General features: G+C 45.3%; 3 protein-coding genes, 1 long non-coding RNA gene and 2 pseudogenes across 7 annotated transcripts; 4 read left to right on the forward strand and 2 right to left on the reverse strand.

Annotated features, from left to right (window-relative positions):
- Positions 1-48,011: 48,011 nt before the first annotated feature.
- On the reverse strand, positions 48,012-58,084 carry LOC123462932. 3 transcript variants are annotated; one of them, XR_006638572.1, is made up of 3 exons: positions 48,954-49,002; positions 48,346-48,427; positions 48,012-48,178 (listed from the first exon to the last, which is right to left on the reverse strand). It is a non-coding gene; the product is annotated as an uncharacterized LOC123462932 (long non-coding RNA). The 3 variants fall into 3 exon arrangements; XR_006638570.1 differs by lacking the exon at positions 48,954-49,002 and adding an exon at positions 57,410-58,084 and having other exon boundaries at positions 48,012-48,427; XR_006638571.1 differs by having other exon boundaries at positions 48,012-48,427.
- A 72-nt stretch (positions 58,085-58,156) lies between these two features.
- Rpap1 (RNA polymerase II associated protein 1) lies at positions 58,157-112,862 on the forward strand. The gene is made up of 25 exons (XM_045156545.1): positions 58,157-58,212; positions 86,373-86,614; positions 87,000-87,148; positions 87,408-87,497; positions 90,115-90,235; positions 94,958-95,179; positions 96,357-96,536; positions 98,608-98,723; positions 99,001-99,099; positions 100,152-100,253; positions 100,443-100,610; positions 100,808-100,987; positions 101,103-101,237; positions 101,483-101,653; positions 104,796-104,953; positions 105,432-105,590; positions 105,727-105,928; positions 106,570-106,679; positions 106,902-107,097; positions 107,818-107,970; positions 108,151-108,293; positions 109,454-110,207; positions 111,876-112,052; positions 112,203-112,262; positions 112,356-112,862. The coding sequence occupies exons 2-25, from the start codon at positions 86,434-86,436 to the stop codon at positions 112,503-112,505; spliced, it is 4,176 nt and encodes a 1,391-aa protein (XP_045012480.1). The 5' UTR covers positions 58,157-58,212; positions 86,373-86,433; the 3' UTR covers positions 112,506-112,862.
- A 2,914-nt stretch (positions 112,863-115,776) lies between these two features.
- On the forward strand, positions 115,777-116,491 carry LOC101598591 (annotated as a pseudogene).
- A 1,450-nt stretch (positions 116,492-117,941) lies between these two features.
- Ltk (leukocyte receptor tyrosine kinase) lies at positions 117,942-128,668 on the forward strand. 2 transcript variants are annotated; one of them, XM_045157081.1, is made up of 20 exons: positions 117,942-118,102; positions 118,795-118,929; positions 119,018-119,186; positions 119,582-119,732; positions 119,844-119,984; positions 120,095-120,251; positions 120,325-120,507; positions 123,638-123,736; positions 124,147-124,299; positions 124,822-124,917; positions 125,436-125,628; positions 126,102-126,192; positions 126,330-126,394; positions 126,581-126,710; positions 126,800-126,897; positions 127,207-127,299; positions 127,399-127,500; positions 127,630-127,764; positions 127,839-127,929; positions 128,050-128,668. In XM_045157081.1, the coding sequence occupies exons 1-20, from the start codon at positions 118,060-118,062 to the stop codon at positions 128,296-128,298; spliced, it is 2,574 nt and encodes an 857-aa protein (XP_045013016.1). In that variant the 5' UTR covers positions 117,942-118,059; the 3' UTR covers positions 128,299-128,668. The 2 variants fall into 2 exon arrangements, with proteins under 2 accessions (XP_045013016.1, XP_045013017.1); XM_045157082.1 differs by lacking the exon at positions 120,325-120,507.
- Positions 128,669-128,726: 58 nt separating this feature from the next.
- Itpka (inositol-trisphosphate 3-kinase A) lies at positions 128,727-137,188 on the reverse strand. Its single transcript, XM_045157176.1, has 7 exons — positions 136,703-137,188; positions 130,717-130,813; positions 130,425-130,641; positions 130,080-130,284; positions 129,740-129,841; positions 129,436-129,507; positions 128,727-129,323 (listed from the first exon to the last, which is right to left on the reverse strand). Exons 1-7 carry the CDS (start codon positions 137,186-137,188, stop codon positions 129,120-129,122), a joined length of 1,383 nt encoding a protein of 460 aa, XP_045013111.1. The 3' UTR covers positions 128,727-129,119.
- Positions 137,189-137,668: 480 nt separating this feature from the next.
- LOC123463262 lies at positions 137,669-137,770 on the forward strand (annotated as a pseudogene).
- Positions 137,771-141,888: the final 4,118 nt, after the last annotated feature.

The raw sequence follows: 141,888 nt of genomic DNA on the forward strand, positions 1-141,888 counted from the left end.
GCACATGACTTTAATCCCAGCACTCAGGAGGCAGAGGTAGGAGGATCGCCATGAGTTTGAGGCCACCTGAGACTACATAGTGAATTTGAGGTCAGCCAGAGCTAGAGTGAGACCCTACCTCAAAAAAAAAAAACAAAACACAAAAAAAACCTACATTGTTCCATATAACCAGCACAAAGGTCTATACAGAGCTGGAGGGATGGCTTAGCGGTTAAGGCATTTGCCTGCAAAGTCAAAGGATCCAGGTTTGATTCCCCAGGACCCATGTTAGGCAAATGCACAAGGGCCGCACGTGTCTGGAGTTCATTTGCAGTAGCTGGAGGCCCTGGCACGCCCATTCTCTCTCAATCTCCCTCTTTCTCTGTCAAATAAATAAAATATTTTTTTTTAAAGTCTATATGGTACAGTACCTAACTTTGGGGCAAGGACTTCTAAATCTTACCCCAATTTCCATCTCAGCCTACAGTTGTTAGGGTGGAATGTTGGGTGTTCAGTTCCAACATTATTTTGCCTGGTCATCTTTTTTTTTTTCTTGTATTTTTATGTATTTATATATTTATTTGAGAGAGAGAGAGGCAATAGAAAGAGAGAATGAATGGATGTGCCAGGGCCTGTAGCCACTGTAAATGAATTCCCAATGCATGTAGCCACCTTGTGCATCTGACTTACATGGGTACTGGGAATCAAACCTGGGTCGTTAGGCTTCCTAGGCAAATGCCTTAACCACTAAGCCATCTCTCCAGCCCTTGCCTGGTCTTTTTTTTTTTTTTTTATGGTTTTTTGAGGTAGGGTCTCACTCTAGCCCAGGCTGACCTAGAATTCACTATGTAGTCTCAGGGTGGTCTCAAACTCACAGAGATCCTCCTACCTCTGCCTCCCAAGAGCTGGAATTAAAGGCATGTACCACCACACCCAGCATGGGTCTCCCTTTCAGATTCCTGAGCTTGCAGGGCTCTAAAGATTCTTGGGTCTCCACTCCCCCAAGGAACTGCTTTGTGGGAGATCTAGAGATTTGAACTCACAGTCTCAGTTCCCCTCAGGCCCTCATGCTTGCTCAGGAAGAGCATTTAACCACACAGCCATCTCTCCAGCCACGGTGGTGGATCTTCATGTTAAATTTAACTGGATTTAGACTCACCTAGGAGTTGAGGCACACCTCTGGTTGTGTCTGTGACAGTGTTTTAGAGACGATTAACTGAGATGGAAGACTCAACTTGAATGTAGGTGGTAGCACCCACTCCCATAGACTCCCATAGACTGGGAGTTCTCAAACAGAATAGAGGGAAAAAGAAAAAGACCACCTGAGCTCTGACATTCCCCTTTCTCTGCTTCCTGGCTCACTATAATGTGAATTCCTCAGCTCAGCTTTATCTCCCCTGTCATGATTAACTCAATCCTCTAATGCCATGAGCCAAAATAAACTCTTCTTCTTTTAAATCTTTAGGTAATTTGGTCTCTGTGATGGGAAAAGTAACTAAAACATGGCTTTTATTTTATGTAGTATATAAAATAAAACATGGATTTTGAAGACTCATTTAGCTAGGCATGGTGGCACACACCTTTAATCCCAGGAGGCAGAAGTAGTAGGATTGCCACAAATTCATGGCCACCCTGAGACTACATAGTGAATTCCAGGTCACCTGTGAAACCCTATCTTGAAACCCATACGTCTCCAAAAACATATTCATTTAAAGACCTAAAGGCCAGGCATGGTATGTATGCTTTCAATCCCAGAGGCAGAAGTAGGAGTTGGAGGCCAGTCTGGAGCTACCGTGAATTCTAGTTCATCCTGGGCTCCTTCAAGCCAGGCTGGGTGAGCCATACCTGTAATCCCAGCACTGGAGAGACAAAGGGACCAGGAGCTCAAGGCCAGGCTCAGCTACAATAGCAAGTTCCAGACTAGCCTGGGTTACATGAGATCCTGTTCCAAACATATAGAAAAATAGGCAAATAAGGCTAGACATGGTGTTGTACACCCATAAGTAGCACTGGGGGCAGGGGGTAAAGAAAAGAATATCACTGCAAGTTTGAGGCCAGTCTGGTCTGGTCTATGTGGTGAATTCTAGGCTAGGGCTAGCTAAGGCCATGTAATGAGCCACTGTGTCAAAACAAACAAAACTATAACCCAAATTGAGCTCTGTAGTGTGTGCCTATAGTTCTAGCTACTCCAGAGGCTGAAGTCGGAATATCACTTGAGCCCAGGAGTTCACATAACCTCTGGGGAAAAACGTAAGTAAATAAATAAATAAAATAAAAATTAGAAACAGCTTGGTGTTATAAGGAAAGTGTAAGCAAAAAGCAAAAGACAACACCAGACTTGATCTCTACAGACAGACTGTTTATTGAGAGAACACAGTCTAGGCTGACCTGGCTTTTTTTCTTTTTTTTTTTTTTTTTTTTTTGAGATAGGGTCTCACTCTGGCTCAGGCTTGGCTTTTATTTACCTTTTTGGTGATACAAAAAAGAGCAGAATTTGGTCTTTGTTGAACTAAAACAGATGAGCTGTAATACAACATTTACAAATCTTTTTTTGTTTTGTTTTGTTTTGTTTTTTGAGGTGGGGGTCTCATACTAGCTCAGGCTGACCTGGAATCCACTATGTAGTCTCTGGGTGGCCTTGAACTCACAGTGATCCTCCTACCTCTGCCTCCTGAGTGCTGGGATTAAAGGTGTGCACCACCATGCCTGGTTACAAATCTGTTTTGAAGAGAAAACACTGTTGAATAATAAATGTTTTAGTTTAACTAAAATAATAATTATTTTTAAAACTTTAACATTTTTAGTATGAGGGAAAGTAAACAATAAGTGAAACTTTACTTAAGGAATCAGTTTCCCCAATAGTTAGAACTTTTTTTTTTTGCTCTGTCTTCCTGTCAGCTAACAGTTCCTGGAAACCATCAGAGACTATGGGGGGAAGCAGTAATCATGAGTATCTAGGTTGTCTGATGTCATAAATTTTCAGTTCTGCCTAAAGACCATCTTTTGTTTTTTAATCTTACTGTTTGTATCTTCACACCTTTTTGTACTTGTATTGACCATTTAAATATCTTTCTTAATAATGTTTTGTGTATCTACTAGAATAATTTTTGGGGGGTTTCTTTTGATTGTTTTTCAAAGTATGATTTCACTCTAGTCCAGGCTGTCCTAGAATTCACTATGTAGTCTCAGGGTGGCCTCAAACTTGTGGCAATCCTCCTACCTCTGCCTCCTAAGTGCTGGGACTAACGGCATGCCCCACCACTCCAGGCTGATTTATGTGACATTTTGATAAGGTTTAAATAAACATACAAAAACTTATTAAAATCAATCTTGATTTGTTAAATATTTAATTTTTTTAGTAGTCAGAGTTTAATAGTAGGAGATATAGGTATAGCTCAATTTTAACTTTGATCTGAGACATGGCAATGTAAATAAATTTAAACTTATTACAAATAGTAAAAGTCTGAATTAAATATTCAGATGAGAAAAAATATGGAGAATGAAAACCCTTAAGTTAACCCATCTCACAGGCAACTCAATCCTTTTTTAGTTTAAATCCCACAACCCTTTTGTATCACTTTTATATCCTTTTAATAACATACTTTAGAACAATCTTTCACCTCATAAAGTTTTTTCTGCTCTAAAAACACATCTCAGGCTGGAGAAATGGCTTAGTAGTTAAGGCACTTGCCTACAAAGCCAAAGGACCCAGGTTTGGTTCCTCAGGACCCACATAAGCCAGATGCACAAGGGGCACATGCATCTGGAGTCCCTTTGCAGCAGCTAGAGGCTCTGGTGTACCCATTCTCTCTCTCTCTCCCCCACTTCCTCCGCCTATTTCTCTCTCTCTCTCAAATAAACGATGAAAAAATTTTAAAAAATCTTTCTGGGGCTGGACAGATGGCTTAGTGGTTAAGCGCTTGCCTGTGAAGCCTCAGGATCCCAGTTCGAGGCTTGATTCCCCAGGACCCACATTAGCCAGATGCACAAGGGGAGCGCACACATCTGGAGTTCGTTTGCAGTGGCTGGAGGCCCTGGCACGCCCATTTGCTCTCTATCTGCCTCTTTCTCTCTCTGTCACTTTCAAATAAATAAGTAAAAATAAAAACTCAAACTAAAAATATCTCTGTAGAAGCAGGATTAAAATTTGGTATATGGGCTGGAAAGATGGCTTAGCGGTTAAGCGCTTGCCAGTGAAGCCTAAGAACCCCGGTTCAAGGCTCGGTTCCCCAGGTCCCATGTTAGCCAGATGCACAAGGGGGCGCACGCATCTGGAGTTCCTTTGCAGAGGCTGGAAGCCCTGGTGCGCTCATTCTCTCTCTCTCCCTCTATCTGTCTTTCTCTCTGTCTGTTGCTCTCAAATAAATAAATAATTAATTTAAAAAAAATTGGTATACAAATACATCTATTGTTGTAGCAAGCATGAACAAGCATGCTGTCAAAAACATGGAGGTTAATTATTTTAAATATATTATAAAGCTGGTTTTAATAATTTAACATTATCTTAAAATATATGAGTTCATCTGAACACTTCATGGCCATAACTATTGGAACAATTAATGATCGTGAATTTAGTCCTACATAAGACAGATTACATGAAACACAGAACACATAGCATGACATGGCTGGCCAACATTAGACATGACAACATGAAACATGGAAAGACAGCCCTTTTTAAGATTTTAGTTATTTTTTAAATTGGTAATAATTTTAACAGTGAAACAGCCAGTTGTTTGAATTTAAGGTTGACAATTTTTTATTTTTTTGTGGCCATTAGCTATATGTAAGGGACTGGGGTTACAGGATTTCCCCTGCTGTTTGTCTTTGTTTATTCTATTTAGCTGTGTAGTAGGCACTGTGGTTTTTTTGTTTGTTTGCTTGTTTGTTTTTTGTTTTCCCCCTTGAACTCACGGCGATCCTCCTGCCTCTGTCTCCTGAGTGCTGGGAATAAAGACATAAGCCAGTCAGGCATGGTGGCGCACACCTTTAATCCTAGCACTCGGGAGGCAGAGGTAGGAGGATCGCCATGAGTTCGAGGCCACCCTGAGACTCCATAGTGAATTCCAGGTCAGCCTGGGCTAGAGTGAGACCAAAAAATTTTTTAAAATTAAAAAAAAAAATAAAGGCATGAGCCACCATGCCTGGCTGGGCCCTGGTTTTTATAGTCATTTAAGGGTTAAGTTTTTGTGTGTTGTGATTGCCTCACCTCTGTTGTCAGTTTTTTTTTTTTTTTGGTGGCTTGTAATTAAAAGAAGAGGAAGAGGAAAAGGGAAAGAAAGGAAAAAAAAAAAAACCAAAACCTAGAAACAATATTGTGATTTTTAAAAAAACTTTTAGCAAGAAAAAAGAATTTGATATTTATATGTAGAAGTTAAAGAAGCCCAGTAAAGACAGGTTTGTATTTAATTTAGTGAAATGGCTTGAATATGGTGTGACAGGGAGAGTCCCTGGCAAACCGTGGCCAGCTGACAGAACTGTGTGTGAGAGATAGAGTTTTTAAATTATTTTTATCTATTTGAGAGAATGAGAGAGGGAAAGAGGCAGAGAGAGAGAGAGAGAGAGAGAGAGAGAGAGCGAGGGAAAATGCCAGGGTCTCCAGCCACTGCAAATGAACTCCAGAAGCATGTGCCCCCTTGTGCATCTGGCTTACGTAGGTTCTGGAAAATTGAACCAGGATCCTTCGGCTTTACAGGGAAACCCTTAACTGCTAAGCCATCTCCCCAGCTCTATTTATTTATTTTTTATTTATTCATTAGAGACAGATGGAAGGAGGGAGGGAGAGAGAGAGAGAGAGAGAGAAAGAGAGAGAGAGAATGGGCACACCAGGACCTCTAGCCACTGCAAGTGAACTCCAGATGAATGTGCACCATGTGCATCTGGCTTACATAGGACGTGGAGAATAGAATTTGGGTCCTTAGGCTTTGTGGGCATGTGCCTTAACTACTAAGCCATCTCTCCAGCCCTAGAATCCAAGTTTTTTTTTTTTTTTTCTTTTTTTTGAGGTAGGGTTTCACTCTAGCCCAGGCTGACCTGGAATTCACTATGTAGTCACAGGGTAGCCTTGAACTCACAGTGATTCTCCTACCTCTGCCTCCTGAGTGCTGGGATTAAAGGTGTGCACCACCACACCTGGCCCCAAACCTTTTTTTTTGTTGTTTATTATTTTTATTTATTTATTTGAGAGTAACAGACAGAGAGAGAAAGAGGCAGATAGAGAGAGAGAGAATGGGCACGCCAGGGCCTCCAGCCACTGCAGACGAACTCCAGATGCGTGCGCCCCCTTGTGCACCTGGCTAACATGGGTCCTGGGGAATTGAGCCTCGAACCAGGGTCCTTAGGCTTCACAGGCAAGCGCTTAACCGCTAAGCCATCTCTCCAGCCCCAAAAACCTTTTTTTTAATTAGCTTCAAGACATGTCAATGGAGTATCCTTTGGGAACAGATAATTTAAAGCCCATTTTGAAGAACAAGGGCTAGAGTGGCCAATCCCTCCACCAGGGACATCTCTCAGGCTTAGGGAGGGCAAACAAAACCCAAGGATTAGGAGAGAGCATTCTCACACACACAATGTTTAGGGTATCCAGTGGAATGATACATGGGAGACTCCCAGAGTCTCTGATCATCCATGGACCCAAAAGTGAGAAACTCCCAAAGTTTCTAAAGTCTAAGACAGGGCACCTCTGTCACAGACCGAGAGTGAGTACCTTTTCCTGGAGGTTGTAATCTGATGAGGGTGTGGGTGCAGATGAGCACACAGCAATGGCCTCTTGTCTGGAGTTCAAAAGTCCGGAGGGAGAGAGTGAAAAGAAGAAACCCCTAGGCATCAAGCTGTAAAGACTAGATGTTTCAGGTCACAGGCAGCTGTTTAGTTCTGAATAGTGAGCAGAGCGAGTGTCTGTGCTCCTGAGGGAGTGAAACATTAACAGGGAGGTAGAGAGGAGGAGAGGGAAAGAGAAAGAGAGGGTATGCGGCCTGAAAGCCACAGAGGGCTCCAATCTGAGTCACAGCACCAAATGTATGGGAAGTGTAATAAAAAAGCAAAAGAGGGGCTGGAGAAATGGCTTACTGGTTAGGCACTTGCTTGTGAAGCTTAAGGACCCCAGTTCGAGGCTTGATTCCCTAGGACCCACATTAGCCAGATGCACAAGGGGCGCGCACATCTGCAGTTCATTTGCAGTGGCTTGAGTCCCTGGCATGTCCATTCTCTCACTTTTTCTCTCTGTCACTGTCAAATAAATAAAAACAAACAATCAAACAAAAGCAAAAGAGAACACTGGACTTGATCTCTACAGACAGACAGTTTATTGAGAGAAACAGCAAGGGGCAGCAGCCTTCCCTCGGGATGAAGCCTGAAGCATTGAGCCAGGCTGGGGTTAAAGCTTATAAGGAGGATCCTAAGAAACAGACTACACCAGGTGCAGTAGGTAAGGATCTTGTAGTCATTTGTGTCCTTGTTGAGAATAGGTTTCTAAGGGAGGATACCCAGCCGGTTTCTGGTCCTTCAAGGCCATCTGAGCTAAGGGGAGTACATCAATCAGGGGAGGTATTGGGCTTCTCAGAGCTGAACCTCTGTTGTTTCTTTTAAGGCCTTCTAGCATTAGGGATAGTTATCAACTCTTTAGTTCCCCCTGGTTTTCAGGGAATGCAATTAACATTTCAGGTGTGGTGGAGGTAGTCAAGAGACGCCTCGCCCCTGGTAATAATCTTAATGTACTGGGCTTCACCTTCTGGCTCATGTGAGCCACAGTGAGAGAGGGATGGGGCATGCCAAGGCTTCTAGCCATTGCAAATGAACTTCAGGTGCCTGCACCACTGTATGCATCTGGCTTACATGGATTTTGGGGAATCAAACCTGGATCCTTGGGCTTCACATGCAAGTACCTTAACTGCTAAGCCATCTCTCCAGCCCCTTTATTATAAGGTTTAGAGGGAGTTTATTAGATTAAAAGAAGGAAAAAGAAGGAAGTACCTCTCCCTGTCCATTCTTACTTGAGCTGGAGTCTTACTGATCCCAGAATTTGCCATTTTTTAGGAGCACTGCTCCCTTATAGAACTGTAATACAAAGGCACATTGCCATGCCCAGTTATTTGTGAGTCCTGAGGCCCAACTCAAGAGGTCTCCCAGGCCACCTCAGGCCCTTGTATTTGAACAGAAGTGTACCTAGCCACTAAACCATTGCTGAGACATCTCTCAAGCCCTCTCCGTTTTTTTAAAAATTTTTGAGGTAGGGTCTCACTCTAGCTCAGGCTGACCTGGAATTCACTGTGCAGTCTCAGGGTGGCCTCGAACTCATGGTGATCCTCCTATCTCTGCCTCCTGAGTGCTGGTATTAAAGGCATATGCCACCACACCCAGCTCCCTCTCTCTTTTTTTTTTTTGAGGGGCTTACTCTAGCCCAGGCTGACCGGGAACTCGCTCTGTATAGTCTCAGGCTGGTCTAAAACTCACAAAAATCCTAACTCAATCTCCTGAGTGTTAGAACAAGAATGACTCCAGGGCTGCAGAGAGGGCTTAGTGGTTAAGCACTTGCCTATGAAGCCTAAGGACCCTGGTTTGAGGCTCGATTCCCCAGGACCCAAGTTAGCCAGATGCACAAGGGGGTGCACATGGAGTTTATTTGCAGTGGCTGGAAGCCTTGGTGCGCCCATTCTCTCTCTCTCTCTATCTGCCTCTCTCTTTCTCTCTCTGTCACTCTTAAATAAATAAAAACGAACAAAAAAAATTTTTAAAAGAAGAATGACTCCATCTTTGGACTCTGACTGCCATTTCATTGTAACCATCTGTTTTCCAAAAGTGACCCAACAATCCCTCCTCACATTCCATGAATGAACCGGACCATCTATTCCCAGTACCACTTTTCTGGAATGGCCCAAACCACCTGTCCGCCTGTCTGATTATCACTTCCCTGAAGTTGCTCAAGCCCTGAGGCAAGGTGGACCACTCAGCAACCAAACAATTCCAGTGTCCTCCTCCACTCTATAAGTAACCCCTAGACTTGTTTTTTTAATTTTTAAAAATTTATTATTTTTTTATTAACAATTTCCATGATTGTGAACAATATCCCATGGTAATGCCCTCCCTCCCCCCCTTTCCCCTTTGAAACTCCATTCTCCATCGTGTCCCCTCCCTCTCTCAATCAATCCCTTTTTAATTTTGATGTGATGATCTTTTCCTCCTATTATGATGGTCTTGTATAGGTAGGGTCAGGCACTATGAGGTCATGGATATCCAAGCCATTTTGTGTCTGGTAGGACCACGTTGTAAGGAGTCCTACCCTTCCTTTGGCTCTTATGTTCTTGCCGCCACCTCTTTCACAATGGACCTTGAGCCTTGGAAGGTGTGATAGAGATATTGCAGTGTTGAGCACTTCTGTCACTTCTTCCCAGAACCATGATACCTTCTGAGTCATCCCAAGGTCACTGCCATCTGAGAAGAGAAGGATCTCTACCAAAAGTGAGAGTAGCATTAATATATAGTTATGAACATTAAGAGAAGTGCTTATGGGCAGTTTGATAAACATAGTATATGACAGACGTGTCACTATTGCACCCGTTGGCTCGTTTGGGCTGGCTGGCCAATTATAAGGTTTGTAGTGTCCACTGTTGAGTATCTTCACTGGTGGTATCTCTTTCTTTCATTGAACTACATGTAGAATGGCTTCTTCCAGCTTTCTGTCAGCTGGTCTACATGGAGGAGGTTATCAGCTCAGTTTCAGCAGGATTTCTCAGTGTCCTTGCAGTCCAAGTATGTGGAGTCTTCAGCAATACGGTCTTACCATTGAGTCCTGGTGGGAAACCAAGGGCCTCGGCAATGGCCTGTAATGTTTTGGGGGCATCAGGGACCTCCCTGGCCAACAACTAACTGGAAGGTATCCCATACCTGGCACTGAAAATTTTCTAGCAACAATCTACAGTTCCTGAGTGTTTCATTGTCCAAAAAAAGTAGGTTTCCATATGATTTATTTATATCCTCTTAGATTTTGATTATCCTTCCCTACACATTTCCTTTACTCAATCTCTTTCCCTGACCTCACCTGGGCCTTTTCAACCCCATTAATGTATTCTACATATGTGTGTGTGTGTGTGTGTGTGTGTATTTTACCATCTTATTAAGTACCCCTCCCTTTCTCATCCCCTTATGTCTCTTTTCTAGCTTACTGAGTTTTTGTTACTGAGTTTTCTTTCTATTCACACAGAAGTCCAATCATCTGTGGCTAGGATCCACATATAAGAGAGAATAAGTGACATTTGGCTATCTGGGCCTGGATTACCTGACTTAGTATAATCCTTTCCAGATCCATCCATTTTCCTGCACATTTCATAACTTCATTTTCCTTTACCACTGAGTAGAACTCCATTGTATAAATGTGCCATATCTTCATTATCCACTCATCAGTTGAGGGACATCTAGGCTGATTCCATTTCCCAGCTATTGTGAATTGAGCATCAATAAACATGGTTGATCAAGTACCTCTAAGGTAATGAGATGAGTCCTTAGGATATATGCCCAAGTGTGCTATAGCTGGGTTATATGGTAGATCTATTTTTAGCTGTCTTAGGAACCTCCACATCAGGTCTGATGTTAAGGTCTTTAATCCATTTGGACTTAATTCTTGTGCATGGAGAGAGAAGAATCTATTTTCATCTTTCAGCAGATACATATCCAGTTTTCCCAGCACCAGTTGCTGAATAGACTGTCTTTTCTCCAGTGAGTATTTTTGTCGAATATCAGGTGGCTATAGTGACCTAGACTTACATCTGGGTCCTCTATTCTGTTCCATTGATCTACATGTCTGCTTTTGTGCCAGTACCATGCTGTTTTTGTTACTATGGCTCTTAAAATCAGGTATGGTGATACCACCAGACTTATTTTTGTTGCTCAGTATTGTTTTAGATATTCGAGATATTTTGTGCTTCCAAATTAATTTTTGGATTTTTTTTCTATTTCCTTGAAGAATACCAGTGGAATTTTGATGGGGATTGCATTAAGTGTGTAAATTGCTTTTGGTATGATTGCCATTTTCACAATATTGATTCTTATGATCCAGGAAAAAGGGATGTTTTTCCATTTCCTAGTGTCTTCTGCAATTTCTCGCTTGAGTGTTTTAAAGTTTGCATTATAGAGATCCTTCACTTCCTTGGTTAGGTTTATTCCAAGGTACTTTATTTATTTACTTATTAATGCAATTGTGAATGGGAGTGATTCTCTGATTTCATCCTTTTGTGTTTGTTGTTAGCATATAGGAAGGCTAGTGGTTTGTGTGTGTTTATTTTATATCCTGCTACATTGCCAAAAGTGTTTATTGGCTCTAACAGTATGCTGATAGTCTTTGGGGTCCTTTATGTATAGAATCCTATCATCTGCAAATGATGATCACTTGCTCTCTTCCTTTCCAATTTGTATCCTTTTAATGTACATCTCTTGCCTTATTGCTATGGCTAAGGCTTCCAGTATTATATTAAATACAAGTGGGGACAGTGGACACCCTTGTCTTATTCCTGATTTTAGTGGAAAAACTTCCAGTTTTTCCCCATTTAGTAATATGTTGGCTGTAGGCTTGTCATAAATAGCCTTTATTGTATTGAGATATGTTCCTTCTATTCCCAGTCTCTGTAGGACTTTTAACATGAAAGGATGTTGGATTTTGTCAAATGCTTTCTCTGCATCTAATGAGATGATCATGTGATTTTTGTCCTTCAGTCCATTTATATAATGTATTACATTTATAGATTTGCATATGTTGAACCATCCCTGCATCTCTGGGATAAAGCCTACTTGGTCAGGGTGAATGATCTTTCTGATATATTCTTGTATTCTGTTTGCCAATATTTTGTTGAGAATTTTTTTTTTAATTTTTTTTATTTATTTATTTATTTGAGAGCGACAGACACAGAGAGAAAGACAGATAGAGGGAGAGAGAGAGAATGGGCGCGCCAGGGCTTCCAGCCTCTGCAAACGAACTCCAGACGCGTGCGCCCCCTTGTGCATCTGGCTAACGTGGGACCTGGGGAACCGAGCCTCGAACCGGGGTCCTTAGGCTTCACAGGCAAGCGCTTAACCGCTAAGCCATCTCTCCAGCCCTTGTTGAGAATTTTTATATCTATGTTCATGATGGACATTAGTCTGTAATTTTCTTTTTTTGTTCTGTCTTTGCCTGGTTTTGGTTTCAGGGTAATGCTGACTTCATAGAACGAGTTTGGTAGGATTCCTTCTTTTTCTGTTTTATGGAAAAGTTTAAGAAGCAATTCCATGAAGGTCTGGTAAAATTCGGCAGTGAATCCATCTGGGCCTGGACATTTTTTAGTTGGGAGATTTTAGATAACTGCTTGGATCTCCATACTTGTTTTAGGTCTATTTAAGTGATGAATCTTATCTTCATTTAATTTATGTAGGGCATATAAATCAAGGAAATCATCCATTTCTTTCATGTTGTCATACTTAGTGGAGTATATGTTTTTATAACATGTCCCTAGTGTTTTTCGAATGTCTCTGGTATCTGTTGTGATGCTGCCTTTTTCATCTCTACTTTTATTAATTTGTATCGCATCTCTCTTTCTCTCGGTCAGATTTGTTAAGGGTTTATCAATCTTGTTTATCCTTTCAGATAACCAACTCTTTGTTTCATTGATTCTTTGGATTTTTTTTTGTTTCTATTTCATTAATTTATGCCCTAATCTTTATTATTTCTTCCCATCTACTGATTTTTGATTTGCCTTGTTCTTCTTTTTCCAAGGCTTTAAGGTGAAGCATTAGGTCATTTACTTGAGACCTTTCTAATTTCTTAATATATACACTTAAAGATAGAAAGTTCCCTCTTAGGACTGCCTTCATTGTGTCCCAAAGGTTTTGGTATGTTGTATTCTCATCATTTGACTCTGAATTTTTTGATTTCTTTCTTGATTTCTTCATTGATCCATTCATTATTTAGTAGTGTATTGCTTAGTTTCCATGATTTTGTGTATGCTCTTTAGCTTTTCTTGGTATTGATTTGTAGTTTGATCCCATTTCAGATAGAATGCAAGGAATTATTTCAATTTTCCTGTATTTGTTAAGATTTGCTTTGTGTCCTAATATATGGTCTATTTTAGAGAATGTTCCATGTGCTGCTGAAAAGAATGTATATTCTTCAGCCTTTGCTTGGTATGTCCTGTATATATCAGTTGGGTCCATTTGTTCTATGACCTCATTTAATCCAGATGCCTCTTTGTTTATTTTATATATATATTTTGAAAATAATTTAAGCTTTAATGTAGATGCCATCATCATGAACAGTCACATTTTAATACTAAGAAGATGGTACAAGGAAATTCACAGTTATGACAGAATTTTGAGACCTTGCACCATGAATTTATGTTGGTTTACATAGGTGGCTCGTAAAAACTTAAAATCAAATTAACAACCAATCAAACATAGTTCAGAAGAGCTGTACTATTATTCTCCAAGATGGAGAATGTCACATGTAAGGACAGAATGAGTCCTTGAGAATCTAAGAGTGGGTCCTAGGATGAAAGCCACCAAGGAAACAGAGAAATGTGGCTACCAGAACTAAATCCTTCTGACAGCCTGTGTTGCAGTCAGGTTTGCACTGCTGGTAGAAATCACGCAACAAAGAGCAGCTTGTGGAACAAAAATAAAAGGTTTACTTTGGCTTACAGGCTCAAGGAGGAAGCTCCATAATGACTGAGAAAATGATGGCATGAGCAGAGTCTTTGTTTATTTTTTGCCAGAATGATCTGTGAATTGATGACAGTGGGGTGCTGAAGTCACCCACTACAACTGTGTTTGATTTTATCTGTGACCTTAGTTCTAATAGCATTTTTTTTTATAAAGTTGGGAGTCCCCATGTTAGGTGTATATATGTTTAGGATTATAATGTCCTCCTGTTGGAGGAATATAAAGTGACCTTCCTTATCTTTCCTAACTAATGTTGGATTGAAGTCTAACTTGTCAGATATTAGGATAGCAACCCCTGCTTGTTTTCTAGGCCCATTTGCTTGAAATACCGTTTTCCTGCCTTTCACCCTAAGGTAGTGTCCATCCTTTGAAGAAATGTGAGTTCTTGGAGGCAACAAATTGAAGGATCCTGCTCTTTAACCCAGTCTGCAAACCTATGTCTTTTGGTTGGGGCACTGAGGCCTTGATATTATGAGATATTATTGAATGGTGTGCATTTATTTTTGTCACTTTTTTGTAGTTCTTCTGCTTTACCTTTGCTCTCTTATATTAATTAGTATTTGAGTATGGTTTATTTTTTCCAGGTTCCTTATATGTGTGCTTTTCTTTCTCTTCGGCATGAAGGATGCTTTCAAGTATTTTCTGTAGAGCTGGTTTTGTCTTCAAATATTCCTTTAGCCTGCTTATGTTGTGGAATGTCCTTATTTCTCCACCTATTTGAATTGATAGTGTTGCAGGATAAAGTAACCTTGGTTGACAGTTGTTATCTTTCAGAACTTGAAATACATCACTCCAAGCTCTTCTGGCTTTTAAAGTTTGTGTTGAGTAATCTGCTGTGATCCTGATGGGCTTGCCTTTGTATGTGACTTGATTTTTCTCTCTAACTTCAATATATTTTCTTTGGTTTGTGAGTTTAGTAGTTTAATTATAACATAGCAAGGAGAGGCTCTTTCCAGGTTTTGTCTGGTTGGTGTTGTAAAAGATTCCTGTATCTGCATTGGCATCTCTTTCCCAATTTGGGGGAAGTTTTCTTCTATGATTTTGTTCAAAATGCCTACTGTGCCTTTGGCTTATTTGGCGGGTACTGACCTGGTGTAATCTCAGTTACCTTTTGGGATGATTTCGGTGTCGGTTATGCTGTGCTCCTCCTTGGGTTCCTCTTTGATATGCTGTGGGTTCAAGTTGGCTGGCTGGGTCACTGGATCCCTGCTGTGGTCACTGGTTCTGGGTGCTGTGAACTCCCTTCCCCAGGTCTCTGGTGCTTGCTGGTACTTGTGCTGGTGGTGTGGGAGGTGAGAGTTAAGGTGTTGTCAACTTGATCTGTTTAGTAATCCACAGGCTGCTTCTAGGAAGGATCAACTAAAGGAAGTAGTCTTTCCCGCAGGGCGAGCCCTTCCCCCAGAGTGGGCAGCCCCACTCAGAGGGGGACTTGATATAAGGAAGCTCTGGGTAAAAAGTGTTCCTTCCTTCCTCCCTTCCACTTGGCTACCAAAGCTGCTCCCTACCTTCCAGCGTGGATTGAAGACCAATGTGGACTGAAGACCAGCATCAACTGAAGACCCACATGGATCAAAACCCAGCGGCTCCTCAGGAAGCCTCCAGGCTTTCCGGCACCATCTGCAGTGCTGGGTTGGGACTGCTGAGGCATCTGGCCACGTGGACTGAGCAGCTACCAGGTTCGGTGATTCTTGGGCCTGCAACTGCTATTGGACGACTGTAAGCTAATCCAATAAATCCCCTTTTTAAATAATTCATTCTAGCAGTTCTGTTCCTCTAGAGAACCCTGACTAATACAGGAGGGGAGGCTTGGTTGGTGGCTCTAGTTCTCCCACTGGTCCACATGATCTTCTACCTTGTTAGCTGTTCCTTCATTGGTTGCTGTGGTCCTCCCTTCACGTTTCTTGAGTTTGCAAGGAGCTGTGGTGTGAGTGCAAAATCCCCTCACCTGGCTTTTCCTGTGGTTCAAGCTAAGACTTGGTGCTGCCACTGCTGGAGCCACCTCTGCCTGTGGGCTCTGGATGCTCTGGATCTCTCCTACTTCTCTGCTGCTATTGGTAATTTCTTATACACCTCACTTTTAAGTAGAAGAGTGTATTTTATTGGGTTTTTTGTTTTTTACATTTAAAAATTTTTCTTTTTTAAGAGAGAGAGACAGAGGTGATGGGCATGCCAGGGATTTTCAGCCACTGTGACAGAACGCCAGATACATGCGCCCCCTTGTGGCACATGTGCAACATTGTATGCTTGCATCCCTGTGTGTCTAGCTCTGTGTTCTTAAGCTTCGCTGGCAAGCGCCTTATCCTCCAAGCCATCTCTCCATCCTAGGAGGTAGCTTTTTGACCTGCCTAGTCAGAGCCCTTCTCAGGCATCCCATCCAACTCTGTCGTTAAGCTAAGTCTTCTCCTCTTTTTAAATTTTCTGCTTTATTCTAACAAATGGTGCCAAAACTTGGGCAAGTGATGGGAGTGTCGCCCCTCTGGCAACCTAGGGAGCAATAGCCAGCTCATTCTGGACTAACCCCTAGATCCTGAGGTGCCTCAAGCTCCACCTTATTTTCTCTCTGTCACTCTCTTTCACCATGGTGAATTGCATGAGAATTGCAACTCCCACTGGGCAGGACTATGAGACTAATTCCAAGGCTACTCTTCAGTTTGTTCTCAAAACACCCAGGTGGCTAGAGCAAATCTGTGACAGCCAGGTAGGGTAACATACCTGCCTGAAAGCTTCTCCTCCTTTCCTGGCTCTAGCCATAGAAAGCCTTTTGCCATATAAACTGGATCCTCCATCTTTCATCCACAGAAATGTTGAGTCAGCCTCCATCTCTCTTCCTAAGTACCTGGGAGAGACAGACTGGGATCTCTTGTCTTGTCCTGGGAAGGCAGCCCTGGGAGCCGCAGGCTAGAAACAATTCCTCAGGGACACCTGACATCCTGGCACTTCCAGTTTTCAAACTTATACTAACCTCCCAGCTGGACTGTCTCCATGACTAATATTTTTCTTTTTCTTATTTATTTATTTGACAGAGAAAGAGGGAAAAAGAGAGAGAATGGGCATGCCAGGTCCTCCAACCACTGCAAATGAACTCCAGATGTGTGTGCCCTTTGTGCATTTGGCTAACATGGATCTTGGTGAATTGAACCTGGGTCCTTTGGCTTTGCAGGCAAATGCCTTAACCACTAAGCCATCCCCAACCATAATCTTTTTCTTTTTTAAACCCTTTCTTTCTCTCTCCCTTCCTTCCTTCCTTCCTTCCTTCCTTCCTTCCTTCCTTCTTTCTTTCCTTCCTTCCTTCCTTTCTTTCCTCCTTCCTTCCTTCCTTCCTTCCTTCCTTCCTTCCTTCCTTCCTTCCTTCCTTTCTTTCTTTCAGAGGGAAAAAAAGAATGGACATGTCAGGGCTTCTAACTGCTGCAAATGAACTCAAGATGCATGCTTCACTATGTGCATCTGACTTATGTGGGACCTGGAGTGTTAAACCTGAGTCCTTAGGCTTTGCAGGCAAGCACCTTAACCACTGAGCCATTTCTCCAGCCCTGAATGGCTAATCTAATAAATTCTTAGATCCATAAAGCTATATGTTTTCATCCTTCATTGTAAAACCAGGGATGGAGATGCCCCAAAACTGATTGCCTTCTTGGACTCTACTCTTTCCCTTTTTACCCCTGCCTTTTAGCTTTTCCTTCAGTGCTAGCTCCATTCTTTGAGAAATCAGGTGACTGAGACCAGTTCCTACTGGGCAAGGTCCAGGACCCCAATGCTCTCTTCCTGATTTATTTCGAGCGCTTAAAGCCAACCACATCCCTCCCCTGAAATTCCCCTCATACTCTCTCCACTGGGCAGAAGTCCAGGAACTCCGTGGCCTAAATCTGCCCCAAACCCTTGGTCAGAAAGGAGATATAAAGTTCAAATGCCTCATTTTTTTAATTGTGATACAGTCTGGCAAAAACAAATTGGACAATAATTCCTGCCGGCAAGAAAATGGCACATTAGACTTGCAAATTTGTACAGATCTTGGTAACTTCACAGACGAGAATGGCTAATGGCCCTGTCAATTATACTCTCCTACCCACAAAGCACGAGCTGTGCTTCACCACAGCCCCAGGAGTGACTGGAATCTGTGGAGGGTAACAGCTCATTCCTGAGGAGTTTCTGATAGCCACCTTTTTTTTTTTTCTTTTTTCTTTTGGTTTTCTCTGATTTTTCAAGGTAGAGTTTTACTCTAACCCAGGCTGACCTGGAATTCCCTATGTAGTCTCAAGGTAGCCTTAAACTCACTGTGATCCTCCTACCTCTGCCTCCCAAATGCTGGGATTAAAGGCGTGCACCACCATGCCCAGCCTCCACCTGACTTTTCTTTCTGCTCCCTCTCTCTTTTCATACCTGGCCCACTGGATTATGTGAGGTTGGTTGTCCTGTCAAGAGACTGAAGAATTCTTTTTTTTTTTCTTTTCAAAAAATTTTTAATTAACAACTTCCATGATTATAAAAAATATCCCATGATAATACTCTCCCTCCCCCAGAATTCTTTTTTGTTTGTTTGTTTGTTTGTTTATTTTTCAAGGTAGGGTCTTGTTCTAGGCCAGGCTGACCTGGAATTCACTCTAGTCTCAGGGTGGCCTTGAACTCACAAGCTCTGTCACTTGAGTGCTGGGATTAAAGGCATGTGCCACCATACCGTGCTGAGACTGAGGAATTCTGGCCAAGGCAATTCTCTGGCAAACATCCGATATTTCGTGTGGGGCTCAGCCATGCCTCCAACAGCTTTTCAGGATAATCATCTGGCTTCCCCCGTCTCTCCCTGTGATCCCTCCTTTCACATTTCTGAGAGCCATACTGGCCTGTGAAGTTTCAGGAGTAAATTCACTCCCCTCCTTCTTCTTTATTTTTATTTTTGGTTGTCCAAGATAGAGCCTCGCTCTAGCCCAGGATAACCTGTAATTCCCTATGTAGTCTCAGGTGGTCTCGAACTCACAGTGATCTTCCCACCTCTGTCTTCCAAGTGCTGGGATTAAAGGCACATGCCACCACACCCGACCCAAGAAACAGTTTTATGCCAGACTTATGTGTATTCTTGTGGCCTGAAGAGAGAGTCACCCCGCCCCGCTGCGGGTGCCATTCAGAGGGAGGGAGGGGCTGGAATATCACAGCCTTTATAGCATCAGATTCAAGTATGTAAGGGGAAGATCTGATTGGCTAGTAAATTTGGAGGATGCTGGGCGTGGTGGCACATGCAGGCTCTCGAGAGGCAGAGGTAGGAGGATTGCCTTGAGTTCGAGGCCACCCTGAGACTCCATAGTGAATTCCAGGTCAGCCTGAGCTACAGTGAGACCCTACCTCGGAAAAAAAAAAGAAAAAAAGAAAAAAAGAAAAAAAAATTTGGAGGATGAACCTGAGGGACAACCTATTTGTGTCGGTCCGCTCAGGTAGCACAGTAGAGTGTAGGCAGCAGGGGGCGCTGTAGATACATCTCCATCCGATGAATTCCATTTTTATGGTTGCTTGTGGTTCTCTTTGAGCCTCAACCTCTAACTGAAACTACCTAAAAAGTTAGTTTTCTCTTTTACGCCGGAACGCCACAGCAGCCTGCAGCACCACCATCATGGACACGAGTCCTGAGCAGTCAAGCTCGCCCGGGTTACCAAAGTGCTGGGCAGGACTGGCTCACAGGGACAGTGCATGCAGGTGCGTGTGGAATTTATGGATGGCACAAGCTGCCCTCATCCGCAATGTGAAGGGCCCTGTGCATGAAGGGGATGTGCTCACCCTTATGGAATCAGAGAGAGAGGCTCCGAGATTATGCTGAATTTGTTGTGTCCTGGATTTGGCCCTCAAGATGACCTGCAATGTCAGATATTTGTATTGTTAGCTTGGAAACCAAAAAAAAGTTAGTTTTGTCCTACCCTCCTTCACCACGTCAACCCAGGGAGTTTTAGGTGAGGCATCCATTTCCCAGAGTAGCACTGGGACTTTGATTTTGTAGAGCCCAGGGTTCCCTGTCCAGTCTTCTGACTGGCACTGACAGCAGGAGACACACTCACATCTTCAGCCTGTAGGAAGGCCTTTCCGATAGTTTTGTTTGTTTGTGTGTGTTGTTTATTTTTATTTATTTATTTGAGAGTGACAGAGAGAGAAAGAGACAGAGAGAGAGAGAATGGGTGCGCCAGTGCTTCCAGCCACACGCGAGCACCCCCTTGTGCATCTGGCTAACTCTCTGACTCCATAAGGGTGAGCACATCCCCTTAATGCACAGGGGATCTGGGGAATCGAGCCTTGAACTGGGGTCCTCAGGCTTGACAGACAAGCACTTAACCGCTAAGCCATCTCTCCAGCCCCCTCCTTATTTTGGAGGGCGGGGGGGAGGGGATTGCTTGAAAAAACTTCTTGAAAGCAATTTGGACAACCTTTATCTTAGAGACAAAGTTAGTCTCACTCTATAGATAATTTTTTTTAATTTAAAAATCTATTTATTTATTAGAGACAGAGAGAGAGAGAAAATGGGTGTGCCAGGGCCTCTAACCACTGAGAACGAATTCCAGATGTATGCGCCACCATGTGCATCTGGCTTACATGGAACCTGGAGAGTCGAACCTGGGTCCTGAGGCTTTGCAGGCATGTGCCTTAACCACTAAGCCATCTCTCCAGCCCCTCTTTTTTTTTTATTTAACAATCTATTTATTTATTAAATGAGAGACAGAGAGAGGGAGAGAGGGAGAGAGAGAAAGCTCAGCCTATATCTAAAACACCAAAATGGATAAATAATCACTCTATTCCAAAATATAGTCCATTGGCCTGCCTCATAAAAATCTAAAAAGAGAAACCATGTGTGGTTGCATGCACCTTTAGTCTCAGCCCTTGAGAAGCAGAGGTAGGTAGATCACTGAGTTCAAGGCCACTCAGAGACTACAGAGTGAATTTCAGGTCAGCCTGGGCTAGAGTAAGATCCTACATAGAAACACAAAAAATACACAAAAAAGCAACAACAAGCCGGGCATGGTGGCACATGCCTTTAATCCCAGCACTGGGGAGGCAGAGGTAGGAAGATCACAGTGAGTTTGAGGCCACCCTGAGACTACATAGTGAATTCCAGGTCAACCTGGACTAGAGTGAAACCCTACCTTGAAAAACAAAACAAAACAACAACAACAAAAAAAACCCCAAATCTAAAAAGGATATGGAGAGATAGCTTAGCAGTTAAGGCATTTGCCTGAAAAGATAATGACCTGAGCAACCTGGATTTCATTCCCCAATACCCATATGAAACCAGGTGCACAAAGTGTGCATGGTTCTAGAGTTTGTTTGCAGTGGCTGCAGGCCCTGGCATACTCATCTCCCCACTCTCTCTCTGTTTGCAAATAAATAAAAAATAAATCTAAAAAAAATGGGCTTAATGTCAGATATCAACTTGTGAATCCAGCCACAATTTTTTTTTTTCAAGGTAGGGTCTCAATCTAGCTCAGGCTGACCTGGAATTCACTATGTAGTCTCAGGGTGACCTCAAACTTTCAACGATCCTCCCACCTCTGCCTCCCACGTGCTGGGATTAAAGGTGTGTGCCACCACGCCTGGCTTGGTCTTCTTCTTTTTTTAAATATTTATTTGTTTGCAACCAAAGAGAATGATAGGGAGAAGAGAGAATTGGTGACCCAGGCCCTCCAGCCACTGTAAATGAACTCTAGAAACATTTGCCATTATGAACCTCCCCAAGCCCCCATTCTTGCTTGTCTCAGTGACAGCCTTTTCTCCTAACATTTGCTGCCACATGGTAAGAAAAGGACTCTGTTCTTCATTGTGTGGGTCTTCATTTGCAAACAATGGCCACATAAATTGTTCTTTGTGACACCAGATAAATAAGATCTGTCCATGAACTCAATACTTTCCTTGAAGGCATACAGACCACTCCCACATATTAGAGTCTTCTTAAGGAAAAAAAAAAAAAAAAAAACCAGCCTGGGCATGGTGGTGCATGCCTTTAACTTCAGCATTTTGGAGGCAAATGTAGGAGGTTCACTGTGACTATGAAGCCATCCTGAGACTACATAGTCAATTCCAGGTCAGCTTGGGCTAGAGTAAAACCCTACCTCAGGAAAAAAAAAAAAAAAAATTAGTAGCCAGGCATGGTGGTGCATGCATTTAATACCAGCACTTGAGAGGCAGAGGTAGGAGGGTGGCTGTGAGTTTGAGACCACCCTGAGACTATATAGTTGTGGTAGTTTGAATAGATGGTCCCCAGTATATTCAGTGTTTTATTAGTTTATAGTTTGGACCTGCAGCCACCTGGCTGGAGGAGGTGCCACTGGGCAGATCTTAAGGTGTGGTAGTGGGTTTGAAATTCCAATCTAAAGATATGCAAAATGCCTAGTTCCACCTGGAGTTCCTGTGATGTGCTGTATGGTGTGATTTTTGGATTGTGGCTTCTCTCTCTCTGCTTGGACCTATGAAAGCAGGCCAGCTTCTTCTGCCATTATGTAACTTCCCCTGATCTAGAAGCTACAATAAATCCATTCCTCTATAAAGGGCCTGGCTAGAAGTTCACATCATGAAACCTGAAGCTATCTGCTACAGAAATTGGTACTGAGAGTGGAGTAAGATGAATCTGACTATATGGATTTTGGTCTTTTGTAACTTTTGTTTTAGAGGAACAGGCATGGGCTTGATACTTATAACTGAGGATGGCTTGTGGAGCAGTAAGCCAAATATTATGGACTATCCTGATGAGAGTTTGAGAATGCTATGTGCAGACAGTATTGAACTGCAAGGCTTGGCTTATGAGCATTCAACAGCGAAGGAAAGACTGCAGAGGACTTTGTTGGAATTGGGCTATTGGCATAAGGGCTGCCTACATTCAGCTACCCAGGCTCAGAGTTTGAACAAGGTTAAATTTGTAATGGAATGATGTGCTAGGCTAAAGATACTAGGCTGACAGATTTAAGATTTGAAGTTGGAAAACCTAAAGCAAGTTAAAACTACAGGCACTGAGCCTGGTTTTAGGTTACTAAAGCTGCTATTGTCAATACTCCAGACTGATTTATATTAAAACAATACAGAGGATGCCTGAGGAAAGATTAAAATAGAAATTCAAACTCTTTTGGCAAAGAGTTGAGTGGAGAAGGGGCCTGCTTTTCAAGATTATAACTTATCTTGTCCCTGAATTAAGAATATTAGCCGGGTGTGGTGGCGCACGCCTTTAATCCCAGCACTTGGGAGGCAGAGGTAGGAGGATCGCCATGAGTTCAAGGCCACCCTGAGACTACAGAGTTAATTCCAGGTCAGCCTAGACCAGAGTGAGACCCTACCTCAAAAAACCAAAAAAAAAAAAAAAAAAAATGGCTGTGTCCTGCACACCTGGTATTAGTTTTGAAAGCATACAAAAATGCATGGAGTGGGTCAAGAAGTGCACAGATGGTTCCAGGAGCTGCTACTGAGTTATGGAGTGAAGCAGGGCATGATAACCCTGATAGGCTGGAAGAGCCTTTGGAAGATAGACCATGGTTTGCATGGAGACATGAAGAGGTTTTGGATATACAAGGACTATGCAAGGGCTACCATGGAAGCTTTAAGTGAGACATAGAAGTTTTCCCTGGCTACTCAGCCCAGCTGGAGAGGCAGAATTGGAAAATCCAGAGACTATCAGTTGCTGGTTAGGAGTGAACTTGAACTGCACAAGTTTGATGTTTGCTTGATGGTAGTTGAGTTTGCATTGTTCTAGTCTCTCTTTGCTATTTCTTATACCAGTTGAAAATGTTTACTCTGTGACCTTATGTGTTGAAAGTACACAACTTGTTTGATTTTTAAAGATTCACAACTAAAAGACAGTCTTTTTTTAAATTTATTTTTTTATTGACAACTTCCATAATTGTAGACAAAAACCCATGGTAACTTCTTCCCTCCCCCACTTTCCCCATTGCATCTCCACTCTCCATCATACCTCTTCCCTCTCTCAATCAGTCACTATTTTATTTTAATGCCATCATCTTTTCCCTATTATGATGGTCTTGTGTAGGTAGTGTCATGCACTGCAAGGTCATGGATATCCAGGCCATTTTGTGTCTGGAGGGGCATGTTGTGAGGAGTCCTACTCATCCTTTCACTCTTACAGTCTTTCCACCACCTCTTCCACAATGAACCCTGAGCCTTAGAAAGTGTGATAGAGACATTTCAGTGCTGAGCACTCCTCTGTCACTTCTTCTCAGCACCATGGTGACTTCTGACTCATCCAAAGGTCACTGTCACCTGAAGAGAAGCTTCTGTAACCAAAGGTGAGAGCAGCATTAGTATATGAGCATGGACATTAAGAGAAGTGCTTATGAGCAGTGTGGTGAGCATAATATATACATTTAGCCAGACACTGGCAGGTGCTGCAACCCTAGTGTTGGGCCTTGAGAGGCCCGGACGCAAGGCCTAGCGGAACTTCCTGCGCCTACCTAAAGTTTGGCGACCTGTCTCTGGCCAGCTATGACTCAGCAGGGCGCCAAATTGCCTCTGACCTGCTACTTCTGCAAAAGAGTTAGAGTTCCCGCACGCGCTTAGAGCCAATCACTTCAAAAGTCGCAATATGCTATTGGCCCTTACACCTCATCCTTTCCTGAGAGCCCCACCTTCGTTCTCAACATTATATAGGCAACCGCCTATAAAAATAAAGTGAGATCCTGCTTCGACAAGTCTCCCGACTCAGTGTGGTTTTTCTCCGGTGACTAGGAGAGGTTCTGAGTGGTCGACACTCACCATCCCCCTCGGCCCCAGGAAGAGACCAACAGGACTGGCTCTCCTACAGCCCTACCTGCTGGTGAGCCCAGCAGACTGGCGCCCCAATGTGGGGCATCTCTCTGACGGAAGAACGCTGACAAGCCAATCTGTCTGCGGGTGAGTGTACCCTCATAAATTATGAGGCAGTCCTCATATCTAATGTGCTGACCTTTGCTTCTGTAACCTGTGCTTGCTTGTCAACATCTCTTCGTTCCCTTTCTCTTTCCTTTCACTTTTGGTTTGCTGGCAAGCTGCATCTGCAGCATCTGTATTTCTAAACAGGTCATACATCCCTGGTGGACACACTGTATGGGCAGACCTGGAGGACACTTGAGGCGTATTGTCCCCTAATTTGAGTGGGGACTCCATCCCAGAAGACAGGGCAAACCTGCTGAGGAGATCTGCTCCCATCCATACAGTGTTTGGTATCAGCGAGCCGTCCCCTAAGGACACAGGCTCATCTGGCTGTCACGGATCTAAATCTGAACTTAATTCTGCAGTATGTTTTAACTATTTTTTGGGTCCTTTGTGTTTGTGTTGTACTCATGTGTCTGTGTGTTGCTGTTGCCCTAACCAACCTCCTTCCAGTCAACATTAATCCCAGCGCTAATTGCCCCTGATGCCTGGTACTCCTGGGAGGCTCATGATTTAAAAGACCTTAAAAAGGCTGTCTCAGAGGATGGGCCTAATTCCCCCTGGGTGGAGACCATCCTCCAGGGCTTGGCTCATCATCAGTGTACCACCCAAGATTGGAAAAACCTTGCTAAAGTCGTTCTTTCTGGCCCCCTGTACATACAGTGGTGTGCCTTCTTTCAGGATTAGTGCCGTACTCAGGCTGAGCAGAATCAGGCCACTCAGCCCCCAGTCCCAATGACCTTCGGCATGCTCTTGGGCACTGCTGATGTGTTTTCCATGGGCCTCCAGCAATCTGCCATCCCCCATCATACCAAGATCATGTGCAGGCTTTGAGAATGGCTGCATGGAGGAAACTGGAGGAAGGCCCATCTGAGCCCCCCATCACAGGAATCACACAAAAATCTAGTGAAGACTTGGCCACCTTCATAGAGAGGGTTGAGTCTACAAAGAAAGTTTCCCCCTGGCCTTCTGCAAGACCAGTTCATTAAAATGCTGGTCTGGGAAGGCATGACGAGTGACCATAAGTTGGCCTGTGCTGGACTAAACGATCACTGTATGAGTAACAGGATTATAGCCACCAAAGATGTGGGATCCAGCTCCCATCAGGCGAGGGCCATGGCATTGGCCTTACAGAATGCCCGCAGTGAGGATATGGCCACCCTGGTCTGTGCCCTCCAACAGACCTCAGGGGGAAAGGGGAGATCTTGTTTTGGGTGCAGCAAAGAGAGTCACTTTAAAAGGGAGTGCCTCAATCAGGCAAAAAATACCCCAACAGTCCCTGTGACCCCTAATGTGCCTCATACCTCTTGCCCCAGATGTAAGAAGGGGTTCCATTGGGCCAAGGATTGCAAATCCAAGTTCAGCCTTCAGGGTGAGCCTTTAAACTCTCCCAGGGGCTATCCCCAGCCCTGTTACACACTGGACCATGCCCCTGATTCCAGCACTAAGGCCAAAACTGACACTGGGGCTAACCACACTGTCTCCCTTGAGGAAACAATTTGGCTGATAAAATGGCTTCTATACCTCAAAGTAATACTAATTAGAAAGGAGGAAGTCCCTCCTTCATGGCAGTTAGTCCCTGGCCCACCTTTACTTGGTGGGGGTGGACAGTCAACATCCTGGGAAATGGCGAACTGGCAGCCCTGGACTGATCCTGATGGTAACCGTAGGGAGGTGTGCCCTCTGGAGTTGTCTGGCCTATCAGCCAACCTCCTAGTTCAGGATATACTTGGAGAAGCTGAGGCTTATATCACCACTGAAACTATAGAAAGCAATCCTTGAGGGCTCTGCCCTAATCATCTTTGGCAAATTAATGTCACACACTATTCTCCATTTGGAAAGCTTAAATATATTTTTCTTTCAGTCGATACCTTTTCCCGTGTCTGCTGGGCATCGGCACATGCCAAGGAAAAATCTAAACATGCTATTAGCCATATGCTTCAATGCTTTGCCACTCTTGGACTACCTGACCAAATTAAAACAGATAATAGCTCCTGCTTCGTAAGCAAGGCCTTTGTACGTTTTCTCCAGACCTGGAAAATCTCACATTCCACAGGCATCCCATACAACCCCCGGGGCCAGGCTATCATTGAAAGATATAATCAGACTCTCAAGTCTCAATTACAAAAACAAAAGGGGGAATCCTTACCCCCACACAACCAACTAAAGAAGGCATTATTTACCCTCAATATTTTAAATTTTTCTAAAGAAGATAAACAATTATTCCCTTTTCAAAAACATTGGTCCTCATCCATTACCTATAGTTCTATCTGGGTAAGATAGAGGGACCCATTGTCTGGGGCCTGGAGAGGACCAGACCTGCTCCTCACAGCAGGGAGAGGGTTTGGATGTGTCTTCCCTCAAGATGACAAAAGACCCATTTGGGTACCAGCAAGAGACCTAAAATATTTGTCCCAACAAGGTGACAACATGGACAATCACTTCTCCAGGGAGTGCCCCACCCCTGAGGACTGTTCCTAAAATGGTCTTCACCCTACTAAACCAAAAAACTCCCTCCCTTGCAGAGGATTGCTGGCTTTGCCTCTGATCTGGGCCTCCCTGGCAGTAATCACCAATGATACAACTACAGTTGCCCATACGACCCTAAAAACTGCTCAGCCACCTTCTCCATCCTCATCCAGGTTTTCCCAATGTCTCCTTCTGGAACTGACATTTGGGCCCTGCTTTCCCCTAATGTTTGTGGAGGCAGGAAGGCCTACAAAACAGGAGAGGACTAATGGCTGAAAAGGGAGGCATATGTTTGTTTTTACAGGAAAAATGCTGCTTTTATGCCAATAAATTGGGAATCATCCAGGACAAGATTAAGAGGCTCCAGGAGGACTTGGAGAGGAGGTGGTGGGACCTCCAGGACAACCCGCTGTGGACGGGCTTACATGGCTTCCTACCCTACCTTCTCCCTCTACTTGGGCCCCTCCTTCTCCTTCTCTTCACTGTTGGGCCTTGTGTAATTAATAAGATTACACAATTTATTCATCAACAGCTAGAGGCATCAGGCCGAAATACATTATCATAGGCTCACTACTTAGGAGTCAAGTTCCTCATATGACTGGCTGTCCTCATATGAGCATCCCTCCTCCACCCTCCATCTGACCAATGACAGATAAGATCTCAGACAGGCTGGGACAACCTAAGACAGATCATGGAGTGGATTCTCAATGAGCTGGATACATGGTACCCAATGATGTGTAAGATCCCCAGAGGGGGACAACCTAAGACAGGGGCCATGGTTTCCACCGTGCTTACAAAAACAAAAGGGGGAGATGTTAGGCCTTGAGAGGCCCAGACGTGAGGCCTAGTGGAACTTCCTGAGCCTAGCTAAAGTTTGGCGACCTGTCTCTGGCCAGCTATGACTCAGCAGGGCACCAAATTGCCTCTGGCCTGCTACTTCTGCAAAATAGTTAGAGTTCCCACACATGCCGTAGCAGCTTCAGGTTTACTGAGATGAACTTCCAGACCAGGCAAAGTTATGGAAGAAGGGATTTACTGAAGCTTACAGATCCAGGGTAAGTTCCATAATGGCAGAAGAAGCTGGCCTGCCTTCACAGGACCAAGCAGAAAGAAGAGAGGTACAAGCCTAAAGGTCAAAAGCCACAGCACACTTCAGGAACTCCAGCTAGGCACACTTTGCATATCTTTAGATTGAAATCTGAAACCCACCACCACACCTTAAGATCATCCACTGACATTGCCTCCAGCCAGGTAGCCAGCAGATGCAAACTACAAACAATAAAGAACTGAATATATTGGGGGGCATCTATTCAAACCACCACACACACTTAGAACCAATCATTTCAAAAGTCACAATATGCTATTGGCCCTTACACCTCATCCTTTCCTGAGATCCCCGCCTTTGTTCTCAACATTATATAGGCAACCACCTGTAAAAATAAAGTGGAGTCCTGCTTTGACAAGACTCCCAGCTCACTGTGGTTTTTCTCCGGTGACTAGGAGAGGTTCTGAGCCATCGACACTTGTCCTCCTCCTCAACCCTTGGGAGGAACCAGTGGGCCTGGTCCTTCCTAAGCACTATCTGCCGGGGAAGCCTGGCACCCTAGGGCTCATGACTACCCTTGTAGTAGGTTTTCAGTATCAGGGATATAGTCCCTCCCATGGAGCAGACCTCTAGTCCAATTAAACAGGGATTGTTTTCCCTCAAAATAGACATGCCACTATTGCACCCATTGGCTCATTTGGCCTGGTTGGCCAAATATAAGGCTTGCAGTATCCACTATTAAGTATCTCCACTAGTGATTTCTTTCTCCCATTGAACTGCATGCAGCATAGTTTTTTCAGTTTTCTGTCACCTGGTCTACATGGAGGAGGTTTTTAGTTCAGCTCCAGCAGGATTTCTCAGTGACCTTGCAGCCCAAATATGTGCAGTCTTTAGCAATAGAGTCTCATCATTTATTCCTGGTGGGAAACCAAGAGCTTCTTCAATGACCTATAATTTTTTTTTAGTAAATTTTTTATTGACAACTTTCATAATTATAAACAATATACCATGGTAATTCCCTCCTTCCACCCACTTTCCCCTTTGAAACTCCACTCTCCATCATATCCCCTCCCCCTCTTAATCAGGTTTTTTTTTTTTTTTGATGTCATGATCTTTTCTTACTTTTATGATGGTATTATGTAGGTAGTGTCAGGCACTGTGAGGTCATGGATATCCATGCCATTTTGTGTCTGGAGGAGCACATTGTAAGGAGTCCTACCCTTCTTTGGCTCTTACATTCCTTCTGCCACCTCTTCTGCAATGGACCCTGAGCCATGGAAGGTGTGATTGACATATTTCAGTGCTGAGCAGTCCTTTGTCAATTTTCTCAGCACCATGGTGCTTCCTGAGTCATCCCAAGGTCAGTGCATATTAAAAGAGAAGGTTCTCTAGCCAAAGTGAGAGTAGCATTAATATATGGGTATGAACATTAAGAGAATTGCTTACTGGGCAGTTTGGTGAGCATAGTATATACTTTTAGCCAGACAGCAACAAATGTTACACCCCTAGGGCTTATGACTACCCCTGTTGTAGATCTTCAGTACCAGGGATATATTGCCTCCCATGGAGCAGCCTCCAATCCAATTAGAGTGCTGTTAGTTTCCCCCATAACAGATGTGCCACTATTGCACTTGCTGGCTCATTTGGCCTGGCTGGCCAAATATAAGGCTTGCAAGGTCCACTGTGGAGTATCTTCACTGGTGATTTCTCTCTTTCCCATTGAACTGTGTGCAGCATGGCTTTTCCAGCTTTCTTTCAGCTGGTCTACATGGAGGAGGTTTTCAGATCAGCTCTAGCAGGGGTTCTTAGTGGCCTTGCAGCCCAAGTATGTGGAGTCTTCAGCAATAGGGTCTTACCATCTATTCATAGTGGGAAACTAAGGGCCTAAGCAATGGCCTGTACTGTTTGGGGGGTATCAGGGACCTCCATGGCCAACAACACATTGGAAGGTATCCCATCTCTGGTACTGAAAATTTTCTACTAACAATCTATGGTTCCTGTGTCTTCCATTGTCCAAAAAAGTAGGTTTCCCTATGACTTATTTAGATCCTCTTAGATTTTGATTAGCCCTCCCTCCACCTTTTCTTACTCAATTTCTTCCCCTGACCTCATTTAGACCTTTTCACCCCCATTAATTAATCTGTTCTACTTCTATAATCCTTTCCAGATCCATGCATTTTCCTTCAAATCTCACAATTTCTATTTTTTTTTTCACCACTGAATAGAACTACATTGTATAAATGTGCCATATCTTCATTATTCACTCATCAGTTGAGGTATATCTAGGCTGTTTCCATTTCCTAGCTATTGTGAATGGAGTGGCCATAGACATGGTTGAGCAAGTATCTCTAAGGTAGTGAGACAGGTCCTTAGGATATATGCATAGGAATGTTATAGCTAGGTCATAAGGTAAATCTATTTTTAGTTGTCTCAGGAACCTCCACACTGATTTCAACAATGGCTGGAGAAGATTACATCCCCATCAACAGTGTAGAAGGATTCCTCTTTTTCCGCATCCTCGCTAGCAATTTTTGTCATTTGTTTTCATGATGGTAGCCAATCTGACAGGAGATGGAATCTCAGAGTAGCTTTAATCTGCAGTTCCCTGATGGCTAGGGATATAGAACACATTTTTAGGCAAGCATTTCTGAGCCATCTCTCCAGCCCTACAACTTTTTTTTGTTTGTTTGTTTTTGGTTTTTGGTTTTTGAGGTAGGGTTTCACTCTAGCCCAGGCTGACCTGGAATTCACTATGCAGTCTCAGGGTAGCCTTGAACTCATGGCAATCCTCCTACCTCTGCATCTTGAGTGCTGGGATTAAAGGTGTGTGCCACCAAATCTAGCTTCCTAGAACAGTTTTTTTTTTAGATGTTTATATGTCATTTGCATTTCTTCTTTGGAAAACTCTCTATTTAGTTGCATAGTCCATTTTTAATTGGGTTATTTGATTTCTTCTTATTTTTTTTTTGAGTTCTTTATATATTTTGGATATTAGTCATCTGTGTAGCTGGCAAAGATTTTCTCCCATTCTGTAGGTTCCTCTTTGCTGTATTCACAAGTGACCCTGCTTGTTTTCTAGGTCCAATTGTTGAAACAATGTTTTCCAAACTTTCACCCTAAGATAGTGTCCATCATTTGTATAAAGATGAGTTTCTGGGAGGCAACAAATTGAAGCATCCTACTTTTTTTTTTTTTATGGAGGAAGGGATTTATTGAAGCTTACAGATCCAGGGGAAGTTCCATAATGGCAGAAGAAGCTGGCCTGCCTTCACAGGCCCAAACAGAGAGAGTGAAGCACAAGCCTAAAGGTCAAAAGCCACGGTACACTTCAGGAACTCCAGCTAGGCACACTTTGTATCTTTAGACTGAAATCGGAAACCCACCACCACACCTTAAGATCCACCCAGTGACATTGCCTCCAGCCAGGTAGCCAGCAGATGCAAACTACAAACAAACAACTGAATATATTGGGGGGCCATCTATTCTATTCAAACCACCACATTCCACCCAATAGATTTATAACCATCACACATTGTAAATTGTACTCAGTTCAATTTCAAAGGTCCCCACAGTCTTGACCAATTTAAGATCTTAAGACCTGTAAAATCAAACAAGTTAAACATTTATAACATATAAAGGCACAGAGTAAACATTTTTTTTTAATTTTTAATTTTTTTTAAATTTTATTTGAGAGAGACAGACACAGAGAGAAAGACAGATAAAGGGAGAGAGAGAGAGAATGGGCGCGCCAGGGCTTCCAGCTTCTGCAAATGAACTCCAGACGCGTGCGCCCCCTTGTGCATCTGGCTAACGTGGGACCTGGGGAACCGAGCCTCGAACTGGGGTCCTTAGGCTTCACAGGCAAGCGCTTAACTGCTAAGCCATCTCTCTAGCCCCAGAGTAAACATTTTTAACTGGTATAAGGCACAGCAAGGAGAGACTAAAACAATGCAAATTCAACCACCACCAAACAAACATCAAACTGCTGCAGTTCAACATAGCCAGATTTACCAATTCTGCCCCTCCAGCTGGGCAGAGTAGCAGGGGAACACTTCCATCCCAGGTCAACAATGCACTCTATGGTAGCCCTTGCACAGTCCTAGTATATACAAGACATCTTCAGGTCTTCATGCAAGCCATGGTCCATCTTCCAAAGGCTCTTTCAGCCTATCAGGGCATCATGCCCTGCCTCATGCTGCGTCTCAGCAGCAGCTCATGGAACCATGTGCAATTCACGACCACTCCTCACATTTTTCATGTTTCTGAAACCAATACCAGGTGTGTAGGACACAGCCATATTCTTAATTCAGGGACGAAACAAATCATAGCCTTGAAAAGCAGGTTCCTTCTCCAATCAACTCTTTCCAAAAGTGTTTGCATTTCTATGATAGTCTTTCCTCAGGCATCCTTTCCATGGTCCTTTAAGATTGCTAATGTGTTTGACAATAGCAGCTTTAGTAATCTAAAGCCAGTCTCTGTGCCAGTAAATTTAACTTGCTTAAAGTTTTCCAGCTTAAAATCTTAAGTCTCTCAGTCCAATATCTCTAGCCAAGCATATCAGTCCATTACAAATTTAACCTTGATCAAACTCTCTGGGCCTGGGCAGCAGGACGCAGCCAGCCCTTATGCCAGTAGCCCAGATCCAACAAAGTCCTCTGTAGTCTTTCCTTCCCCTTAGAAAGCTCATAAACCAAGCCTTGAAGTTCAATGCTGTCTGCACTTAGCATTCTCAGACTCTCATCAGAATAGTCCATAAAACTTGTCTTACCACTCCAGAAGACATCTTCATTTGCGAGCACCAAGTCGATGCCTGTTTCTCCAAAACAAAGGTTCCAAAAGATCAACATCCACATGGTCAGGTTCATCTCACCCCACTTCTGGTACCAAATTCTGTAGCAGACAGATTCAGGTTTGCTGAGATAAACTTCCAAATCAGGCACAGTTATGGAGGAAGGGATTTATTGACGCTTACAGATCCAGGGGAAGTTCCATAATGGCAGAAGAAGCTGGCCTGCCTCCACAGGCCCAAACAGAGAGAGTGAAGCACAAGCCCTGTCCAAAGGGCACTTCATACAGGAAGCGGCAAGGTCCAGACAGATGACCACATTGCTAGTTTCTGCGGTGTGTGCGGACAGACCAGTGCACTTCACTTGGGACAGACACAGGTATTCTGCTTTCCTCAGCACACCCGGCTCACTTAGGCCCAGGCATGGGGCCAGGGACCCGATCAGCCTGGACCCCATGGCAGGACCAAACTCAAGCATCCTACTTTTTAACCAAGGCTGTAAACCTGTATCTTCTGGTTGAGACATTGAGGACTTTGATAGTATTTGATATTATTGAGGTATTTGATATTATTATTGAAAGGTGTGTACTTATTTTTGCCACTTTTCTTGGTTTGTAGTTCTTCCAGTTTTACCTTTGCTCTCTTGTATTAACTAGTATTTGAGTATGGTTTATTTTTTCCAGGTTCCTTATATGTGTGCTTTTCTTTCTCTTCAGCTGGAGGATCCTTTCAAGTATTTCCTGTAGAGCTGGTTTTGTCTTCAAATATTCCATTAGTCTGTTTTTGTTGTGGGATGTCCTTATTTCTCCATCTATTTGAATGGATAGCTTTGCAGGATAAAGTAACCTTGGTTGACAGTTGCTATTTTTCAGAATTTGGAATATATCATTCCAAGCCTTTCGGGCTTTTAAAGTTTGTGTTGAGTAATCTGCTGTGATCCTGATGAGCCTGCCTTTGTATGTGACTTGATTCTTCTAATTGCTTTGGATATATTTTCTTTGGTTTGTGTGTTTTGATTTTATCTGTTTGGCATTCTATAGGCTTCCTGTATCTGTATTGGCATCACTTTCCCTACTTGGAGGAAGTTTTCTTCTATGATTTTGTTGAAAATATCTATTATGCCTTTGGAGTGAATTTCTTCTCCTTCTCCTATGCCCTGAATTCTTATGTTTGATCTCTTCATAGGGTCCCGAATGTTTTGAAATTCCCATTCATGCCTTCCTATTAGTCTGTCTTTCTCTTTGTTGGACTGTATTAGATATGCCACCTGCTCTTCTAGTTTAGATATTTTGTCCTCTCCTTGATCCATTCTACTGGTGAGACTTTCTAGAGTTTTCTATTTGACTTATCCTATCTTTCATTTCTAGTATTTCTGATTGGTAGTTTTTCATTATTTTTATTTCCTTAATCATGCGCTTTTTTGTTTGGTTTTTTTTTTTTGAGTTAGGGTCTTACTCTAGCTCAGGCTGACCTGGAATTCACTATGTAATCTCAGAGTGGCCTCAAACTCAGAAGTATCCTCCTACCTCTGCCTCCCAAGCGCTGGGATTAAAGGCATGCTCCACCATGCCCAGCTATCTTACTCATGTTTTGTATTTCCTACTTATTTCATTAAGTTGGTTTTCTGTGTTTTCTTGGGATTCATTCAGGAGTTGGTTTTATTCTTTGATTCCTTTGATCTCTTTGAACATAGATATTACATATATAATATGTAATACATACATATATATATATATACATATTATATATATATGTAATACATACACACATATATATATATATATATATATATATATATATATATATATATATATATTTGAAATCTTTGTCAGACATTTCATCTAAAGCAGTCTCACTCAAGGTCATTTCTGATGGATTTATAATTTTTGGTGGGATTATATTGTCTTGATTTTTTTTTTTTTTTTTTTTTTTTGAGGTAGGGTCTCACTCTGCTCCAGGCTGACCTGGAATTAACTATGAAGTCTCAGGGTGGCCTTGAACTCATGGCAATCCTCCTACCTCTGCCTCCCAAGTGCTGGGATTAAAGGCATATGCCACCACCCCCAATGTTGTCTTGATTTTTTTGTGTTTCTGTTATAATACAGAGATAGTTGCATCTTGAGTTAACTTGATGCTTGGGTTTTCTAATTATCTGCAGTGTTCTTAGCCATGTAAATGTGACTTTACATATCTTTAGTGTAGGAGTTTAAGGTGCCAGATGTAGCTCTTATACTCCAAGGGAAACAGCAGAAGTGACCCTAGTTGTTGATCTTGCCTGCTATTCTGGGTAAAGCAAATTACTGGCAAATTCTAAAATTCAACTGAGCAATATAGGCATTCAATCAAAACCAGCACAGAGTATTTATACAAGCATGAGGATTAAACTAAACAGATAATCTAGTAAGGTAAAGTCCCTAAGGGAGTGTGTTGCCCTACACCCTCAATCCTATCAACTTGGAGGTTGAGATTTCTAGTCAGTCCCTGCCCACAATAGTGATAGAAGAAAAAGACAAAGGACCTAGGAATCAGGAAACATCAAAGGCAACAATAAACACCAAAAGACAGTTTATTTGAGAAGGGTAAAGCCAATCACGACTATATTATTCAAATGTAATACATAACCTTTCCTGACATGGAAAGAGATCAGCACTTCCATTGCAGGCCCATGTATCTGGTTTTATATAAATAGGCCTTGTTACCTTTTGGGATGGATTCCAATCTCACCATTGCTGAGTGCCTACCTTGACCCCTCTTAGTGCTGGGTGGCTGGGCATAAATGAGTTCTCTGGATATTCATGGCCCTGACAGTTGTGGAATGGGAGAGTTTTCTGGGTGCTAGCTTAGTACTGGAGCTGCTCAGCTGGTCCTGTTTGTATTCTCCTTTAGCAGCTCCTCAGCTGGCCTCTGCTGTCTTCCCTTTCAGGTTTCTTCCCTTTACAAGGAGGCTGATGTGAGTGGAGAATGCCCTCACCTTGTTTCTGCTCTTGCTGCTCTGTGCCACTGACCTAGCGGGCTTGCAGATCAGGGCTGCTGGTGCCTTGGTGGGATTCTGACCTGGTTCCTCCTTTCTGTAAGATCTTGGTGTCTTCTACTTCTCTGTTGTCATAGATAACAACTTATACACCTTCACTTTTCAGTAGAAGAGTGTATTTTGCTGTGTTTCTGTTTATTTCTCTCCCTAGGCTGCTTTGATGTAGCTAGTATGCCACCATCTTACCTGGAAGTCTCTAAGAGACAATTGTAAATCTCAGATGAGACTTGGAACTTTGGAATTATCTTGAGTTGGGAAAAATTTTGGGGAACTATGATATTGGACTGAATACAATTTACAATGTGTGATGGTTTTGAATCTATTGGGGGCCAGGGAAAGAATGTGGTAGTTTGAATAGATGGTCCCCAATATATTCAGTGTTTTATTAGTTTGCAGTTGGATCTGCAGCCACCTGGCTGGAGGAGGTGTCACTGGGCAGGTCTTAAGGCGTGCTGGTGGGTTTGAAACTCCAATCTAAAAATATCCAAAAGCCAGGCATGGTGGCACATGACTTTAATCCAAGCACTCTGGAGGCAGAGGTAGGAGGATTGCCATGAGTTTGAGGCCACTCTGAGACTACAGAGCAAATTCCAGATCAGCCTAGTATACAGCAAGAGCCTACCTTGAAAAACCAAAAATCTAAAATAAATAAATAAAGCCAGGCATGGTGGCACATGCCTTTAATCCCAGCACTTGGAAGGCAGGGATAGGAAGATCACCTTATTATTTAACTTTTTGAGTTCTTTGTATATCCTAGATATTAATCCTCTATTAGATATATAGCTGGCAAAGATTTTTTCCCATTCTGTAGGTTGCCTCTTTGCTTTTTTTCACTGTGTCCTTTGCAGTGTAAAATCTTTATAATTTCATGAGGTCCCAGTGATTAATCTGTGGTTTTATTGCCTGAGTAATTGGGGTTATATTCAGAAAGTCTTTGCCAAGACAAATATGTTGAAGGGTTTTCCCTACTTTTCCCTCTAGCAGTTTTAGAGTTTCAGGTCTAATGTTAAGGTCTTAAATCCATTTGGACTTAATTCTTGTGCATGGTGAGAGAGAATCTATTTTCATTCTTCTGCAGATATATATTCAGTTTTCCCAACACATTTATATAATTTCAATTTTTTCAAAAAGTCTTTTATGCAAGGAACAGAGAAAGAGAGAATTGGTGCACCAGGGCCTCCAGCCACTGTAATTGAACTCCAGATGCATGCACCACTTTGTGTGCATGTGCAACCTTGTAGACTTGTGTCATCTTGTGCATATGGCTTATGTGGGACCTGGAGACTTGAAAATGGGTCCTTAGGCCTCACAGGCAAATGTCTTAACCACTGAGCCATCTCTCAAGCCCAGTTTTTTAGACTTCAAAATATTTTTATATATTCATGCAAGAGACAAAGAGGCAGATAAAGAGACAGTGGAGCTAGGCATGGTGGTGTATGCCTTTAGTCCCAGGACTCAGAAGCCCAGAGGTGGGTGGATCGCTGTAGGTTCGAGGCCACTGAAGAACCAACCTAACTCTATTTAAACAGCAAGAGCCATTTTGATATAATGACTAAGTTACATTTCTGTTCCTCTGAGTTTCTATGTCTAAGCTGGGGCCACAAATTGTTCCCTGGTTACTGTTCCCAGGATTGTGTATTCATAACGTTCCGGGAAATAGTTTAACTGTAACAGTCTGCTTCTGTCACCCTGCTTGCTTGTCTCTGAAAAACCCCTACCCTGTGGTTTCTGAGGTTTCACCCTATAAAAAGAACCTGAGAAGCTGACTCGCTGCTGCTCTCTACACCACTGCCTTAGGGAGGTAGCTGCCAGACCCACTCTATTGTGCACAACTAAAAGCTTGCTTCAATTTGGCCATAATTTGTTGGTGGTGGTCTTCATTCTCACAAATTCTGGGTTAACATAATGGAGGCCCCAGCGAGATGGAAGATCCCAACCCAAATTCAAAAGCCGGACCCTTTTCTCTCAGCAGCCAGAACTGAAGCATCGCTCCCAGGGAGTGTACACCTTGAAGATGTTCCAAGGCCCTGGGACTCACGTTCTGCTCCATGGTCAGCCGAGGTGAATGGCTGCACAAAAGTGAAGCCAGCAAGCACCTGTCTGGGGAGGCCTCCAAGGATAAGTCATCGTAAGGCTTTTCCTTCTATGACATCTGGTTCTGGTGGAATCCCTTCTGGGTACAGAGGTGACTGGTAGGCACATTCACACTCCTGTCCAGGGCAATTGCAAATAACTGCACTGCCCACCTGGTTCAAGGCAACCGCAGAGCCCACATTGTCCACTTGGTCCTGGTTCTAGGCAATAGAGAGATGTTTCATTGTCTACTTGGTTCTGGCTTTTGGGCCCATATATCATTAGATTGCTGTCTGTCCTTTTTCTGTCTTTTGTGTCTTGTCCTTCTGTTTAGTGTTTGTTTTGTCCTTTTGTGCTTAACATTTTTGGATCCTCCTAGGAACTGCATATCAAGTCATAGGTTGTTCTTGGGCAACCTGGACACCCTGACCACCCCAGGTAAGTTGAAAAACGGAAATTAAAAATTGGAATTGAAGCCAGGCATGGTGGCGGATGCCTTTAATCCCAGCACTTGGGGGGCACAGGCAGGAGGATAACTGTGAGTTTGAGGCCACCCTGAGACTACATAGTGAATTCCAGGTCAGCCTGGGATAGAGTGAGATCCTACCTCAAAAAAAAGAAGGAATTGAGGTTAATCAAGTTTTGGTTTGAAAAATCTTGAATATAAAATCTGAAACTATACTCAAAGTAAGTTTGAGGTTTATTTTTGGTCTCCAGAGTTATAAATAGAATAGGAATTCAAAATGGGAATGCAAGCCAGATGTGGTGGTGCACACCTTTAATCCTAGCACTCAGGAGGTAGAGGTAGGAGCATCACTGTGAGTTTGAGGTCACCTTGAAACTACATAGTGAATTCCAGGTCAGCTGGGACTAGAATGAATGAATGAGTGAGTGAGAGGGAAATGTGTCTAGAGTCCATATGAAAAGTGCACTTAAAATGAATGTGTGTAGAGCCAGGCGTGGTGGTGCATGTCTTTAATCCCAGCACTCAGGAGGCAGAGGTAGGAGGATTGCCATGAGTTCGAGACCACCCTGAGACTACATAGTGAATTCCAGGTCAGCAGGTCAGCCTGGAATAGAATGAAACCCTACCTAAGGCTGCAGAATGATAAGGCTTTGCCTTTGTGTCTATTCTACAGCACCAACATAATGGAAAATCCACTGTGGGTGATGTCCTCCACGAAGCTCACTGTCCTAGACTATGTGGTCAACTTTTACTGTTGAGTGTCCCCCAGAAGGAACACTGAAAGTAATTAAAATCATAGGCAGAAAAAAATTGCAAGATGCTCCTACTCTTAAAAAGTTATAAAATGACAGGATCAGAAAGCTGTCTTGTAGCCTGGAGGGAAGTCCAAAACTATCCTTGGACTATTAGGGAAAAAAAGGGGGGGGTGAGTGGGAATTATGTTGTCCCACTGTATTCTCCAGGGGCAAAAAGTAGATCAAAAATAATTAAGTTCTGGGCTGGAGGGATGGCTTAGTGGTTAAGGCATTTGGCTGCAAAGCCAAAGGACCCAGGTTCAATTTCCCAGGTCCCACGTTAGCCAGATGCACAAGGGGGTGAACATGTCTGGAGTTCATTTGTAGTGGCTGGAGGCCCTTTTGTGCCCATTCTCTCTCTCTCTCTTTCTCACTCTTTCTCTGTCAAATAAATAATGAATAAAATAAAATATTAAAAAAAATAATTAAGTCAATCGCAGGCAGATGCCAGAACCTGGGGAAAAAACTTTCTTGCCTTCATATGCTATGGCTGGGGCAGTTTTTCATAACAGAAATAAAAGTAGGGGACTACACATGAACAGGCACCTGCAATGTGTCATGGAGTGCTTTCTCCTGAAGGGCTTGATCTGCATGGCCAGTTGGCCCTGGGAATAAGAGGAGCCTAACACATAGGTTCACTTTTGGACAATACGCAGACCCCTCTGGAGTTTATGATGGCTTTTAGCTTTCCTGCCTTGCAAAACCAGGGGGGCTGCAAACACAGGGAATCTCAGAATCCTGGCCCAGGATGATGATGGGTGAGTGCCAAATTGCTACAAATAGATGGGGACTTTTTTAAAAAAAAAATATTTATTTATTTAAATTTATTTATTTGAGAGAGAGAGAATGGGTGCACCAGGGTTTCCAGCCACTGCAAATGAACTCCATACATGCCCCCTTGTACATCTGGCTAATGTGAGTCTTGGGGAACTGAACCTGGGTCCTTTGGCTTTGCAGGTAAATGCCTTAACCACTAAGCCATCCCTCCAGCCCAGATGGGGACTTCTTATAAGAAATTTGCAAGCCGGGCGTGGTGGCGCACGCCTTTAATCTCAGTACTCGGGAGGCAGAGGTAGGAGGATCGCCGTGAGTTCAAGGCCACCCTGAGACTACAGAGTTAATTCCAGGTCAGCCTGGACCAGAGTGAGACCCTACCTCGAAAAACCAAAAAAAAAAAAAAGAAAAGAAAAAAAAAAGAAATTTGCAAATGTTTTTAAGTTTCTTTGTTGCTCTATGCTTCTATGGGACTACTAACAGATAACAGTCTCAAGATTTATATTTAAATTTAGAAGTACTCAGAAAACTTCTAAAATTTCTAATAATGTTCAAATCTGCTTTCATATTTAAAATATATGTTTCAGGCTGGAGAGATGGCTTAGCGGTTAAGCGCTTGCCTGTGAAGCCTAAGGACCCTGGTTCGAGGCTCAATTCCCCAGGGCCCACGTTAGCCAGATGCACAAGGGGAGCACATGAGTCTGGAGTTCGTTTGCAGTGGCTGGAGGCCCTGGCACGCCCATTCTCTCTCTCTCTGTCTGTCACTTTCAAATAAATAAATAAAAATAAACAAAAATTTTTAAAAACATTATATATGTGTGTGTGTGTGTGTGTGTATGTTTCAGGATATTCTGGGTAAACAATATAAATCAAATCTGATCTATTCTTCTATAAGGAGCTAATTCAAAAAGCCTTTTGAGTAAACTTAAATAGTCATATTAAAAGTCTTATGGGGGGTGGCTGGAGAGATGGCTTAGTGGTTAAGCGCTGGCCTGTGAAACCTAAGGACCCTGGTTCAGGGCTCGATTCCCCAGGAGCCATGTAAGCCAGATGCACAAGGTGGCACATGCATGTGGAGTTCGTATGCAATGGCTGGAGGCCCTGGCATGCCCATTCTCTCTCTGCCTCTTTCTCTCTTTGTCATTCTCAAGTAAATAAATAAAAATAAACAACAACAACAAAAAAGTCTTGTGGTAAGGACAATAACTTTTTGTTAGTCAGGTGTGGTGGCGCAGGCCTTTAATTCCAGCACTCAGGAGGCAGAGGTAGGAGGATCACCATCAGTTCAAGGCTACCCTGAGACTATATAGTGAATTCCAGGTCAGCCTGAGCTACAGCAAGACCCTACTTTGAAAAACAAAAACAAACCAACCAAAAAAAAATTTTTATTGGTAATTATAAGATAAACTGACTAAAGAAAATAAACTTGAGAGAAAACTTTAAATGTTGGATATTAAACGTTTTATGAAAAAGATTGTTACAGCCAGGCATGGTGGCGCACACCTTTAATCTCAGCACTTGGGAGGCAGAGGTAGGAGAATCACCATGAGTTCGAGGCCACGCTGAGAATACACACTGAATTCCAGGTCAGCCTGGGCTAGAGTGAGACCCTACCTCAAAAAATAAAAACCAGAGCCGGGCGTGGTGGCGCACGCCTTTAATCCCAGCACTCGGGGAGGCAGAGGTAGGAGGATTGCCATGAGTTCAAGGTCACCCTGAGATGACAGAGTTAATTCCAGGTCAGCCTGGACCAGAGTGAGACCCTACCTTACCTCGAAAAACCAAAAAAAAAAAAATAATAATAATAAAATAAAAAAATAAAAACCAAAACAAACAAACAAACAAACAAAAAACAAGATTGTTACAGAGTGGTTACATAGATTGTAAAGTAAAAATATGTAAATGAAAGTATAAGTAAATTTAAACAGAAGATTAGAGACAAGGTTGATTAACTAAATCTTAAAGTACTTGAACAGATTACAGACTTCTTGAGATAGAAAATGACTATTAACCTAGGCTTACATCAGACTAACAAAGGATGGCCCTGGCTGGTAATAAGTTGCTATAGTATTCAGGTTGTAAACAAAAATTTAAGATTTTAACTCATTGATGTTAATCTAGTCATGATAATGGTTGTGAAAGACTGACTTTAGAGTACTGAACCAAGTTAGCTAGGTTCCTTTATTTGTCAAACTTTATATATACATTTAAACTTTTTATTTTTATTTATTTATTTGAGAGAAAGAGGCAGAGAGAGGGAGAGAGAGAATGGGTACGCCAGATTCTCCAGCCACTGCAAATGAAATCCAGACTCATGCACCCCCTTGTGTATTTGGCTTACGTGGGACCTGGAGAGTCAAACCAGATCCTTTGGCTTTGCAGGCAAATGTCTTAACTGCTAAGCCAACTCTCTAGCCCACCTGTCAACCATTGAACTAAATCTTTGGCTCATTAGTATTTAATTCTCTTCTAAGGTTATTACCTGTAAAACCTTGCCTCAAAATAATCTCACAGAGGAATTATTTAGTCTCTTTTCCTACACACACATACACACACACACACACACACACACACACACACACACAGAGAGAGAGAGAGAGAGAGAGAGAGAGAGAAGGGGGGGGGAGGAAGAGAGAGGGATCCTGAATCTGATGAACTTTAAAAATTGTAAAGTTTTTCATGTCTTCATATTTAAGCCAAAAATGTTACTACATAATATAGATTTCTTGTTTATTTCGAGTTCTGTTAGCAGATCTTTTGTTCATAGTTTACTCTCTGTAGCCTCATGTGCCTTAAATATGTGAACTCTACTTTTTGTCTATATCAGACTTTTCCAGATATCAGAATATTGTAATCTGGTTTATACAAAGTCCATGATGTTTGGCTATCAATAAGCAAAACTATTTAGGCCAACTAAGGAAGCTCCCCATGTATTAGGGAAACCTACTGTATATAAACAGTGTTAATATAGTTTGTCTAACAGTCATAAATATTTCTTTAATTAAGTCATAAAATTGTTCAATGATAAAAGATACTTATTTAAGAAATTACTTTGTGTCTGTTATAATGTCTCTAATACATGTTAAAATCAGGCTAGCCTAACTCAACAATGACCTGGTTTGACTTTATCCTTAAGTTATGTATAATCAGTCTCAGAAAAGGTTTTATTTAAGTAAGTTCATTGCTTATAGATATATTGATACTTAAGGCACGTTTCCTGACCTAGAAAAATAATCTTAAACTGTATTTCTATTTTCAGTTTGGGGAGTAATTGATACCTACATAAGCATATAAACTAGACAAAGTTGTTTTCAAACACAGATGCCAAGTTTTTATACTGTCTTATCTTTTCCAGATATACAATATCTAGATTAAAACAATTGGCTTAAAGTTATTGATAAAAATAATGACATGGGCTGGAGAGATGGTGCATACCTATGAAGCCTAAGGACCCAGGTTTGATTCTCCAGGTCCCAGGTAAGCCATATGCATATGGTGGTGCATGCATCTAGAGCTTGTTTGCAGTGGCTAGAGGTCGTGGTGTGCCCATTTTTTCTCTCTCTCATTTTCTCACAAATAAAAATTAATCTTTAAAAACTAATTGATAAGGCAAACCAGGAAACATGAAGGAAGGATCTCAGTGAAAAATGGAGGAGCAGATCACGTGGTAGAGGAGAACGTGGACCAGGGGGAGAACTAGAGCCACCATCCACAGGCTGAGAAAGATTTCAAAAGAATGATTATGAATATGCTCAAAGAAGAAATCAAAGGAATCAAAGACACAGGAAAGCAATTTAATGAAATAAAGAGGTCAAATCAAGATATAAATAAGGAAATAAAAACAATAAGGAAAGCCAGTCAGAATTACTAGAAATGAAGAACACAGTCAATGAAATAAAAAACTCTGTAGAAAATCTCACCAGTAGAATGGATGAAGGAGAGGACAGAATATCTAAGCTAGAAGAACAGGTGGCAGATCTAATACAATACAACAAAGAGAAAGACAAACTAATAGGAAAGTATGAATGGGAATTTCAAGATATTTGAGATACTATGAAAAGATCAAACATAAGAATTCAGGGTATAGTAAAAGGAGAAGAATTTCACTCCAAAGGCATAAGTAGGCATATTCAATAAAATAATAGAAGAAAACTTCCCCCAAATTGGGGAAGAGGTACTAATGCAGACACGGGAATCCTTTAGAACATCAGCCAGACAAAACCTGGAAAGAACCTCTCCTTCTCATATTATAATTAAACAAGCAAACATACAAAGCAAAGAAAAAAATATCGAAAGCAGTTAGAAAAATCAAATTACCTACAAAGGCAAGCCCATCAGGATCATAGCAGACAAACTTTAAAAGCCAGAAGGGGTTGGAGTGATGTATTCCAAGTTCTGAAAGATAACGACTGTCAACCAAGGTTACTTTATCCTGCAAAGCTATCCATTCAAATAGACGGAGAAATAAGGACATTCCACAACAAAAGCAGGCTAAAGGAATATTTGAAGACAAAACCAGCTCTACAGAAAATAATTGAAAGAATCCTCCATGCTGAAGAGAAAGGAAAGCACACATATAAGGAACCTGGACAAAACAAACCATACTCAAATACTAGTTAATACAAGAAAGGAAAGGTAAAGCTACAAGAACTAAAAAAAAAAAAGAAAAGGCAAAAATAAATACACACCATCCAATAATATCTCTTAGTAACAATGGGCTCAATGCCCCAACCAAAAGACATAGGTTTGCAGACTGGGTTAAAAAGTAGGATCCTTCGATTTGTTGCCTCCAAGAAACTCACCTTTCTACAAAGGATGGACACTATCTTAGAATGAGAGGTGGGAAAATGGTGTTTCAAGCAAATGGGCCTAGAAAACAAGCAGGGGTTGCTTTCCTAATATCTGACAGGGTAGCCTTCAGTCCAACATTAGTTAGGAAAGATAAAGAAGGTCACTTAATACTGCTTAAATGTACACTCCAACAGGAGGACATTACAATCATAAATATATATGCACCTAACATGGGGGCTCCCAAATTCGTCAAACAAACGCTATTAGAACTAAGGTCACAGATAACACCAAACACAGTTGTAATGGGTGACTTCAACACCCACTCTCATTAATTTACAGGTCATCCCGACAAAAAATAATCAGAGAGGCATCTGGATTTAATGAGGTCATAGAACAAACGGATCTAAGAGGTATACACATTTCATCCAAAGGCTGCAGAATATACATTCTTTTCAGAAGCACATGGAACATTCTCTAAAATAGAACATATATTAGGACACAAAGCAAATCTTAACAAATACAGGAAAATTGAAATAATTCCTTACATTGTATCTGACCACAGTGGAATCAAATTACAAATCAATAGCATGAATAGCTACAGAGAAGAAAGAGAGATGATACACAAATTAATAACATTAGAGATGAAAAAGGCAGCATCACAACAGATACCAGAGATTCAAAAATTCACAAAGACATACTATAAAAACATATACTCCAGTAATTATGAAAATCTGAAAGAAATGGATGATTTTCTTAATTTATTTGACTTACCTAAATTAAATCAAGGTGAGATTAATCACTTAAATAGACTTATAATAAGTATGGAGATCAAAGCAGTTATCAAAAATCTCTCAACTAAAAAAAGTCCAGGCTCAGATGGATTCACTGGTGAAATTTACCAGACCTTCAAGGAAGAACTAATACCATTGCTTCTTAAGCTTTTCCATAAAATAGAAAATGAAGGGCTGGAGAGATGGCTTAGTGGTTAAGCACTTGCTTGTGAAGCCTAAGGATCCCTGGTTTGAGGCTTGATTCCCCAGGACCCATGTTAGCCCGATGCACAAGGGAGCGCACACATCTGGAGTCCATGTACTTGGGCTGCAAAGCCACTGAGAAATCCTGCTGGAACTGAGCTGATAACCTCCTCCATGTAGATCAGGTGACAGAAAGCTGGAAGAAGCCATTCTGCATGCAATTCAATGGCAGGAAGAGAAATCGCCAGTGAAGAAACTCAACAGTGGACACTGCAAGCCTTATATTTGGCCAGCAAGGCCAAATGAGCCAACGGGTGCAATAGTAGTGTGTCTGTCATGGTGGAAACCAACTGCCCTCTAATTGGACTGGAGGCCTGCTCCATGGGAGGAAATACAACCCTGATACTGAAAACTTAAAACGGGGTAGGCATGAGTCCTAAGGGTGTAACGTCTGCTGCTGCCTGGCTAAATGTATATACTATGCTTATCAAACTGCCCAGTAAGCACTTCTCTTAATGTCCATGCCCTTTATTAATGCTACTCTCGCTTTTTGTAGAGAATCTTCTCTTTTCAGATGGCAGTGACCGTGGGATGACTCAGAAGGTATCATGCTGCTGGAAAGAAGTGACTGGAGTGCTCAATATTGCAATATCTCTATCACACCTTCCAAGGCTTAGGGTCTAATGTGGAAGAGCTGGAAAGAATTAAGAGCCAAAGGAAGGGTAGGACTCCTTACAACATGCTCCCCCTAGATACAAAATGGCCTGGATATCCATGACCTCACAGTGCCTGACACTGTCTACACAAGACCATCATAAGAGGAGGAAAAGACCATAACATCAAAATAAAAGAGAGACTGCTTGAGATGGGGAGGGGATATGATGGAGAATGCAGTTTCAAAGGGGAAAGTTGGGGGGGGGGAGGGTATTTCCATGGGATATTTTTTTATAATCATAGAAGTTATTAATAAAAATTTGAAAAATAAATAAATAAAAGAGAGACTGATTGAGATAAGGAGGAAATATGATGGAGAATGGAGTTTCAAAGGGTAAATTGAGGAGAAGGAGGTTATTACCATGGGATATTTTTTATAATCATGGAAGTTGTTAATATAAATTTGTAAAATAATAATTAATAAATAAATAAATAAAATGCCTTTAGACATAAAAATGCCAAAATACTCATTGGAAAAAAGTCAGCCTCTTCAGCAAATGGTGCTGGGGAAACTGGACATGTATCTGTAGAAAAATGAAAATCTATTCTTTTCTCTCTCCATGCACAAGAATTAAGTCCAAATGGATTAAAGACCTTAACATCAGACCTGCAACTCTGAAACTGCTAGAGGGAAAACCTTCAACATATTGGTCTTGGCAAAGATTTTCTGAATATAATCCCAATTGTTCAGGTAATAAAACCACAGATTAACCACTGGGACCTCATGAAATTACAAAGATTTTGTACGGTAAAGGACACCGTGAATAGAGCAAAGAGGCAACCTACAGAATGGGATAAAATCTTTGCCAGCTATACTTCTGATAGAGGATTAATGTCTAGGATATACAAAGACCTCAAAAACTTAAATAATAAATCAAACAAACCAATTAAAAATGGGCTATGGAACTAAATAGAAAGTTTTGAAAAGAAGAAATACAGATGGTATATAAGCATCTAAAAAAATGTTCTACATCCCTAGTCATCAGGGAAATGCAGATTAAAACTATGTTGAGCTTCCATCTCACTCCTGTCAGATTGGCCACCATCATGATAACAAATGACCATAAATGCCAGCGAGGATGCAGAAAAAGAGGAACCCTTCTACACTGTTGGTGGGAATGCAATCTGGTCCAGCCATTGTGGAAATCAGTGTGGAGGTTCCTGAGACAGCTAAAAATAGATCTAACATATAACTGCTAAGAAGCTGAACTTATCTCTGTCAACAGCTAAAAGAATCACAGAGAGATTACTGGTATCAATCTTTGTTCTGTTGGTCCCCTGGTTATGCTAATCTCAGCTGTGGTGGGCCCTTATTACTTGTCTTACTTGTTCTAACAATTGGATCATGCATTCTCTGGGACATTACTAATTATATCCAGACAGATAGAAACTACTAAAATACTTGCTCTTCGTAAACATTATCAACCAATACAGCCGATGAAAATAAAAATTCCCCATCAAAGATTTGACAGGGATACATAAAAAAGGGGGAAATGAAGAGCCAGTATGACTCCATTTAACAGCCAGATCCATTTTGATATAATGACTGTATTAGTCAGGGTTCTCTAGAGGAACAGAATGAATTTTATTAAAAGGGAATTTATTGGATTATTTTACGACAGTCCAACAACAGCAGATTACAGGCCTGAGAATCAAGGAACCTGGTAGCTGCTCAGTCCATGACGCTGGATGCCTCAGCCGTCCCAGTCTGTCACTGAAGACCTGGAGGTGTCCTGTAAAGACGCTGCTCATCAGTCCACAATGAAAGGCAGCAAAACAGCAAACAGCAAGCAGCACCGGAAGCCAGGTGGGAGGGGAGGAGAATACCTTTCTTCCCAGAGCTTCTTAGGATAAAACCTCCCCTCGGAGAGGGACCGCCCACTCTGGGGGAAGGGCTCACCTGGGGGAAGCATTCCTCCTTCAATTAATCCTTCCTGGAAGCAACCCTCAGAGACCCACTTATGAGGAATGTCTGTGGATTCCTAAAGAGATCAATTTGACATCACTAGGTTAAGTTTCTGTTTCACTAAATTTGTGTGTCTGACCTGGGTCCACAAATTATTCCCTGGTTACTGTTCTCAGACTCGTGTATTCATAATGTTCCTGGAAGTGGTTTATTTATTTATATATATGTTATAAATAATATATTTTAGATTTTTCCAGGTAGGGTCTCACCCTAGCCCAGACTAACCTGGAATTCACCATGTAGTCTCAGGGTCGCCTTGAACTGATGAACTCACGGCGATCCTCCTACCTCTGCCTCCCAAGTGCTGTGATTAAAGGCTTGTGCCACCACGCCTGGCTTCTGGGAAGTAGTTTAACTGTAACAGTCTGCTTCTGTCACCATGCTTGCCTGTCTTTGAAAACCCCCTACCCTGTGATTTCTGAGGTTTCACTCTATAAAAAGAGCCTGAGAAGCTGACTGGCTGCTGCTCTCTACACCCCTGCCTTGCACAATTAAAAGCTTGTTTCAGGGCTGGAGAGATGGCTTAGTGGTTAAGCACTTACCTGTGAAGCCTAAAGACCCTGGTTCGAGGCTTGGTTCCCCAGGTCCCACGTTAGCCAGATGCACAAGGGGGCGCACACGTCTGGAGTTCGTTTGCAGAGGCTGGAAGCCCTGGCGTGCCCATTCTCTCTCTCTCCTTCTATCTGTCTTTCTCTCTGTGTCTGTTGATCTCAAATAAATAAATAAATAATATTAAAAAAAAAAAAAGCTTGTTTCAATCTGGTCATAATTTGTGGTCAGTGGACTTTATTCTCGTAAATTCTGGGTTAACAGCCACCCTGAGACTACATAGTGAATTCCAGGTCAACCTGGGCTAGAGTGAGACCCTACCTCAAACAAACAAACAAACCCAAGATTGATGTAAACAACTTTCTGGACCTTTACAATTCTATCATCAATCTACCTCAGAGGGTCTTATAACAAATGAACTCCAACTACCTGGCTTCCTTTTGATTGTTCTCCCAGGCATAAAAATCAACAAGTGTAGGGCTGGAGAGATGGCTTAGCGGTTAAGCGCTTGCCTGTGAAGCCTAAGGACCCCGGTTCGAGGCTTGGTTCCCCAGGTCCCACGTTAGCCAGATGCACAAGGGGGTGCACGCATCTGGAGTTCGTTTGCAGAGGCTGGAAGCTCTGGCGTGCCCATTCTCTCTCTCTCCCTCTATCTGTCTTTCTCTCTGTGTCTGTCACTCTCAAATAAATAAATAAATAATAATAAAAAATTTAAAAGAATCAACAAGTGTAGAGAACCCTCTAAATTTTTTTTTTTTTGTCCCACTTCAGTTTGAAGAAGGCAGATTCAAACCCAGTATCCAGCTCCCAAAAGAGATTAGGATTATTTCCACTTTTAAAAAACGGGTATGAATATGATGGAGAATGAAATTTCAAAGGGGAAAGTGTGGGGTGGGAGGGAGGGAATTACCATGGGATATTTTTTTATAATCATGGAAAATGCTAATAAAAATTTTAAAAAAATTAATAGGAAAAAAAACAGATACTAGGGCTGGAAAGATGGCTTAGGGCTGAAGGCTCTTGCCTTAAAGCCTAAAGACCTAGTTCAATTCCCCTGCACCCACACATAAGCCAGATGCACAAGGGGGCACATGCATCTGCAGTTCATTTGCACTGGCTAGAGGCCCTGGCATACCCCATTCTCTATTTGCCACTCTCTCTCTCACTCACTGAAATAAAATAAATAAAAATATTTTAAAAGACAAACATTAGGCTTGGAGGTGATTAAAATACAGACTCAATTTTCTGTGTCCCTGGTAACAATAAAAGGAAAAGGCTGGGTTGGAGAGATAACTCAGAGATTAAGGCACTTGCCTACAAAGCTTAAGAATCCAGGTTCAATTCCCCAGAACCAATATAAGCCAGTTGCACAAGGTGGTCCATTCATCTAAAGTTCATTTGCAGTGGTTAGAGGCCCTGGAAAACCCATTTTCTCTATAGATATATTTGCCTCTCTTTCTCTCTCTCTCAAATAAGTATATAAACAAATGAAATATTAAAATAAAAAGGAAAATATTAAATTTAAAAAAAAGAAAAAGGAAAGGAAAAAGCCACTGCCTTCTGAACAGATGTCTGGTCCTGAGTAGGGATATAGAATATATAATATATGCTGATAAATTAAAAGGCTTGTAAAGGCCTAGCATAGTGGCACACACCTTTAATCCCAACACTCAAGAGGCAGAAGGAGGAGGATTGCTGTGAGACTGAGGCCACCCGGAGATGACATAGTGAATGCCAGGTCAGCCTGGGCTAGAGAGACCCTACCTGAGGAAAAAAAAAGGGGGGGGGCTTGTAAAATGTCATTAAATTTCTGACTGTAATATATTTGAAAGTTAAAAAAAAAATAACATGAGCCAGGCATGGTGATGCGCACCTTTAATCCCAGCACTCAGGAGCAGAGGTAGGAGGATCGCCATGAGTTCGAGGCCACCCTGAGACTACATAGTGAATTCCAAGTCAGCCTGAGCTAGGGTGAGACCCTTACCTTGAAATCCAAAAAAAAAAAAAAGAAAAACCATGAGTATATTGTTACATATTGTTAAAGTTCTAAGGTCAAAATTCAAGTTCTCCTAAATATTATTCTACTCTTAAAATGTTTACAAAGTACAGGCAGAAGTAAGAGAACTGCTGTGAATTCAAGGCCACCCTGAGAGTACATAGTGAATTCCAAGTCAGCTTGGACTAGAGTGAAACCCTACCTTGAAAAAAAATTTTTTTTTACAAAGTGTTTGATTCTGTTACCTTATAGATAATACTCTACACATGTTCACAAAATGTAGTTGTTTAAATAGCTTCCCCCCAATATATTCAGGAGTTTTAATAACAGACAATAAACCATGATAATTTCCACTCCCTCAACTTTCCCATTCAGAGTTCCATTCTCCATCATATTCCCTCCCCCTCTCAATTAGTCTCTCTTTTATTTTGATATCATCATCTTTTCCTCCTATTGTGAGGGTCTTATGTAGGCAGTGCCAGGCACTGCAATGTCATGGATATCCATGGATATCCAGGCCATTTTGTGTCTGGAAAAGTGTATTGTAAGCAGTCCTACCCTTCCTTTGGCCCTTACATTCTGTCTACCACCTCTTTCACAATGGACCCTGAACCTTGGAAGGTATGACAGAGATGTTTCAGTGCTAAACACTTCTCTGTCACTTCTTAGCACTATGGTTCCTTTTGAGTCATCCCAGAGGTCACTGCCATCTGAAAAGAGAAGCTTCTCTAACCCAAAGTGAGAGTAACATTAATATATGGGTATAAACATTAAAAAAAGTGCTCACCAGGCAGTTGGGTGAGCATAATATACACATTTATATATACATAAATTTGGGGTTCATAAATTAGGGGAACTCCTCCTAAACCTCCAAATCCTGCAGATGACAGCAGGCATTACACCCTAAGGGCTCATGACTACCCTGTCATATCAGGGGGAATCAGGGGTGTGTTTCCTGTGAAGGGAGCCTCCAGTCCAATTAGAGAACGATTGGTTTCCCTCATAACAGAAATGCCACTATTACACCCGTTTGCTCATTTTGGCCTGGCTGGCCAAACTTAAGGTTTGCAGTGTCCACTGTTGTTTATCTCCACTGATGACTTTTCTCTCTCCCATAGAGCTGCATGCAGCATAGCTTTTGCCAGCTTTCTGTCAACTGGTCTACACGGAGTAGGTTTTCAGCTCAGCTCCAGCAAGATTTATCATTGACCTTGCGGCTCAAGCATATGGAAAGTTCAGCAATAGGGTCTTCCCATCTATTCCTGGTGGGCAACCAAGAGCCTTGGCACTGGCCTGTAATGTTTTGGGGCATCAGGGACCTCCCTGGCCAACAACTCACTGGAAAGTATTCCATCTCTGGCACTGAAATTTTTCTAGTAACAATCTATGGCTTCTGGGTAAGTCACTGTCCAAAAAAGAAAAAAAAAATAGGTTTCCATTTGGCTTATTCATATTCTCCTAGATTTTGATTAACCCTGCTCCCAGATTCAGGAATTTTATTAAAGTTTTTTGGATTTCCAGATACTTGGCTGGAGGAGGTGCCACTGGGGTTGTATCTGAATTGCAGTCTAATATATTCAAAGTGCATCTGGCTTACATGGGTCCTGGGGAATTGAACCTGGCCTTTGGGTTTGCAGGAAGTGCCTTAACCACAAAGCCATCTCTCTAGCCCTACTTCTTATTTAGAGTTTGGGGAAACTTCTCACTGTGATTGCATGCATGATTTTTCTCTGGTCTTCTAATCTACCATGTGTGTACTTCCCTTATACCCCAAATCTATCATGTGGGTGGTCTCACTAACTCACGACATGGGTTCTTTCACTAACTCTAGGTCTGCTACCTGTGAAATTTCCTTAAACTAGGGGTAACCATGAGTGCAACTCTCCTCATTACTCATTTCTCCTCTGAATTTCTTTGTCTCTGCTTTGATATTTTCCTTGAGCCTAACCATTTGCCCTTTTAACTTCCCTCTACAGGAAGTATATGGTGCATGCCATGGGTTTTCCTTCTAAATCTCCCCACACAATCCCCTAAATTCTTTTTTTTTTTCTTTAGGGTATAAAAAGTTTTTAATTTATAAGCCGTTAGACATCAACTAGTGTGTAACTTTTCTAGTTGTTAGGACAAATAGCTGACAGAAGCAACTTAAGGAGGGGAGGTTGGTTTTGGCTCAAGGTTTCAGTCCCTCATTGGATGGTGGGGGGGGGGGATGCTGGTGGCTGGAGCTTGGGATAATCCCCTAAATTCTATCTTCCACATGCTTGTGGCTCTACTCCAGTATTTCTTTGAAAGCCTCAATGTCTCTAAGACGAGCTTTATAAACTATCCTTCATGTGCAGCTCTACTCCAGTCTTTGCTTTAAAACATCGATTTCTCTTAAGTGAACCTTATGAACTATACAATGCTTGCTGTCTAAGTGCGTGTTTCCTGCTTTCTACCTGTTTATGATTCTGCTTGACTTCCTTCCTAGATCCCAATTTTCCTTAAAATAAACCCCACAACTTGTGACTTCCCCTAAATAAACTTAATTCATATTTTTCCTTCTTTTTTTAAATTGAAAAAATCATTTTATTTATTTGAGAGAGAGAATGGGCCCGCTAGGGCCTTCAGCCTCTGCAAAGTACAGATGCATGTGCCACCTTGTGCATCTGCCTTATGTGGGTCCTGCGCATTGCAACTTGGGTCTCTAGACTTCACAGACAAACACCTTAACAACTAAGCCATCTCTCCAGCCCAAAATTTATCCTTCTTGATTTTGTCTTTATCAGTTCTTTGTTAAAGGTAGGACAGGCTGGGCATGGTGGCACATGCCTTTAATCTCAGCACTTGGGAGGTAGAGGTAGGAGGATCACTGAAAGTTCAAGGCCACCCTGAGACTACATAGTTAATTTCAGATCAGCCTGGACCAGCGTGAGACCCTACCTTGAAATCCCCCCTCCAACAAAAAGGTAGGAAAGAACCTAAATTTGGGGTTCATAAATTAGGGGAACTCCTCCTAAACCCCCAAATCCTGCATTACTACCTTGGACTCTTGAGTACTGGGATTAAAGGTGTGTACCACCATACCCAGAAAAATTAGTTAATTTCTTTTCTATCTATTTATTTACTTTTTTTGGTTTCCTTCTTTTTTTAATCTTAAAAAAAAGTATTTATCTAGGGCTGGGGAAATGGCTTAGTGGTTAAGGTGTTTGCCTACTAAGCCTAAGGACCCCAGTTCAATTCCCCAGGACCCCCGTAAGCCAGATGCATGAGGAGGTGCATGCATCTGGAGTTTGCAGTGGCTAGAGGCCCTGGTGTCTCTTTTTCCCTCCGTCCCTCTGTCTCTAATAATTTTTTTTAAATTTATCTATTTTATTTATTTATTTGAGACAGAGAGATAGAGATAGAGGGAGAGAGAGAGAGACAGAGAATGGGTGCACCAGGGCCTCCAGCCACTGCAAACGAACTCTAGACTCATGCATCACCATGTGCATCTGGCTAAAGTGCGACCTGGAGAATCAAACGTGGATCCTTAGGCTATGCGGGCATATGCCTTAAGTGCTAGGCAATCTCTCCAGCCTTTTGTTTTGGTTTTCTGGTTTTTCTTCTTCTTTTTTTTTGCCACGGGAGGGTCTCACTTTAGCCTAGGTTGACCTGGAATTCAGTATGTAGTCTCAGGCTGGTCTTGAACTCACAGTGACCCTCCTACCTCTGCCTCTCAAATTCTGGGATTAAGAGCATGTGCCACCACACTGGGCTTTTTGTTTGTTTTTTGAGGTAGGGTTTCACTGTAGCCCAGGCTGACCTGGAACTCACTATATAGTCTCAGGGTGGCCTTGAACTCATGGCGATCCTCCTATCTCTGCCTCCTGAGTGCTGGGATTAAAGGCATGCACCACCACACCTGGCTTTTCTTTTTTTTTTTTTGGCCAAATCTTGGGACAAGACCAAATCTGTGCTCCTGCTGCAGTCCTACCATGTCACACATCAACCCCAACTCCAATGATCAGAACCTGGGACCAGAATAAGCTCCTGTTACATTCCTACCCTGGATTTCTTCTTCTTTTTTTTAAATTTATTTTTATTTTCATTTATTTATTTGAGAGTGACAGACAGAGAGAAAGAGGCAGAGAGAGAGAGAATGGGCATGCCACGGCCTCCAGCCACTGCAAATGAATTCCAGATGCATGCGCCACCTTGTGCCACTGGCTTACATGGATCCTGGAGAATTGAGCCTTGAACTGGGGTCATTAGGCTTCACAGGCAAGTGCTTAACTGCTAAGCCATCTCTGCAGCCCCTTCTTTTTCTTTTTTTTAAAAATATATTTTATCTATTTGAGAGAAAGAGACAGGAAGGTAGAGAAAGAGTGGGAGAGAATGGGTGCACCAGGGCCTCGAGCCACTGCAAACTTCAGATGCATGCGCTCCCTCGTCCATCTGGTTTACGTGGGTCTTGGAGAATCAAACTGGGATCCTTTGGTTTTAGCAGGCAAATGCCTTAACCTCTAAGCCAGCTCTCCAGCTCCCTACCCTGGATTTCTAAATAATGACAGAGTTATGAATGTTAGAACCAGAATAACCCCATCTTTGGACTCTTATTGCCATTTCATTGCAACTGCTGTTTCCCAAGAGTGACCCAACCATCTCCATTATCACTTCCCTGAAATGGCACAAGCCCTGAAGCAAGATGGATCACCCAGCAACCAAAGAACTCCAATGCCCCTACCACTCCATAAGTATTCCCTAGTGTAAGGGAGTAATGGAGGTGGCTTTTTGACCTGCCTGGTCAGAGTCCTCCTCAGGTGTTCCAGAATAAAGCAAGCTCTGCTGTTCAGCCAAGTCTTCCCCCTTGTTTCATTTCCTGCTTTTTCTAACACTGAATGCTGGGATTAAAGGCATGTGCCACCATGCCTGGCCTTATAGCAGTTCTGGACCAGTAGCATTACCTGAAAAGTTGTTACAAGTACGAATTATTGGGTCCTTTAGACTTGCTGAACCAGAATCTGCAAGGATGATGCTTGCCCCACTTTTTGCATCTGGGTTTACCTGGGTGGCTGAGGAATTGAACTAGGCTCAGCAGGCTTGGCTTTGCAAGCAAGTGCCTTTAACTGCTGAGCTGTCTTCCCAGCTTCCTATAGCTACATATATATACACACACACAATCCTCCTACCTCTGCCTCCCAAGTGCTGGGATTAAAGGCGTGTACCACCATGCCCACCTCTTTATCAATATATTTTAAGAGGATTTCCAGGCAATTCTAATGCTTGAAAAAATTTGATCCTACTGGAGTAATACTGGGGGCCCTAAGATGGCCTCAATCAAGGAATGATTTACTAAGGTGCATGCATGTGTGTGGAAACATGTTGAGTGCTGAGCATTATGGAGGCAAGGAACAAAGATCCATGTCTATAGGAACTCAATTTATTCAGTGTATTTTAGGGAGTAAGATATCTATCTATTTATGTATGAATAAATATGAGAGACGGGGTCTCATTATGGAGCCCAAGCAGAACTAGAAATTTACCATTGCTAGGCATGGTGGTGCACACCTTTAATCCCAGCATTTAGAAGGCAGAGGTAAGGAGGACTGCTGTGAATTCCAGGTCAGCCTGAGACTACATAGTGAAATCCAGGTCAGCCTGGGCTGAAGGGAGACCCTACCTTGAAAAAAAAAAAACAAAAAAAACGCCAACAAAAAACAAGATGGAAATTTACCATCCCTCAGCCTCAACCTCACAAATACTGAGATTACAGGCATTTTAGACACCATCCCAACAAGGCCTATCTTGTGAAAAGGTAATCAAAAAAAAAAAGAAAGAAAGAAAGAAAGAAAGAAAGAAAGAAAGAAAGAAAGAAAGAAAGAAAAAGTAAGAAAGAAAGAAAGAAAGAAAGAAAGAAAGAAAGAAAGAAAGAAAGAAAGAAAGAAAGAAAAAGTAATCAGTGGTATTTCTAAGTGATCTTGAGTTCAGTGACCAGATGTGCTTAGTAAAGGTTTTACAGTTGAGTGTTTAGGCCTTCAAGGGGAAGACTTTGTGGTGGAAGGGTGGCAGGAAAAAGAGGGAGGATCCAAGAAGGCAGACAGGCATGAACAAAGACAAGTCGCTTGGGAAGGGAGTAACCTTTCTGACAAAAAGGCTGTTTTCTTCCCTCCCTCTCTCCCTTCCTTCTCTTTTTTTTCTTATTTATTTATTTAGAGGCAGAGTCTCACTCTAGTTCAGGCTGACCTGAAATTCAGTATATAGTCTCAGGCTGGCCTCAAACTCACATCGACCCTCCTACTTCAGCCTCTCTAGTGCTGGGATTAAAGGTAGTGGCCAGCAATAAGGCAGTTTTCTGTTCCTTCACCACCACCACCTCCACCACCACCTCCACCACCACCACCACGACCGTTCTTGTAGTGCTCTCTGCAAGTATTTTTGTTTGGTTTTGTTTGTTTTTTTACGAGGTAGGGTTTCACTCTAGCCCGGGCTGACCTGGACTTCTCTATGTAGTCTCAGAGTGGCTTCGAACTCATGGCGATCCTCCTACTTGTGCCTCCCGCGTTCTGGGATGACAGAAGTGCGCCACCATGCCCCGCTGTGTGTTGTTTCCTTTGGGTCCTTTCATGGTCATCTTGCCCATCCGTGAGAATACTAAGGAGGTCACACTGGTGTGTGTCCCGGCTTCGGTTGTTGACCGCGGCAGATGTTGGGATGGGTACGGAGGTCGGGAGTACAGAAGGACCCCTCAGGATCTGTCACCTGTGCCCCGGGCGTTGTGTGAGGAAGGGCCTGCGTCAAATGGAATAGAGCTTTATCCAGTACTTTTCTTTCTTTTCTCTTGTTTACTTGTGGAAGGGGGGGATGGGCGCGCCACAGCCTCCAGCCACTGGAAACGGACTCCACACGCAGGCGCCCCTTTGTGCCTCTGGCGCACGTGGGTCCTGGGGAGTTGAACCTGGGTCCTTTGGCTTTGCAGGCAGGCACCTTAACCGTTAAGCCATCTCCAGCCTCTTTTTTTTGTTGTTGTTTTTTTGTTTTTTTCTTCGAGGAAGGCCGTCACTAGCCTGGGCTGACACGGATCGCCTTCTGCAGCCCCAGGCTGTCCTCGAACCCCGCGGCGCCCCTCCAACCCCGCCCGCGGAGGGCGCGTCCAGCGGGAGGCCCGGGGCGGAGCGCGGCCGGCGGAAGCCCGAGCGGCGGCGGCGGAAGTGCGCCCGCCAGGGCCGGGGGCCGGGGGCCGGGGCGGCGCGGGCCGGGCGGCGGGCGGCGGTGCGAGCGGAGGAGCACGGCTTCAGGTGACGCGGGCGGGAGGCCGGGCGGGCGGGCAGCGCCGGCCGGGCGCGGGGTTCGCGGGGCGCCGCGCGGGCCGAGTAAGGCAGTGCGTTGGCCGGAGCCGGGGCTCCTGCGGCTGCGAGCCCACCCCGAACCACCTTTCTGTGCTCCGGGGCGTTCCCAGCGCACGTTGGCGTTGACGACGCCCAGTACGTCGCGGAAATACATTTCCGTCCTTACATAGGACCAAAATAACTGCTGTCATTTACGGATCTTGTTGATGTTTTGCTTTGTTTTCTTTGTTTGTTTGAGGTAGGGTTTCACTCCAGCCCCGGTTGACAGGCTGACCGGGAATTAACCAGGTAGTCTCAGGGTGGCCTCGAACTCGTGGAGATCTTTCTACCTCCGCCTCCCGCGTGCTGGGATTAAAGGCGTGCCCACCACGCCCGGCTGTGTGTCGTTTGCCTTGGGTCCTCTTCATGGTCACCTTGCCCATCTGTAAGAACGCTGAGGTGGTCACACGAGTGGGTGCCGGCTTTTGGGCGCTGACTGCGGCTGATGCTGGGATAGATAGGTGTGGGGGTCATGAATGCAGAAGGACGCTTGAGGAGCCTTTCATCCCTGCCGGGTGTTGTACGTGCTAGGGCAGAGTCTGCACTATACTACTTTGTTTCCCTTTTTGTTTATTTATGAGAGAAAGAGACACGGTGATGCGCCTCCCTAGTGCTGGGATTAAAGGCCACCACTCTGTGTTCCCTTTGTTATTTGAGACTGGGTTTTATGCATTCCCGCTGGTGTGGAACTCCGGATCTTTCAGCCTTCATTTCCCAAGTGTTGGGAGTACAGGCATGTCATGCCCTGTAAAATTAACATTTATTTGGTTTTTCGAGGTAAGGTCACACCGTAGCCCAGGCTGTCCTGGAATGCACTATGTCGTCTCAGGATGGCCTTGAACTCGCGGTGATCTTCCTATACCTCTGCCTCCTGAATGCTGGGATTAAAGGCGTGCACTGCTTTATTATTATTGTTATTATTCAGCTGAGACGGTGAAAGAAATGACTTATGGTACACATGTTACACTTGGCCACAAAAGAGAACAGAACTTGCTCAAAACGCCGGAGGTCCAAGGGCAAAGAATCAGCAAGGACTGTCTTGGTTGTAAGCAAGGCAGGTTTCTGCACTGTGGTCTTGGCAATAACATGGTGGTGGAAGTTCCAGATGCGTGGAGACAAATTCGTTGCTGGAGCACAGTCCAGTAGCACAAGCGTCCCTAACGTCCAACAGTCCTCATTTCTGCTCCTGCAGCTTTCATGGGTGCACGAGCTGAGCGCTTGGGCCTCTGCCTCATCCTTCCTTTGCAATTCAGTCTGTGATGCCCTGCTTGCTTTTTTTTTTTTTTTGAGGTAGGGTCTCACTCTAGCTCAGGCTAACCTGGAATTCACTCTGTAGTCTCAGGGTGGCCTTGAACTCACGGCAATCCTCCTACCTCTGCCTCCTGAGTGCTGAGATTAAAGGCCTACGCCACCACACCCGACTTCCCAACTGCTTTTTTTAACTTAAAAAAAATTATTTATGGGCTGGAGGGATGCCTTACTGTTTAAGGCGCTTGCCTGCAAAGGCAAAGGACCCAGGTTCGATTCCCCAGGGCCCACATAAGCCAGATGTACAAGATGGTGCATGCATCTGGAGTTTGTCTGCAGTGGCTAAAGGCCCTGGCGTGCTCATTCTTTCTCTGTCTTTCTCCCTGCCCATTTCTGTATCTCTCTTTCAAATAATAAATAAAAATAAAATATTTTTTTTTTAATTTGTATTTATTTTGTGGGGAGGGGAGGGAAAGAATGGGTGCACCAGAGCCTCTAGCCACTGTTAACAAACTTAAAATGTGTGGGCCACCTTGTGTGTTTGGCTTACATGGGTACTGGGGAATTGAATGTAGGTCCTTAGGTTTCACAGGCAAGTGCCTTAACCACTAAGCCATCTCGGCAGCCTTTTTTTTTATTTTGAAGATGTGATTTTATGTAGCCTGGGCTGGCTGAGGACCTGCTTTGTAGCTGAAGATTGCCTGGAACTCTTCATACTTAAGACTTCCTCCTCCTGGGGTTACAAGAGGGATCCAACATGTCTGTTCCAGTCCTGTTTTTTATTAACAATTTTCATGATTGTAAACAATATCCATGGTAATGCCCTCCCTCCCCCACTTTTCCCTTTGAGACTCCATTCTCCAGCATCTCCCCTCCCCCTCTCAATCAGTCTCTTTTATTTTGTTGTCATATCTTTCCTTCCTATTATGATGGTCTTGTGTAGGTAGTGTCAGGCACTGTGAGGTCATCCAGCCCTGTTTTTAGCTATATGATTTAGTATGATGATGCACTGTTTTGTTTTTTTTCAGTGTTGAGGATTGAACTTAGAGTCTTGTACATGTACTCTATCATTGAGTTACATCACCAGCCCTTATTTTTTCAAGACAAGACATGGTTTCACTATGTGTAGTTCAGGTTGGCCTTGAACTGCCTTTCTGCTTCCCAAATTCTGCAATTATAGGCATACAAAACAGATGCATCATTACTAAGCTTATACTCCAGATCTTTTCTTTTTTTTTTTTTTTATATTTATTTATTTCTTAAGGTAGGGTCTCACTCTAGCCAAGGCTGACCTGTAATTCATTATGTAGTCTCAGGGTGGTCTCAAACTCACAGTGATCCTCCTAATACTGTCTCCCGAGTACTGGGATTAAAGGCATGCAACCACCATGCCCGGCTCCCTTAATATATTTCTTTTAAAGTTTATTCATCTATTTATTTGCAAGCAGAGAAAGATAGAGAATGGGTACACCAGGTCTTCCAGCCACTGCAAACAAACTCCAGATGCTTTGTGCGCCTGGCTCTATGTGGGTACTGGGGAGTCAAACCCAGGTTGTTTTTGCAGGCAGACACCTTAACTGCTGAGACATTTCTCCAGCCCCCGCCCCACCTTTTTTTTAAAAAATGGCTGTGCCAGGGCCTCTAGCCACAGCAAACGAACTCCAGACACATGTGCCAACTTATGCATCTGGCTTTATATGGGTCCTGAGGAGTTTAACCAGGGTCCTTTGGCTTTGCGGGTAAGTGCCTTAACCAGTAAGCCATCTATCCAGGTCCCCCGCCTTTTAAAGTTTTTGTTTGTTTGAGGTAGGGTCTCACTCTAGCCCAGGCTGACCTGGAATTCACTACGTAGTCTCAGATTGGCCTTGAACTCTTGGCGATCCCCCTGCCTCTGCCTCCCAAGTGATGGGACTAAAGGCATGTGCCACCATGCCCAGCTTTTTTAAGCTTTTTGAGGTAGAATCGCACTCTAACCCAGGCTTACCTGGAATTTACTATGTAGTCTCAAGGTGGCCTCAAACCCATGGCCATTCTCCTACCTCTGCCTCTCAAGTGCTAGGATTAAAGGCGTGTGCCACTACGCCCAGCTCCACCCCATCTTTTTACTTTTTTTTCTTCCAAATTTTTATTAACAACTTCCATAATTATAAAAAATACCCCATGGTAATACCCTCTCTCACCCAATTTCCTCCATTCTCCATCATATTCCCTCCCATCTCAATCAGTCTCTTTTAATTTTGATGTCATGATCTTTTCCTCCTCTTATGGTCTTATGCAGGTAGTGTCAGGCACTGTGAGGTCATGGATATCCAGGCCATTTTGTGTCTGGAGGGAGCATGTTGTATGGAGTCCTACCCTTCTTTTGGCTCTTACATTCTTTCTGCCACCTCTTCCGCATTAGACCTTGAGCCTTGGAAGGTGTGATAGAGATATTGCAGTACTGAGCACTGTGGTCATTTCTTTCCATCACCATGATACCTTCTGAGTCGTCCCAAGGTCACTGCCATCTGAAAAGAGAAGATTCTTTACCAAAAGTGAGAGTAGCATTAATATAAGGGTATGAACATTAACAGAATTTACTTTTTAAAAAAAAAATTTTTTTAAATTTTTATCTATTTGAGAGCGGCAGAGAGAGAGAGAGAGAGAGAGACAGATAGAGAGAGAGAGAATGGGCATGCCAGGGCCTCCAGCCACTGCAAACAAACTCCAGACTCGTGCGCCCCCTTGTGCATCTGGCTAACGTGGGACCTGGGGAACCAAGCCTCGAACCGGGGTCCTTAGGCTTCGCAGGCAAGCACTTAACCGCTAGGCCATCTCTCCAGCCCCAGAATTTACTTTTAATTTTGAGACAAGGTCTCACTAAGTTATCTAGGTAGCTCTTGAACTTTCTGTTTTCTTTCTTTTTAAAAAATGTTTATTTAAAAAATATATACATATATATTTTAAATATTATTTATTTATGTATTTATTTATTTGAGAGAGAGAAAGAATGGGTGTGCCCAGCCACTGCAGACAAACTCCAGATGCATGTGCCCCTTTGTGCATCTGGCTTACATGGGTCCTGGAGAATCAAACCATGATCCTTTGGCTTTGTAGGCAAATGCCTTAACTACTAAGCCATCTCTCCAGTCCTAACATACATACATACATACATACCTACATATACCTACATATATATATATATATATATTTTTTTTTATTGACAACTGCTGTACATACAGACAACAAACCATGGTATTTCCCTTCCCTCTCTCAATTTCCCTTCATAATTCTGCTCTCTGTTATATCCCCTCCCTTTCTCCATTAGTCTCTCTTTGAATGTGATCTTTTTCTCCTATTATGAGGGTCTTGTGTGGGTATTGCTAGGCACTGTGAGGTCTTGGATATCAAGGCCAATTTCTGTCTAGACAGTTGTGTCTAAGGAGTGGTATCCTTCCTTTGGCTCTTATATTGTTTTTTTTTGTTTGTTTGTTTGTTTGTTTTTTTTTTCGAGGTAGGGTCTCACTTTGGTTCAGGCTGACCTGGAATTCAGTATGTAGTCTCAGGTTGGCCTTGACCTCTCGGTGATCCTCCTACCTCTGCCTCCCAAGTGCTGGGATTAAAGGCGTGTGCCACTACACCCAGCTATGGCTTTTACATTCTTTCTGCCACCTCTTTCACAATGGATCCTGAGCCTTGGAAGTTGTGATAGAGATATTTCAGTGCTGAGCACTCCTCTGTCACTTCTTCTTAGCATCATGGTGCCTTCTGAGTCATCCCAAGGTCACTGCCATTTGAAAAGAGGTTATGTAACAAAAGTGAGAGTAGCATTAATATATGGGTATTAATATTAAGAGACCTGCTTACTGGGCAGTTTGGTGAGCATAGTATATACATTTAGCCAGACAGCAGCAGACGTTACACCCCTAGGGCTCATGACTACCCCTATTGTAGGTTTTCAGTATCAGGGATGTATTCCCTCCCATGGAGCGAGCTTCCAGTCAATTTAGAGGGCAGTTGGTTTCCCCTATAACAGATGTGCCACTATTGCACCTGCTGGCTCATTTGGCCTGTCTGGCCAAATATAAGACTTGCAGTGTCCACTGTTGAGTATCTTCACTGGTGATTTCTCTCTGTCCTGCATGAACTGTATGTAGCCTGGCTTTTCCCAGCTTTCTGTCAGCTGGTCTACGTGGAGGAGGTTTTCAGCTCAGTTCCAGCAAGAATTTTTATTTATTTGAGAGAGAGAGACAGAAAGAGGCAGGTTGAGGGGGAGTACTAGGGCCTCCAGCCACTGCAAATGAACTCTAGACGCATGTACCACCTTGTGTATTTGGCTTACATAGGTCCTGGGGAATTGAACCTGGGTCCTTTGACTTTGCAGGGAAGCACCTCCAGCCTCCCCCCCCTTTTTTTTTTTTTTTTTGGAGATAAGAGTTTCTATCCCAGGTTAACCTAGAACTCACTCTGTAGTCTCAGGCTGGCCTTGAACTCACAGTGATTCTCTTATCTTTCCCTCTGTGCTTAGATTAAAGGTGTGTGTGGCACCATGCCTGGCTCTTTTTTTTTTTAATTTTTATTTTTTTGGTTGTTGTTGTTTGTTTTTGTTTTTAAAGTTAGTATGTCACTCTAGCCCAGGCTGACCTGGAAGTCACTATATAGTCTCAGGATGGCTTTGAACTCATGGCAATCCTCCTACCTTTGCCTCCCAAGTGCTGGGTTTAAAGGTGTGGGCCACCATGCCAGCTTTAAATAAAATTTTAATGTAATTTAAATTTTTCTTAATTATTTATTTGCAAGCAGAGAGAGACCGAGAAAGAGAGAACAGGCATGCTAGCACCTCTTGCCACTGCACTAACTCCAGACACATGCACCAGTTTGTGCATCTGGCTTGCATGGGTACTGGGGAATTGATCCTGGCTGTCAGGCTTTGCTTGCAAGTGCCTTTAACTGCTGAGCCATATCTTCAGCCCATCCTTTAACTTTTGAATCTGTTGCTTCTGCTTCCCAAATAGCTATATACCCAGACCTTTTACAATCTGGTTTTAAGTGATTTTCAGCCAAGGGTGAATTTTTTCATGGGAGGATGTTTGGCAATGTTTGGAGATACTTTTGTTTATCAAAACTTAGGGGGCTGGAGAGATGGCTTAGCGGTTAAGCGCTTGCCTGTGAAGCCTAAGGACCCCGGTTCGAGGCTCGGTTCCCCAGGTCCCACGTTAGCCAGATGCACAAGGGGGCGCACGCGTCTGGAGTTTGTTTGCAGAGGCTGGAAGCCCTGGCGCGCCCATTCTCTCTCCCTCTATCTGTCTTTCTCTCTGTGTCTGTCGCTCTCAAATAAATAAATAAAAATTAAAAAAAAAAAAAACTTAGGGACTGGGGCTGGGGCTGGAGAGATGGCTTTGCGATTAAGGTGCTTGTCTGTGAAGCCTAAAGACTCATGTTCAACTCTCTAGGTCCCATATAAGCCAGATACCAGTGATGCAAGCGGGCAGGTCGCATATGCACACAAGAGGTTGCACGTGTCTGGAATTCAGTTGTAGTGGCTGGAGGCCCTGGTCTGCCAGTCCTTTCTCTTTCTCACTCTTGATTTTGTTTGTTTGTTTTTTGAGGTAGGTCTCACTCTAGCACAGGTTGACCTGGAATTTACTGTGTAGTCTCAGGGTGGCCTTGAACTCATGGTGATCCTCCTACCTCTGCCTCCTAAGTGCTGCTGGGATTAAAGGTATGTGCCCCCACACTCAGCTCACTTTCTTACTCTTGCATTTAAAAACAAAACAAATAAACAAAAAACTTAGGGACTGGGCTGGAGAGATGGCTCAACAGTTAAAGCACTTGCCTACAAAGCCTAAGGACCCAGATGCAATTCCCCAGTACTGACGTAAAGCCAGATGCCTGTGTCTGGAGTAGCAGGAGGCCCTGGCATGCCCATTCTCTCTGTCTGTCTCTCTTCTATCTTTCTCTGCCTGCAAATAAATAAATAAATAAATTTACAAAAAGAACCAGATGTGTGTGTGTGTGTGTGTGTGTGTGTGTGTGTGTGTGTCCATCCAAGTGTGGTGATGCATGTCTTTAATCCCAGCATTTGGGAGGCAAAGATAGGATCGCTGTGAGTTTAAGGCCACCCTGAGACTATATAGTGAATTCCAGGTCAGCCTGAGCTAGAGTGAGAAAAACAGGGAGAAGATGTGCTAGGGCTCCTAATGGGCAACAGCTAGGAATCTTGCTAAACATCTTAACTAGAATAACCTTCCTCCACATGGAATTATTCCACCCCAAAGGTCAGTAGTGCTTATTGGGAAACACTATAGTAATTCTAGCTTTTGCTATACAGGAATTTCTTTCTTTGTTTCTCTTTCTTTCTGTCTGGAATTTCTTTGTTTGTTTCTCTTCCCTCCCTCCCTCCCTCTCTCCCTCCCTCCTTTCTTTCCTTTCTATTTTGAGGTAAGGTCTCGCTGTCTAGACCAGGCTAACCTGGAATTCACCACATAGTTTCAGGGTGGCTTTGAACTCATGACTCCTACCTCTGCCTCCAGAGTGCTGGGATTCTAGGTGTGTGCCATCAAGCCTGGCTAGGAATTTTTTTATAGTGTGCCTTGTCTCCTGTACTATTCCAGATGTTCAGAACGCTTAGGTACCACACAACACTAGGCAGCAGAACACAGGGTTGTAATCCTGCTCTCAGGCAGGAGGATTGCTAAAAGTTCAAGGCCAGCCTGGTCTATTTAGCAATTTTCAGGCCAGTCCAAAAAAAAGGGGTGGGGGGCTGGAGAGATAACTTAGTGGGTAAGGTGCTTGTCTGCAAAGCCTAAGGACTCATGATCCTAGGTCCCACGGAAGCCAGACTCATACAATGATGCAAGCACAAGGTTGCACATTCGCACAAGGTGGTGCACGTGTCTGGAGTTTGATTATGGTGGCTGGAGGCCTGCCAATTCTCCTTCTGTCTCTCATAAACAAGCAAATAAACAAAAAGGCCAGTATGACCAAACCAACCCAAAAAACAAAAAAAAAAAAAAAAACACAAAAAACCCAACAACAACAAAAGGCCAGTATGTTGGGCTTGCCTAAAAAAACAAACAAACAACCATCACTTGGGATGGCCTTGAACTCAAGATGATCCTCCTACCTCTGCCTCCCAAGTGGTGGGATTAAAGGCATCAGCCACCACACCCAACACATTTTATTTGTTTATCGTTTTTTTTAAAATTTTTATTAACATTTTCCATGATTACAAAATATATCCCATGGTAATTCCCTCCCTCCCCACCCCCACACTTTCCCATTTGAAATTCCATTCTCCATCATATTACCTCCCCATTACAATCATTGTAATTACATATATACAATATCAACCTATTAAGTATCCTCCTCCCTTCCTTTCTCCACCCTTTATGTCTCCTTTACAACTTACTGGCCTCTGCTACTAAGTATTTTCATTCTCACGCAGAAGCCCAGTCATCTGTAACTAGGATCCACATATGAGAGAGAACATGTGGCGCTTGGCTTTCTGGTCCTGGGTTACCTGACTTAGTATAATACTTTCCAGGTCCATCCATTTTTCTGCAAATTTCATAACTTCATTTTTCTTTACCGCTGAGTAGAACTCCATTGTATAAATGTGCCACATCTTCATTATCCACTCATCTGTTGAGGGACATCTAGGCTGGTTCCATTTCCCAGCTATTATAAATTGAGCAGCAATAAACATGGTTGAGCACGTACTTCTAAGGAAATGAGATGAGTCCTTTGGATATATCCCTAGGAGTGCTATAGCTGGGTCATATGGTAGATCAATCTTTAGCTGTTTTAGGAACCTCCACACTGTTTTCCACAATGGCTGGACCAGATTGCATTCCCATCAGCAGTGTAGAAGGGTTCCTCTTTTTCCACATCCCCGCCAACATTTATGGTCTTTTGTTTTCATGATGGTGGCCAATCTGACAGGAGTGAGATGGAATCTCAATGTAGTTTTAATCTGCATTTCCCTGATGACTAGTGACGTAGAACATTTTTTTAGATGCTTATATGCCATTCGTATTTCTTCCTTTGAGAATGCTCTATTTAGCTCCATAGCCCATTTTTTGATTGGCTTGTTTGATTCCTTATTATTTAACTTTTTGAGTTCTTTGTATATCCTAGATATTAATCCTCTATCAGATATATAGCTGGCGAAGATTTTTTCCCATTCTGTAGGTTGCCTCTTTGCTTTTTTCACTGTGTCCTTTGCAGTGCAAAATCTTTGTAATTTCATGAGGTCCCAGTGATTAATCTGTGGTTTTATTGCCTGAGCAATTGGGGTTATATTCAGAAAGTCTTTGCCAAGACCAATATGTTGAAGGGTTTCCCCTACTTTTTCCTCTAGCAGTTTCAGAGTTTCAGGTCTGATGTTAAGGTCTTTAATCCATTTGGACTTAATTCTTGTGCATGGCGAGAGAGAAGAATCTATTTTCATCCTTCTGTAGATATATATCCAGTTTTCAAAAGACCATTTGCTGAAGAGGCTGTCTCTTCTCCAATGAGTATTTTTGGCATTTTTATCGATTATCAGGTGGCTGTAGCTACTTGGGCTTACATCTGGGTCCTCTATTCTGTTCCACTGATCTACATGTCTGTTTTTGTGCCAGTACCATGCTGTTTTTGTTACTATGGCTCTGTAGTATAGGTTAAAATCAGGTATGGTGATACCACCAGCCTCTTTTTTGTTGCTCAGTATTATTTTAGATATTCGAGGTTTTTTGTGATTCCAAATGAGTTTTTGGATTGTTTTTTCTATTTCCATGAAGAAAGCCTTTGGAATTTTGATAGGGATTGCATTAAATATGTAGATTGCTTTTGATAAGATTGCCATTTTCACAATATTGATTCTTCCAATCCAGGAACAAGGGATGTTTCTCCACTTTCTAGTGTCTTCTGCAATTTCTTGCATGAGTGGTTTAAAGTTCTCATTGTAGAGATTTTTTACTTCCTTGGTTAGGTTTATTCCAAGGTACTTTATTTTTTTTGATGCAATTGTGAACGGGAGTGATTCTCTGATATCATCCTCTGTGTGTTTGTTGTTAGCATATATGAAGGCTACTGATTTCTGTGTATTTATTTTGTATCCTGCTACATTGCTGTAGGCTTTGATCAGCTTTAACAGTTTGCTAGTGGAGTCTTTGGGGTCGTTTATGTATAGAATCATGTCATCTGCAAATAATGATAACTTGATCTCTTCCTTTCCAATTTGTACCCCTTTTATGTGTGTCTCTTGCCTTATTGCTATGGCTAAGACTTCCAAAACTATATTAAATAAAAGTGGGGACAGTGGACACCCTTGTCTTGTTCCTGATTTTAGTGGAAAAGCTTCCAGTTTTTCCCCATTTAGTAATATGTTGGCTGTAGGCTTGTCATAAATAGCCTTTATTATATTGAGATATGTTCCTTCTATTCCCTGTCTCTGTAGGACTTTCATCATGAAGGGATGTTGGATTTTGTCAAATGCTTTCTCTGCGTCTAATGAGATGATCATGTGATTTTTGTCCTTCAACCCATTTATGCAGTGTATTACATTTATAGATTTCCGTATGTTGAACCATCCCGGCATCTCTGGGATAAAGCCTACTTGGTCAGGGTGAATGATCTTTTTGATATACTCTTGTATTCTGTTTGCCAATATTTTGTTGAGAATTTTTGCATCTATGTTCATGAGGGAGATTGGTCTGTAATTTTCTTTTTTTGTTCTATCTTTGCCTGGTTTTGGTATCAGGGTGATGCTGGCCTCATAGAAGGAGTTTGGTAGAATTCCTTCTTTTTCTATATCCTGGAAAAGCTTAAGAAGCAATGGTGTTAGCTCTTCCTTAAAAGTCTGGTAAAATTCAGCAGTGAATCCATCCGGGCCTGGGCTTTTTTAGTTGGGAGATTATTGATAACTGTTCGGATCTCCATGTTTGTTATAGGTCTATTTAAGTGATTAATCTCATTTTGATTTAATTTAGGTAGGTCATATAGATCAAGGAAATCATCTATTTCTTTCAGATTTTCATACTTTGTGGAGTATATGCTTTTATAGTATGTCCCTATGATTTTTTGAATTTCTCTGGAATCTGTTGTGATGTTACCTTTTTCATCTCTGATTTTATTAATTTGTGTCTCTTCTCTCTTTCTTTTGGTCAGATTTGCTAAGGGTTTATCAATCTTGTTTATCCTTTCAAAGAACCAACTCTTTGTTTCATTAATTCTTTGGATTGTTCTTTTTGTTTCTATTTCATTAATTTCTGCCCTAATGTTTATTATTTCTTCCCGTCTACTGATTTTTGGTTTGCCTTGTTCTTCTTTTTCCAAGGCTTTAAGGCGAAGCATTAGGTCGTTTACTTGCGACCTTTCTAATTTCTTAATATAGGCACTTAAGGCTATAAATTTACCTCTTAGAACTGCCTTCATTATGTCCCAGAGATTTTGGTATGTTGTGTTCTCATTATCATTTGACTCTATAAATTTTTTGATTTCCTTTTTGATTTCTTCATTGACCCATTCATCATTTAGTAGTGTATTGTTTAGTTTCCATGATTTTCTGTATGCTCTATAGCCTTTCTTGTTACTGATTTGTAGTTTAATTCCATTGTGGTCAGATAGAATGCAAGGAATTATTTCAATTTTCCTGAATTTGTTAAGATTTGCTTTGTGTCCTAATATGGTCTATTTTAGAGAATGTTCCATGAGCTGCTGAAAAGAATGTATATTCTGCAGCCTTTGGATGAAATGTCCTGTATATATCTGTTAGGTCCATTCCTTCTATGACCTCATTTAGTCCAGTTGCTTCTCTGTTTATTTTTTCCCAGGATGACCTGTCAATTGATGAGAGTGGGGTGTTAAAGTCACCCACCACCACTGTGTTTGGTGTTATCTGTGACCTTAGTTCTAATAGTGTTTGTTTGATGAATTTGGGAGCCCCCCATGTTAGGTGCATATATGTTTAGGATTGTAATGTCCTCGTGTTGGAGTGTGCCCTTAATCAATATAAAGTGACCTTCCTTATCTTTCTTGACTAACGTTGGACTAAAGTCTACCTTGTCTGATATTAGGATAGCAACCCCTGCTTGTTTTCTAGGCCCATTTGCTTGAAACACCATCTTCCAACCTTTCACCCTAAGATAATGTCTATCCTTTGTAGAAAGGTGAGTTTCTTGGAGACAACAAATTGTAGGATCCTGCTTTTAAACCCAGTCTGCAAACCTATGTCTTTTTGTTGGGGCATTGAGGCCATTGATATTAAGAGATATTATTGAAAGGTGTGTATTTATGTTTGCCTTTTTTTGTGTGTGTGTGGTTCCGGTTCTACCTGTGCTCTCTTCAGTTAACTAGTATTTGAGTATTGCTTGTTTTTTCTAGGTTCCTTATATGTATGCTTTTCCTTTTTTTTTAGCATGGAGGATTCTATCAAGTAATTTCTGTAGAGCTGGTTTTGTCTTCAAATACTCCTTTAATCTGCTTTTGCCCTGGAATGTCCTTATTTCTCCGTCTATTTGAATGGATAACTTTGCAGGATAAAGTAACCTTGGTTGACAGTTGTTATCTTTCAGAACTTGGAATATATCACTCCAAGCCCTTCTGGCTTTAAAAGTTTGTGTTGAATAATCTGCTGCAATCCTGATGGGCTTGCTTTTGTAGGTAACTTGATTTTTCTCTCTAACTGCTTTCAATATTTTTTTCTTTGGTGTGTGTGTTTGGAAGTTTGATTATAATATGGTGAGGAGAGACTCTTTCCGGGTTTTGTCTGGCTGGGGTTCTAGATGCTTCCTGTATCTGCATTGGCACCTCTTTCCCAATTTGGGGAAAATTTTCTTCTATGATTTTGTTGAAGACGCCTACTATGCCTTTGGAGTGGATTTCTTCTTCTACTATACCCTGAATTCTTATATTGGATCTTTTCATAGTGTCCCGAATATCTTGAAATTCCCACTCATACTTTTCTATAAGTTTGTCTTTCTCTTTGTTGGACTGTATTAGATCTGCCACCTGGTCTTCTAGCTTAGATATTCTGTCCTCTCCCTCATCCATCCTACTGGTGAGATTTTCTACAGAGTTTTTTATTTCATTAACTGTGTTCTTCATTGCTAGTAATTCTGACTGGTTTTTCTTTATTATTTCTATTTCCTTATTTATGTCTTGTATTGCCTTCTTTATTTCATTAAATTGGTGTCCTGCCTCTTCTTTGATTCCTTTGATTTCCTCTTTGATTTCTTCTTTGTTTCTTTTGATTTGTTCTTTGACCTCTTTGAACATATTTATAATCATTCTTTTGAACTCTTTCTCAGGCATTTCCTCTAACTTGTTCTTGCTGGAGGACATTTCTGATGCTTTAATACTTTTAGGTGGATTTATATCATCTTGCTTTTTAGTGTTTCTTGTGTTATAATGTATATATTTTTGCATCTTGGATTAAGTTAATGCTTGGATTTATAGCTAGCTGGGTATTCTTAGCTGTATCAATTGATTTGATGTAATATATTTTCATGGTAGGATCTTAAGGTGTTAGGTGTGGCTCTTAAGACTCTCAGAGTATCTACAAAGATGTTCTTAGGTGTTGAGTTTCCCTCCTGTAGGAGTATTCAAGCTGGCTGAGTGGAATAAAATATAGGTAGATTCCAAAGTTTAACTAAACACTGTACAATTCAATCAAAAACAGCCCCGAGTATGTATGCAAGAGTAGTTATTATAATGACCAGATCCTCTATCAACAAAGAGGTTAAGATTTCTGGTCTTTTGAGGGATCCAAGTCAGCTTGCCACCAAGTGAGACCCTTCCCTGGTGCAATCCCAGTTACCTTGGATGATTTTGGTCTCAGTCAAGTTGCTGCCTGGGTCGTAGGGCTGCTGTTCTGATTTCTGGAGCTGGGCACTGGCTTTTCCTGCGGGGCAATCCGAGCCTGGCAAGTGTGGCCCTGCAGATCAGCACCCCTGCTGCTGAACTGCTGCTCAAGCTGCCGCTGCTGGGTCTGTAGCCGTTGCTGCTGAAGCTGCTGCTGCTGGACCCACTGCTGCTGCTGCCTCTGCTGCTGCTGCTGTGTCCACTGCCATTGCTCCCACAGAAGCTGCTGCTGCTGGGTCTGCCACTGCTGCTGCTCCTGGGTCTGCTGCTGCTGGGTCTGCCGCTGCTGCTGCTGCGACTGGAGCTGCTACTGCTGGGGGCCACTGTTACTGGTGCCAGAGCCACTGATGTTGCTGCCGGACTCTGCTCCTGCTTGGGTCCCGCTGTCGGCTCAAGTTGGCGTGGCCAGGTCCCAGGACTGCTGCTCTGTTCACTGGAGCTGGGCTCAGGCAGTGGGGAGGGGAGGGAGCCACAGCTGCTCTGGTTCTCTTGCTGTTCCACGTGTTCTTCTACCTCATGGTCTGCTCCTCTGTTGCTCACTGCCGCCCTTCAAGGTTCCTGAGTTGCAGAGAGCGCGGTGTGAGGGAAGCTCTCACATCTGGCTTTTCCTGCGGCTGGAGCCGAGCCTGGCAGGTTTCTGGTGCGCCTCCGCTGCCGCGGTTGGCTGGGCTGACAGAGCCACTTTTGCCGGCCTGTGTGGGCTCTGGATGCTCTGGATCTCTCCTACTTCTCCGCTGCCGCTTCAATTTCCTATATACCCCACTTTTTAGTAAAAGTGTATATTTGGCTGAGTTTTTTTGGTCTTTTTTCCCCCCTAGGCTGCTTTGGCGTGATACCTACGCCGCCATCTTAACCGGAAGTCCTGTTTATCTATCTATCTGAGAGAGAGAGAGAGAGAATGGGTGCACCCGGGTCTCTAGCCACTGCAGATGAACTCCAGATGCATGGGCACCTTGTGCGTCTGGTTTACGTGGGTACTAGAGAATCGAACCTGGGTCAGGCAGGCAGGCACCTTAACCACTAAGCCATCTCTCCAGCCCTGGTTTTTTTGTTTTTAGTTGAGGTATGTTTCACACAACATGAAATTTATTTTATTTTATTTTTTTTATTTTTTATTTTTTTCTCAATTTTTATTAACATTTTCCATGATTATAAAAAGTATCCCATGGTAATACCCTCCCCCCACTTTCCCCTTTGAAATTCCATTCTCCATCATATCCCCTGCCCATCTCAATCAGTCTCTCTTTTATTTTGACGTCATGCTCTTTTCCTCCTCTTATGATGGTCTTGTGTAGGTAGTGTCAGGCATGAAATTTATTTTAAACTACTCATCAGTGGACTTCTTTTTCTTTTTTGTAAATTTTATTTATTTGCAAGGAGAGAGAGAGAGAGAGAGAGAGAAAGAGAGAGAGAGAGAGAGAGAGAGAGAGAGAGAGAGAGAGAGAGAGAATAGGACTGCAGGGCCTTTAACCACTGCAAACAAACTCCTGATGCATGCACCTTTTTGTACATTTGGCTTTACATGGATACTGGGGAATTGAACCTGGGTCATTAGGCATTACAGACAAATGCCTTAACTGAGCCAACTCTCCGGTAAGGATTCTTTTTCCTTTTTTTTTTTTTTCGGTTTTTTGAGGAAGGGTCTCACTGTGGCCCAGGAATTATCTGGAATTGACTCTGTAGTCTCAGAGTAGCCTCAAACTCATGGCAGTCCTTCCACCTCTGCCTCCTGAGTTCTGGGATTAGAGGTGTGTGCCACCACGCCTGGCTAGGATTTTTTTTTTTTTTTTTCATTTGAGGTAGAGAGAGACAGAAAAAGACAGACAGGAAGAGAGTGAGTATGGATGCATCAGGGTCTCCTGCCACTGTAAATGAGCTCTAGATGCATGTGCCTCTTTACATGGGTACTGGAGAATTGAACCCAGGCTGTCAGTCTTTTGAGAAGTTTCTTGAATTCTCTATATTCAAGGTGGCCTCGAATTTGTGACCCTTCTACCTCTGCCTCCAGAGTGCTGGGATTAAATGTATGCATTACCTTGCCCCATTCATCAGTGGATTTTTGTTGTTGTTTTTCGAGGTAGGGTCTTACTCTGGCCCAGGCTGACGTGGAGTTTATAGCGATCCTCCTACCTCTGCCTCCCAAGTACTGGGATTAAAGGCATGTGCCACCACACCTGGCTCAGATAGTCCTTTTAATTGGTGAGTATATTCATTGAATGGAGAATATATGTATATAATTTTTGGGTTTTCAAGTCAGGGTCTTGGTGTAGCCCAGGCTGACCTTGAATTCACTATTTAGTCTCAGGGTGGCCTTGCATTTATGGCGATCCTCCTACCTCTACCTCCAGAGTGCTGGCCCTAAAGGTGGTGCCACCACACCCGGCCCTTAAATGAATATATTAATTTTTTTTTTCTTCAAGGTAGAGGCTCACTGTAGTGCAGGCTGACCAAGAACTCACTCTGTAGTTCCACACTGGCCTCAAATGCCAGATCATACCCAGTTTTGGTTTTTTTGAGGTAGAGTTTCACTCTAGTCCAAGCTGACCTGGAATTCACTATGTAGGTCTCAGAGTGGCCTTGAACTCAGGGCGACCCTCCTACCTCTGCTCCCGAGTACTGAGATTAAAGGCATGCCCCACCATGGCTGCCTTGTACCCAGTTTTTTATGTGGGTTCTGGGGATTGAACTTGAGAGGTCTCTCAGGCCACCTTAGACCCTCATACTTGCACAGGAAGTATTCTTAACCACGGAACCATCTCTCCAGCCTGTTTTCTACTTTTAAGTTATGAATAATGCTGTTCTGAACACTCATGTACATGTTTTTTTCTGAGCATATGTTTTCATTTTTCGTGGGTGTATACCAAGGAGTTGAATTGCTGTGTCATATGGTAGCTCTATGTTTAACTTTTTGAGTTACCATCAAACTGTTTTCCATAGTGACTGCACCATTTTACATTCCCAATAGGAATATATGAGGATGCCAGTTTCTTCACAGCCTAGCCCACAGTTTTGAGGTTCTTGGTTTTTTTTTTTTTTAAATCTCTCCCCTACTTAAAGTTACAGCCTTCCTAGTAGATGTGAACTGGCATTTCAGCCAAGCATGGTAGCATATGCCTTTAATCCAAGTACTTGGGAGGTATAGGGAGGAGGATCACTGTGAATTTGAGGCTCTCCTGAGACTACATAGTGAACTCCAGGTTAGCCTAGCCTATATAGAGCTAGACCCTACCTCGAAAAACCAAAACAATAAATAAATAAATAAATAAAATAATAATAGCTTTTAACATTTTTACTATTATTTGTTTTGAGAGAGGGAAAGAGGCAGAAGGAGACAGACAGAGAGAGAGAGAGAGAGAGAGAATGGGTGTGCCAGGACTTCCAACTACTGCAAATGAATTCCAGATGCATGTTCCATGTTGTGCATCTGGCTTGCATGGGTACTAGGGAATTGAACTGAGGTGCTTTGACTTTGCAGGCAAGCACCTTAGCTGCTAAACCATCTCTCCAGCCCCTGCTTTTTTATTTACTTGAGAGAGAGCAAGAGTTTGGAAAGAGGCAGTGAGAGAGAGAGAGAGAGAGAGAAAAAAAAAAAAAAGGGCATGCCAGGGCCTCCAGCTACTGCAAACAAACTGCAGATTCATGCACCCCCTTGTGCATCTGGCTTATGTGGGTCCTAGGGAATTGAGCCGAGGTCCTTTCACTTTGTAGGCAAATGCTTCAACCCCTAAGCCATCTCTTCAGCCCTGTTTTTGCTTTTTTAAATAGAGCTCTCACTGAGTTACAGCCCCCTCCCAACCTCATTGTGATTTTGATTTTGCTTGTTTTTGTTTTTATTTGAGCTGGGGCTCATGCTGTTTCCCAGGCTGGTCTCAAATTCCTATTCTCATAATAACTCAAATCTATAAGAAACACAAATATCTATTAGCTGATGAATGGATCAAGAAAATATGATATATCCAAATAAAAAATCTATTATCAATACAAAGGAATATGTGATGCATGTCACTCATGTGTTGATTCAAGTTAACCTTCTTGCCTCAGCTTCCCAAGTAGCTGGCCTACAAGTATGTACTATTCTTGCCAATTGTGTGTGTGTGTGTGTGTGTGTGTGTTTAGCAGGGTTTCACACTAGTCCATGAAGACTAATAACTCTGTAGCCCAGGCTCATCTCAAACTCATGGTGATCCTCCTACCTCAGCCTCCCTAGTGCTGGGATTAAAGGCTTGTGCTTTTATGCCCAGCTTCGTTTATGTGGTTTTGATATTCACATCCATGCTTATTAATGATAAGCATCCTTTTATGTGCTTATCCAAAGGCTTTCTTCATGGAAATAGAAAAAACAATCCAAAAATTCATTTGGAATCACAAAAAACCTCGAATATCTAAAATAATACTGAGCAACAAAAATGAGGCTAGTGGTATCACCATACCTGATTTTAACCTATACTACAGAGCCATAGTAACAAAAACAGCATGGTACTGGCACAAAAACAGACATGTAGATCAGTGGAACAGAATAGAGGACCCAGATGTAAGCCCAAGTAGCTATAGCCACCTGATAATCGATAAAAATGCCAAAAATACTCATTGGAGAAGAGACAGCCTCTTCAGCAAATGGTCTTTTGAAAACTGGATATATATCTGCAGAAGGATGAAAATAGATTCTTCTCTCTCGCCATGCACAAGAATTAAGTCCAAATGGATTAAAGACCTTAACATCAGACCTGAAACTCTGAAACTGCTAGAGGAAAAAGTAGGGGAAACCCTTCAACATATTGGTCTTGGCAAAGACTTTCTGAATATAACCCCAATTGCTCAGGCAATAAAACCACAGATTAATCACTGGGACCTCATGAAATTACAAAGATTTTGCACTGCAAAGGACACAGTGAAAAAAGCAAAGAGGCAACCTACAGAATGGGAAAAAATCTTCGCCAGCTATATATCTGATAGAGGATTAATATCTAGGATATACAAAGAACTCAAAAAGTTAAATAATAAGGAATCAAACAAGCCAATCAAAAAATGGGCTATGGAGCTAAATAGAGCATTCTCAAAGGAAGAAATACGAATGGCATATAAGCATCTAAAAAAATGTTCTACGTCACTAGTCATCAGGGAAATGCAGATTAAAACTACATTGAGATTCCATCTCACTCCTGTCAGATTGGCCACCATCATGAAAACAAAAGACCATAAATGTTGGCGGGGATGTGGAAAAAGAGGAACCCTTCTACACTGCTGATGGGAATGCAATCTGGTCCAGCCATTGTGGAAAGCAGTGTGGAGGTTCCTAAAACAGCTAAAGATTGATCTACCATATGACCCAGCTATAGCACTCCTAGGCATATATCCTTTTCTCAGCAATTGTGAATTGAGTGGCAATAAACGTGGTTGAGCAAGTATCTCTAAGGTAATGAGATGAGTCCTTAGGATATATGCCTAGGAGTGCTATAGCTGGCTCCTATGGTAGATCTATTTTTAGCTGTCTCAGGAACCTCCACACTGATTTCCACAATGGCTGGATCATATTGCATTCCCACCAGCAGTGTAGAAGGGTTCCTCTTTTTCCACATCCTCACCAACATTTATGGTCATTTATTTTCATGATGGTAGCCAATCTGACAGGAGTGAGATGGAATCTCAACATAGTTTTAATCTACATTTCCCTGATGACTAGGGATATAGAACATTTTTTCAGATGGTTATATGCCATCTTTTGAGAACTCTTTATTTAGTTCCATAGCCCGCTTTTTAATTGGTTTGTTTGATTTCTTATTATTTAATTTTTGAGTTCTTTGTATATCCTAGATATTAATCCTCTATTAGATGTATCGCTGGCAAAGATTTTTTACATTCTGTAGGTTGCCTCTGCTTTATTCACAGTGTCCTTTACCATACAAAATCTTTGTAATTTCATGAGGTTTTAGCAGTTAATCTGTGGTTTTATTGCCTGAGCAATTGGGGTTATATTCAGAAAGTCTTTGCCAAGGGAGGTATTACCATGGGATATTTTTATAATTATGGAAAATGTTAATAAAAATTGTGAAAATAAAAAATAAGTAAATAAATTAATTTTTTTAAAAAAAGAAAGTCTTTGCCAAGACCAATATGTTGAAGGGTTTCCCCTACTTTTTCCTCTAGCAGTTTCAGAGTTTCAGATCTGATGTTAAGGTCTTCAATCCATTTGGACTTAATTCTTATGCATGGAGAGAGAGAAGAATCTATTTTCATCCTTCTACAGATACATATCCAGTTTTCCCAACACCATTTGCTGAAGAGGCTGTCTTTTCTCCAATGAGTATTTTTGGCATTTTTGTTATCAGGTGGCTGTAGCTACCCGGACTTGCATCTGGGGCCTCTATTCTATTCCATTGATCTACATGTCTGCTTTTGTGCCAGTACCATGCTGTTTTTGTTACTATGGTTCTGTAGTATAGGTTAAAATCAGGTGTGGTGATACCACCAGCCTTATTTTTGTTGCTCAAAGTTGTTGTAGATATTCGAGTCTTTTTGTGATTCCAGTTGAATTTTTGAATTGTTTTTTCTACTTCCATGAAGAATGCCATTGGAATTTTGATTGGGATTACATGAAATATGTGGATTGCTTTTGGTAAGATTGCCATTTTCACAATATTGATTCTTCCAATCCAGGAACAAGGGATGTTTTTCCATTTCCTAGTGTCTTTTACAATTTCTCGCTTGAGAGTTTTAAAGTTTTCATTGTAGAGTTCCTTGGTTAGGTTTATTCCATGGTACTTTATTTATTTATTTATTTTGATGCAATTGTGAATGGGAGTGATTCTCTGATTTCATGCTCTGTGTGTTTGTTTGTTAGCATATAGGAAGGCTACTGATTTCTGTGTGTTTATTTTTTATCCTGCTACATGGTGGTAGATGTTCATCAGCTCTAACAGTTTGCTGGTAGAGTCTTTAGGGTCCTTTATGTATAGAATCATGTCATCTGCAAATAATGATAACTTGGTCTCTTCCTTTCCAATTTGTATCACTTTTATGTGCATCTCTTGCTTATTGCTATGGCTAAGACTTCCAGTACTATATTAAATAAAAGTGGGGACAGTGGATACCCTTGTTTTGTTCCTGATTTTAGTGGAAAAGCTTCCAGTTTTCCCCCATTAAGTATTAATGTGGCTGTAGGCTTGTCATAAATAGCCTTCATTGTGTTGAGATATATTCCTTCTATTCATGAAGGGATGTTGGATTTTGTCAAATACTTTCTCTGCATCTAATGAGATGAACATGTGATTTTTGTCCTTCAGTCCATTTATGTAATGTATTACATTTATCGATTTAAATATGTTGAATCATCCCTGCATTTCTGGGATAAAGCCTACTTGGTCGGGGTGAATGATCTTTCTGATATATTCTTGTATTCTGTTTGTCAGTATTTTTTTGAGAATTTTTGCTTCTATGTTCATGAGGGAGATTGGTCTGTAATTTTCTTTTTTTGTTCTATCTTTGTCTGGTTTGGGTATCAGTGTAATGCTGGCTTCGTAGAAGGAGTTTGGTAGGATTCTTTCTTTTTCTATTTTATGGTAAAGCTTAACAAGCAGTGGTGTTAGTTCTTCCCTGAAGGTCTGGTAAAATTTACCAGTGAATCCATCTGGGCCTGGACTTTTTATAGTTGGGAGTTGTTTTTTTTTTTGTTTTTTTTTTTTTTTTTTTTTTTTAGTTAGGAGATTTTTGATAACTGCTTGGATCTCCATACTTGTTAAAGGTCTATTTAAGTGATGAATCTCATCTTGATTTAATTTAGATAGGTCATATAAATCAAGGATGTCATACATTTCTTTTGGATTTTCATACTTAGTGGAGTGTATGCCCCTATGATTTTTTGAATTTCTCTGGTATCTGTTGTGATTTTGCCTTTTTCATCTCTACTTTATTAATTTGTGTGTCTTCTGTCTTTCTTTTGGTCAGATTTGCTAAGGGTTTATCAATCTTGTTTATCCTTTCAAAGAACCAACTCTTTGTTTCATTGATTCTTTGATTTTTTTGTTTTTTGTTTTCTATTTCATTAATTTCTGTCCTAATGTTTATTATTTCTTCCTGCCAAGTGATTTTCGGTTTGCCTTTTTCTTCTTTTTCCAAGGCTTTAAGGTGAAGCATTAGGTCGTTTATTTGTAACCTTTCTAATTTCTTTTTCTTGGTTTTTTGTTTTGTTTTGTTTTTTTGAGGTAGGGTCTCACTCTGGCTCAGGCTGACCTGGAATTAAGTATGTAGTCTCGAACTCATGGGAATCCTCCTACCTCTGCCTCCTGAGTGTTGGGATTAAAGGCGTTCACCACCACACCTGGCTTCTAATTTCTTAATATAGGCACATAAACCTATGAATTTCCCTCTTAGGACTATCTTCATTGTATCCCACAGGTTTTGGTATGTTATGTTCTCATTATCATCTGACTCTATGAATTTTTTGATTTCCTTCTTGATTTCTTTTGACCCATTCATCGTTTAGTAGTAGATTGTTTAGTTTCCATGATTTTGTGTATGCTCTATAGCTTTTCTTGCTATTGATTTGTAGTTTGATTCCATCATGGTCAGATAGAATGCAAGGAATTATTTTAATTTTCCTGTATTTGTTAAGATTTGCTTTTTCTTCTAATATATGGTCTCTTTTAGAGAATGTTCCATGTGCTGCTGAAAAGAATGTGTATTCTTCAACCTTTGGATGAAATGTCCTTTATATACCTGTTAGGTCCATTTATTCTATGACCTCATTTAATCCTGATGCCTCTTTATTTATTTATTTATTTATTTTAAATTTTTATTAACATTTTCCATGATTATAAAACATATCCCATGGTAATTCCCTCCCTCCCCACCCCCACACTTTCCCATTTGAAATTCCATTCTCCATCATATTACCTCCCCATTACAATCATTGTAATTACATATATACAATATCACCCTATTAAGTATCCTCCTCCCTTCCTTTCTCTACCCTTTATGTCTCCTTTTTAACTTACTGGCCTCTGCTACTAAGTTCTGTTTATTTTTTGCTGGGTTGACCTGTCAATTGATGAGAGTGGGGTGTTAAAGTCACCCACTACAACTGTGTTTGATGTTATCTATGACCTTAGTTCTAATAGTGTTTTTTTGATGAATTTGGGAGCCCCCATGTTAAATGAATATATGTTTAGGATTGTAATGTTGTCCTGTTGCAGTGTGCCTTTAATCAATATAAAGTGACCTTCCTTATCTTTTCTAATATTGTACCGAAGTCTATCTTGTTCGATATTAGGATAGCAACCTCTGCTTATTTTCTAGGCCCATTTGCTTGAAACACGTTTTCCAACCTTTTACCCTAAGATAGTATCCATCCTTTGTAGAAAGGAGAGTTTCTTGGAGGCAACAAATTGAAGGATCCTGCTTTTTAACCTAGTCTGCAAACCTGTGTCTTTTTTTAAAAATTTTTTTGTTCATTTTTATGTATTTATTTGAGTGTGACAGAGAGAGAAAGAGACAGAGAGAGAGAGAATGGGCGCGCCAGGGCTTCCAGCCACTGCCAACGAACTCCAGAAGCATGTGCCCCCTTGTGAATCTGGCTAACATGGGTCCTGGGGAATCGAGCCTAGAACCGGGGTCCTTAGGCTTCAGAGGCAAGCGCTTAACTGCTAAGCCATCTCTCCAGCCCAAACCTGTGTCTTTTGGTTGGGGCATTGAGGCCGTTGATATTAAGAGATATTACTGAAAAGTGTGTGTTTATTTTTGCCATTTTTTTGTAGTTCTTCTGGTTTTACCTTTGCTCTCGTATTAACTAATAAATACATTTTTAAAACAATCATTTTTACTTATTTATTTGAGAGAGGCAGAGAGCCGGGGGGAGAGAGAAAAGGAGAGAGAGGGAGAAAATGGGTTTGCCAGGGCCTCCAGCTGTTGCAAGTGAACTCCATATGCATGCATCACCTTGTGCATCTGGCTTATGTGGGTCCTGGGGAATTGTACTGAGGTCCTTTGGCTTTGCAGGCAAGTGCCTTAACTGCTAATCTATCTCTCCAGCCCAATAACTGCATTTTTAAATTAATCTTATTTTATTTTTTCTCAATTTTTAAAAATATTCTCCATGATTATAAACAATATAAACAATGGTAATACCCTCACTCCCCCCTTTTCCCCTTTGAAATTCCATTCTCCTTCATATCCCCTCCCCATCTCAATAAGTCTCTCTTTAATTTTGATGTTGTGATCTTTCCCTCCTCTTATAATGGTCTTATGTAGGTAGTGTCAGGCACTGTGAGGTCATGGATATCGAGGCCATTTTGTGTCTGGAAGGAGCATGTTGTAAGGAGTCTTACCCTTCCTTTGGCTCTTACATTCTTTCCACCACCTCTTCCACATTAGAACCTGAGCCTTGGAAGGTGTGATCGAGATGTTACTCGGTACTCTAGTCACTTCTTTCCAGCACCATGATACCTTCTGAATCGTCCCAAGGTCATTGCCATCTGAAAGGAGAAGATTCTCTACCCAAAGTGAGAGTAGCATTAATAAAAGGGTATGAATATTAAGAGAAGTGCTTACTGGGCAGTTTAATAATCATGTATATACATTTTTCCAGACATCAGCAGATGTTATACCCCCAGGGCTCATGACTACCCCTGTTTTAAGTTTTCATTATCAGGGATATATTCCCCCTCCCCCTCATGGAGCGGGCCTCCAGTCCGATTGGAGGGCAGTTGGTTTCCACCATGACAAACATGCCACTATTGTACCTGTTGGCTCATTTGGCTTGGTTGGCCAATTATAAGGCTTGCAGTGTCCACTGTTGAGTATCTTCACTGGTGGTATCTCTTTCTCCCATCGAACTACATATAGAATGGCTTCTTCCAGCTTTCTGTCAGCTGGTCTACATGGAGGAGGTTATGAGCTCAGCTCCAGCAGGATTTCTCAGTGGCCTTGCAGCCCAAGTGTGTGGAGTCTTCAGCAATAGGGTCTTACCATCTATTCCTGGTGGGAAACCAAGGGCCTCAGCAATGGCCTGTAATGTTTTGGGGGCATTAGGGACCTCCCTGGCCAACAACTCACTGGAAGGTATCCCATACCTGGCACTAAAAATTTTCTAACAACGATCTATGGCTCCTGAGTGTTCCATTGTCCAAGACTGGAGGATTCCATATGATTTATTTGCATCCTCTTACGTTTTGATTAGCCCTCCCTCCACCTGTCCTTTACTCAATCTCTTCCCCTGACTTCACTTTGGGCCTTTTCACCCCCATTAATCTATTCTTCTACTTACATATATACAATACCAACCTATTAAGCAACCTCCTCCCTTCCTTTCTCTTCCCTTTATATCTCCGTTTTAATTTACTGGTCTCTGTTACCTAGTTTTTTCCTTCTCACACAGAAGCCCAATCATCTGTAGCTAGGATCCACATATGAAGGAGAACATGCGGTGCTTGGCTTTCTGGGCCTGGGTTACCTCACTTAGTATAATCCATTCCAGGTCCATCCATTTTCCTGCAAATTTCATAACTTCATTTTTCTTTACCGCTGTGTAGAACTCCATTGGATATATGTGCCGCAACTTCATTATCCACTCATCAGCTGAGGGACATCTAGGCTGGTTCCACTTCCCAGCTATTTAAATTGAGCAGCAATAAACATGGTTGAGCATGTACTTCAAGGAAATGGGTTGAGTCCTTAGGATATATGCATAGGAGTGCTATAGCTGGGTCATATGACAGATCAATTTTTAGCTGTCGTAGGAACCTCCACACTGATTTCCACAATGGCTGGACCAGATTACATTCCCACCAACAGTGTAGAAGGGTTCCTCTTTTTACACATACCTGCCAGCATTTATGATCATTTGTTTTCTTTTCTTTTTTTTTAATTTATTTATTTGAAGCGACAGACACAGAGAGAAAGACAGATAGAGGGAGAGAGAGAGAATGGGTGCACCAGGGCTTCCAGCCTCTGCAAACGAACTCCAGACGCGTGCGCCCCCTTGTGCATCTGGCTAACTTGGGACCTGGGGAACCGAGCCTCGAACCGGGGTCCTTAGGCTTCACAGGCAAGCGCTTAACCACTAAGCCATCTCTCCAGCCCTCATTTGTTTTCTTGATGGTAGCCAATCTGACAGGAGTGAGATGGAATCTCAGTGTAGTTTTAATCTGCATTTCCCTAATGACTAGGGATGTAGAACATTTTCTTAGATGCTTATATGCCATCCATATTTCTTCTTTTGAGAACTCTCTATCTCCATAGTCCATTTTTTAATTGGCTTGTTTGATTTCTTATTATGTAACTTTTTGATTTCTTTGTATATCCTAGATATTAATCCTCTATCAGATATATAGCTGGGAAAGATTTTTTCCCATTCTGTATGTTGCCTCTTTGCTTTATTCACTGTGTCCTTTGCAGTGCAAAATCTTTGTAATTTCATGAGGTCCCAGTGGTTAATCTGTGGTTTTATTGCCTGAGCAACTGGGGTTTTATTCAGAAAGTCTTTACCAAGACCAATATGTTGTAGGGTTCCCCCTACTCTTTCCTCTAGCAGTTTTAGAGTTTCAGGTCTGATGTTAAGGTCTTTAAGCCATTTGGACTTAATTCTTGTGCATGGAGAGAGAGAAGGATCTATTTTCATCCTTCTATAGATACATAAGTTTTCCCAACACCATTTGCTGAAGAGGCTATCTTTTCTCCAATGAGTATTTTTGGCATTTTTATCAAATATCAGGTGGCTGTAGCTACTTGGCCTTACATCTGGGTCCTGTATTCTGTTCCATTGATCTACATGTCTGCTTTTGTGCCAGTACCACACTGTTTTGTGTTACCATGACTCTGTAATATAGGTTAAAATCAGGTATGGTGATACTGCCAGCCTTATTTTTGTTACTCAATAAATAAATGCATTTTTAAAAACATTTTATTTATTTATGAAAGAGAGAGAAAGAGGCAGAGAGAGATAATGGGCACGTCAGGGTCTCTAGCTACTGCAAACAAACTCCAGATACATGCATTATCTTATATATCTGGCTTTATGTGGGTACTGGGGAATTGAACCTGAGTCCTTTGGCTTTTGGGTAAACATATTAACAACTAAGTCATTTCTCCATCCCTGTAAGGTTTTTTTTGTTTGTTGGTTGGTTGATTGGTTTTGAGGTAGGATTTACTTGAGCCCACGCTGACCTGGAATTTCCTATGTAGTCTCAGGGTGGCCTCAAACTTATTGCGAATCTGCTATATCTGCTCCTGCATGCTGGAATTAAAGGCATATGCCACCATGTCTGGCTCTTGTAATTTTTTTAAATATTTTATATTTATTCACAAGTGGAATAAGAGAGGAGAAAGAGGGACAGAGAGAGGGAAAATAGACACCCAGGGTCTCTATTCACTGTAAACAAACTCCAGATGCTTGTGCCACTTGTACATCTGGATTTACATGGATACTGGGGGATCAAACCCAGGCTGACAGAATTTTCAAGCAAGTGCTTTTAACCACTGAACCATCTCTCCAACCCTGTTTTTGAGATAGGGTCTCATATAGCCCAGTCTAGCCTTGACCTCAGTGTATAACCAAGAATAATTGAATTTCTGATCCTTCTACCTCCACCTCCCAAATGCCACCAAATCCTGGTTTGACTATATTAATGATAACTGGGAAGGCAGAAGTATGAGGAAATGCGGTATGAAGAGAAATTAGTTCACATGAACCCATGAAAAGAGAGAGAGTCCCTCTCTGCTATGTGATAAAGAAAAGCAGGGCTAGAGGGATGATTTAGCAGTTAAGGTGCTTGCCTGTGAAGCCTCAAGACCCATGTTCAACTCTCCAGATTCCATAAAATCTATATGCACAAAGGTGAGACAAGCTCAAGGTTGCACATGCCCACTAGGTGGCACAAGTGTCTGGAGTTTGATTCAGTGGCTGAGGCCATGACACACCAATTCTTTCTCTCTCTCTTTCTCTAAAAATAAAAGAAGAGAAAATCACCATTTATTTACAGAGGGCCTTTCATATTCATTGCTTTTAGAGGTAAATGAGGTGATCTCCACACCAAGGAAGCAGTGCTGGAAGACAATTTGAGTGGCATCATGCTGTCTAGACCTAAGCCAGGGGAGTCTGAGGTGGACCTGCTGCGCTTCCAGAGTCAGTTTCTGACTGCCGGCACAGCCCCCGCAGTGCAATTGGTGAAGAAAGGAAGTAGGAGACATGGCGCTGGTAACTCAGACCAGCCTCTGCTGCAGGACTGTCGGGATGTGGTGATGCTGGACAGTGAGTGCCTCTGAGAGCGTGTGGTGGAGACGGAGCGAGGGGACATCAGGACCCCATCCCTTATCCTGCAGTGGCTGGGTTCTGCCCTGTCATTATTTATTTATTTGAGAAAGAGAGTGGTAGAGTGTGGATATGTCTGCTAGGGCCTCTTGCCACTACAAACAAACTCCTCAGCCTCCCAAGTACTGGGAGAACAGGTGCATGCTGTTACACCCAGTCCCGCAGCCTCATTTTATAGATGAAGAAACTGAGCTTCAGAGAGGTTTGTGTGTCTAACCCATTCAGCAAGGGCCCACAGCAGTTGCCTTTCCCCACTCCCCACCTCAGCCCCTGGCATCTTCCCGAGAAGGTATGGATGTTCTTACATCAGGGCTTTTTCTTTCAGATCTCCCAGATTTGCCCCCAGCTTTGGTTCCTGCTCCTGCAAAGAGATCTAGGTCCAGCCCAGGTCACCCTGAGCCTCAGGATGAGGACCTTGAAGAAAGACTGAGCAGGCATGATCAGCACATCACGGCTGTCTTGACAAAAATTATTGTGCGTCTCAGCTTGGCTGGGTGGCCAGGGCATCTTATTTTGGGGAGGAACGAACTGGGTGGAGGGTGCTTCGGAAAGACTTTTTCCTTCAGCAGTCAGGCAGGGGGCTGGGTTAGAATCACTGAAACTGGGTAGAAGGTGGGTTTCTGACCTCCTGGAGTGAGGGTCTTGTCATACAGCACTGGGACCAGTGCAGGTGGGAGAGTGTCCAGCCTGGGCAAGTCTCTGCATCTTTACTGCTTTGTGCTTCGTTGGACAGGAACGCGACACAAGTTCGGTGGCTGTGAATCTTCCTGTGCCCAGCGGCGTTGCCTTTCCCCCTGTGTTCCACCGCTCACAAGAGAGACAGGTAGGCAGGAGTTTCCTTAGGTGGTGCATATAGGACAAATTGTTCTCAGAGTATGGCTTCTTCAGATTGTTTGCTAATAAGCAGTTCCTTTTGGTTTTATTTTGAAACAGGGTTTCACTCTGTAGCCCAGGCTGATCTGTACTCACTGTATAGCCCACACTGGCCTCAAACTTGTGGGTATCCTCTTGTCTCAGTCTTCCTAAGTGCTGGAATTATTTATTTATTTATTTTTTTACTTGAAAGCATCAGACACAGAGAGAGAAAGAGGCAGATAGAGAGAGAATGGGTCCACCAGGGCTTCCAGCCACTGCAAATGAACTCCAGATGCGTGCACCTCCTTGTGCATCTGGCTAACGTGGGTCCTGGGGAATTGAGCCTCGAACCAGGGTCCTTAGGCCTCACAGGCAAGCATTTAACTGCTAAACCATCTCTCCAGCCCTGGAATTACTTATTTTTTTCCAGTGCTGGGGGTTGAATTCAGGACCTCATGCATTGGCAAGTGCTGTGTCACTGAGCTGTTTTCCCCAATCCAAGTCCTTTTTTATAGTTTTCCAGATTTCTTTTCAACCTAGGGCTTTGTTCTAACCCAGGCTTACCTGGAATTCACTATGTAGTCTCAAGCTGGCCTTGAACTCACAGCTATCCTCCTATCCCTGCCTCCTGAGTGCTGGGATTAAAGGCACTTGGCTTCCAACACCCCCTCCTTTTTGGGGGGTGGCTTCTGAGGTAGGGTTTCACTCTAGCCCAGGCTGGCCTGGAATTCACTATGTAGTTTCAGGCTGGCCTTGAACTCACAGCAATCCTCCTACCTCTGTCTCACAAGTGCTGGGATTAAAAGCGTGCAACACCACGCCCAGCTCCTAACTCCCCATTCTTTAAAAAATTATTTTATTTACTTGAGAGAGAGAGAAAAAAAGGCAGATGGAGAATGGGCTCTCCAGGGCCTTCAGCCCTGCAAACAAATTCCAGATGCATACACCATCTTGTGCATCTGGCTTATGTGGATCCTGGGGAATCGAATTTAGGTCCTTTGGCTTTGCAGCCAAGTGCCTTAACTGCTAAGCCATCTCCTCAGCCCCTTCCCCCATTTTTTTTTTTTTTTTTTGAGGTGGGGTCTCACTCTAGCCCAAGCTGACTTGGAATTCACTCTGTAGACTCAGGGTGGCCTCAAACTCACAGAGATCCTCCTACCTTGGCCTTCCAAGTGCTGGGATTAAAGGCGTGCACCACCATACCTGGCTTCCATTTCCCATTTTTATTTATTTTTGTTTTTCAAGGTAGGGTCTCACTCTAACCCAGGCTGACCTGGAATTCACTATGTGAGTTCAGGGTGGTCTTGAACTCAAAGTGGTCCTCTTATCTATGCTCCCAAGTGTTTAGATTAAAGGCATGTACTACCTTGTCTGGTTCCATCCCCCTTTTTTATTTTATTTTTTTGAGAGGAAGAGAAACTCCAACCACCATAAATGAACTGCAGATGCGTGTGCTAACTTATGCATCTGGCTTACGTGGGTTCTGGGGAGTCAACCCTGGGTCCTTAAGCTTTGTAGGCAAGCACCTTAACTGATAAGCCATCTCTCCAGCCCCCAACTCCCATTAAAAACATATATATTTGAGAGAGAAAGAATATGAATGGGCATGCCAGGGCCTCCTGCCACTACAAAAAAAATTCCAGACATATGCTTCCCTTTGTGCATCTGGCATCAAACCCAAGCTGTCAGGCTTTGTAAGCAAGTGCCTTTAACTGCTAAATCATCTTTCCAGTCCTTTTCCAAATTATATATATTTATATGTGTGTGTGTGTGTGTATATATGTATATGTATATGTATATGTATATGTATATGTATATGTATATGTATATGTATATGTGTATGTATATGTGTATGTATATGTAAAGTTCTTTTTTCTTTCTTATTTTTTTTTTTGGTCTGAGACTACAAAATGAGTTCCAGGTCAGCCTGGGCTAGAGTGAGACCCTACTTTAAAAAACCAAAATAACTTTTTTTTCCCTTCTTTTTCATTTATAAGTGGCACGCAGGAGGGTATGGATGCACCAGGGCTTCCAGAAACGTTGCCACTTTGTGCATCTGGCCTTAAGTGGGTACTGGAGAATCCAAGCCAGCTTTGCAAGCAAATGCCTTTAACTACTGAGCTATTTCCCTTGCTCTGTTATTCTGATTTTTGAGACAAGGTCTCATTTAGCCCAGACTGGCCTCAAACTTGCTATGAAGACAGGTGTGGTGGCACACACCATTAATCCCAGCACTCGGGAGGCAGAGGTGGGAGGATCACCATGAGTTTGAGGCCACCCTGAGACTGCATAGTGAATTCCAGGTCATCTTGGGCTAGAGGGAGACCCTACCTCAAAAAAGAGCAAAAGAAAATACTTGCTATAAAGCCCAATCTAGCCTTGAACTCCAGATTTTCCTGCCTCTGCCTCTCAAGTACTGGGATTACATGTATGTGTCACCATGCCTGACAAACCCTACTTTTTCTGAGAACTAGAGTTGTAACTCTTGCTTTCTTTTGTCTCCTTGTTGGAGAGTTTTGGTATAAGGAGTTAAGGAAGAGTGAACAATGAAATCACTAACATAGGGTTTTTTCTTTGTCCTGTAGGGGACTCCAGCAGTATCTGGGAAGAGGAGTATCTTTGCCCAGGAGATAGCAGCAAGGAGAGCATCTGAAAGCAGGGTCCCATCACTTGGGGAAGTTGTCCCCAGCCTGGACCTACCAGAGGGTGAGCACTGCTAGAGCTGAAAATTCTTGAGCTTGGCTTCTTTTCTTTTTTCAACTTTTTATTGGCAACCTCCATATAGATACACAATATACCCTGACCATAATCCCCTCCTACCACCCTTCTTTGTCCCCCCTCCTGTTTTTCTTCCTTCTTTCCTTCATTCCTTTCTTCCCTCCCTTATCCTTCCATTCCTCTCTCTCTCTCTTTTTTGTTTTTGTTTTTGTTTTTCGAGGTAGGGTCTCACTGTAGCCCAGGCTGACCTGGAATTCACTGTGTAATCTCTGGGTGGCCTTGAACTCATGGAGATCCTCCTGCCTCTGCCTCCCAAGTGCTGTGATTAAAGGCATGTGCCACCATGTCCAGCTTAATATTTTATTTTTATTTATTTGAGAGAGATTGAGATGAGTGTGCCAGGGCCTCCAGCCCCTGCAAACAAACTCCAGTTGTGTGTACCACCATGTGCATCTGGCTTATGTGGGTCATGGGGAATCGAACCTGGGTCCTTAAGCTTCACAGGCAAGCACTTAACCACTTAGCCATCTTTCTAGCCCTGTTGTTATTTTTTCTAAATATTTGTATTTATTTATTTGACAGAGAAAGAGAGAGAGAGATAATGGGTGTGCCAGAGCTTTCAGCCACTGCAAACGAACTGCAGATGCATGCGCCCCCTTGTGCATCTGGCCAATGTGGATCCTTTGGCTTTGCAGGCAAGAACATTAACCACTATGCCATCCCTCCAGCCCTGTCTTTTGAAGTAGGGTCTTACTCTAGCTCAGACTGACCTGGAATTTACTCTGTAGTTTCAGGGTGGCCTTGAACTCATAGTGATCATCCTACCTCTGCCTCTCACTTGCTGGGATTAAAGGTGTGTTCCACCATGCCCAGCTTTATATTTCTTTTCTTTTTCTTAATTTATTTATTTTACAGAGAGAGGGAGGGAGAGAAGATTGACATGCCAGGGCCTCAGCTACTGCAATTGAACTTCAAACACTTAAGCTGCCTAGTGGGCATGTGCGACCTTGCACTTGCCTCACCTTTGTCTGGCTTATGTGGAATCTGGAGAGCCAAACATGGGTCCTTAGGCTTCGCAGGCAAGCACCTTAACTGCTGAGCCATCTCTCCAGCCCCTTTTATATTTCATTAGCTCTTCTACTTTGTTGATATAGGCTCTCATAGCACTTTCCTTAGAAGTCCCTTTCAGCTGAACCCAGGCATCCCACATGGTCTTTTAAGGTCTAATATCTGAGCTGTTCTATATTTATGTTCCCCACAGTGGCTTGCTTGAGGCAGCTCTATGCGAATAGCATCTCAGCTGCCTGGGTGTTCAGGTGCATAACTTCCTCAGCAGGTTTGTCAAACTCACTCCTAGGGCATGCTGGTGAGGTTGTTAGGGTTCCTGACAGCCTATAGAGGAAGCAAGGAGATGGGAGCCTTAGTCTTAGCTTCTTGTTCTTTTTTTTTTTTTGAGGTAGGGTCTCACTCTGGTCCAGGCTGACCTGGAATTAACTCTGTCATCTCAGGGTGGCCTTGAACTCATGGCGATCCTCCTACCTCTGCCTCCCGAGTGCTGGGATTAAAGGCGTGCGCCACCACGCCCGGCAACTTCTTGTTCTTTTTATAGTGCTAATATCAAACCTAGGGTCTTCTGTATGTTAGGCTAGGCAAACACTGCCACTAAACTACATTCCAGCCCCTATTTTAAAATGCATGATCATAGGTTCATTTTTAGATATACAACTCTACCTCAATTGGGAAGGAGGTTTTTTGAACCATCTTGAAAGAAAGTCACCCCATGTATTTAAAATGCTAAGTATGGGAGCTTTAGGCCACTGCGGTGGCAGGCCATTATGTGACTATGAGAAGGGGAAGTAGCATGCAGGACATGGTGGCATACTACTGTAACCCAAGTACTTGGGAAGTTAAGACAGCAAATCATCAGTTCAAAGCCAGTCTAGTTGACATAGCAAGACTGTTCTGAAAGAAAGGAAGAAGGGCCTGGGGAGATGGCTCAGTGATTAAAGGTGCTTTAATTGCAAAGCATGCCCACCCAGGGTTCTATTCCTTAGTACCCATGTAAAGCTGATACATAAAGTAATGCATGTGTCTGGGGTTCATTTGCAGTGGCAGAGACTCTGGCATGACCACTCCCCACATAAATAAATAACTAAAAATTAAAATTAAAGGCTGGAGAGATGGCTTAGTGGTTGAGGCACTTTCCTGCAAAGTCCAAGGACCCAGGTTCGATTCTCCAGGAACCATGTAAACCAGATACACAAGGGGGTGGGTGCATGTGGAGTTCATTTGCAGAGGCTGTAGGCTTTGGCATGCCCATTCTGTGTCTCTCTCTCTTTCTTTTTCTGCCTATTTTTCTCTCTCAAATAAATAAATAAAAATAAATTTAAAAATAAAAATCAAAAAGGAACTGGCCGTGGTGGTGTATTCTTCTAATCCCAGCACTTGGGAGGCAGAAGTAGGAGGATCACTGTGAGTTTGAAACCTGGAACTACAGAAGGAGTTCCAGGTCAGCCCAGGCTAGAGTGAGGTCCTACCTCAAAAACATAAACATCAAAAATCAGGGCTGAAGAGATGGCTTAGCAGTTAAGGCTGTTGCCTGTGAAGCCTAAGGACACAGGTTTTACTCTGCAGAACCCACGTAAAACAGACACACAAGATCATGCATGCGTATAAGACGGCACACATGTCTGGAGTTCAATTGCAGTGGCTAGAGGCACTGGTACACTAATTCTCTCTCTCTCTCTCACTCTCTTGCTCTCAAAAAAAAAAAAAATAGGGCTAGAGATGGCTTGACAGTTAAGGCGCTTGCCTGTAAAACCTAAGGGCTTAGGGTTCGACTCCCCACATAAGCCATATGTACATGGTGGCACATACATCTGGAGTTGGTTTGCAGTGGCCAGTGTCCCTGGTGCACCCATTCCCTCTCTCATATAAATTAAAAACTTAAAAAAAAAAAAAAAGGAAAGGAAGAGAAGGAGGGAATGAAAGAAAGAAGGAAGAGAGGGGAGAGAAGAAATGAAGAGTAGGGGTTAGAAGTATCTGGCAGAGACTGTGAGCTAAAGATAGTGACCAAAGTCATTCATGATACGGATTACTAGAGGGAAAGCATGGGTGCTCCTGGTAGATTACATCCAAGAGAAGAGTCAGAAACTGGGATGTTTCTGAGAAATCTTTTTGCTTTATATGTGTATGGTGTGTGTGTGTGTGTGTGTGTGTGTGTGTGTGTGTGTGTGTGTTTGTCTGAGTGTAGGTCAGAGGTTGGTGTCACATGTCTTTCTCAATAGCTCTCCATTTATTTTTTGTGGTGCGTGTGGTGTATGCATGTGCTGATGCAGCGCCCTTGCATGCCATGGCCATAGGAAAACACTGGGTGTCTTCCTCCATTACTCATGTACTTACATTTTCCTTGCAATAGAGACTCTTGCTGATTCTGGAGCTTGCTGTTTGCAAACGACAGCAATTCTCCTGTCTCTACTGTACGTAGGACTGGGGTTACAGGGATACATGTTCATGCCCAGCTGTTTACATGGGTTCTGGAGATTTGAACTCAAGTGGTCTTAGTCCCTCATGCTTGTACAAGAACCACTGAGCTATTTCTCTAGCCCACCCAACTGGAGCAAGCCCCAGGGATCCTCCTGTTTCCACCACCAAAGTGCTGGGATTACAGGCACATGCCGCCACACTTGGCTTATTTACCTACTTATTTATTTATTTATTTGGTGTGTGTGTGTGTACATGTGAGTGTCGTGGTTTGAGGCAGGGTCTCTTGTTTACCACTCCATTCATAAGCATCAGGGAAATTCTCCCATCTCTGCCTCCCTTCTTGCCACAGATGCACTGGGATTACAGAAACCTGTCACAGCCTCTGACTTTTTTTGAGGCAAGCTCAACAGACTGGCCTTTTGTTGTTGTTGTTTTTATGTGTGTGTGTGTGTGTGTGTGTGTGTGTGAGAGAGAGAGAGAGAGAGAGAGAGAGAGAGAGAGAGAATGACTTGACACGCCAGGGCCTCCAGCCACTGTAATTGAACTCCAGACGCATGTATCACCTTCTGTTCACGTGTTACCTTGTGCACTTGCATCACCTTGTGCATCTGACCCTGGACCTGGAGAGTAGAACATGGGTCCTTAGGCTTCGCAGGCAAACACCTGAACCACTAAGCCATCCCTCCAGCCTGCCTCTGGCTTTTACATGGGGTCTAGTAATCCAAACTTGTGTACTCATGCTTGTGCAGGAAGTGCTTTATCCACTGAATCATCTCCTCAGCCCCTACTCCTGGTTTTTAAATGAATACTGGAGATCGGAACACAGCTCATAGCTGTACAGCAAGCACTTTACCCACTTAGCTGCCTCCGTAGTTCTTCATTTAAGTCTTAAGGACAGTGTGAGTAAGAAGCTACTACTTGGGGCTGGGGATGTGGCTCAGCAGTTAAAGGTGCTTCCTTGCAAAGCCTGATGGTCTGGGGCCAGTTCCCTCGTACCATGTAAAGCCAGATGCACAAAGTGATGCATGTGTCTGGAGATCATTTGCAGTGGCAGGAGGCCCTATGTGCCTATTTTCTCTCTTCCTGCTTATAAATAAATAAAACATAAAGAAAAGAAGTTACCACTTACCTCCCAGAGTGCCTGGACTGTTGTATCTCTGTTGTTTGCCCAGGAAACTTCTGGGGGCTTCAGAGCACTGAAACTGATCATAACACTTCTTTCAGGTACTGTGACCTGTAAGTCACCCCCCTCTAGTGACAAGAGTAGCAGGCTTCCAGGAAGCAGACACAATTTCCAGCGGCCACATCTGGTCACAGGCAAGGGCCTCAGGGTCCCAGAGGCTGAGCAGGAAGCACAGACCATCCATGAAGAGAATGTAGCCAGACTGCAAGCAATGGCTCCAGAGGAAATCCTGCAGGAGCAGCAGCAGTTGCTGGCTCAGCTTGGTATGGATGTTGGGATCAAGCTAGAGAGGGGCTATTTGTCTATGAAGGCCTACTGTAAGAACCAGGCACTGCACCAAGTATTTATTTTGTTATTACTATTAGTTTTTTTCAAGGTAGTGTCTCACTCTAGCCCAAGCTGACCTGAAACTCATTCTGTAGTCCAGGGTTGGCCTCAAACTCATGGTGATTCTCCTACCTCTGCTTCCTAAGTGGTGGGATTGAAGAAGTACACCACCATGTCTGGATTTTTTTCTTTTCTTTTTTTTAGTTGAGTATTTTAATTTTTAAGATTTTTGTGATAGTGGCTATTGATCCCAGGACCTCATATAATTCAAGGCCACCAACCTGAGACTACATAGTGAATTCCAGGTCAGCCTGGGCTAGGGTGAGACCTTCCTCAAAAAAAAAAAAAAAAAGCATAGCTCTTTCCTAATTTCTGTTCATTGAAATGCTAGACACCTAGGCCATTTCATTCCCCACTATATATTTAGTACTATATACCTGGTACACAAATAGAAGATAGGGTTATTCTGTGAAGTGCCCCCCTTTTTTTTTTTAAGTTGGGTCTTGCTCTAGTCCAGGCTAACCTGCAATTCACTATATAGCTTCAGGCTGTCTTCAAACTCATGACAATCTTCCTACCTCTGCCTCCTGAGTGCTGGGATTAAAATGTGCACCACCACGCCTGGCTTCAAGTACCTTTTTTTTTTTTTTTTCGAGGTAGGGTCTCATTCTAGCCCAGGCTTATCTGGATCTCACTCTGTAGTTCCAGGCTGGTCTTGAACTCACAGCAGTCCTCCTACCTCTGCCTCCCAAGTGCTGGAATAAAGGCATATACTACCATGCCTGGCTTCTTTTTTGGCCCTAATCAACATTCATTCAGTTATTCTTAAGTCACTTTGAATCTCTGATCTGGTGATAAGCTCAGGGCCCCATAGGAATCTGGGCCAGGGGACTGTGAAGGGCAGAGGTGAGGGGTATGGTCAGGCTCCAGGGATCATACAAGTGTGAGAAGGCAGGTCACTGAAGGACCACTAGGGAGTGCAGAGGGCTCAGGCCATGGTAGTGAAGCAGCTCGTCTTATCCTTGGCACCTAGAGGTGGGCAGCAGGTGTCAGGTATACAGCTAGCTAGGGAGTACCTACCCTTTCTCACTCTCTTTCCACCCATACTTCTAGACCCCAGTTTGGTCGCCTTCTTGAAATCGCATAGCCACACCCAAGAGGAAGCAGGAGTGAATGCCACCAAGGATCAGAGACCAGAAGGACCTTCAGTTCCTGTCCTTAAAGAGGAGACCATCATGTCAGCTTCTACCAGTGAGCCCAAAAAGGAGGACAAGCTGGAGCCAGAAGCCCCAGGTTTGGAGGAGAGGAGCTGTCTTTTGATGAATAAAAGTAGATGCTGCACTGGGCATGGTGGCGCACGCCTTTAATCCCAGCACTCAGGAGGCAGACGTAGGACTGCCATGAGTTCAAGGCCACCCTGAGACTGCAGAGTGAATTTCAGGTCAGCCCGAGCTAGAGTCAGACCCTACCTCAAAAAAACAAAACAAAACAGAAATAGCAGATGCTGGGCCTGGTGGCTCATGTCTGTAATTCCAACAGTTGGAAAGCTGAGGTAGTAGAATCACTGTGACTGTAGGCCAGCCTGAGCTACAGAGTGGAGTTCTACGTTAGAGAGACTGCTTCGGAAAACAAAGGGGCTGGAGAGATGGCTTAGAGGTTAAGGCACTTGGCTGCCAAGCCTAGGTTCAGTTCCCCAGTACCCATGTAACGGCAGATGCACAAGGGTGGTGCATGCGTCTGGAGTTCATGTGCAGTTGCTAGAGGCCCAGGCGTGCCTATTCTGTCTTCTCTCTTTCTCTCTCCCAAAATAAATAAGATATTTTATTTATTTATTTAAGAGAGAATAGATGCACCAGGGCTTTCTGCTGCTATAAACAAACACATGTGCCATGTTGTGCATCTGGCTTTACATGGAGACCGTAGAATCAAACCTGGGTCATCAGGCTTTGCAACCAAATGCCTTTATAACTGCTGAGCTCTCTCTCCAGCCATGGAAGCAGTACTCTTGCTCATCTCCCCAATTCCTGTGTGGTCCCAGCTCAGGCTTGGCTGAAGTGCAAGGATAGTTTATCTCCTCAGGTCTTACTACCATCTGAGTGCCACTGGAGGATATCCAGGAGGATAAACAGCATGAGACTCAATACTGGAGCAAGTGCTGGGAGCAGGATGCATGAGAGGCAGCAGGGGCTAAATAAAATATATTTTTTTAATATTTTAAAAGGAGGGTTGGAGAGATGGTTCAGTGGTTAAGGTAAGTGCCTACAAAGCTTAAAGACCTGGGTTTGATTCCCCAGTAGCCACATAGAGTCAGATGTACAAGGTGGTACATGTGTCTGGGGTTCATTTTCATTACATTTTCAGTGGCTAGAGGCCCTGAAGTGCCAATTCCATCTCTATTTGCCTCTTTTCCTCTCATAAATAAATAAATAAATAAATAAATAAATAAATAAATAAATAAATAAATAAATAAATAAAATATTAAACAAACAAACAGAAAAAGAAATGCCCCTTCTTTGGCCTTATTGATGGGGAAGAAGGAAGCTTCTCTACCCTTGGATGTGGAGTATTAATCCTCATTAGTGCCTTTAAATTGGCTCAAATAGGCCTCATTTGCTGGTGCACATTTCCCTGTATGTGCTTCCTGTTTTCCTGTCATGCGGCTGCTCCTTCTGCTTTCCTGGGAGGACAGGGCAGGCCCTCTTCCCGTGTAGAGGTCTTCCTGCTTGTGCTGCAGCTGCCCAGCTCTGCCACTGCTCGCTCTCGGTGCTTCACGCAGGGAGCAGGGCTAGGTAAGGGGAGAGGAGGAGTCTGACAGAGGTCTATGCACATGCCAGGCCAGAAGCAGAAGCCAGTGGAAGCACTTATTTCCCAGAACAACTAGATTATTTCATTAGGGTTTAACAAAAGAAGAAATTAAATTACAAGAGCCAGGAACCTCCTGCTCCTGGAGGAGTGTTGGGCCAGGCAGGCAGGTCAGGTGGGGGTGGGGGTAAGGAAGCCAGATGCTTGCATGGTGTGGGGGAGCATTTCCATACACTGCTTCCCTAGAGCAGCATAGCTGCCTCTCCACATCATCCCCACCATCTATTCTTCCAAAGGGCTGGTTCTGTTCTGTTCCTCCGCATACCTCTTCCTTTTCTCTTCTTTACCCTCCCCAAACTCCTTACAATTAGCAAGGGGCTGGAACCAGGACTGGGCATGTCTACTGTGGCTGAGACCACAGCCTCTAGGCCATACCATTTAGCTATAACCGGGTAGAAGCTGCTGGAATTTGGAGCATAAGGGCTGTGGCAGCATTTGCTGGCTGGAACCCCTGTAGACTAATGAGTTCTTGGGGAATATTATCATACTTCTATCTCCCCAGCAATGGTACTGCCCATGACCCCCCACAAAGAATGGCTTCATATGGACACCGTTGAGCTAGAGAAGCTTCACTGGACCCAGGACCTGCCTCCACTCCAACGGCAGCAGACACAGGAGGTGAGGGAGGCCAGATGGCCTGTCAGTCTAGGGTAAGCTGGCGATGGGGTGGTTGATTTGTTATCAGAACTTGGGCCCTTTTCTTCCCCAGAACCTGATGAACAGTTCTTATTTGTATTCATTCTCCTCTCCTATCACCTTGCCTGCCTCTAAGGCCATGTAAGCCCTGTTTCTAGTCAGGTTGACCAGGACCTAAATCCTAAAAGGCTGGGATTAAAGGTGGGAGAGTATGGAAAAGTTACTCCTGCCTCCAGCCTAGTCTTTCTCTTTCCATTAGCAAATGCAGGCCCGGTTCAGTCTTCAGGGAGAACTCCTAGCCCCTGATGTTGACTTGCCCACCCATTTGGGCCTGCACCACCATGGAGAGGAGGCAGAGGTAAGGCATGGGGCTTGGTGGAGGACTAGGCAGAGGTTGGAAAGTGCTTTTAACAACCATGTAGAAAAGTCTGGTCACTTGCCTTTGGCTTCTTGTGGGCTTGCTGTGCATTTAGTTTCTTAGACAACATTCTACACCTCCTCATGTCTGTCTGTCATGGGACTCCCCCCCACCCCCAATGGTACTCCTTGTGTCATAGACAGTCCCAGGTATCTGGCTCCCTCAGGCCCTTCCATTCCTCGTAAGGCTACCATCCTGATTCCTTCTTGTCTCACTCAAGCCATACCTTGCCTTAGAAAATTTCCTGCCTCTACTCAGGTGTGGTGGCACATGCCTGTAATCTCAGCACTTGGGAGGTCAAGATAGGAGGATCAGCCTGGAACTACAGAGTGAGTTCCAGATCAGCCTGGGCTAAAGTGAGACCCTATCTTGTGGGGCGGGGGGAGAAAAGAAAAGAAAAAAGGGAAGCCAGGTGTGGTGGTGCACACCTTTAATCCCAGAATTTGGGAGGCAGAGGTAGGAGGATTGCCATGAGTTGGAGGCCTCCCTGAGGCTACATAGTGAATTCCAGGTCAGCCTGGGTTAGAGCAACAAAGGAATTTCCTGTTCCCCTTCTGCTCATGAAATGAGGTCCTAGCTCCTCAGCTTGGGGGGACAGAACACCCATTGGCATCACGGCTGACCCACTGGCCATGCCTCCTTTACTCTGCTGTACCACTCTGTTGGTCTCTCCATGGCCCTCCATGGTTGGCTCCAGAGAATTCCTGTACCCTGCTCCATGCTGGCTGGTGAAACGCTGCCTATCCACTGAGACTAGATTCTTTCCCAGGTCTATGCTTGCTGTCCTTTAATTGCAAATTAAGCATTGATTAGTACATCCCCATTTGCCTTATGCCATGATTACTATATACCTATCCTATCTGCTTGAGACCCCAAGGATAACAGGAGCAGGGCTTATCACTTCCTTGTCTTTACCTCCCTTGACATCTTCCTGGGGATTTGGGGGCACTGTCTATACCTGGCCTCCTTTTGATGTCTTGTCTCTGCCCCAGAGAGCAGGGTACTCTCTACAGGAGCTGTTCCATCTGACCCGCAGCCAGGTGTCCCAGCAGAGAGCACTGGCATTGCATGTGTTGTCCCAGGTCATTGGCAGGGTAAGTGGCTTGCTGGCCTGGTCCTGCTCAGCCCCACCCCACCCCCTTACCCCTTGACCTTAGGCTTCCCCACCTCTTGTCCTTTTTACTGTGGGTCAGACTGGGAATGGGGCAAGTACAGGTTCATGGGTCAACAAAGGCTCTATATAACTAGCATGTTTAGTAAGGTTTTATCCTCCTGCTCCCAAGGCCCAGGCTGGTGAGTTTGGGGACCGGCTAGATGGTAGTGTCTTACGTCTGCTCTTGGATGCCGGTTTCCTCTTCCTTTTGCGCTTCTCCCTGGATGACAGGGTGGATGGGGTCATCGCAGCAGCTGTCCGGGCTCTTCGTGCTCTGCTAGTAGCTCCTGGAGATGAGGTATGGCAGGGATAGGAATGGGGCTCAGGTGGCAGGACCCTCCTCCTCGTGGTGGACGTGCCTTTTGCATGTAGGCAGAATGGAGAATGTGATGGCAGGTGTTAACCTTTTATCCTAAAGCCCCCAAAGTTTTACTTCTCTTTTCTTTATGGGGTCTTTCTCTGTGTGTTCCCCCTGTTTCCCTCGTCCTCTGGCAGGAGCTTCTGGATAGCACCTTCTCTTGGTATCATGGAGCTTCGGTGTTCCCTCTGATGCCCAGCCAGGAGGACAAGGAGGATGAGGGTGAGGATGAGGAACCCGCAGCAGAAAAGACAAAGAAGAACCCCGAGGAAGGAAGCCGACCTCCGCCTGATCTGGCCCGACATGATGTTATCAAGGTAAAGAGTACATTTCTTTTCTATCTCTGACCTAGAGGGCAGGTTTATTGGACAGGAGAGGTCATCCACGTCTGGTCAGACTTAATGGCAGTGAGTTTCTATTTCTGACCTTTAGGGGCTCCTGGCCACCAACCTGCTGCCTAGACTACGCTATGTGCTAGAGGTGACTTGCCCAGGACCCTCTGTTGTCCTTGACATCCTGGCTGTGCTCATCCGCCTGGCCCGGCATTCCCTGGAGTCAGCCATGAGGGTAAGAAGGCGAGAAGGGCAGGGAGTAAGGTTGTCTCTGCTATTGTTGTCCTTATGAGACAGGGTCTCATTTTAGTTCAGGCTGGCCTGGAACTGGCTGTATAACTCGTTGGCCTGGAATTCATGGAAATCCCTTTCTCTCATTCTCCCAAGTGCTGAGATTGTAGGCATGAGCCGTGGTGCCTAGCTGGTGAGCCTGGTCTTGACCCTTAACCTCCCTGCGTCTTTTCCTTCTGTCTCCTACAGGTCCTGGAGTGTCCTCGCTTAATAGAGACCATAGTTCGAGAGTTTCTGCCCACCAGCTGGTCCCTCATGGGGGTGGAGCCTACCCCCAGTATGTACAGAGTGCCCTGTGCTGCTGCCATGAAACTGCTTAGAGTCCTGGCTTTGGCTGGGAGGAATATTGCTGCCAGGCTGGTGAGCAGGACACAGGGCAAGAGATACAAGACACGAAACAGGGCTGGATTGGGAGCAAAGCATGTATTCTCGGGGTAGCTACGTCACGTCATCTTTTTCTCCTCTGGTCTAGTAGCTTAGCAGTCTAACAGAGGACTGGGGAGAGGGCTCAGTGGTTAAGAGGTGCCTGCTTACAGAGCCTGCCAGTTCAGGTTCAGTTCCCTAGCAACCACATAAATCCACGTGCAAACATTGGTAGTGGCAAGAGACCCTATTACAAATAAATCAATAAATCAAAATGTGAGTTTTTTTTGATTTTTGTTTTTGATTTTTCAAGATAGGGTCTTGCTCTAGCCCAGGCTGACCTGGAACTCACTATGTAGTCTCAGGGTGGCCTTGAACTCACAGCAATCCTCCTACCTGTGCCTCCTGGGATTAAAGGAGCGGGCCACCAAACCTGGCTTTTTTGTTTGTTTGTTTGTTTGTTTTTATTTATTTGAGAGCAGCAGACACAGGCAGAGAAAGAGGCAGATAGAGAGAATGGTTGCACCAGGGTCTCCAGCCACTGCATACGAACTCCAGATGCATGCACCCCCTTGTGCATCTGGCTTATGTGGGTCTTGGGGAATTGAGTCTTGAATTGAAGTCCTTAGGCTTCACATGCACATGCTTAACCGCTAAGCCATCTCTCCAGTCTCCCCCCTCCCCACCTCTTTTTAACAGGGCTGGGGAGATGTCTCAGCAGTTAATGGTACTGTTTAAAGTCTGCTGGCTCAGGTTCAGTTTCCCTTTATCTATATAAAGGCACAAAGTGGCACATTCATCTGGAGGTCATTTGCAGTGGCAAGAGGCCCTGATGCACCTGTATTCTCTCTCTCAAATAAATTTCTAAAAATATTTTTAAATTAGGTGTGGTGGTGCATGCCTTTAATCCCAGCACTTGGAAGGCAGAGGTAGGAGGGTCGCAGTGAGTTCAAGGCCACCCTGCAACTACATAATGAACTCCAGGTTAGCCTGGACTAGGGTGAGACCCTACCTCAAAAAAATAAAATGGGCTGGAGGGATGGCTTAGCAGTTAAACACTTGCCTGTGAAGCCCAAGAACCCCGGTTTGAGGCTCGACTCTCCAGAACCCATGTTAGCCAGATGCACAGGAGGGCGCATGCATTTGGAGTTCATTTGCAGTAGCTGGAGGCCCTGGCGTGCCCATTGTTTCTCTCTCTCAATCTCTCTCTCTGTCTGTCGCTCTTAAATAAATAATAAATTTAAAAAAATTATTTAAGGGCTAGAGAAATGGCTTAGAGGTTAAGATGCTTTCCAGCAAAGCCAAAAGACCCCAGTTTGATTTCCCAATACCTACATAAAGCTGGATGTACAGATTGGCACATGTATCTGGAATTCTTTTGTAGTAGCTAGAGGCCCTGGTGTATCCATTCTCTCTATCTGCCTCTTTCTCACTAAATAAATAATTTTTTAAAAATATTAAAATAGAAAGCAAGACTAGAGAGATGGCTAAGTGGTTAAGATGCTTGCCTGCAAAGCCTAAATGCATCTGGACTTCATTCCAACAGCTAGAGGCCCTGATGTTCCCATTCTTCTCTCTCCCTCTCTGTCTAATCTCTTTCTCTGCTTGCAAATAAATAAATAAAAATATAAATTTTTGAGCTGGGCATGGTGATGCACCCTGTAATCCCAGCACTTGGGAGGCAGAGGTAGGAGGATCACCATGAGTTCGAGGCTGCCCTGAGACGACATAGTGAATTCCAGGTCAGCCTGAGCTATAGCGAGGCCCTGCCTCAAAAAAAAATAAATAAATAAATAAATAAATTTTTTAAAAAGAATAAACCTCTTATTTTTAAAAATAAAAAACTAGAGCTGGAGAAATGACTTGATGGTTAAGCGCTTGCCTATGAAGCCTAAGGACCCCAGTTTGAGGCTTGATTCCCCAGGATCCACGTTAGCCAGATGCACAGGCGGGCACATGTGTCTGGAGTTCGTTTGCAGTGGCTGGAGGCCCTGGTGCACCCATTCTCTCTATATCTGCCTCTTTCTCTGTCTGTTGCTCTTAAATAAATAAATAAAAATACATGAAAGAAAAAATTTTTAAAAAAGAAAATAAAAAACTAGCCGGGGGCTGGAGAGATGGCTTAGCAGTTAAGCGCTTGCCTGTGAAGCCTAAGGACCCCGGTTCAAGGCTCGGTTCCCCAGGTCCCACGTTAGCCAGATGCACAAGGGGGCGCACGCGTCTGGAGTTCGTTTGCAGTGGCTGGACGCCCTGGCGTACCCATTCTCTCTCTCTCCCTCTATCTGTCTTTCTCTCTATGTGTGTCGCTCTCAAATAAATAAATTAAAAAAAAACAAAAAACTAGCCGGGTGTGGTGGCGCACTCCTTTAATACCAGCACTCAGGAGGCAAAGGTAAGAGGATTGCCATGAGTTCAAGGCCACTCAGAGACTACATAGTGAATTCCAGGTCAGCCTGGGCTAGACTGAGACCCTACTTCGAAAAATTCCAAAAAAAACCCCAAAAACCAGAAACCATCAGGCAGGACCCTGGTCACCTGAAGCTTTGTTCTGCTCTCATGATATATAGAGGATTCCCTGCCTCCAACCTAGTTCTAGAGGTGCCACATATACATAGCCATCTACTCTCACCTAATTTAAAAATATTTTTAGAAATTTATTTGAGAGAGAGAATACAGGTGCATCAGGGCCTCTTGACACTGCAAATGACCTCCAGATGAATGTGCCACTTTGTGCCTTTGTATAGGTAAAGGAAAACTGAACCTGAGCCAGCAGACTCTAAATACTTGCTTTAAAAAAAAAAAGAAGAGCGAGGCGTGGTGGTAAACACCTTTAATCCCAGCACTTGGGAGGCAGAGATAGAAGGATCACCTTGAGTTCGAGGCCACCCTGAGACTCCATAGTGAATTCCAGATCAGTCTGGGCTAGAGTGAGACTTGACCTCAAAAAAAAAAAAAAAAGAAGAAGAAGAAGAAGGAATAAGCTTCTTGCACCTCTACCCAGAGCTATGTATGACCCTTGGCATCACAGAGGTCTGGAAGAGAGCCAACTTGAGTCTGCTGCACAGTGAAAGAATTGGTACTAGTTGAGTGTCCATGACCCCTGCTGGCCCTGATCCGCACACCTTCTGTCCATCTCCAGTTGAGCAGCTTTGATCTTCGGAGCCGCCTATGCCGCTTCATAGCTGTGGCTCCCCAAGAACTGGGATTGCCCCTCAAAGAAGCAGAGACACTGAGTGCTGAGGCCTTTCGTCTGTGGGCCGTGGCTGCCTCCTATGGCCATGGTGGTGACCTTTACAGGTAAGAAAGAAGGCACGCTTCTAAAGTCCTCCATTTCTGCACTTTTGGCATAACCTGGTGGCCCAGACTTACTTAAAGTTGCAAGTTTGGAAGGAGGTCAAAGAATGATGAAGGGATTCTTCTGGACATAAAAAGGCTTGGGAGCTGGGGGTGGTGGTGCATGCCTTTAGTCCCAGCACTCAGGAGGCAGAGGTAGGAGGATCGCTGTAAGTTCAAGGCCACTCTGAGACTACATAGTGAATTCCAGGTCAGCCTAGACCAGAGTGAGACCCTACTTCGGGGGAAAAAAACGTCTTGGGAGTCAAGACCTGTTTGGAAACAGCCTTGAAGGGCTGTATCCTTCCCATGTTTTAGGACTCAGCCTTCCAAGAATGTCCCAGCCCCGTTCATTCTCTTTCACTAGACTGCAGAACCTGGTGGGGCCGTGCCTGTGTCCTGCAGGTTGGTCTCTCTTCATCAGTGAATATTCTTCCCCCAGGGAGCTGTACCCAGTGCTCATTCGAGCCTTGCAGGCGCTGCCCGCGGAACTCAGCTCCCACCCACTACAGCCCCTGTCCGCGCAGCGCATGGCCTCGCTCCTCACGCTCCTCACTCAGCTGACCCTGGCAGCTGGTAGCACCCATTCTGAACCCATCAGGTAAGGTAGCCTCAGTCCTGCCATCAGGGATGTCCTGTTGCTGACCCCAGGACAGGCAGGCGTGCTCTTCCCCAGGGAGAGTGGCTAGAGTGAGGCGGCAAGGCCCTCACTTTGGCCCCTTTTGGCACTCCTGCAGTGACTCTGCTGAGGCTCACTTGTCAGCCACCTCATCTTCAATCACCTGGACACAGGTATCTGGACTCCAGCCACTGGTAGAACCATGTCTAAAGCAGACTTTGAAGTTGCTGTCCAAACCTGACATGTGGCATGCCCTGGGCCCAGTACCCAGTGCCTGCTTGCTGTTCCTGGGTGCCTACTACCAAGTCTGGAGCCAGCAGGTGAGTACAGCCTGCCTGCCTTTCTTCATCTGCCAACTTGTTCCCCTTCTGTCGCCACCCTCCACTTCTGCCTACCTAGACCCACATCTCCGTAGCCCCCTTTTGTGTTGGTGGAGGCAATGGTGTAGGTTTTGGGTTTTTTTTGGTTTTTCAAGGTAGGGTCTCACTCTACCTCAGGCTGACCTGGAATTCACTACATAGTCTCAGGGTGGCCTTGAACTCACCTTGATCCTCCTACCTCTGCCTCCCCAGTGCTGGGATTAAAGGCATGCACCACCACGCCCAGCGCGATGGTGTAGTTGTAATGCTGGGGCTGCGATACATACCACTGAGCTATGCTCCAAGCCTTACCCTCCTTCTAACTCTTACCTGTCCTCCTACCACCGCCAGCTTCCAGTCAGCGGAGCTTCTAAGGAACTATGGTGGTGGGGATCAGGGACCTCTGAACAGCAGCTCAGCTTTCTCTTCATGCACCCTTGGACATTGTACCAGAGCAAGCTCACCTCTTTTAGAAGGCTCAGACTGCAAAGCCTCCAAATAGATACTTTGGAGTCCCTGGGATAGTGAGAATGGCCTGGGTATGAAGGTCCGAGAGACAGGATATCCTGGGCTGTTAGCTCACTGAGCCTCTTGTCCTCCAGCCACATTTGTGCCCAGAAGACTGGCTTCAGGACATCGAGCGTCTGTCAGAAGAGTTGTTGTTGCCGCTGCTGAATCAGCCCTCCCTGGGCAGCCTGTGGAATTCCCTGAGGTATGTTCGATGTGTGCAGCTATGGGAATGTGAGGGAAGGGCTCCTGTGTCTAAGCCCCTGATTTATCCCAGAAAGTAGCCTCTCAGAGGCCTACGGGAGATCTGAGTCTTTAGCAAGCAGCAACTCTGGCAGTGGAGGTGGGGTCGACTCTGAGGAGCATGGACACTGATCTACACAGCCATCAGGCTGCAGTCTCCCCAGCTTTCCAATTCTTCCCACAGGCACTGCTCACTTCTCTGCAACCCTCTGTCCTGTGCTCCAGCCCCTGAAGCTCTCCCCAGTCTTGTGTCACTGGGCTGTGCAGGGGGCTGTCCCCCTGTCAGTGTGGCTGGTCCAGCCTCACCTTTCCCCTTCCTCACTGCCCTCCTCTCTCTTGTCAACACTCTGGTCCGGATCCACAAGGGACTTTGTGGCCAGGTAAGCCTTGGGATGTCTAGTTAGTGTCCAGGTAGGGGACCAAGATGGCAGACGGGGCAGGGATGGGGACACCCAGAGGAAGGGAGGCCTCTTTTTGTCAGCATTCATTTTTCTTCCTTTTTTTTTTAATTTTAATTTTAATTTTTGTTTTTATTTTTATTTATTTATTTGAAAATGACAGACAGAGAAAGAGGCAGAGAGAGAGGGAGAGGGAGAGAAAGGGCACGCCAGGGCCTCCAACCACTGCAAACGAACTCCAGATGCATACACCCCCTTGTGCATCTGGCTAATGTGGGTCCTGGGGAATTGAGCCTTGAACTGGGGTCCTTAGGTTTCACAGGCAAGTGCTTAACCACTAAGCCATCTCTCCAGCCCTTTTTCTTTCTTTTTTAAAAGATTTTTATTTATTTATTTATTTATTTATTTATTTATTTATTTATTTATTTATTTGGGAGGGAGAGAGTAAGTGAGTGAGAATGGGCATGTCTGGGCCTCTAGCCACTGCAAACGAATTCCTGATGCATATGCCACCATGTGCATCTGCTTACGTGGTACCTGGAGAATTGAACCGGGGTCCTTAGGCTTTGTGGCATGCACCTTAACCATTAAGCCATCTCTCCAGCCCAGCATTTATTTTTCTGAGTAACTGGGAGGGAGCAGACACCTAGGGAGCCCCATGTCAGGATCAGTTTCCACATCTGAATATACTTGTTTCCTCAGCTGGCTGCCATGTTGGCTGCCCCAGGACTCCAGAAGTACTTCCTCCAGTGTGTGGCTCCTGGGCCTGCCCCTCAGCTCATGCCCTTCTCTGCCTGGGCCCTACGCCATGAGCACCACCTGCAGTACCTGGCACTCTCCCTGGCCCAGAAAGCGGTAGGTCCTTGTCTGCAGGTTCAAATCCCCGCCCTGCTACTCCTGCCTCACTGCCATCTGTGCTGCTTCTGCTGGGTCATGTAGCTCCTCCTGTAGTCCATATTCTTGGGTCAGCGTCCTCTTCCTCTCTCTCTTCTCCTCTGTGCCCTCTGAGTTGCCCTTCCTGCTTTTCGTCCATAGGCAACATCTCAGCCAGTGCCAGACACCAGTGCTGCCCTCCACCATGCTGTGGCCTTGGCCCTGCTGAGCCGGCTGCTGCCTGGAAGCGAGCACCTCGCCCAGGAGCTCCTGCTGAGCTGTGTCTTCCGGCTGGAGTTCCTCCCGTAAGTTCAGGGTTGGAGGCATGATTCAGCTCTTTTGGATGTTGTTGTAGTTAATAAAACCTCAATCTGCAAATGGAGACCTAAATTTGATTCTTTATTTTATGTACGATACTGAACTTGTCTGAGTTACTGCATTATTAGCAAAGGAAAAATGAAGCTGCCACCCAGAGAAGGAATGTGAGACTTTAGTATGACTGTGTGGCTAAAACCTGGTATAGAAGCTAGGGGTATAGCTTCGAGGTAGAGCATCTGCCTAGCCTGCACAAAGACCTAGGTTCAATCCCTGGTCCCACCAAAAAAGGAATGGGGCTAAGTAGTAGTACACAAAATCCAAGCACTTGGGAGATAGAAGCAGGAGGGTTGGAAGTTTAAGGTCAGCCTTGGCTATATATTGAGTTTGCAGCTAGCCTGGACTACAAGAGAATGAAACCTTATCTCAAACACACACACACAAACAGCTGGGGCCATGCCTGCCTTTAATCCTAGTACTTGGGAGGTAGAGATAGGAGGATTGCCAAATTTGAGGCCAGTCTGAGACTACATAGTGAGTTCCACATCAGCCTGGGCTAGAACGAGACTCCACCTGGGAAAAGCCAGATATGGTGGTGCATGCCTTTAATCCCAACACTCAGGACCAGGGGTAGGAGGATCACAGTGAGTTCAAGGCCACCTGCGACTACATAGTGAATTCCAGGTCAGCCTGGACTAAAGTGAGACCCTACCTCAAAAAAAAAAAAAACAACAACCAGGGTGTTGTGACACATGCCACAGGCAGAGGCAGGAGTTAGCCTTAGCTACATAATAAGCAGGATTATCCTGGGCTACATGAAACCCTGTCTCAGAAACAGACAAACAAATCAACTATGTAGCTGTGTGCATGTAGTGGTTACTGTCTGACACACCCCTAAGTACTTACCTGTATTTTACATTTTACCTGTGCTAAGATAGGTGCTGTTGTCCCTGCTTTACTGCTGAGAAACAAGCACAGCAGTATTGAAGAGAACTTCTACCTCAGCAGCTGGCTTCAGTGTCCATTTCCATGTGGGAGGTTGTCAGGGGAGCAGAGGAAGTTAGGAACCTGTAAGAAGCCCTAGCCAGCCGTCATAGTCTTGTGGTGCTATGGTTCCTGCCCTCATGTTTGATTTTGGGTCCTGTTCTAGGGAAACTACATCAGGGGGTCCAGAAGCAGCTGACTTCTCCGATGGCCTGTCCTTGGGGAGCAGTGGAGATCCTTGGCGTGGGCGAGGGGATCTCCTCAGTCGGGCCTGCCAGAACCTCCCCAGCATCCGCAGCTGCTACCTGACTCACTGCTCACCAGCCCGAGCCAGCCTGCTTGCCTCCCAGGCCTTGTACTGTGGGCAGCTACGGCGAGTCTCAAGCCTGCTGCTGCCTGTGCCTAAGGAGCCGTTGCTGCCCACTGACTGGCCCTTCCAGCCACTGATTCATCTCTACCACTCGGCTTCAGACACTCCTGGGCTCCCTTCCACTAACATTGTGGGCACAGCCATGACAGTCCTACAGTGGGTGCTAGTTCTAGAGAGCTGGCGCCCCAAGGCCTTATGGGCAGTGCCTCCTGCTGCCCGCCTGGCACGGCTTATGTGTGTGTTCCTGGTGGACAGTGAGCTGTTCCGAGAGACCCCCATACAGCATCTGGTGGCAGCTCTCCTAGCCCAGCTCTGTCGGCCTCAAGTCCTGCCAAATCTCAACCTGGACTGCCCACTTCCTGGCCTGACTTCTTTTCTGGACCTCTATGCCAGCTTCTTGGACCATTTTGAGGCTGTCTCTTTCGGGGACCACCTTTTTGGGGTTCTTGTTCTCCTTCCCCTGCAGCGTCGGTTCAGTGTCACCTTGCGTCTCACACTCTTTGGGGAGCATGTGGGAGCCTTGCGAGCTCTTGGCCTGCCTCTGACCCAGGTACTTTTCTCAGCCCAGCAGGGACTGCCAGGGATCCCTACACTGGGGACGGGGGCAGCCCTGAGCACAGGAGCCTCAGTGGGCCTCAGGTTCCTCACCTTCCTCTTGGGCTTTTGTAGGGATTTGGAGATGGTTTAGTGATGAAGGTACTTGCCTGTGAAGCCTAAGGACCCAGGTTTGATTCACTAGTACCCACATAAGCCAGATGCACAAGGTGGCACATTCATCTGTAGTTCATTTGTAATGGCTGGAGCCCATGAGCACACCCATTCTCTCTTTCTCTCTATCTGTCTTTCTCTCAGTAAATAAGAAATAAATAAAATTTTTTTAAACTTAAAAAAATAATTAGGGGCTGGAGAGATGGCTTAGCATTTAAGGAACTTGCCTGTAAAGTCCAAGAACCCAGGTTTGATTCCCCAGTACCCACGTAAAGCCAGATGCACAGAGTAACACATGTCTAGAGTTCATTCGCATTGGCTAGAGGACCTGGCATGCCCACTGTTTCTCTCTCTGCCTCTTTCTCAATAAAAAAAAAAATTTAATTATAGTACTTTTTTTAAAAAAAAAATTAAAGTTGCTGCATAGTGAGTTCTTCTAACTTAATTTTGCATAATGAATATTTATTATATCCTTAAAGACTTTAGTAAGCCAGCACTTTGGTTGTGTGGTTCTGGCAGTGCAGTGTCTCCTTGTGCGCAACAGGCAAGCGCTCTTTGAGGTGCAAACAAGTGCTACTCTTTGGTCTTTTTTTTTTCCCCCACTATTTTTAATTTTTTAGAAGTTTTTTTTTTTTTTTTTTTTTTGCCAGGCGTGGTAGCACACATCTCACTCAATCCCACTACTCGGGAGGCAGAGGTGTAGGAAGATCACTGTTAGTTTGAGGCCAGCCTGAAACGACAGAGAGAGTTCTAGGTCAGCCTTGGCTAGAGTGAAACCCTACATTAAAAAACAAAACAAACAAAAAAAAAAAAACAGATATGGTGGCACAGGCCTTTAATCCCAGAGTCTGGAGGCAGAGGTAGAAGGATCACTGAGAGTTCAAGGTCACCCTGAGACTACATAGTGAATTCCTGAGCTAGAGTGAAACCCTATCTTGAGAAAAATAAAAGGTGCTGGAGAGATGGTTCAGTACTAAAGGCACTTGGCTGCAAAGTCTAAAGACTTGAGTTCAGTTCCCCAGTACCCATGTAAAGCCAGATGCACAAAGTGGCACATGCTATGAGTGTTTTCAGCGGCTGGAGGCGCTGGTGTACCCATTCTCTCTCTTCTCTGCTCGCAAATAAATAAAAGTAAAATGTTTTTAAAATAAAAATATTTTGTTTATTTGTAGGTAGAGAGAGAGAAAAAAAAATGGGTATGTCAGGTCCTCCAGGCGCTGCAAATGAACTCTGCATGCTGGCACCACTTTGTGCATCTGGCTTTACATGGGTACTCAGGAACCGACCAGGTTGTCAGTCTTTGCAATAAGAGCTTTTAACCACAGAGCCATCACCAATCCTGGTCTTTAATTTTCATCATGTGCTAGAAAAGAATGGATGTCTATCTTAATTGGAAGGATGGATATCTGCCCTCATGATTTAGGTTCATGTGACCAGCAGTTATCTATCTGTTGCCCACTGACAAACATTCCCATCCTCCACTTCAGCATGTTTCATTTCCCCATCACAGTTACCTGTGCCCCTGGAGTGCTACACAGGGCCTCCTGAAGACAACCTCGCCCTCCTCCAGCTTTACTTTCGGGCCTTGGTAACTGGTGCACTCCGTCCACATTGGTGTCCTGTACTCTATGTTGTGGCTGTGGCTCATATCAATAGCTTCATCTTTTCCCAGGACCCAAAGAGCTCAGTAAGTCACATTCTTGATTTCAGAGGGAGGAAGGGAGCTCAAAGTTGAGCCGCCTCCAGGCCACGTGGGGTAGAGGGTGAGGGTTATGCAAGAAGGCCAGTGGAGTACTAACCCTTGGCTTGATGCCATCTCTCCCTGTTTCACTCCTAGGATGAGGTGAAGGCTGCTCAAAGGAATATGCTACAGAAAACATGGCTTCTGGCAGATGAGGTAGGTTTGGGGCCATTAGGAATGAGGGAGATAAAGGGGGCTGGGGGACAGAATCTCACTATGCACTTCATAAAATTGCTTCCATCTCTGCAGGGTCTGCGGCATCATCTCCTTTACTATAAGCTTCCTAGCTCCAGCGTCCCAGAGGGCTTTGAGCTGCATTCCCAGTTACCTGCCCTGAGGCAGCGGCATCTCCAGGCACTGACCTCTAAGGTGCCCCCAAATGGAGTGTCCATGACCTAGGACAGTTGCCACCCTTGAAAGATGGATACATTCTCCTGACCTCACTGGTGGACACCCCACACTGAAGAGCATCATGCCCTAAGGGAAAGCAGGCGACACAGGAATGCCGGGCTTGCCTTCCTGAGAACACACTGAGCTTTTTTGGAGCAGAAGGAGCCCTATTTTTACATCATGATATCTGGAGTTTGGGCTCTGGGGCCTGTGCTAGGAGTGAAGAGTGTGTTAGCTATTGATTTCTTCTCTAGGGACAGGACACTCTCCGTTCACCTTTCCTCAACTACCTCTAATTGCCAGCCAGGCCTGGGGGGTATATGAATGCTTTCCTGTGCATCGAAATAAATGCTTTTCTAGTCTCCCGGCTGATTTGGACTGATTTTAGTCATGTTCAGAGTTGGTATTGAGGTGGGTTGTCTCAAGGGGAAAGGGGGAGAAGAATCTCAGTGGAAGCTGAAAACAGTCTACATCTGGGGACAATAGGAACGTAGGTCCTTGTGGGTGCGGTGCATGTGCCTTTAATCCCTGCACTTGGGAGGCAGAGGTAGGAGGATCCCTGTGAGTTCAAGGCCATCCTGAGACTACATAGTGAATTCTAGGTCAGCCTGGTGTAGAGCAAGACCCTACCTCAAAAAACAAACCAAAAAATAATATAGATCTCCAACTGAGATGGAACAGGCTTTAAAATGCTTCTTGCAGGGCTGGAAAGATGGCTTAGCGATTAAGGCACTTGCCTGCAAAGCCAAAGGACCTCAATTCAATTCCCTAGTGTCCACATAAACTGGACACACAAGGGGGTGCGTGCAGTGGCTGGAAGCCCTGGTGCACCCATTCTCTCTCTCCCTCTCTCTCTCTCTCTCTCTGCCTCTTACCATCTCTCAAATACATAAAATGCTTCTTGCACAAGGAAGAGAATTTGAGTCCTGATCCCCAGAACCCACATAATAGGCTGATAGGCCTGGAGAGATGGCCTAGTGGTTAAGGCACTTGGCTGAGAAGCCCAAGGACCCAGGTTTGATTCCCTAATACCCACGTAAGCCAGATGGACATGGTGGTGCATGCATTTGGAGTTCGTCTACAGTGGCTAGAGTGTGCCCATTCTCTGTCTCTCTATCTGCCTCTTTCTCTCAAATAAATAAAAATAAAGTATTTTTAAAAACTGGCAGGCAGGACCCCAGCATGGTGGTGCACGACTAATCCCAGCACTTGGGAGGCAGAGGTAGGATCAACATGAGTTTGAAGCCACCCTGAGAATACAGAATGAATTCCAGGTCAGCCTGTGCGAGGGTGAAACCCTATCTCAAAAAACAACAAGAACAAAAAAGCAGGCAGGGCAGCATGTGCCTGTAATTTCAGCACAGGAATTGGAGACAGGAGGACCCCTGGAGCTCACTGGCTAGCTAGTCTAGCTGGATTAGTGAGCTTTAGGTTTGTTGTAAGACCGTGTCATATCTAATTTTTTTGTGGGGGGGGGGTTCAAGGTAGGTATCTAACTCTAGCCCAGGCTGGCCTGGAATCTACTATGTATTCTCAGGGTGGCTTTGAACTCATGGCTATCCTCCTACCTCTGCTTCCTGAATGCTGGGATTAAAGGCGTGCACCACCATGCCTAGCATATATATATATAATTTGTACAGAGAGAGAATGGGCATGCCAGGTCCTCCAGCCACTGCAAATGAACTCCAGATGCATGTGCCTTTGTTAATTTGGCTTTACGTAGGTACTGGGGAATTGAACCGAGGTCATTAGGCTTTGCAGGCAAGCACATTAACCAATAAGCCATTTCTCCAGCCACCTTACTTTCAATTAGCTTCTCTTTTCAGATGGTGATGATCACTGAGGTGACTCAAAAGTCACCATAGTGCTGAGAAGAAGTGACAGTAGTGTGTTCAGCACTAAATGAGACATCTCTATCACACCCTCCAAGTCTCAAGGACCTTTGTGGAAGAGGCAACTGAAAGAATATAAGGGCCCATCTGGAGATGATGGCCCAGCAGTTGAGGCACTTGCCTGCAAAACCAAAGGACCCAGCTTCAGTTCCCCAGTACCCACGTAAGCCAGATGCACAAGGTGGTGCATGCATCTGGAGTTCATTTGCAGAGGCTATAGGCTCCGGGGTGCGCTCTCTCTCTCTCTCTCTCTCTCTCTCTCTCTCTCTCTCTCTCTCTCTGTTGTCTTAGGATGGTCTTGAACTCACAATGATCCTCCTACCTCTCTGCCTCCCGAGTGCTGGGATTAAAGGTGTGTGCCTCCACAGCCAGCCATTCTCTATCTGTCTCTTTCTCTCTCTGTGTCTCTCAAATATTTTTAAAAAATTTAAGCCACTGTGGTGGCACACACCTTTAATCCCAACACTCGGGAGGCAGAAGTTTAAAAAACAGGGAGGAAAGAAGGAAGGGAAGGAAAATTTAAAAAGGAATGTAAGAGTCAAAGGAAGGGTAGGACTGCTTATAATGCTGCCTTCCAGGCACAAAATGGCCTTGATATTCATGATCTCACAGTGCCTGACTACCTACATAAGATCTTCATAATAGGAGGAAAAAATGATATAAAAGTAGAAGAGCCAGGTTTAGTGGCTCACGCCTTTAATCCCAGTACTTGGGAGGCAGAGACAGGAGGATCACTGTTAGTTCAAGGCCACTCAGAGTTACATAGTGAATTCCAGGTCAGCCTGAGCTAGAGTGAAACCCTACCTTGAAACTCTCCCCCCCCCCCCCCCACACACACACCCAAAAAGAAAGTAGAAGAGAGACTAATTAGAAGGGATCAATGGAGGGTGGATTTAAGAGAGGGAAAATGGGGCTGGGATGGGAATTATCATGGTTTATCATGTGTAGTTATGTAAGTTGTCAATAATAACTTGTTTTTTAAAAAAGTGATGGGAAAAAATTAAAAAGAGATGGAGCCAGGGAGGCAGAGGAAGAGGATCTCCATGAGTTCAAACCAGCCTGGAACTACAGAGTAATTTCCAGGTCAGCCTAGGCTACAATGGACCCTACCTTGGAGGGAAACAAAGAGAAGAAGGAAAAATGAACTATCTGGGCACAGGCCAACTGGTAGTCTGGTTTGGGGGTAGAAAGGTTGACATGTCTCCCTAAAATGCTTTTTTTTTTTTGTCCTTCCAAATAGGGTTTCCCTTTAGCCCAGGCTGACCTGGAATTCATTAGGTAGTTTCAGGCTGGCCTGGGATTCACAGTGATCCTCCTACCTCTGCCTCATGAGTGCTGGGAATAAAGGCATGTGCCACCAAATCTAGCTTTTCTAAAATACTTTTTTTTTTGTAGTCCCAGGTGAGGTGTAGAAGGCAGTAAACAGGGCCCATGGGCTGCACCTGCATTAGAGCAAGTTTATGCAGCAGGGTGTGATGGTGGGACATGAGGAGCTAGTTTGGACCACCAATGAGCTGCAGAATGGCCTGCACAGCATTGAGTGGGACCTGAAGAACCTGGATGAGACCATTGGCAGGATGGAGGCCAATCCAGGCAAGTTCAAGCTCACGGCAGGGGACCTGCAGGAGAGAAAATGTATTCATTCATGGAGCTGTTGGGAAGCTGTCCTGAAAATGAAGAACCACAGGTCAGCCCAGCAGCCCTGGCCTTCATGAAGCAGAATAATGGAGATGATGCTAGGCAAGCCAGCTGCCTAGAAGTCTTCACCCAGTGACCTGCCGGATGCCAGTGTGGTCACCTCTTGCTATATGAAGGAGGAGCAGCAAGCCACATAGCAGCTTATCATGGATTTCCAGGATCAACACCTGAAAATGGTGTCTGGTAGCATCCAGGTTCCAAAGAACACCTGGCAGAGTTGGAGAGCTGGAAAAGCAGAGCATCATGATGGGTGCTTTTGCTCATGAGGTAGACCATAGACATTCCCAGATGGATGGGGTTCTCAGGAAGATGGCCAAAGTGTTCCACATGACAAGTGACCATTGACAGTGTTGTACCATTGTGTTGCTCCTGGCCATAGTTTTCCTGGTCCTTATCCTACTCTGAGTTGGGCCCTCCTTGGGGGATGGTCTCTAGTGCCCCAAAGCCATTTTCAAGCTGCCCCTGTCCCCCAGGAAGACGGGGTGGGTCCTGGAAGCTGTCCTCAATACTTTTGTATAAATCCAGTGGGACTGGAGTCTCCACCACTGGTCTGGTCTCAAGAGCACTTACAACAGGCTGGGGATATGGCTTGGCACTTCAGGCACTTGCCGGCAGAGTTGAAGGACCTAAGTTTGATTCTCTAGGACCCATGTAAGCCAGATGCACATGGTGGACATGGATCAGGAGTTCATTTGCAGCGGCTGGAGGCCCTGGCATGCCCATTCTCTCTCAAATAAATAAATTTAAAGAACACTTACAGGATGGTGGAAGTAGGGCGACCTCAGACACAGCCCACTCTGCTTCTACTTGTGCCCCCAAAGACATGTGCCTTGATGCCGTCTACTCATGACAATTTGGAAATAAAAGCCAGCCCTTTATCATTAAAGTATTCTTTAAAGAAAATATTTATTTTTATTTCAAGGGATGGGGGGAGAGACAGATTGAGTATAGGAGTGCCAGGGCATCTAGCTACTGCAAATGAACTCTAGATATATATTCCATGTGTGGTGGCACACACCTTTAATCCCAGAATTTGGGAGGAGGTAGGAGGACTGCTGTGAGTTTGAGGCCAGCCTGGGACTAGAGAGTGAGTGTCAGGTTAGCTTGGGCTAGAGTGAGACCCTACCTTGAAAAAGAAAAAAGAATAAAACAAAAGGGCTGGAGAGATGGCTCAGTGGTTAAAGGCACTTACTTGCAAAGCCTGAGGGTTGGGGTACAGTTCCCCAACACCCACATAAAATCTGCTGACTATATGTCTCGTGTCTTGAGTTCGTTTGCAGTGGCAGGAAGCCGGGGCACACCATACGCACTCTCCACCTCTTTCTCTATATTTCCTTCTCTCAAATAAATATGAAACAACTACAAAGGAGTTGTGCATAGAAGTAACGGGGCAATGATACTGTATGAAATGAACCCAGAAATCCATGTTTCTGAGGGTGTCAGGGAGGCTGCACTTTGCAGTCGCAGCCACAAGTATGGACAAGCAATGATGACTTAGTGGGGGCAGTGTCAAGACCTCCCCATGCGCGTTCTCACACTCCGTCACTGCCACCTATGAAGCCCTCATTCAACTCTGCTCCTGTCCTGAGAAACACAGAAGCCCTTGCCCACTGCCTAGACTGTGGCTCGCAGCCTTCCAGGCAGCTACCTCAGAAGAAAAGGGTAAGGGCAACTTCCTTCCTTACCTCGAAGCCACCCTAGTCACTAGGGCTGGCCAGCAGGACACCCAGTAATTAAAGATTTAGAGCCCTTGGGTGATAGGACTCCACTGGCTCCTCCCGGAAGCGTGTGGACCTTGTTGACCACACGCCCCGCCCTTTCTTCCCTTTGCATCTTGGGGTCTGAGATGGGTGTGGCCAGGCAGACGCAGCGGGGATGTTCCGAGGACCGCTGGACATTCCTGTAGGACACAGCCAGGGCCGCACTTGCTAGTTCAGAGCTGCGGACCTCACCTAGCACGGACTGAACGGACGATGGGCTGCTGGGACCCGCTGCTGCTGTGGCTAGGAGCTGCTGGTAAGTGTCGTCTGGCGGTCTGGGATCATCAGAGGTACCTTCCTAGACTTCAGGACCACCTGGACAGGCCAGGTCGAAATGATTCCTCCGGAGGCCTTGCACCTGCGCGGCCAAAGCTTCGGGTCCGTGCAACTGGAGTGCTGCCAGAAAAGTGCGGAGCGTGCCCAAATCTGACAATCAGATCATGCAATTAGTAAGGAAGGGCAGAGCCCGGGGCCTCGGCATTGCCTGAGAGAGAGTACAAACACCAACCTAAATCGAAGGAAAGGGCGGGGGGGGGGGGAACCTCAGAACCGGGCTTGGTGCACTCAAGGGGAGAACCTGCTATTGCGGGACAAGGCTCCAGAGTTGGCTCTGGTGTGCACCGGCTGCAAGCAGCATGGGCTGGGTGTTGAGTGGTTATCTCTCTTTAAAAAAATATTTGTTTGTTTTGAGATGGGGGGAGAGGGAGGGAGAGAGAGAGAACGGGTTGCCAGGGCCTCCAGCCAGTGCAAAGGAACTCAGACGCATGCGCCACTTTGTGCATCTGGCTTACGTGGGTCCTGGGGAATCAAACCCGATTCTTTGGCTTTGCAGGCAAACAACCACTAAGGCATCTCTCCAGCCCGTAGTTATTTCTTTATCTCTTATTCCCCAGCTCCCATAAATCCTGGGCCCTTTCCCAATTTCCACATCTCCCTGTCACCTTTCAGGAGCCGTTCTTTGCTCCAGCTCCGGGTCCCAGACGCCCTTTCTGCCATCCTCGCCTTTGCTGAAGCCAGTCCGCGCTCCGAAAGTCACCACCACGCCTAGCGGGTGGGAGCCAGCCTCCCGCCCAAATCCTCTAGGTTAGCCCCAGGTGCCTCCTCCCTTCTCTTCCTTTTCCGTACCCAGACTCCCAGGTTTGGTCAGACTCAGCTCCGGTTTTCTTCCCAGGTATGGAAGGGCCATGGCTGTTCAATACCTGTGGAGCCAGCGGCCGGCAGGGCCCCACACAAACTCAGTGTGACGCGGCCTATGCCGGGAGCAGCGTGGCGGTGATGGTGGGCGTCGGGCCGCTGAGGGGCGTGCAGATGTGGCGGGCGCCTGGCAGCGGCTTGTACCTGTGAGTGCCCGGCGGCGATGGGCAGGGGAGGGCCACGCGCCCTGCCGGGTGCGTGCCTGGGAGTGTTCCGCAGCCTAAGCAACTTCTGCGGCCGCGTTCCAGTGGCACCTCGGGGAGGGTGGTCATCGTGGCCAAGTTAGCTGGCATCCGGCATGGCATCGTGCTATCGCCGAGAAAACAGCCCGAAGTGAGACGTAAACTTCCCACGATTTCCGTTAGTACCCCCGAAATGTGTGCACATGTGCATTTTTATGGGGAGCGTGCACCCCAGAGTCGACGGCGGTCTCCGAGTCCCTCGGATGGGAAGTTGTGGGCCCGCCCGTCTCCCGGGCACGGAGAGCCAGCCCGGGGCGGGAGGGCGGCTGCGGGACCCCGCCTGCGCCCTCTGCCCGCAGCATCTCGGCGTACGGGGCTGCGGGCGGCCAAGGCGCCCGGAACCACCTGTCGCGGGCGCACGGCGTCTTCCTCTCGGCCGTCTTCGCCCTCCGCGGCGGGGAGCCGCTCTACATTGTCGTGGGCCAGCGGGGCGAGGACGCCTGCCCCGGGGTGAGCCGTGAGGAGGGGCTTGGGCGGGTCTCCCGGGGTCCAGGCGGCCCACGGCCCCGCGGAGCGGAGGGAGGGCCGAGGCCGCGCCGACGTCCCCGTGGTGCCCCGCAGGGGAGCCCCGAGAGCCGACTCGTCTGCCTGGGAGAGCCTCGGGCTGCCGAAGCGCGCGTGGCCGCGACCCAGAGCGTCGCGGGCTGGCCTCGCCCGGCGGGAGGCGGCGGGGGCGGCGGGGGCGCCACCTACGTCTTCCGGGTACGTGCTCCCCGGCCCCGTAGCTCGCCCCGGGATGCCGTCGGTGGTCCGGGAGCCCCGCCCCGGGCCCGTGCGGCGGGAGGGCGCGCCCCTGACTCGCTCGCCCGCAGCCGCGCGACGGCCTGCTGGAGCCGCTGCTGGTGGCGGCGGGAGGTGGCGGTCGCGCCTACTTGAGTCGGAAAGACCGACGCTGGGCTCTGGCTGCCCGCGAGAAACTCGAGAACCGCTCGGCCGCGCCCGGGAGCGGCGGGAGAGGAGGGGCGGCAGGTGAGGCGCGGGGCCGGGCGAGGGGCGGGCGGTGCGGCGCCCGGCGGCCAGCCATCCTGCGGTCGCTTCGCAGGTGGCGGGGGCGGCTGGACGTCGCGGGCCCCCTCTCCGCAGGCGGGCCGCTCACCGCAGGAGGGGGCCGAGGGCGGCCGGGGCTGCGCGGAGGCCTGGGCTGCGGTCGGCTGGGCAGCGGCCGGCGGCTTCGGGGGCGGCGGCGGGGCATGCTCTGCGGGAGGCGGCGGCGGCGGCTACCGGGGTAGGTGCACCTTTGGGGTGAGCATGTGGGCAGCCGTGAGGGTGGAGCTTGCCAAAGTACCGGTGGGAAATGGCCCTGCCTTCACTATGTGAGGCCTGGCCAGCCGCTCTTAGAATAGGAGGCCTAGCCAGGCGGGGTTGTGATGCCTTTAATCCCAGCACTCAGGAGGCAGAGGTAGGAGGATCGCCTTGAGTTCGAGGCCACCCTGAGACTACATAGTGAATTCCAGGTCAGCCTGGGCTAGAGTGAGAACCTACCTCGAAAAACAAACAAAAAAAAAAAAGGGGAAGGGAAAGGGAACGGATGCTAAGGCTAAGGGATGGAGAGACGGATCAGTGGTTGAAGGCACTGCTTGCAAAACCTGATGATCCGGGTTCAATTCCCCAGCACCCACATAAAGCCACTTGTACAAAGTAGTACATGCATCTGGAGTTCGTTTACAGCAAGAGGTACGTGCAGACACACACACACACACACACACACACACACACACGTTCAAATAAATGGGTTTGTTTATTTTTAAGAAAAGGAAGTCAGGACTGGAGAGATGACTTAGTGGTTAAGATGCTTGCCTGCAAAGCCAAAGGATCTAGGTTCGATTCTGCAGAACCCACATAAGCCAGATGCCCAAGGTGGCACATGGTGCCTGGAGCTTGTTTGCAGTGGCTGGAGGCCCTGGTGCCCCCATTCATTCTCTCTCTGTTTCTCTCAAATGAATAAATAAAAATAAATAAAAGGAGGTCAAAGTTGGGCATGGTCTACAAGCCTTTAATCCCAGCACTTGAGTGGTAGAGGCAAGGGGAGCAGAAGTTCAAGGTCATCCTCAGCTCCTTAATGAGTTTGACACCAGCCTGGGCTGCAAGAGACTGTGTCAGTTAAATATATAAATATAGGGGCTGGAGAGAGGGCTTAGCAGTTAAGGCACATGCCTGCAAAGCCTAAGGACCCAGGTTCAATTATCCAGGTCCCACATAAGCCAGATGCACATGGTGGCACATGCATCTGGAGTTCGTTTGCCCTGATGTGCCCATTCTGTCTCTCTTGCTCTCTCTCTCTGTCCCACTCTCTGACTCTAATAAATAAGATACACACACACACACACACACACACACACATATATGTGTGTGTGTGTGTATGTGTATGTATGTGTATATATATATATATATATATATATATACACACATACATACATACCTGGAGTGGTGGCCCACGCCTTTTAATTCCAGCACTCAGGAGGCAGAGGTAGGAAGAACGTCATGAATTCTTGGTTACCCTGAGACTACATAGTGAATTCCAGGTTAGCCTGGACTGGATCAAGACCCTAACCTTGAAAAACACCAAAAAAAAAAAAAAAAAAAAAAGGGTGGGATGAGGGCAAATCACACCTGCAATCAGGCCTCCCTAGACTAGGTTTTCATTTAAATTGAAATCCAGGGCTTTCCCAACACAGTTTCTCCTTGCTTTACCAAGAATAAGGAATTTAGGGCTGGCCAAGTGAGCAAGTGGAGCCTGGAGGGAGAAGGGCAAGGATGGCTAAATCAGAAAGGTGGTTTCAAAGTGTGGTAACAACAGAAGTGGATTCAAATTGGGCTAGAGAGAACGCTCAGTGGCTAAAGCACTTGCTAGCAAAGCCTAATGACCCAGGTTCTATTCCCCAGTGCCCGCATAAATCTAGATGCATAAAGTGTGGCATGTGCTTGGAATTCACTTGTGGTGGCAAGAGACTGTGGTACCCATTCATACTTTCTCTGCTTGCAAATGAAATTATTGTAGGACTGTTGTGAGTTTGAGGCCAGCCCAAGACTACATAGTGAATTCCAGGTCAGCCTGAGATAGAGTGAAACCCTATCTCAACCCCCCACAAAAAATACAAATTCAGGATTGGGGGTTGGGGAGATGTTGGTCAAAGGGTAAATACATTTTAATTAAATAGGGGGAATAAGTCGATCTATTGTACAAGACAATTTCCACAGTTTATAACAATACTTTTGTTTGTTTTGGCTAGTGTGGGTCATCAAATCCAAGGCACAATAGGCAAGTGTGCTACCACTGAGCTACATGCCTATACCCAATAATAATATATTATTATTGGAAATGACTAAGAGAATAGATTCTAGGTTTTCTCACCAAAAAAAGTGAGTGGTGCATATGTTGATTGATTCAAGTTACCCATTGCAAAATACAGATACATTTCAAAGCATTATATTATACACAAGAATATATACAATTTTTGTTGCTTTTGGTTTTTCAAGGTAGGGTCTCACTCTAGCTTAGGCTGATCTATGTAGTCTCAGGGTGGCCTCAAACTCACAACGATCCTCCTACCTCTGCTTCCTGAGTTCTGGGATTAAAGGCATACATCACTATGCCTGGTCTAATATGTACAGTTTTATTTGCTTAAAATAATTTCTGTAATTAGCCAGGCATGGTAGCTCATGCCATTAATCCCAGCATTCAGGAGGCTGAGGTAGGAGAATTGCCATGAGTTTGAGGAGGCAAGCCTGGGGCTATAAAGTGAGCTTTAAGTCAGCCTGGGCTACAAAGAGACCTTGCCTCAAAAAAAAAAAAAAAAAAAAGAAAAAAAAGGGAGGGGGTAAGAAAACTACAGTAATTTATTTTGAAGAGAAATATAAATTATCAGCCATTGTCACTCTACAGAATCAAGGACTCCAGGGAGAATCCTGGCCATCTATGCTTTATAAACTGTCCTATAGATGATTCTAAGGTGCCCTGGAGTTTGGGGACCACTGGTGTAAAGAAGCAGGACATTTGCATGTCTGGACTACACTGTTTGTGAAGACTTCCTCATAGCATCTATGTTCACACAGAAGTGCAGTGTGTAGGCTGATGCTTTTCTGTCTGGGCCTGGAAGAGCTCAGTCAGGGCTATACCAGTCAGCCTGAGCTCTTCAGGTTCCAGTGAATCAGTTTGTTCCCACCTTTCTAGCCTCTCAAAACCTGTAAGGCAGTGTCAGTGTGGAAAAGGCCGTGCTGAAGTTTCCATTGGGAGATCCTGACTTTCCCGCTATGCATAAGCCTGCTTTCCAGCTATGAAGCATCTCTGTGCCCCTTCTCCCCAGACTCCACTTTCCCTTTTGTAGTCAAAACCTTCCATCACTGTCAATTTCTAGGGGGTGATACTTCTGAGACTGACCTCCTCTGGGCTGATGGGGAAGATGGGGTATCCTTCATACACCCCAGCAGTGAGCTCTACCTGCAGCCTTTGGCAGGTATTGGCCCCAGTACCTCACTTCTCAGCTTGGCCCAGCCACCCTCCTCCTTCCTTGCCCCATGACCTTAGGCACTAGCAGCTCTGTGCTCTGAGCTCCCTCGTTCTTCCTCAGCACATTTGGGAAGTGAGTTGTGATTCTAGTACGGGCCATTCTAGAGCGCTAACTGTTAACTGTCCTTCATGATGAATTTTCTCCAGACACCTGGGGGCTCAAGAATCCCAAAAGAGGAATGCACAGGCTTAACAGAAGTCTCCTAGGCTCTCTTACCACTCTGTGTGGTTGGCACTACCCCTTGCCCTAAATTCCCGAGATAGCACTAACCATGTGTATGGAAAAGGCGTGTATGTCTCCATATCTCTTCCCCACGTTCCACCCCTACCCCACCATATTAGTTCTTTTACTCACAGTTACAGAGAGCCATGGAGAGGTGGAGATCCGAAGGCACCCCAATTGCAGTCATTGCCCCTTGAAAGACTGCCAGTGGCAGGCAGACCTCCAGTTTGCTCAATGCATATGCCCAGAGGGCATGGAGCTGGCTATGGATAAAATCACTTGCATGGGTATGTCCTGCCTTCACCCTTAGACTAACCACTGAGTCACAGACTGGCAAGAGCAGTGGGGCACTGGGAAAGATGGTATAGAGGTCTGTTGTGTGCCAGGCACTGTGTGGGGTGCTAGGTATTGGCCTGGAGATGCATCACTGCATGCTCTGCCTTCATGTAGGCCAGTGTAGGAGGTGAGATGGATCTTTAGCTACAGATACATATCTAAAAATGGCAGTTGCTATGGGAGGTATCAAGTGTTTTCAGAGTTCTCAGGAGAGGGAGGTTGCTTTTGTTTAGAATAATTGGGGATGGTATCATGGAACAATATACACTCAGCTGTCTTGAAGCGTGGATGGGACTTGAGGGTAGCCAGGCATGGCTGTGTACCTGTACTCCCAGCATTTGGGAGACTAAAACAGAACTGATAATTTGAGGCCAGCCTGGGCTACAGTGGAAGACCCTGTCTCAGAAAACAAGAAAAATGCTTGAGGGTACAGAGAGGAACTTCCCCCTGAAGATGTCATTTTTCCTCCCTAGACCTGCCCACAACTACAAGCTCTCTGGTCCTAATGGTGGCCATGGTGGGAGCCTTGATACTGAGTCTCCCTGTGGTGTGTGCGATCCTGATTCTAGGTATGGAGATTCTAGCCAGTGTGGCTGATTCAGGATGCCCCTTCTCCATTGAGCTGTATGGGCTGGGCTTCTTGCAGTTCCATTGGCAGACGTGGGAGGCTTCAGGACCCTAACCCAACAGAGCCATGGTCAAGTCTTTGGCTTCTTAGAAGTTAGCGTCCTGGGGAAAATGTTTACCTGAGTTTCTGGGGCTGTAAAGAGGGCTTAGTGATTAAGGCAGTTGCCTGCAAAGCCAAAAGACCCAAATTCAATTCCCCAGGACCCATGTAAGCCAGATGCACAGGGTGGCACATGCATCTGGAGTTCATTCATTTGCAGTGGCTGGGGGCCTTAGAGTGCCCATTCTCTATCTGCCTCTTTCTCTGACTCATTCTCTCTCAAATAAATAAAAAATATTTAAAATATATTTTTTAAACTTTTTTTTTTTAAAAGTTTCTGGAAAGGTGTCCTGGGAAGAGGGAGGCAGGATGGGCTTGATGTGTGGGTAAAGGGTATGTCTCTGTTCTTCCCACTCCCAGTGTACCAGAAGTGGCAGGGCCTACCGGGAACCAGGCTGCCAGGCCCTGAGCTTGAGTTGAGCAAACTTCAAACCTCTGCGATCCAGACAGCCCCCAATCCTTATTACTGTCAGGTGGGGCTTGGCCCAGCCCAGTCCTGGTCTCTGCCCCCAGGGCTCACTGAGGTTTCCCCAGCCAATGTCACTCTGCTCAGGTGAGTCCCTCCTTCTGAGGACCTACGCACTGTGAATCCCAATCCAACTCTTACCCTGCTCCCTGTCATGGTGCATTATGGATTCCAGAGAGCATCCAACTCAAACTCCTTGTATAGATGGAGACCCATGAGCTCCAAAAGGGGAAATAATGTGTAAAGGTCAGTTTTTTGCCTGGTTCTGAAGTGGTCAGTATTCTGGAAGGACTGTTTCTGGAGCCCAAAGGCTGTCTTTCTCACGGGGTGTGAGAGCATGTGGAGGGCCTCATCTGACACCCACCCCAACTCTGACCCCCCCCTGCCCTTGCTTAGCGTCAGCAGCATCCTTGTTGGCTTGCTTGAGAGCACCCATGACCGAGAGAGACCTGATAGACTTAGCTGGGCATCTGGGGTGAGAACAAAGGAAATAAAAGGGTACTGGGCCCTCTATGGCCTTCTCTCTACCAGCCACCTACTCCCAAACTGTCTTCCTGCAGAGCTCTGGGCCATGGTGCCTTTGGTGAGGTGTATGAGGGAATGGTAATTGGTCTTCCTGGGGACCCCAGCCCTCTTCAGGTGGCTATCAAGGTGAGAGGGGATGGGGCTTCTGGCTGTGGAAGAAAAATGGCACCATTTTCGAGGGATGGACAATTGGCAGAGTTCTGACTATTCAGCCCTTCTGAAGCACACAACCAAAGCTGAAGGACGCTGCTTTTTTCCCTCAGACCCTGCCAGAGCTCTGCTCCTATCAGGATGAGCTGGACTTCCTCATGGAGGCACTCATTATCAGGTGGACCTGGGGCTGGCCAGGGGTGGTGAGGTGGGACAGAGGGCCCAAGCCTGCCCACAGCAGTGGCCTTTTCTCCCCCGTGGGGCTGAGAGGGAGCAAGTCTAGCATGGTTCCCTGCAATACCATGAAACCTAAAACATGCTAATCTCCCTGTTGGTGATGGGCTACGTGCACCACCCCACTCAGCAAGTTCAGCCATCAGAACATTGTACGTTGTATGGGGCTCAGCTTCCGAGCTGCCCCTCGCCTCATTCTGCTGGAGCTGATGTCTGGAGGGGACATGAAGAGTTTTCTGAGGCATAGCCGGCCACACCTGGTAAGACCCTTCTTCCAACTCTCCAGGCTCTTTGCCCATGTGTTCCAAGACCTGCATCAGCTGATATATATATACTCTGCCCAATCCAGGGCCAGCCATCACCTCTGGCTATGCAGGACCTGCTGCAGTTGGCCCAGGACATAGCCCAAGGCTGCCACTACCTAGAGGAAAACCACTTTATCCACAGGTTGGGAGCCATCCTGGCTCAGGTGACCCCCAATCCAACTTGCTCCCTAAGGAATAGCCTTGCACCCAACTTTTTGTTGTTGTTTTTTTCAAGGTAGGGTCTCACTGTATACCAGGTTGACCTTGCACTCACTCTGTAGTCCCAGGCTGGCCTTGAACTCACAGTGATCTTCCTACCCCTGCCTCCCAAATGCTGGGATTTAAAGGTGTGTACCACCACACCCAGCAATACACAACTTTTTTAGGGAAGCATATCTAGAAGGTCCAGAGCTTCTGAATTCTGCCAGTGTCTTTTTGTCCTATTCTGCAGAGACATTGCTGCCCGGAACTGTCTGCTGAGCTGCACTGGGCCCAGTCGAGTGGCCAAGATTGGGGATTTTGGAATGGCAAGAGATATCTACCGGTAAGGAGGCTGGGAGATGGGAAAGCTGCTGCTCAAGGGGGCTTGCCAACAGCTATGCAGCATCTGAAAAACTTAGCACACTCCTCATTCTTCCTATAGGGCCAGTTATTACCGAAAGGAGGGCCGGGCCTTGCTCCCAGTTAAATGGATGCCCCCAGAAGCTCTCCTGGAAGGCATCTTCACATCCAAGACAGACTCTTGGTGATAGCACATCCTCCCATGTGATCCTATGCCCCGCCTTAAGGCTAATCCTATCCCTTTAGGTTACTTCATATGAGGGGAGGGGAGGCTGTATATAATGGGTCTCACTTGACCCTCACCATGTTGCAGGTCTTTTGGGGTGCTGCTGTGGGAGATCTTCTCACTGGGCTATATGCCTTACCCTGGGTGTGGCAACCAGGAGGTTCTGGACTTTGTCATCACAGGGAGCCGAATGGGCCCTCCTAGGGGCTGTCCTGGGCCTGTGTGAGTTAACAGCTCTATCCAGGGAGGGAGGTCCCACCGGAACATGGGTGACACAGACTCCTGCCTTTCCTCAGATACCGCATCATGACCCAATGTTGGCAGCACCAGCCTGAGCTCCGCCCCAACTTTGCCAGCATCTTGGAACATCTTCAATACTGCACTCAGGTGTGTCCTCCAACTTCCTCATATCCCTCTGACTCCCCCTGGCCATTCTGGTCCTATGGGCCAGGAAAGAAGCTATTAAACAACCACATGCTTCCTTGTTCCCCCATTCTCTCATTGTAGGACCCTGATGTGCTGAGTTCACCCCTGCCCATGGAACTAGGGCCCATCCTGGAGGAAGAAGGGTCTTTGAGACTGGGGAATGAGTACTTGGAGAACCTAACAGCCCCACAGCCCCAGGACTTCAGTTCAGAGAATTTGAAAAGCTGGGAAGGAAGCTCTCTTGGTCCCTGGCTGACTCCTGGCCTCAAGGCCCTCAAATCCAAAGGCCTCCAACCACAAAACCTTTGGAACCCAACCTATGGCTCCTGAGCCCCAAGAGGCTATGGAGGTGAAGACTCAGGCATTGACCTTAGCAATGACTCCTTCCATTCCTTCTCAGGCACTTCGGTGGTTTGTTATTCAATAGACTTAGCCCCCTGCAGTCCATTGCATGCTCAGACCTGTCTCTGGCCTGTCTTGGAAGTATTGGCCTTTCCACAGTGGAAACCAGCTCAGTCCTCCTTGGGAGGGGACCTGGTCACTCGCATTCTTTGGGTCCAGAGGCCACCACCCCCCCGCCCCACACCAGGAGTTGGTGAAAAGTCTTGGATTGCCCTCTCCCCTTGAGGAAGAGATCTGGGGCCATACCCACCCTGAAGATGTTCTAATAAAATGCTCTTCTCATCTTCTTGTTAATGGACACGAAGGATTCTGTACCTGAGGAAGAGGGGCCAGAGGTAGAGGTGATAAGGCTTGAGTCACAGAAGCTGGGTCTGAGTTTTATTGGGAATAGGAAGTCCATTCCAGTGTGGGAAACTGGACCAATATAGGTCTATACCTATGAAGTAACATTCTGTACTTGGTCCCTCTGGAGAAATACAAAGCCACCTCCGAAGACCTGGACTGAGGAAATAGCCCACTGTTTCCTTCCCCTCCTGTAAATTAGTGTCATCCAGCTTTGGGAAGCTGGGGCTCATGTGGAGGCCAACTCCTAGTGTTGGCAGTGTACCCTTAGTGGATGGCACCTGGGCCTGCAGGACCATATGCACTGCCTCCCCAGTGGGGTTCCAGCTTCTTGCCAGCATGCATGGTGGGAACACAGGTCCACATCTGTCTGAGCAGCTGACCCAAGTGTAGGGATAAGCCCACTCTCATCTCTCAGCCAGGTTGGCCAAAATACCAATGAGATTGTCCAGCCCCAGCAAATAGCCGTCCTCACGGTTGCCCTCCTCCCAGGGCCTCCGATGATCCAGGATCTGGCCATCTGGGAGGGGTGTTGTCTTGCCAAAATCGATGAGCCACACACCAGCACGATGACAATGGTCATGCACAAAGAGGAGGGAGCTGCCAATCACCTGCCAAGACCCACAGTCAGGCCACCATCCTTTCCCAGAGAAGCCCAACACCCATTCCCATTCTAGCTGTCATAGGCCACAGACCCAGCCCCTGAGCCCACCCTCATCTTACCTCGTGCCTCCTAAAGAACTCGGAGACCTCAAGGGTGTCCCGGATCTGCTGCAGGCGGTTCAGATACCTCTTCTGGAAAGGGTAGAGTAAGAAAATTACACACTGTGGGATGCCCTACTCACACTGGGACACCAAATACAATTGTGAGGAAGACGTAAGACCCCATATAGCTCAAAAAGGAGGGAAGGGAAAGCAAAAGTGATTATTAAATTGCTAACCACTTGGGGCCCATAGGTGAAGGCAGGAGGAGATACCCTTGACTACAAGCTCCCAACACCTCAGGGTTATAGAAACCTGCTCTCACCAGCACTTCTGCATCTCCTTGCATGAACTCCTCAAAGACTTGAGTCACCTGCTCCCGGCTTCGTGTAGTCTTGAAGTCGGTGCTACAAGAGCCATCAGCTTTCTGAAGGAGGTGAGCAAGGAGTGTCAGGGACCTGGACCCACCTGAGGGGAGAGAGGATCATGCAAGGGCAGCGGTACCTCCCCTAGGACTTTCAACTTCTGGGGACCAATAGGTGGCTGCCAGAGAGCATCTCTTGGCCTCTGGGCAGGTAGTCAAGAAGCAGAAGGGCACACATACACTTTGGGATTGTGGCAGAGAGAGGGCCCAGGCTGTGCAAAACCAAATGAGCATGGCCCACCTTGATGCCCTCAATGCGGAAGCCAAGTGTGGTGCTGGAGCTGATGCCTTCCCGCCACTGCATATAGCGCGGCTTGGTGACGGCACGCTGGGCATGCTCCTCCTCAGTGGGTGCGTCAGGGTCCACTGCCAGCATCTTCTTGTACATGTCCTTCCGCAGCTTAGGCCGCTCCCGGGCCTTGGTCAGCTCCTCCTCCAGGTAAGTCCTGTGACGATGTAGGTAGGAATAAGGGCATGAGGGGTACACATAGTGACCCCCACCAATCACATACTCTGAGCATAGCTTTGAGCATGTCCTAGCTCCTTGGCCTCCACCGATTCTGCTTGGCTGGGGTGGCACACAAACCTGACACCCATCTTGCAGTCAAGCACACAAGGGCCATCGAAGCCGTCAAGCAGGTCCTGCAACTGCAAGTAGCTTTCACCATCTCGTTCCACTACTCCATGGAAGGTGGGCACACATCCGCGCAGCGCATCAGCCATCAGCCGGGCCAGGCAGTAGCGCTCTGGCTCTGAACTGCGCTTCAGGATCAGGCCGCTTGTGCCCGCAGCCTTAAAACTCCCTGCAGAAGGGTAGCAGTTAGCTCTGCTTAGCTCCCTCTTGTCCCAGCCACCCCACCACCTGCAGCAAAGCTCACCTGTGTGGCCTGCTAGCTGCACCCAGGCATAACGCTTCTTGAAAGGGCTCATGACTGGCAGATTCACCATGGTGCGGATCTTCTGCCAGTGGCTTTTCTGAAAAGAACATGGACCGGGTCTGCAGGTCAGCATCTCCATAATGCATAAGCCCTTCCTTGAACAAGTATTAGAGGCAACCCCACCCTAATGGAAGCAGGGCCCAATGATTCCTTCCTTTCATGCATGCATCTTGCTCACAGAAAGTTTATTATGAACTGGTGTGGTGACACTGAGATAGACACAGAGAAAGTCATTCTGGCTTCTCAAATAGAAAAGTCTTGGCATCAGAAGTCTCAGGCTTTGCACCCAGTTCTGTCATTCAGACAGGTTACTGAATTTCTCCATTGGAGTTTCTCAACTTTTGTGAATGTCAGAATCACCTGATGGTCACCTTCAGTGCGGATTCTGAGATCTACCATAAGGGAATTTTAAGTAGGTCTGGGGTGGGGCCGAAATCTGTATTTCCACCAGGCCTCAGGGGATCCTGGGACCTGGGGAACAAGGCTGTGTATCAGCTGCTTCATCTATAAAATGGCAAGATAACTCCTCTCTGCATTGTTGTAAGTAGCACACAACTTAAATATGACAGGCACTCATTTCCCCATCCCATTCCTTGCCACAGAGCAGAACTAAATTAGAGCACGCTAGATCAACTTGCTAGAGATCTTTTAGGGAAATAGATCTACACACAATCCATACTTTACACAGGAGTAGAGTAGGATGGCCAGCCTTCCAGGCTTGAGGAAAGAACCAAGATCATCTAGCTGACACTGGATCCCATGAACTCATTAGTTGACAAAACCCAAGGAAGACACCTTTGGTTCTGACCTGAACCTTGAAAGTTGGACACAAAGTAGAGGGTCTGTCATATTAGACAAAACTGGTGTTGGGGGGGTGCCTTTTATTTCTTGACCATTGCTCTGGCCTCCACCCAATCCTGAAGGCATCTCACACTCTGGATCTTTCCACTTCCTACCCAAAGTCAGCAGTCTTTTGCCCACTCTGACATACACAGGTTTGTTCATCCATATGCCTGATGCTTTCTCTACAGGTGCTAGCCTTTTTAATTTTTTTTTGTTTATTTTTATTTATTTATTTGAGAGCAACAGAGAGAGAATGGGTGCGCCAGGGCCTCCAGCCACTGCAAACGAACTCCAGACGCGTGTGCCCCCTTGTGCATCTGGCTAACATGGGTCCTGGGGAATCAAGCCTCAAACCAGGATCCTTAGGCTTCACAGGCAAGCATTTAACCACTAAGCAATCTCTCTAGCCCAGGTGCTAGCCTTTTTGAGGAGTTAACTAGAACCCAAGAACCAGCCTCCTTGCCACAAAGGAGTGCTAAGAACCAAGGAGGTGGCCAAAGTAGCAGAAGGTTATTGATTAGAAAGCCTTCCTATGGGGTTGTTGAGAAAGCAGGGGATAAGGGTATGAACAGTTAGTTCCTGGCTTTGTCACTTCTAGCTTAGTGAATCCAAGCAAGTACCGTCATCTGTGTGGGCCTGTTTCCTCCAGGAGGACACAGCGGCTGCCCTAACATGAGCCACGATTTACTGACTGCCACTGAATGCCAGGAATCCTCTCACCTTCCCACAGTCAGCATTGCTCTCACTTTCCTACTGAAGTCCCAACATGGCACAATAGGACATGATCACATGTCTAATCCCTGGGGATCTGGGGGTGTAGCCAGAAGCAGCCTACTAGAAGCATGACATCTCTTTCCAAGCTCCTTTTATAAATCTTTAAATACATACAAGGTTTGCATTTTGCTGCATGATAAATCCAAGTTTTAATATAAAACTCCCCACCTCTAAATCCTTAAGTAAAACTCCAGAAGGGTGATTTATGCACGGTGTATACTCAGCAGCAGCACTCTCAACCTCTTTTCTAGCATTCATGATCACCGTGGTCCCCCCACACAGCATAAGCATGAGGGGGTACTAGTCTCATTTTACAGAAGGAAATCACAGCTTGGAAGTGTTAGCTTCCATACACCCAGTCTCTGGATTATGCTTTCTGCAAGTCCAGCTCTCTCCCCATGGTCCAGTCACTCTAGGAGGTTTCAGAATCCCCTTTGAGGTCAAGCTGGATGCTACAGGACAGCTTTGTGTCAGGTGAAGCACTGGTGGCCCTGGGGCACAGCGAGGGTTTTACTCTGCAATGGTGCTGAGGGTGTTTACTGGGCCTTTTTCTTCAAAGGAGTGAGCTTAACAGTGAAAGCTTTGGTGCTTTGAGTGGTCTCTAACAGCATTTGGGGAATAATGACTAGAGTGGACTTCGTTATAGCTACATCTCTTCCTGTAGTCATCTGTTGGGAGGACCAGTTTCAGGCTAAGTCAGAAGTAACAGTGCCACCCTTCTTCACTTTGGGGCTTTGTGGGTGCAGTGAAGATGGGGGTAGTGACTTAGGGCTGGTGACTTAGCCGTGGTAGCATATGCCCGAGGTCGCAACTGAAGCAGAAGGATCATTTCAGCCCACAAATTTAAGGCAGCTTGTGAAACATGGCAAGGTAAATCTTTAAAACCTAATAAGCCAGGAGGCAGAGGTAGGAGGATCGCCATGAATTTGAGGCCACCCTTAGACTACACAGTGAATTCCAGGTCAGCCTGGGCTAGAGTGAGACCCTACCTCCAAAAACCAAACAAAAACTAGTAAAAGGTTTGTTGTGGTATACCACCACTTAGTTGACTGGTTAATGTATGACAGCATCAACCTGTCCCCAGGCTGAGATGAAATGGGGCCATTATTTGTGCTCCCTATCCATGTTTTCAGTTTTTCATGAGCCAAGTGCAACTGCAACTTAGGTAGGTTCAAGCCCGGCATGTAACAAAGGGCATGGAGCCCACTGTCTCAGTGGTGCCTCCCCGCCCATCTCCTGAACTTTCTCACGAGAGTGTTCAGCTCCCTTACCAGTAATGGATATGGTCAAACATGGAAGGAGGTGATGCAAGTGCCATGAAGCCCAACTTGCTGCCATCTTCCATCTTAGAAAGATACCTTCTGCAGGGAACATAAGGCATTCACAATGAATGTCTCCAAAAAGCCGCCTGGAGAATCACTCTTGGGTTGGTGGGCAGGTGGGGATTTGGGCTCATAAATAATAGCAGATAAGGTATGCTTGATCAGGTGAGACTTTTATAGTGTGCATATGAGATGGTAAAGTGAAGTGTGGCTGCCAGGGAGGCCAAAGCCCCATCACTTGGCCCAGACCTCCCCAAGGAGGTGACTCCCCAAACACTAACAAGCCAGAGGCTACTTGGGCATTTGGAAGCAAAAGCCAAGAAAGTAAATGTCCAAGACTTTTTGGTCTTCACACAGGAGGACCCCTCATAATTTCTCACTCCTAAGAATGAGCAGGAAGTATGTCTCCATGGGCAGGACCTTGCTAGATCCTAACCCCAGACCCTCTCTTGTCTAAGCTCTATTTGGAAGTCTCAGCCCTGTTCCCTGCCTCTATTGTCAATAGTTCTGGTTGAAGCTTTGGCCAGCCCAACACCCTCTCCATGTTCCAATTGTCCTGTCAAGCTAGCACTCTCTGTGGTGGTGGTGGGGGGGAGAGCAATCAATTTAAATTTATAAAATGATTTACACTAAGGTATAAGTGACCCACGACTTCACTTTCCCATGGGCATTTGCTTTTTAAAAAAGAAGTCTGTTGACCTAAATTCTGCTCTATAATTAGTGGAAAGTGATGTGTGGGGCTTCTGAGCCCAGGAGGGGACAGCATCCAGGACTCCTTACCTAGCTTGGGGCACTGAGAGAAGAAAATCAGATGTGAATAAGAGCGAAACACACTCTCTTCTCTTAGAGTCACTCCTCACAACTGAGAAGACAGGCAAGGCCTGAATCATGACAGCTGCCCTTGGAATTAGACTTCCACCTTCGCTGTTGGCTTGTCCAGCTTTTCTTGCCCCTGACTTTTCCTTCAACCAGAGGAAAAGCCACTGGAGGGAGAGAAGCTGCCCAGCCCCATCTACCCTGCTCTGGGCAGGCTTTACAAGTTCCTGGGAGACAAAGGGGAAGGTCGCAGGGCCTGGCAGAGGCAGGCTGAACTCTCTGGAGTCTCAAGTCTACTAAAGCAGGTTTGAGGGGCTGGCCGTGAGGCAGCCCCAGAGTGCATCTTTCCCAGCAGGACAGGCTCTGCTTCCTGCCTGGAGAAGTCCTAAAAGCGACCTGGGCGGGGGCGCTGTGCCACTTCGGGACAGGCCTCGAGAGGCAAAGTCCGCTCCCAGCCTTTCCACTGGACGCAGGCAGCCTCTGTCAACAGCTCCAGGCTTATCTGCCCAGCCGCGGCTGTTTGCCTTCGGGGAGGCCCCAGTGGGCTGGGGGTTGGGAAGACCTGGAAGACACAGCCAGGGCGCTTGAAAGGGCCGTCAATGGCCAGGGTGGGGGTGCCGCAAAGAACAACCTGGAGGCTTGGGACAAGTCCTGGGAGTTCTGACCCTGCCCGGGCAGCCTACACTGAATCTGGCTTGGGCTTCTCCGGGTTCCCGCGGGTGGAAGAGGGGAGCGGAGTGAGCCCCGCCTCCTGGCGCCCACCTCTCGGGTGTCAGCGGTTCGTGGAGGGGGCGCGGCCCATCTCCTGCTCAAGTCCTCGGGATGAAGAGTGGGAGGGAGGAGGGTCCTCTCTCTGCTCTACGTGCCACTGGGTTGTGAAGCCAGGGTTGCTGTAGGAACAACCGCGCACCAACTTGCGTGTGGGGGACTCAGCGGACTCGTGACGGTGCCCCCGCACCTACACCTGGCTGCAAGCATGCTCCTGCTCTGTATGAGGCTTTTCTTTCTTTCTCTCCCCCGCCACCCTTTTCCCCCTTTGGGTATTGTAAGTCTGTGAGCCACGGAGCCACAGCAAGTCGTTACAGTCTCTCTCCCGATCTCAGTGCGCGGCGATTCCCCGGGGTCCAGAGGGCTCAGCACTCTTCGGGTGGCACCTAGGCAACCCCGGGTGCAGGTCTGTGGCTCACGCCAGGCCCCGCCTTCCGGAGACACTTGGAGGTGTCCCTTTGCCTTTCCCTCCACTCCAGGGACACCTGAGTGACATGCACATGTACAGCAACTGCGCTGACGGAGGGCAGTTAATTTTGCTATTTGGCCCTGGTTAAAACAAGGATTGCTCGTACAGCTGAAGCAAGATCATGGAAAGTTCAAGGCCTGCATGCGGCAACTTGGCGAGACCTTGTTTCACAGTAAAAAGTAAAAAGGGAGCTGAGGTTGTAGCTTAGTGGTGAAATGCTCACCTAGCATGTGCGTGAGGCCCTGGGTTTAATCCCCAGTAAGGGAATTTAAAAAAAAAAAAAAAAAAAAAAAAAAAAAGGAGAACACAAAAACAAAAAGGGGACTAGAGGACGAGTTGGGCTGCCCCAGGAGGAGTGCACTGCGGGTAACTTCAACCTCGGGTGTTATCCGAGGGCTGACCCTGCCCCTTGCAGCCTCGGTTTGGTTTAGGAGCAGCAGCCCGGCGCCCCGAGATGCGCCCCGGGTGGGGCCGCCTTGGGCTCGCAGCTCGGCGCCCCTCCCGCGCCTGCGTCCACGCCTCGCGCGGGCGCGGGGAGCAGACGGCAGCGGCTCGCTCGCCGCAGAGCCTGGAGTCGCGCACTCCCACTCAGGAGAGGGAAACCGTGGCAACGGCGGGGGTGGGGCCGCGGCGCCGCGAGGGGGCGGGGAGGGAGGAGGCAGGGCGGCCGCGCTCCTCCGCCCCGCTCCGGGCAAGGCTCGGCCCCCCGGACGTCTCGGAGCGACCTCACCGCTCCGAGGGGCGCCGCGCCCGCCCGCCCGCCCGCTCCCGGCGCCCGCTCGCACACGCCGCGCTCCTTCCTACCCGCCCCTGCGCCCCGCCACGACTCCCGCGGCGAGAGGTCGGCGGGCCCCGCACACCGTGGGCGCCGGGCTGTCGAGGGGGCGCCTGGGACAGGGCGGTCCTCCGAGCCCGAGGCCCCCGCGGCCCGTACCTGACCCGCGTCCTCGCCGGCTTCCAGCTGCACGTTGCCGCGGCTCCGGCTCTCGCTGTCGCTCAGGAGGTCGTCCTCCGAGTCCTCGAGCAGCGACGAGGAGCCGGTGGAGGACAGCGACGAGGTGGACAGGCGGCGTGGCTGCTGCAGGTGCGAGCCCACGGCCGGGAGCCAGTCGCCCTCCGGCGGCGGCGGCCCCGGGCTGGCCGGGGCTACGTCCGGCTCCTCGGCCGTCACCGTCAGCTGCGGGATCACCGGGGCCGGCGGGGCCCGCGGAAGCCCGTTGGGCACTTGTCCCCCACGCCGCTTGGCCCGGCGGGCCCGGGGCTCCCCGGCCGCGGCGGAGGCGGCGACCGCGGCGCAGCGCGCCTCGAAGAGCAGGCGCAGCTCGCCGACGCTCCGGCGCGGGGCCCGCTCCAGCCCCGGGCTGCAGGGCCCCGCGCCCCCCGGCCGCGCCATGCCCGCGGGACGTCCCGGCAGGGTCATCTCCCGGCCCGGCCGCGGCGCCCGAGCCCACCAGCCCGCGGCGCGGCGGGGACTGGGAGCGCTGGGCTCCCGGGCCCGAGACTGCCCCGGGGCGGAGCCTCGCCCCGCCCGCCCGGCCCCGCCCCGGCCGCCCCGCCCGCGAGTCCGCCCCTGGCACTTTCCGAGAAAGCGCGGGCCTCCTCGGGCCGCGTGCCGGCGGCGGCGCCCGCTCACCGCTCGCCGTGGCCGGGAAGCCCAGACCCGGTTTCCAAAAAGCCCCGGTCAGCCCCCGCCCTCGAAGAGGCGCGAGGGACCGCCGCGCCCCGGAGTCCTTTTACGCCCCGGCGTTGGAAGGCTTCCTCCCGTCGGATCAGGGTCCCGACCCAGGACCGGAAGGAGCTACTTCTGCCTGAACCCCGACCCCCTCGGGGAGGCACTCCCTTGGGCGGCCTCCTTCGGGTCCATCCTACCCCGGCAAAGGCTTCTTCATCTCTGGAGCTTGTGTCCAATGAAAGGTCAGCACTCGCCTTGACGAGGATGGCAGAGACCCAGGGGCCTTACAACACGCCTACGGCTAAGGCTTCTCTCCAGCCCGGGCTCCTTAGAAACAGAGTTCAAGGCCAGTGGCCTCCCAAGGAAAACTCCCCCAAGGCGTGTAGCCAGCTGGACGCACGGTTCCAGGGTCGAGCTGAGGTTGCTCGTTTCCCCACGTGCTGAAGCTCCCATTTCCTGGCGGGCAGAGAACTAGATGTCCTGGCCCTGCATTCCCCACCCAAACCCACCCCATCCCGTGCCGCCCCAACTCCGAGCCAGTCGTGGCCTTGCGTCGCCCCTTACTAGCTGGAGGTACTGAGACGCTCTTCTTCTCCTCCTCCCCATCTCCTCTGCCCCTTTTTGGAGCTAAGGGCTTGGAGTCTGCTTTGTGGCTTCTAGCAAGTAATTTCACCTTTGAACTGAAGATTCTCCTTCACATAGGTGGTGTCCACCTTACAAGGATGCTTTGATAGCAGCTCAGCGGTGCAATGTTTGCTTAGCATGAGGGAAATGCTGAATTCCATGCCCTACAATGAGAAGAAAAGATGTGCTGCATGCCTCTGCCTCCCGCCCACCCAACTCCGGAGGCAGAGGTAGGAAAATCACCATGAGTTCACAGCCAGCTTGAGACAAGATAGTGAATTCCAGATCAGCCCGGGCTAGCCTGAGACCCTATCTCGAAAAACAAACCAAACCAAAATAAATAAAAAAGATGTGCCCGGCTTGGTGGCACGTGCCTTTAATCTCAGCACTGGGGAGGCAGAGGTAGTATCACCCGAGATTACCGAGTGAAGTCCAGGTCAGCTTGTGCTAGAGGGAGAGAACCTACCTCGAAAACAAAGAAAGATGTGAGATCTCTAAATTTTGAGAGCTTTTTAGTATGGTCTTTTCAGCCCTTCCCCACTTGTAATCTATGGGAAACCACTTTGTGCAGACTTGCAGTTGCTGTACAGAGCACGGATGAAGTTTTGGACAGTGCAGTGTCTTTTGAGGAGGACGGGAGTGGGGGTGGAGGCGTTGAGGCAGGGTCTCCCTGTACCCCAGGCTGTGAAGTCTTTATTATCTTTGGGCAGGCCTGTGGAGTGCACGTTGGTGTCAGCTAAACTGCAAGGCTGCTTTGAGCAGAAGCCAAGCTTTTCTGCCCTTCCTAGAAGTGTGAAGATCACCCATCAGTCACTTAGTTCTTGGGATTATCCGGGTCCTGCCAGGAGGGAGGTCGTTCCTAGGAGGATTGCCGCCAAAGCTGACAAAAGCCTCAGGGGGCTTGCCTTTCCTTGTTTCCCTTCAGCCAGGATTTAAAGATCCAAGAGGAGGGTGCTGGTGTGCTCATTCCACCTCTCTCCCTCTCTCTTAAATAATAATAATTATTGTTGTTTTTTGAGGTAGGATCTCATTGTAGCCTAGGCTGACCTGAATTCACTATGTAGTCTCAGGGTGGTCTTGAACTCATGGTGCTCCTCCTACCTCTGTCTCCCAAACACTGGGATTAAAGGCATGCACCACCACGCCTGGCTCAAATAATTATTTCTTTGGTTTTTTTGTTTGTTTGGTTTTGGTTTTGGTTTTTTGAGGTAATGTTTCACTCTAGCTCAAGCTGACCTGGAATTCACTATGTAGTCTCAGTGTGGCCTCGAACTCACAGCAATATTACCTCTGCCTCTGAAGTGCTGGGATTGCAGGTGTGCACCATCACGCCTGGCCAAATAATTATTTTTTAATATTTCTATTTATTTGCAAGGAGAGAAAATGGGCAAAGCAGGGCTTCTAGCCACTGCAAACGAACTCCAGACACATGCACCACTTTGTTCATCTGGCTTTACGTGGGTACTGAGGAATTGAATCCTGGTTGTTAGGCATTGCAGGCAAACACCTTAACAAATGAGCCATCTCTCCAGCCCTCAAATTATTATTTTTTATATCTTTTTTTCTTACTTTTATTTTTGTTTTGTTTATTGAGGTAGGGTCTTGCTGTCATCCAGGCTGACCTGGAATTCATTTGGTAGTCTCAGGGTGGCCTCGAACTCATGGCAATCCTCCTACCTCTGCCTCCCGAGTGCTGGGATTAAAGGGGTGTGCCACCATGCCTGACCATTTTTTTAATATTTAAAATTTTATTAGTAAGCAGAGAGATAGAGATATAGAGGAGACAGAAAATGGTTATGTCAGGGCCTCTAGCCACTGCAGATGAACTCCAGATGCATGCACCCCTTTGTGCATCTGGCTTATTTGGTTATTGGGGAATCAAACCTGGGTCCTTTGACTTCAGAAGCAAGTGCCTTAACTGCCAACCCATCTCTCCAGCCCAACAATTATAAAATAAAGAAAGAAGAGAAAATTCCCTTGGCGTGGTGAGGCAGAGGTAGGAGGATTGCCGTGAGTTTGAGGCCACCCTGAGACTACATAGTGAATTCCAGGTCAGCCTGAGCTAGAGCGAAACCCTACCTTGGAAAAACAAAACAAAACAAAAAGAGTGAGAGAGAGAGAGAGAAAGAAAGAAAATTCTAGGAGACAAAGGATGCAAAAGACTAGAGGAATGAGTTGGGAGAGTGCAAAACAGAAGACATAAAAGAATGAAATAATAGCCAGAGGTGGTGGCTCACGTTTTTAATCCCAGCACTTGGGAGGCAGAGGTAAGGAGGATCCTTGTGAGTCCAAGGCTACCCTGAGACTACATAGTGAATTCCAGGTCATCCTGTCCTAGAATGAGACCCTACCCCCCCAAAAAAGGAATGAAATAAGGATGCTGGAGAGATGGTTCAGTGGTTAAGGTCCTTGCCTGCAAAGTCTAAGGACCGAGGTTCAATTCCCCAGAACCCATGTAAGCCAGATGCACAAGGTGGCACATGCATCTGGAGTTTGTTTGCAGTGGCTAGAAGCCCTAGTGTGCCCATTCTTCCCTAATAAATAAATTAAATAAAAAGAATGATCCTGGCGTGGTGATGCATGTCTTTAATCCCAACATTCAGGAGGCAGAGGTAGGAGGATTACTGTGAGTTCAAGGCCACCCTGAGACTACATAGTGAACTCCAGGTCAGCCTGGGAGAGTGAGACCCTACCTTGAAAACAACAAAATGAAATAAAGCAAAGCACATAAATTTAAACACTTGACTCATGTATTAAGGCAAGAAACCATATAGTCATCTTTTCTGGCATAGAGATATGGAGGTGTCTGGGTGTCTGCATACTTGGGTGTACTATCAGCTTGATGGCTAGAAGCACCCATGCCCATGTCATTTCAGACCTATACAAGCCTATAGCAAGAGGTTGAGGGAGATGTCCTGAGAGTACAAGCTGGGGACAATTCCAAGACCTGCCAGCGTTGGCAAAGTAGGGTGGAAATGAGAGGAGGGACACATTACTGCATAGCTGTGGGCCACACATCGTATGGGCAATTCTAGAGTTCAGGTAGGCTGGGGTTAGGACTCAGCTGGCAAGAGAAAATTCAGGCCACTTCTCTTTCTTCTTGAATCATGTATTGAAGTCTTAAGTCCACAACAGCAGGAACCAAAAAAATTGTTCTTCATGACTAAATGTGATGTTGGAAGGGAAATGCACACTGGGGAATGGGTAAATGAAGAGCTAATCTTTTCTTTTCTTTTTTTTGTTTTTTCAAGGTATGGTCTTTCTCTAGTCCAGGCTGACCTAGAATTTACTACATAGAGAGAGGAGACAGAGGGAGAATGGGTGTATCAGGGCCTCTAGCCACTGCAAAGGAATTCCAGATGTATGTACCACTTTGTGCATCCAGCTTTTATGTGTGTACTGGGGAATTGAACCCAGGTTGGTAGGATTTGGAGGCAAGCCACCTTAACTGCTCAGCCTTTTCTCCAGCCCCAACCTATTTTATTTAAGTTTATTTATTTATGAGAGAGAGAATGAATGGTTATACCAGGGTCTCCTGCTGTTGCAAATGAACTCCAGATGCATGTGCCACTTAGTGCATCTGGCTTTACATGGGTACTGGGGAATCAAACCTGGCCCATTTACAAGCAAGTACCTTTATCCACTGAGCCATCTCTCCAGCCCTTTGCAACTTATCCTATTTTTTTTTAGATACCTCAAAGTGGTCCTGTTTCCTGAGGTGTCTGGGTTGTCCCTCATATGGCCTTCTGGACTCATTGTGCCTGAGGCCTGCATCCCTCCTGGAGTGCAAAAGCACTGGAGCCCAAACTCTAGTTCAGGGGGTC

The sequence above is a fragment of the Jaculus jaculus genome, chromosome 8, assembly GCF_020740685.1.
Source record: "Jaculus jaculus isolate mJacJac1 chromosome 8, mJacJac1.mat.Y.cur, whole genome shotgun sequence".
Classification (NCBI taxonomy): domain Eukaryota; kingdom Metazoa; phylum Chordata; class Mammalia; order Rodentia; family Dipodidae; genus Jaculus; species Jaculus jaculus.

Bases quoted from the DNA above. Each gene is read 5' to 3' on its own strand.
- Rpap1 (XM_045156545.1), top strand. From the start codon at position 86,434: ATGCTGTCTAGACCTAAGCCAGGGGAGTCTGAGGTGGACCTGCTGCGC. The intron at 86,615-86,999 runs GTGAGTGCCTCT...TTTTTCTTTCAG, and splicing joins GGATGTGGTGATGCTGGACA to ATCTCCCAGATTTGCCCCCA. The intron at 100,611-100,807 runs GTATGGCAGGGA...GTCCTCTGGCAG, and splicing joins TAGTAGCTCCTGGAGATGAG to GAGCTTCTGGATAGCACCTT.
- Ltk (XM_045157081.1), top strand. From the start codon at position 118,060: ATGGGCTGCTGGGACCCGCTGCTGCTGTGGCTAGGAGCTGCTG. The intron at 124,918-125,435 runs GTATGGAGATTC...TCCCACTCCCAG, and splicing joins GTGTGCGATCCTGATTCTAG to TGTACCAGAAGTGGCAGGGC. The intron at 125,629-126,101 runs GTGAGTCCCTCC...GTCTTCCTGCAG, and splicing joins GCCAATGTCACTCTGCTCAG to AGCTCTGGGCCATGGTGCCT.
- Itpka (XM_045157176.1), bottom strand. From the start codon at position 137,188: ATGACCCTGCCGGGACGTCCCGCGGGCATGGCGCGGCCGGGGGGCGCG. The intron at 130,814-136,702 runs GTACGGGCCGCG...TGTTCTTTTCAG, and splicing joins CCGGCGAGGACGCGGGTCAG to AAAAGCCACTGGCAGAAGAT. The intron at 130,285-130,424 runs GTTTGTGTGCCA...ACATCGTCACAG, and splicing joins GACTGCAAGATGGGTGTCAG to GACTTACCTGGAGGAGGAGC.